This window comes from Spinacia oleracea, chromosome 5 (genome assembly GCF_020520425.1).
Source record: "Spinacia oleracea cultivar Varoflay chromosome 5, BTI_SOV_V1, whole genome shotgun sequence".
Lineage (NCBI taxonomy): Eukaryota > Viridiplantae > Streptophyta > Magnoliopsida > Caryophyllales > Amaranthaceae > Spinacia > Spinacia oleracea.
This window is the reverse complement of record NC_079491.1, coordinates 9,624,699-9,740,951: the sequence shown is the minus strand read 5'-3', so window position 1 is coordinate 9,740,951 and position 116,253 is coordinate 9,624,699. Positions and strand designations below refer to the sequence as shown.

Genomic DNA, 116,253 nt, shown 5'->3' with positions numbered 1-116,253 from the left:
AACAATTAGATGTGAAATGTGAGACAAAAACCAAGGTTGGTATCTCACAGTCCTTTTGATTGGACAAAACTACATGCTTTAAATTTTGCACAAATTGAGTTGGTTTATGTGCAATAGACCAATAGTTCTTCATTCAATCAAGCTGATAAAGAAATATTTTTGGTAAGCTGAGGGCCTAAGTTTCAGTATCCAATGAATAGAAGCTTTCAGCATTCACTTTTTGCTTATATCTGTCCATTTCTGCATTCTCTATCAGTTTCGAGCATTTAAGTTGATGAGATGTTTATGGTCAATCAACTATTCCGTTCAATGCCAATACTTGGCTGTAGAATTGACTTGCAAGATGATGTATAAATGTGGTCCATTTTTTGCAGGACAATGTATTTGTCAATGTGGTTGCATCTATACAGTACCGTGCCCTAGCTGATAAGGCGGATGATGCTTTCTACAAACTGAGCAATACAAGAGCTCAGATCCAGGCTTATGTTTTTGATGGTATAAAGAATAAAACTAACTTTATTTTAATAAAAAATCACTATCCAAGTTTCTAATTATTGATGTCACTAAAAGTTTTGCCATCTTTTTTTATTTTCTAGTTATTCGAGCTACTGTCCCCAAACTCAATTTGGATGATGTTTTTGAGCAAAAGAATGAAATTGCAAGAGCAGTGGAGGATGAACTGGAGAAGGTTAAACACATATGTTTTTTTGGCTTAAAGATATTAATTGATCAAGTTATGCATTGACAAGCGTGAAAGTCAAAGTGTTGCAAGTAAAAAGAAACAGAGGAAGTATATATATATTTTTTTGGCTTATATAGTATATAACTGGTGTCTAACTTTGCTTTTGATATCAACTTCTAATTTCTCCTTTATCCTTACAGGCAATGTCTGCATATGGTTATGAGATTGTTCAAACACTCATTGTCGATATAGAACCAGATAAGCATGTTAAACACGCCATGAATGAGATCAATGCTGGTAATTTTCCCTCTTTCAGTCTGAGCTATCCATTTTAGTAGCTGTGGTATTGGGTACTTGGGTAGTATAGCATCATTTGGCAATAGCCAATTATGATATACAGTAAGTGCAGATGCTTCTTGAAGACTTGTTAGGTTGCTACGAAAAGGAAGTAGTCAATATTACTGATAACTTTTCCTAATACTTTCACATCTACTCATCCTTTTTATGTTCTATATTTTGTTTACCCCCATTTTTCAGCTGCGAGAATGAGGGTGGCAGCCACTGATAAAGCAGAAGCAGAAAAAATCATACAGATAAAGAGAGCTGAGGGTGAAGCTGAATCTAAGTACCTGTCAGGATTGGGTATTGCTCGTCAGCGGCAGGCGATTGTAGATGGTCTAAGAGACAGTGTACTTGGCTTCTCTGAAAATGTTCCTGGAACGAGTGCTAAAGATGTCATGGATATGGTTTTAATCACCCAATATTTCGACACAATGAAGGACATTGGAGCTTCATCTAAATCTTCTACAGTCTTCCTTCCTCATGGACCTGGTGCAGTTCGTGATGTGGCTGCTCAAATTCGTGATGGGCTTCTCCAGGCACAACCTATGCAACGATGATAGATATTACCTATTGCCGGGAAGGTTTTCTGATCACTAATTTGTGCATACTTTGTTCATATTGCTTAAAATTACTTTGTTAATCATAGTAGTTTGTGGAATGGATAGTTAACAGTGTGTAATTGTGTATACGACCTGGTTACTTGCACAAGTTTATGGGTTCGTTGGAACTACCGTGTTTTTTTGTGCTTAGAGAAACAACATACAAGTATAAATAATTAATCATTTAGCTTGAGCTTAAGTTTCGATGAATCTTTCTTATTATGTTCAGGGTTCTTCTTCTTTTTGCCACCACAAAAAGCAAAATTTTGAAAAATTAATTTGGTGGAGATGCGGGGTATCGATCCCCGTACCTCTCGCATGCTAAGCGAGCGCTCTACCATCTGAGCTACATCCCCTTGTTTAATATATGATGCCTTGTCAACATAATTATCATATTTGTATTTTCGTAAATCAATGATCAATGAATACTTGTAAAATTACTGACTTAAATATAGTGCATATAAGTGAAAGAATACGAGTACACCTATACAAATAAGATATGATCCTAGACTGTAGGAGTAGTAACATGTCTATTATACATTCGTGTGTACCTGAAAATAGGGGCAGTCACATCCGTGCATGCATACATAGGCGAATCTACACGGGACAAAGGGTAGTCAAATGTGACATGCTTAAGAACTTCTTTGTTCATTTGCTAGTTAGGCAACATGCTTGAAATAATACCTCAAATTATCTTAATTAAGAACTTCTTCCTACATTACATTTATACTTAACTAACTACAACACCATGAACTTCCCTGGATGAACTCTTATCTAATTAACTACTACGAATCTATCATAAATATACATTAACCTTGATTCATGGATCGATACTTGTACCGTCTAGCCCAATACAGGAAGTTCAAGAAGTTCATCCCACTTAACACACACATCATCCAATAAAACCTTTCTAAATGATAATGATTCAGGTTGCTTCCTTTAAGCCAAGGGGTATGCCCAGAAACTGCTGTGATTCGATTAACCACTGTCACCAACACCGAACTTAGATAATACCCAACTGCTAATGATGCCCATGAAAAAGATGTAGACAAAGATTTCATACTACTTGGAGCTTCAGTAAAGAAAAACTCCAACAACCCTGCAAGACTAAAAAGATCAGCAGAACCAAGAAACAAGTACTGTAACGCGATCCAAAGAAATGTAATTGGTAATGGCTCAGACGAGTCTAATAAACCTCGTTGAGCTGCAACCTTCTTCCTCTTTATCTCTACTAATGCTGCAACATTCATTGCAACAATGGACATTATTAGGCCTATCCCGATTCTCTGGAGATGAGTGATGCCCATTTCGGTTTTTGTTAGTTTTCGTGAAAGGGGGAGTATGATGTGGTTGTATAGAGGTGCGAGGATCATTATGAAGACGACTGGGAATACAGGGAGGGAGGCGGGTGGGACTTTTAAGGAGCCGATGTTTGTGTTCATTGTTGCGGCTTGTTGGACTGAGAAGGTGGAGAGTTGAGCAAGGCAACAGTTTAGCATGATTGTGGATGCGAAGATTGGGATGGTTTTCATTACTATTTTGACATCTTCGACTTGTTTTGTTGTGCAGTCTAGTGTTTGATGGACTGGGTTGTTTGTTACTGCTTGGTTTAGGAACATAAGTTCTGATGTTTCTGTTGTTGTTTCTGTTGTTGTTTCTGTTGTTGAAGTTTGTCTATGCTCGGTAGCAGATCTAGTACGAGGGCTTGTTTCCATGTTCATGACAGCATTGCTCGGTTTCCTTGGGAAGAACTTGTTACAGATTGCTGCTGTTAAAACCTGATCACAGTTTGAAAAATGTATTATTGGTATGAAAATTATGTTGTGAGTTTGGTTACATAAGAATAAGGCTAAATGGATACTACCTCCGTTTCATAACGTTATTTACAGTTACTATTTGCACGGACTCCTATGTAATATTTAACCACGAATATATCTAATTTCGTATGTGAAAAAATTATAAAAAGTTGATATTCTGAAAATGCATACCGAGACTAATCTAACAAAATCTTATATGTAAAGTTTGATGTATATAATAGTGGTAATTAATGGTCAAAGCTTTCATACTTTGGACACATTTTTTAAAACGTAAAGAACTTTCAGAAACGGAGGTAGTAATTGTTAGCTACACTTACATATGAGGCAGGGTCTAGAGAGCCAAGAGAGTTTCAAATACACCATCTATAACTCCAATCCTAACATAAAGATAATTGTGGGCCGGGTTGGGCTTCAAGTTGAGCACAGGGGGTCCGTGGGCTTGAACGGGCCCACCCCACGTCAAGCCGGCTTGGGTCGGGCCATGTTGATGTTTTAAAAAGCGGCCCATGGTACGACCTAGACCCATGTGCATCGTGCCGGGCTGTCGTGTCTAAGCCATTTCCCTCAATTCAGAATGCTTTGTCGGTTCGGATCGGGTCGGGCCTTGTCGTGCTTTTTCATGTTGGTCGGGTTGTGCTTTAGATTGGGGATTTTACTCAATTTGGTGTGCTTTGTCGTTAGGTGTCATGCATTTTCCCAAAAAAAATGCGGCTCAAGCCCGACCGATGATTTTGTGCTCGTGTCGAGCCGTAATTTTTCCGTGCTGGTCGGGTGGTGCTTCAGGTCGTGGACTTTACTCAATTTGATGTGCTTTGTCGTTTAGTGTCATGCATTTTCCCAAAAAAAATGTGGCTCAAGCCCGACCAATGATTTTGTGCTCGTGTCGAGCCGTGTTTTTTCCGTGCCTGTGTCGGGCCATTCTTTTTTCAAGCTAGCCCGGGCCGGGGTTGGCCGGGCCGGGCTTCGGGGCCCTGTGCCATCTTTATCCTAACCTACCTATTATGTTTGACAGATTGTTTCAGATGAAATGCCAACAGGGGGAAAAATGCTGAAAGTTGAGAAAATTACCTTGAAAATAGTTGTCAGAGGGCTTCCTGCAGGAACTTTGATCCTGTAAGTAGAGGAACCAAGCAGAAAGATGGGTACAGCAAGCAATATAGTTAGAGTAGAAACTCCAAAACCCCATTGCCAACCAATGTTATCTTCAACCCACACCACAAAGGTAACTGCAACCAAAGCACCACAAGAAAGACAGAACACATAGTAATTGAAAAATGTTGATCTCTTCTTCCTCCCTCCTTTCGTATTCTCATCAAACTGCTCGGCTCCATGCGAGGGAAGCGAGCCTTTTATCCCACCTACACCAAGTGCAACCAGATACAGGCCTATAAATAGCACCGCGGCTTTCCCACCTGTGACTCCGGTGCATGGTACATTGCTTAATTCTGTATGAGGGCACGGTGGTGGTTGTAGAGAGGCTATGTGAGCTTGAATAGTGAGTATCATAAGACCCTGCACAAACAGTTGTTGCACCAGGAAGTGATATGTGTCATTCGTGGTGTCTGTTTTAGCATAATAAAAATAAAATAGAGTTATAGATGATACATGTTTTTCGAAGAAAAGTTATTGAAAGTTATGTTTATGGTACACTGTAATTAATATAACTGGTGGACCATTAATAACAACAATTTTAGATATCATTTTCAACATTTAAAAGGGCTTGAGAATATTACAAATTACAAGTTCTTTTCTATGTCTTAATCAACCCATGTGAAGAAACAATCAATTGATGTTTTTTTCTTGTTGAAATTCAATCTCTTGAAGTTTAAATTTTGTTCCTACTTGCCATAAACTCTATAACAACACTATGAAGAACACATGATACATGTTAAGTACAAGGTGGTAAGTTTCAAAAGTGGTTATATATAAGGTGGTAAATATTAAAAAAGTCCTTACAAAAAATGTTGAAATTCAATCTCTTAAGTTCGATTTAGTTCCAACTTACCATAAACTCTATAACAGCACTGATGAAGAACACATGATAGGTGGTTAAGTAAGCGTCGGACAAGAAGCCACCAAGGAGTGCTAGCAAGAAGGCCGTGCCCATGAAGTTTGTGACCATGACGGCTGATTTAGATGGTGAGAAGTGCATGTGCTTTGATAGGTAAATGACTAGATTACTCGCATTCGCCAAGTATGCAAGGTTCTCCAGCACCTCCACAACTGATATATATATTGTTGAAACAAGGCCATCAACAAATAATGCAATGGTTAATTAGCTATAAGTTGGTGATCATCTGCAAGCTAGTTCTATTATTGTTATAACGGATGCAAAGAAATATTAAATAACGTAAATAAGGAACGTAAAGATTTAACGTGGTTCACTAACAATGTACGTGCAGTGTTAGCTACTGTCAACAGGTAGAGGGGAGGAAAGTTTTATTGATCTTTAAGAGTACAGACTACAGAATACAACTAGGGGCTTAGCTGATTCAAGACATTATTCTAACAATTATACACCCGGATATAGGGGAGGTAGGGCCTATACGCTCACATGAGTTTAGGACAAGCTACAAATCACACAAACAATGTTGATTGTTGGATGTTTCACTTGATCACTTGTTAGATTGGCTGTTTGTTGGTTTTTTGTGTTGATTGCTTGATTGTAGGCTTTCCAAAAATGTTTTTGGTAAACTTGGATGTTGTTTATTGGTTGTTTGATACAAAATGACCTCACTAATGTGGGATAAAATTTATAATTAGCAAAATGAAAAGCTAATGACCATCATCAAAAAGCTAATAACACTAGTTTTTTTTATTTTGGCGGAAAAGCTGGCTTTATGTTTGAAAAGCAAGTGTCTACTAATTACCAAACACTACCCCCTTTATGTTTAATTTGAAGCTAAATGAGCATACTATGTTTCCTAATGAGCATTCTTAAGTTGCTATATATTTTTTTTGGGTGCGAATGAGCCACGAGGGCAATATAAATTACAAATGGAGACGGGGAGATTCGAACTTGAGACCTATTGTACACAGACCCTCAGTCTTAACCACTAGGCCAAGACATCATTGATCGAGTTTACCGAATGAAAGCTTGCATCCGAGGGTATAATAGACATTAATACTACGGAGTAAGATCGAAGCGAGAAAAGGCACGAACCTAGGACGAAAAATGCAGCAAGAATTCCACCATGACGGCCTTTAATGGCTGTTTTGTTCCTCCAATCGACGTAACCTTCCCATTTGCTTACCCCGCCGTATTCTTCTTCCTACATGGTTATGTATGCATCACAAAGGTTACCTAAATGAATGCATAACTAAAGTTCTGTTTGCTTTAACGGAAAACTTTTTCAAAGAAAACGATTTTTAAGGATGAAAACAACTTTCTAAAACAATTTTTAAAAGGGAACTTGTTTTTTCACCTAGGGAAAATTAACTTTCCACCATTGGAAAAACTACAGAAAGTTAACTTTTAACCATTGAAAAAACTGTGGATTTAATTTCCGCCATTATGAAAATTGGGGAACTTTATATTTCACCTTTAGAAAAACTGTTTTCCACCCTTAACAAAACAAATAAAGAAAACGAAAAAATTATGCGAGAAAGTGTTTTCCATCAAAACAAAAGAGGGCCTAAATGAATTTATTAAGACATGCATGCATGTAAAAACATCAGAAAACTCACCATTATTGTGCTACAAATTTGTTGCATTTACAACTGTTTACTTATGAAGGTTTTTCGAGAGTAAGTTTCTTCGAGTTTGTAGGAGTTTTTAGGTGACGAGAATTTATACACCAGGTCAATCGTCCTATATTGATGAACCATAGAGAAAGGTCTAGACAACCTTGAAAAGGACTTGACATTCTTATGGGCCTATTCTCCCACCAATGGTTGTGTTGCAAAAGTTGTCTACACATCAAGATCACGAACTGGTTGTATTCTCTTCACCTTATTCAAAAAACTTACAAGTTATTGAGTGTTCTAGTATCATAAGTATTAGACTAGAAAAGTTGAAATCAAAATTTCTTATTACCTTTTGTTTGATACATACGAGGATATTATAAACTAGTACGGAGTAAGCTATAAGATGGGCTATATAGTTAAGGGTAGGACTCTTATGAAACCGTCATACGCATAAAATAAATGATAGCAACATTAAAATATATAACTATACGATAATAAAGTGTAATTATTTAATTAGAAAATTACTATTTGATTGTAAAGAATGATAATTAAACATAACTATATAAAGTACAACTATATATATACTATCCTCATGTATAATGTATAATGTTTATAGCAAGTTGATGGAGTATCATGTAGACCAAGAAATTTGGATCACGTTAATCTATTTTTTTTTTCTTCTCTAATTTGCTTAGAACGCCAAATACTTTATTGCACCACTCTTTGACCAAAGTAGGGAAGTGAAATAACAATAAAAATTACACATTTATGGGTTGTTCCCTAACTAATTTGCTTTTACTCTAGGTAAAATCACTACATGAAGTGTCAATAATGTGTTTGCATGCCCTACAAGAATTTGTATCATTTATGACAACTCAATAATGACGGGTTAAAAATTCCGTCGTAAAAGATTTTTGGGACAGGGCTAACAACCAAATAAAGACTGGAACAACCGTCGCAAATGTCTTTTATAACGGGGTAACGACGGGATTTTTCATTAACGACGACCCCTGGCCTTTCTATGACGGATTTACGACAAGAAATCCCACCACTATAGCGTTTAGCGGCGGAATTTCCCGTCGTTAATAATACAATTTCTTGTAGTGGCCTTATGATAAAAACCAATGGTCTGTATACGATAGGGTTATGGATTGGAATTTCCATCCCCCATCCCTATTTTCTATTCTCCATTTATAATGTTTTTTATTCCCATTCACACACAAAAGAAACTACATTGAATTTGCTTTCGTCCGAAAAGAGAATGAATATAAATTGGTTAATCAATTTGTTTGATAGTTGGGCATGATTGTACGAAATGTATGTGACTTATAAGATGGGGAAGTAGGAAGTGGTGTTAGTTGATTGCCTTGGATCAACGGCTGATATTGGATTTGTCAGCTACAAAACCAAACATTTGATCATAAAAGAGGGAGGCTATGGTTTTAAGATGGATCTTGTACAGACAATTGCAAGTGGTCGTGTGTTTAAATGCTCCAATTAAATTAAAGTTGTACCACTTTTTACAGTACAATATTATTTCTTTCTAGGTATTGATTTCTTTCTAGATGTTGAGCCATGATTGATTTTATAAAATTAATAGGATATACATAAAAAATTTATAAATGACCTATAATATCAACATTTTTTATCATATACTACCTCCGTTCCTTAATGTTCTTTACGGTTACTATTTGCACGGACTCCAATGTAATATTTAACGACTTATATATTCATTTCCGTTTGTGAAAAAATTATAAAAATTTGATATTTTGAAAATACACAACGAGACCTATCTAACAAGATCTTACATGATAACATTTTAATGTATATAACAGTGAGAATCCACGGTCAAAGTTTTCTTACTTTGGACACATATTCCAAAGCGTAAAGAACATTAAGGAACGGAGGTAGTACTATGTAGTTGTATGTTTTAATCAAATAGTTATGCGTAGTATATTTTATCAAATAATTATGTTCTACGGAGTACTGTTTTAATTATACACTACAATCAAATACAGAGTAGTTAACTTTCTATGAAATACAGAGTAGTTATGGTTTATAATCAAATACTCCCTCCTTTCTATACTTATGTTCCAATTTTACTTTTCACGTTTGCCACTACATATTTTGTGTCATTTATATCTCTAATTAACATTATTAAAAATTTGAGACGAAACAAATAAGACAACACATGAATATTTTTTTTCTTATTATGTATTGAAAATAATTTAGAATATTATTGTGAATAGTATCAAAATTATAAATTGGAACATCATTCGGGAACGAATGTGATGGTTCTCTTTTTAATGTTGACATCAGTGTTACGCGTATGACGTTCTCATAGAAGGCCTAACTAAAAATACATTAGATATTTTGTATTAAAGTTATTTTCAAGACAATAACATACAAATACTACATAAATCAAATATTTTAAGTGGATAATTGAAAATTTTGATAAATAATTAAAATTCAATTAATGAGACGCTTGTTAATAATCTCAATGCAATATTAATTATTTATTCTACCTTAATTAATGTGTTTAGGAGGAAAAATCTGATTTATTGAACTCTGATTTAGTAGTATATATTCTATAGATATAGATAAGATATTGGTGGTGTTAATTTTTACTTATTTCAAAAATTTATGGCATATTGGTAATGTCGCACGCCTTCTCTTCATCACCCACCCTTGCCACACATCTCTACTAGCTCTTTTTTGTAGTGGTATGGCCACTTACTTCAAAAGCTAATCTTCAATAATTTTAAGCTATGTTTATCCTCTTAATATCACGACCATTTTGCTTAAATGGTAAGGACCTTTAGATTTTTATTCCATGGAAATGATAAGGATGAAAATAGTGTAAAGAGACTCGCCTGGAGAAGGTCTTATTTGCGGGACATGAAGATTAAAGGATGTATCGAAAATAACAAAGTGTAAATTATAGAAGTGATAGTTAAGGTCAAACTTGCTCGAAGGTACGAGAAGCAAAAAGTAATTATTATAGCAGATTGTCAAATTCTGATTTCTCGAACTTACCTAGATGACTACTTACTTTATGGATTTTGACTTAACTAGTATAAATTTATTAGTTTTTTCATTATACATCCCATCATTTCACATAACCATGATAAAGATATGTAGTTTGGTAGAAGGACCAATTATATGTACTAATGAAAGGTTATTTTAAGAAACTAACATACATGTAACACATGCCACATTGCAAATAGATTATGATTATTTTTATTATTTTTCTTTTGCCCATGATAAAGTTATTAGCATTTAGTTAAAAGGATATTCCTAGGTGGAAAAGCTCATATATATCATCTTGGAATTGAATACTATTTGGAGAATCTTCATTCTCTCAAAGGTTCTTCAGCCTCAATTTGGTTGGATAATGCTTGTTCATTCTGCATCTTTCTTTATGCCAAATATTCTTCCAGGTGTTGACTGCCTACTTAGAATATTTGTGTTCACTTTTTTTATGTATATATACCAATATAAAAGCTTTGAGTGGTCAATAGTAAGCCACCTACACAACAAATGACCATTATATCCTCATTTTGTATGATAATATTGCTTAATGGAATGAAGCGGACGCTTGGGCTTTAATTAGTAATATCGTTCTATCAATTAATATTGTTATTATTTACTTCTATATAGGAATGAAGATGTTCCTCGCTCTCTTTTGTATGCAAAAACTTGATAAGTGTTATCCAAGTTTTACCCTTTATTTATTTTATGTTGTTTGTTTAAGGAAAGAAAATCCAAGGACTACCCAAAATTATCATTTCAGATGAATTACAATGGTAAGTACGTGTTCACCAAGATTTGTCCTTTGTGTAGTGCTGGAGTCTTTGTACTACCTTTACTTTCATTTCAAACAATATAAGCGGTCTATAATAAGTTTTTATTCCGAAAGACGTCAGTTAATTTCATATCGAAAAGAGAAAATGAAGTACAATTAACGCAGTAAAATCAGGTGTTTACAAAGAACCTAAGGGCTAGTTTCCAGAGAATCGATTGGTTGAAGGGGAGGGGGGGGGGGGGAAGTAAAATCTTATGTCCCAATTTAGATATCACCAGTGTGCCATTTTCTTCCATTGGTTAATTATTAAGGTGAATCTAGCTATGAAAATTGAAAAAAATGGTTTGGTCAAGTGTGATTATCAACTATTCTATACTGCGTATTATGAGAAAGTTGTACACAAATAATGAAACATATAATTTCACCTAGCCGTTCCAATATTATTAGATATATCCAAAGAGACAATTTCGAGCCGTGGTATTGAAGAATATCATTTTCAAACTCCTGGCTATATTTATGAAATAACAGAAAAGGACAATATGTGTCGAGATTTTGTGATCCCTATTCCCTAATGATACAAATTTGGAGTACATGGAAATCATGTCCACCAAGTTACTCTAGCCACTAATCACCAAGATGATCATGATGCGCCGACTAAAATGTACAAACCACAAAGGTTGCAACTTGCAAACCCTACATTAACATCCCTCTTTTTCAAAAGGCGAAACCCTCGTTTTTAAAACCCATGTCACTCCGCTCTCCATGCATTGGATACGACATGGATTATAAATATATAATACGAATAGTACTATCAAAAGAACACAAGTGCTTAACTAAAAACATGTCATTAACTATAATTAAAAAAATGAGATATTCCACGATAACCAGTGATAACAACTGATGTGGACAAAAAGAGTATGTCCACCATGGACCAATAACCGAGTTACACGTGTCTAGTTTAATGGACACATATCTTATTTCTTGTTAACTTATGACGTGGCAAAGCAACCTATAACGAGCTGACATGTGTCACTATGGAAGGTAATCAATATATTTCCCCTATTGGCATGAGTACAAACTCTCCAATAGGCCCAAGGCCCACAAAAAAGTCTGATCAATCAAAGGGTCACAAACATGTAAGGACACTTGTCATTATGACATGAATGAACCAATCATATGACTTGATTTTAGGGTAAATGCTGACAAAACACTTTTCCCAATAAACTATAAATACAAACCCTCATACCTCATTGTGGAGGCCAAAAAAATCATTTCAGAGAGTACAATTTCTCTCTCTACTTATTCTCTCTCTATTTTCTCTCTCTAAATACAGATTACTTACTTAAGCATCGGAGGAGTTTTCCGAAATCCCCTGTTTTGCAGGATTTTCAGTGAGCTGAAAGGACGAGTCTGGGAACGGTGTATCGGAGACTTTCACATCATCAACATAGGAAAAACCCCACAACAACAACAACCTGAAAATAACTGAATTACCCTACCCGTTTAATTGGTCTCCTACGATTCATCCTTGTCCACCATTTAAGTTGAAGAACTTATTACCTAGGTCGAGGAAACCTAAGGGAATCTCAACAATTTGGCAAATTTCATATGTTATTCTTGTTGTTGTTTTAGGTTGAGGATATATATGTAAATAATATTTTGAATCTTTATTACGTATGTTTTCTAACGCAATTCAGAATGTTGTGTCCAAATTTATGGGGATGACCTCTCACCGTGGCCAAATTGTGCTGGCCTCAAATAATTTATTTATTTAAACCTATGAATAAATACCCAAAAATACACATAAAATGTTGCGTATGGCGATGAGTTATTTTTTTCCCTCGTTAATGGGATGAAATCTTCCTCACTAGAAAGTAAATAGATACGCCTCTATGTGAATTGATCATAAAAGACTAGGACGTTAATTACTTAATTAACTATATGTTCTCATCAATAAATATACTTAAAGTTTGTAAATATAAGTATATGGAGTATAATTAGCATCACAAAAAATCTCCATCTTGCCTAAAACACCCATCACGATATGCTTATTTTTCAGTTCCTCTGATTTTTAATACTCGCAACATTTGTCATTTTCACGCATTTTAATGCACAACTTTGATCATTAATATCTTTAAGCAAAAAATATAAAAAAATTGATATTTTGGAAGTACACATTGAGACGAATGTAACAAGATCTTATTTGACTATATTTTATCTTACTTGTAAATAACCAATAATAGTCAAATTAGAATTTGTGAATAGTGTAAAAAGTCCAAATGTTGCGAGTATTAAAAATTGGAGGAAGTATAATATAGGCTAATTTTTGAGATGTTTGATGTGCACCTAAAATGTCCTTAATTTTTTTTATGTACTCTATCAAACCAACTTACGGGGTTGTTTCAGTGTTTGATTATGATAGATTTGGAAAAAAAAAAAAATTTAAGGTGAATTAGAGATTTGACCATTTCAAAAAACTAATGAAAAATGTTTAGATTATAAGAGATTTGGAAGAGAGTTTTGAATAAGAGAACTAATTTTGAAAAAGCTAAGTATACGAGTCTCTTGCATTAAGACTTGAAGAAGTGGGTATAAAGTATCAAATTTATCATAAGTCAAAGTTACAATCATTACAACCTACACGGATACACAATATAATGTTTTTCCTCCGATTTTTAATACTCGCAACGTTTGTGTTTTTTACACTATTCATATATTCTACTTTGACTATTATTGGTTATTTATAAGTAAGATAAAATATAGTCATATAAGATCTTGTTAGATTCGTCTCAATGTGTACTTTCAAAATATCAATTTTTGTAATTTTTGCTTAAAGAGAATTAAAGATATTAATGATCAAAGTTGTGCGTTGATATGTGCGAAAGTGACAAATGTTGCGAGTATTAAAAATCGGAGGAAGTATAAATTAGTTGTTAGCTACTTATTACTTCCTCCGTCCCTTTACGTTTGGTATCATACACGCGATTTAACGACTAATTAATGTGGATTGAGATTCTTTTTATTTTATTTTAAATAATACAAATTACGTTTATTCATACAAAATCTTGACATCGGGAAAGTGTGAAAGATTTAATAACTCAATTAGAAAATGTGTGAGATTAAATCTCACACATTTTCTAATTGATTAAAATAATCACTTGGTACGATTTTGATAGAATATTAGGGACATTTGTATTATAATATAAAATAAAATATTATAAACGTAAAGATTAAAATGGGAGTTTCAAAACAGAATAGGTAAAGAATAAAAAGGGACGGAGGGATTAGTTGTTTAATGCGTGATATTACCATTAAAGACATTGACACCATTTAACAAGTAATTTAATCAGCTAGTCAAACGAACTAATACAACACCAACTAACGATGATCATCCAGTCAAACTCGTTATCAACTACTACCTCTGTCCTTTCTTGATTGCATCATTTGACTTTCACGGTCTACTAGATATGATTTAAAACGTAAATATATTCAATTTTACATGCGTAAAAGTACTAAAAAGTCATATTCTAAAGATACACATTGAACAGAATCTAACAAACCGAATATTTTACTTTATATAGGGTAATGACAATTCATACTCAAAGTTTTAAAATTTTGGACAAAAAGAAATGCAATGGGCCAAATATTAAGGAGCGGATGGCTGTGGGCCGGGCCCACTCCAGGCCCACGTTGTTTCGTACCGTGCCGGGCCGGGCCGAAAAGTTAAAAATAAGGCCCAAACCCGACCCAAGCCCACGTGTGGTCGGGTCGGGTCGGGCCGGCCCGTCTTGCCTAAGGCTATTTTGACTAAATTTAACGTGCTTTGTCGTGCCGGGTCGAGTCGTGCCGTGCCTTGTCGTGCTTTTTTCAAAAAATTAAGGCCCACGGCCCACGACTTCGTGCCGGTGCCGGGCCGTGCTTTTTTCGTGCCGGGTCGGGTCGAGCCTCGGCCCGGCCCGGCCACAGCCATCTTTAGTCCGCGGAGGGAATAACAATTATGGGGTAATTGCCAAACATGGCCTTAATATGAACTTTGGACAAGATCAAAACCATAAACCCTAGAAAAATGTCAGCAAATAATCTCAGTTTCTTCGATAAGAAAAACAAACCAAGAAAGAAGTACGGAGTAATTAAGAACCAAAACTGCAAACTTAATTTACTCTTTTTGGGTATAATTTCTTGTAAATTCTCTGAAAATGGGCGGAGGAGGTGGTAAAGAAGAGGAACAAGATGGTATGTCCGTACACTCTCCTTGCAAAGCTCCTCCTTCCTCTGCATCTTCTCTTTCTAAGGTCCTTCTCTCTCCCTTCTAGATAATTTTATGATTCTGGGTTTGTGTTATTTTTGTGATTCTCAATTGGGTTTTTAGAAAAAGTAATAAATTATTGATTTGAATGAATAGGAGCAATCACAAGCGGAATTGGAGCTAAGATTTTTGGAGGCACTTGAAATTTACCCCCCTGGGAAACTAAAAGGCATGTTTTTACTCATTTCCCAATTCAATTTGTATATAATTTCTGCCATTAATAGTTTAATTTGGGGGTGTTTTGTATTGTTGGCTTGAATCAAATTGATCAGGGTGTTTTCTTATGATTGCATGTATGGTCAATCCTTTGATCTTTGTGGTTAAATGTAGATATCGTGTTCTTTTGTTTGAAACTGTATTCGGGTTTTAATCTGTTATGATTATAGCAATGAAATTGATTGTAGCAATGGACTAGTCGCATTAATTGGAGTGAATATGATTGTCATTTTGATTGAGTAGTTATCTAATATGGAGTATTTCGTATATGCCTATCATCAATATAGTGATTTTGACCTTTTAACTCCCGAGCTTGAAACCTCTTTGTATATCTAAAAGAACCTTGATTGATACACATTTGCAAGGACAACGCTCGAGTCCTTTTGCACGGTCTAAATATGATGTAACCTCAATTTAAACTTATAGAAGGATTTTACTACTTCGTATTCCTTAGATTTCAAAATTTACGCTAATAAATTAGAGAATGTCAACCTCTAGAACTAAAGAAAGTAGATATAAAGTGGAGCTTCATTCAGAGAACTAGACAAATGCTTTATACGTGTGGGTAAGAAGGGGGGGGGGGGGGGGGGGGGGGATGTAGACTAACCTGTCAAATGTGTCGTTGGTCTCTCTCTTAAGGTTGGGTTTAGTGGACTCGTGCAGACTTAGAGAGGTTGCTTTTGATAATTCCTTAACGGGAACTATTGTTTTTCCCTTGTTTATTTTTTATAAGACGGGGATGAATACGGGGAACCTTTGAACTTGTGTTGATTATGCTGATCAGGATTGATAGACCAAAAGGAACTTGAATATACCTCGTATTTGTTTACCAATTTTTTAAGTGCTTTTTACTCGGTAAATTATTCACTAATCAATGATCATAAAGATGTCACCTTCTTTATGTTAAAAGCCTGAAGGGAGGGTCTCGAATAAACCAAATCAGCAACACAGAAACCACACATTTAAAAGACTTTGAAGGCTGCACCTTAAAACCAAACAAGGTAGGGTACTACAGCTAGAAAGTTTAACTCATTGCGGACAGTTCTTGACATTTCAATTGGCAGAAGTCAACATATAAGTATATGACCCTTAAATTTCCTAAGCCTGGGAACTTGTAGGACAACAACATTGCCACTGCCATAGAGCTGACTAGTTACTATTTGAGCTAGAACTCAAAACTAACAGACAGTTCAAACAGCCACTGAATTCCTCTTGCAAACATAGGGATCTCTTTGTTAGAAATGGTCCGACTAAAATGGAGATCCCGTCATTTTTGACAGTGATATAGTTGCTTTGAACTTCTATCTGATAGTACCATTGCTAAAGATAGAAAGAAAGTTGAAATTGGAAATGGAATTTGCAAATTCAACTCTACCCCCCTATTGAAGAGCTGCCTCCATGTGGCAAATAGACAAAATAGAATGTATTAACGTGGAAATTTTGGTTTCCTTCGGCTCCACAGAGTATATTGCTTGGCAAACCTCAAACCAAAACATGTTCAACTAATGGCCACTCCATCACTACATCACTCCCTTTAGTTCATATTACCTAGCATTTTGAAGGAATTTGTCCAAATTTGCATTAGCTGCCTTAGTGAATGATGTAAAAGAACAATGGGGACTCCATCGAGGCATTGCTCCTGTCCCGATGATAGTATTTTTCCTAATAAACCTTCTAAAGTGGTTATACCTGGATCTTTATTATTAATTTTTACTCTATGGTTGACAATTTGTGTCACCATCAGTCCATCACGGCATCATATAAGTAGAGCAAGACCCTTTGTTCAAGGATTTCAGAACTTTGTATATGATGGGAGAAACAGAAAGTGCTGATAGACATCTTGAAGAGACCATTGTATTCATACCTTAATACCCCTTTTGGCAGGCGGCAATTGGTAGTGGTAATGGTAATGATTTTATTTGTAATTTTGTTAGAGAACCATGCAAATACCCACAGTAATCGGTAATGCTTGACCATAGTAACCATCTCTTTTACTTCACAAAGTTCATTATCATAATATCATCCGATTGTACTCAAGAGGTAGTATTGAGTGAATGGAAATGGGCTGATAACTTCTTGGTTTCAGTTACTGAAAGCTGAAAAATATAAGGTACTGTTGTGCTAGAATATATTAGTTCCATGTTAAGTGTGAAGTCTACCAAAAGGTGAAGTCCCAAGTTTAGGTGACTGCTTGTTGTTGATCATTTTTACATTGTAACGGATCACCTCCTTTTTGTTATGCGGATTAGTGCACTGTCAAAGCACTTATATTATATCTACTTCAGTTTATTTTTACGATGCATTATCTGTAAATTAAATATAAGAATTCCATAATAGGATTTTCTGCTTCAGGCGTTCATCACCACTTTGCCCTTTATGGCATGATGGAATTTCTCCGGAGAAGGTATGCACTGCGTCATTACAGTGAAGCGTTTGTTTCCTTGAAATTATTAACATCTGGTTAAAATAATTTCAACCTTCCCATTTTGCTTCAAACAGTTTTGATCGCCAGTTTTCTGCTGACGAGGTTATGCGCTTGCTAGACCGTTTCTACGACCTGAAAATGCTGGTAAGCAAGCTGTTGAAGATCAATTTACTTTAGTCAGTGACTTGCTGGAAGGTTTATAGATTTAGCTTACCATTCAAATTCACGACACCTTGGGCCCTCGACTATCCATTGTTCTATATGGAAATTCTCTGCATACAGCTAGAAGATTTTAATTAGACCTGTTATTGGATGGGTCGGGTCAGGTTCGGTGCGGGTAATGAAATGGTCAATTTTAGCGGGTTACTAATGGGCAGGTCACGGGTCAATATCGGGCCGGTAGTGGGAGGGTCAATAAACGAACAAGGAAAATTGAAAAAAAAAGAGTCAAATGCGAATACAAGTGAATACGAAGCAGCGAAACTGTCCATATAATTTTTTATGTCATAACTATTTTAGTTTTCAAAATGATTGTGTTATAAGATAGGCCCTATATTGACCTTAATAAAGACCATGTCCAATAAGAACCCTACCCAATAAGAACCCTATTAACATGACCCAAACCATACACCCATCGGACTACCCTGTCCAATAATCAGATCTAATTGTAATGCACAGAGTATTCATATAAGTTGTCACTTATAGTGATCAATCTTGTTTTGTTTTTCAATTTTAGAGAGGAGAAGGTGAGGATGCAGAATTCCCGCAGCGTGAGGAGGACTTCTCCTTGCCACAAAGTTATTTTGCCAAGGAAGAATCTTGAACAACAAAATCAGGGAAGTATGTATAGCTTATCAAAATTGTCTTTCTTCAACCTAAATTTTGTTTTCATCCAATTATATAATGAGCATTTTCCTGTAAATGGCTTTAAGTTGTACCAGCGCTGTTATTCCTAACGTTGAAGAGTTCATTCCACCGCACTGAAACCCAGTTTCTTTTGGTGGTTTCAGTGTAGTTGCTTCTTCTATTTTGGCTCTATTTCTTGATGATATGGTTTATAATGGCGGTATTTTCTCATGGCTACCATTTTGATTTCAGTACTTGAAAGACAGACTGGTAAATGAACCAGGTTTTAGCCTCGGCTACCCCATCCGTATCCCTTTGTACTTTTTTTTTTAAGGTGAAACCATAAAAATATAACATTATAGAAATGACCCTGAGATTTTACGAAATCCACGAAATAATTTCATAATGCACCAAATATTCTTGAGATTTACAAAAATGTACGGAATGGCCTTATTTTAGCCAAAGTTTAAATCTCTATTGTGTTCCAACTTACCCATACTTGTTTTAGACATAATAAATAGTTAACTAAAACAAAATAAAAATTGGAGTATATCGCGGTGAAACTAATATGCTACAATACTAAGATGAATTACACTCTAGTTGCCAAATACTATGTAGATTTCAAAATATCAATGATGTCTTGACCTAATGATTAGGAATGAGAGTCTATGTACGATATGTTTTAATTTCGAGTCTCTTCCCAACATTTGTAATTTATATTATCCTCGCTGCTCATTCAGTCCTTCTCAACAACAACAAAAATACCTGGATTCCGAAATGGGCTTTATAGAATGGATCATTAGCCCAACATTTGGGCTGGATCTAGCTGGCTTAATCTTACAAGAAACCATAAGAAGGTCCAGGTACAGAGCCCCAACTCCAAGAATAAGGTTGGGCCCATTTGCGATGAGCCCACCACTAAGGCGACTGATTTGGACAGATTTGGACATATTCCTTTGTTTAGTCTTTCTCTGCCTGTTGCCTCGTTGTCAAATATCAATCTGCATCTCCACTCTAGAATTTTCCACACTTTGCCCAATTTGCCCTTATTGAAATATTGGAGTAAGAATTAAGAATATCACGATTGGATATCTCCACTAGAAATCTAAGCGTAATCTCATAAATGTAACGTAATTGCTCCATGCTTTGACCAACCTTTTTACTTATCTACTTTTACTTATCACAATGCCTTTAGTATTGTGGTAGCTAGTGGCTCCATGGGTGGCACTTATGAGTGTACTCGGATCCGGACCGGATTGGACCATACCGGATAAAGTCAAGTTTGGAACCGAGCTAGTCTTGTTTAGTAATGGTCAAGTGTATACAGGATGGCTCAAATAGTCAATTATGTACCACTTTCTCTAAATTATGATCAAATGTCGATCATCTCTAAATTATGATCACATGTCGATGTTTTCTTCACCTTATTTTTATTGGATATTACTTATTTTTGATAAAATCAGAGTAAATTATATGGAGTACCAGATAAGAAAATTGTAAACCAGAAAATACAAATAACTTACAAGAAAACTTATATCAGACTAGACTTAAAAATTTCATACCTTATTAGGTTAGACAGGAAAATTCAGGTCACATCAGACCATAAACTAGAAAAATCAAACCATATCAAATCATACTAAGAGACCATAACCTAAGTGTAGAAGAGAACATAGTCTAAGTGTGTACATGATCTACGTGGTACGGGGTATAACTTAGTGTTAGCCTGGTAGGTAGAGTTTGACATTGTAGCCAATGTGTGTAACGAAGTATAAATTTACTACTATCCACAATGAAAACAACACTTCTGCTTCATGCCTAGTGTGCACGACTTTCCTGCCATATTTCCTTTTGGTAAACGTTTTCGAATCAAGGTGATAAGAGGAACTCACAGATTAAAAATATGTACAAAGTATAAAATGTGGTAAGTGTGCTTATTAACAAAGTTAACAATTGATATTCTTCGTATTGGAGTTGTTATACTAATAGATGACCTGCACAAACACATATGTAGTAGATTATTTGGCAATTAGCGGTTAGATGTTGCGGGTTAGCGGTTTGCATTTACCCGGTAGATACTCCGTATGAATGTATGATGTTAGCTGATTGAATTAACTTACAAAGGATACGAAGTACTAGTAAAAATGAGCAACTTTTTAGGATAGATAGTCATTTCCCCTTAAACATTACAAGTATCTCTTGCCCAAAAACTCATTTTCCTATGATTTTCAAATTTAGCTTTTTATAATCAAACTATTCTTTCAATTCCTCTCTCAACCAAACACTTTCAAACCTCTCCTTTTCCATCATACTCTACTCTCAACCAAACATCCCCTTAAATTCGATGCCTTGATGGTACATGTTGTTGACTTGGATTACCATTTAATTCCTCCTCCCCTACCTTGCAAGGAATGAAGGGAATAGTATATAAACTATCAAGCAAAATAGTTCATGGCCTTCCTCCCTTTAGGCTGTTTTCTAGGCTATTCAGCCTCTTGCCTAAAATATGAGAGAGATCATCAATGGATATAAAAATAATCTTGGGTGTTCGGTGCACCCGAGTGCACATAATAATTTTCAAGGCTCTATAACCTTACCATATTATAACTTCACTTGTCGGAATACCCGACATGCAAGGCATAAAGCTAAATCATTTGCAATTGTAATTTTTGAAATACAAGCAAGATTAACCAATCTTATAACATGTTAGAATCGATCGAGAACGTAAATTGGAAGACAAAGTTTTATATTCCCATACATTTAAGGGTTACAAGGCCTCTATACATTCAAGTGTGAAACGGCTACGTTATAATAGAGGAATAGGTTAACTAATAACTTTAGGCAAGAGACTGAATGGACTAGAGTAGAAGAAAAAAGTACTCGTACAAATATGTTACGTACACGGTACATATAATTAAGGTTCATAGTAATAGATTGGTAGCTAACCAAGTAACCAATAATGTAAATGTTGCACACTTTGTAACAATGTAACATGCATGTATTCATGTATGCGGTCCTATAGTGAGTTTTGTGACATGACATTTCGATTGAGCCTAGGACTTCAAATGGCAAGATGTTGTACCTCTTATAGTCCTACTCAATTTAATCAATAATTATGGTGTACTTAGTACCTAGATAGACTAGACACCATCGTTTCAAGTACACACATCAAACATGTGTTTTCTTATCACACTTATTGACCTTCTCCCGATCTTGTTTAAAATGCAATTGTAACGTTTTTATTTTACCTTTTAAGGCTCAAATTATTGTATTTTTTTTAGGGTTTGTTCTTTTCATCTGATGATACCTAAACTTATTTAAATTTATATTGGACCTGATTAGAACTTGTTAAACCTGATTAGAACTTACTGGATGAAATCGAACATGGTTGCAAGAGAATAAACTTTAGAGATTGAACTTTTGGATCTCATTGGAACTTGGAAGTTGGAATGCATCTAAACTTATCTTAAAGTTATTGAATGTGAAAACTTATCAATTATAAACCTAAAGGGCATGATCCCTTAATTACTCCCTAGCAAGTAGGGATGTTCGCTTTGCCTGTCTATATTGTATTGGGTCAAGTAAATGACATGTGAGATAAGCTTATCAGGGTGACATAGTTGGGTCAAGTAAGCGGCATATGAGATAAGCTTATCAGGGGGACAATGACATAGTTCGATCTGGTTGGGTTGTTCACTACTTTCGATACCTTGGCTTGAGCTAGGTTATGTGTTGGTTTGATTAGAACTTAGAAATTGGGAAGTGGGTTGATGACCCATTAACAATGCGGGTCATGTATAACCCGATCTCATTAAACCTAATTCGGTTCGTCATGCCTAATTACCACATGAACCCCAAAGATATCAACTTCGCTAGTCAATCTCCTATTCATCACAAACAAAGATCAACACTCCTCAAAAGAAAACATATACGACACTCAACCCGCCCCGACTTGAACCCGAAAGAGAGAGGGCCCCAAACAAGCCCTAACCTTACCAATTAAGAATACCCCCTTAAAAAAGGGGGAGAGGAATCTAATTGAGGTCATGTGGTAATAGAATTTTCATACTTTTCCCACTCATCGTCCTCCTCTATCTTTCTCTCTCCTCCCAATGATGCAATCAAAGGGCAAACTCGACATTACACGCAAAACCATGTCCACTCCCCCTAGCACAAAAAAAGTGGCCCCCACATCTTTTTTTTTGACGTAATATTTTTTAATTTATAATCCCCTCAATTTCCAATCAAATACTCCACCATAGTCGTCTTGTTCTTCCTCCTTCCTCCTTCCTCCTTCATTCCCTCCACAAAATCATCACTCTTCTTCCTCACTTTCTCTCTCCTCTTCAGTTCTTCCCAGAAAACCAAACAAAAATCCCAGAAATCCCCCCTCTTAATCTCGCTATTCTGAGTGATGGGGGTGCGAATTCCGGGTTCTCACACTTCCCACATCACTGAACTCATCATCACCAGCTTCTTCCGTCATAAGCTCTAGATATTCTCCCCCATCTTCTTCTTAGCTCCACCTCAAAATCATCAATTTTAATTAATCGACTATGGCTTCTTAGAATTTGCAACTCTTTTAGCTAAAATTTACTTAGAAGGCGGAAGTTATGGCGGGTGCCGGTGTTGGAAGAGTCTTTGGCGGTGGTTCTTCCGGCGGTTGTGGTGGTAATGGTAGTGTTGGAGCTTCTTTGCTGTTTAATCAGAGGCTCCCGCGCTCTTCTCAGTCTCCTGAACCCTTTTTCATTTCTGGGTCTTCCTCTACTTTTCTCGGTATATCTTCTTTTCTCCTTTGCCCTCCAAGTGTTTGTTAAAATGCTTATGTGAGAATTTTGATTGAACTTTTTTCTGGATCTGTTGTTTTGAATATTTTAATGAGATGGGTGTATTTGTTCTCATTAAATTAAGATTATTGCTTGTGTTAATTATGATCTACTGTTTTGATTGTTGTATAATTGTTGTGAGTTTGATGGGGGAACAAAAGACTGATCTTGATTCTTTATTGCCAGAAAGATGAAATGATGGTCTGCTTTTTGTTTCTGCTTCTCAGTTGTTTACTTAGTTAATAGTATTAATCATCATTATTATATACTTGCTCTGCAATTTTAGTGTTTGAGCTTTGGTTTAGATTAAGTTATCAGTTATCTTTTTCAATACTTGTTCTTGCAAAGTCAACTTCTTTGTTCTGCTACCATTTACCAGATCAATTTCAGCCCCCTACTCAAATGGAAATTAGTCACTTTGACATGGAAGTTTTTGTATTAATTGGAATAGGATGTTTCCGACTTTCCGGTTGTCCGCCTGGTTTTCTTTCCTTGTTTAAATAGAAGTTAATTACGTTTGATTGAGTGTTTGCTATAAGGGGTTTGTTGTTTGGAAATGATTAGCAATAGGTTATATGTGGAAAGGTAGGTGTGCTCCCTCTTTGTCATACTACACGTCTACACCTAAATTAGGCATACTATATGTTTAGTTTTCTTGACCAAATTGGATTTGATTTGAGGTGTTCTAAATTCAACATGTGATGGATGTTCGTTTAGGTTCGAGTTCGATGGTTAGTTTCGAAGATGTTGTTGGAGGAAAAAGATCAGAGAGGCCATTCTTCTGCACATATGATCAAGAAGAGAATGGTGATGAGGATTTCGACGATTACTTCCACCAACCGGAGAAGAAACGGCGATTGACTGTCCACCAAGTCCAGTTCTTGGAAAAGAGCTTCGAGGTTGATAACAAGCTTGAGCCTGAGAGGAAAGTTCAGCTTGCTAAGGACCTTGGTTTGCAGCCGCGGCAAGTTGCTATTTGGTTCCAAAACCGAAGAGCAAGGTGGAAGACGAAGCAACTGGAGAAGGATTTCGACAGTTTGCAATCCAACTTTAACGACCTGAAGTCTGACTATGAGAATCTCCTTCAGGAAAAGGAAAAACTACAAGCTGAGGTACCTATTTCTGAATAATATCCTTGAAGATATTCTTGGCTTGACATTTTGTTGATTAATATGGTCAGTTTACACAGTAGTTTTGAGGTAAATAAGTTTAGATTAGTACCAATGAGTTCAGGTTAGGCATTACCCAAGTTCAACTCACAACTAAAATAAGCCGCAATAGGCTCTGTTTGGTAGGTTGTAAAACGATTTTCTTCCCCTCAATCTTCACCATTTTCTCCCATTTTCTTTTAAGGAACCAAACAAAGGAAAACCATTTTGAAATTGTGTTTTCCCTTGGAAAATGATTCCCATGGAAATCATTTTGCAATGTAAACGTTCTACACCAAACCAAACGGAGCCTTAGTTTCAACGAGTTCAGATTAATGAATTTCAGGTGAAAAGAATGGAACTTTATCCTTTTGATGTAATTTGACCTCAAATTCGCCAAATACTTGATACCCAATATAGTGAATTTTGTTGAAGCTGATCTTTTCCTCTTTTAGGGTTACCTTTAATAACTCAAACTAGTTATATGATATGGATTACGGAGAATTAAGAATGATACGATATTAACTTCTTTTTTCTTGCTGTCAATGAATTCAGGTAGTTCAGCTGACAGACAAGCTGCTTCTGAAGGAGAAAAAGCAGGGAGAACACTCTGCACCATTCAACACAAACATTGAACCCAAAACAGTACAAGAAGAACCCATCGTTGAATCCGCTTCTGAAACCGAGGATCACCTAGTATCTGTCTTCGGCTGTAAACAGGAAGACCTGAGTTCTGTTAAGAGTGATGTTATTGATTCAGATAGCCCACACTATGTGGATGCTGCTACACATTCCCCCTTCGGCGAGCCAAGTGAAACCTATGCTTTCGAAGCAGACCACTCTGATATCTCTCAAGATGATGAGGACTACTTGAGCAAGAGCCTTCTGCCTTCTTCCCATGTCTTCATGAAGATCGGGGACGTCGATTATCCCGACCCGCCCGCCAACAACTATGGGCTCCAAGGAGAAGATCATGCTTCCCTCTTCTGGCCTTACTGGGATATTAATCTGAAAATGTAATAAAAGTTTCTATATATAAATATTTATACATATATTCATTACCATATAAACTATGGTAATTAGGGAGCTGTTCACTTGAGAAAATCCAATTTCTTTTTAGCTCCTTTGTGGTTTTTCCACTTCTTTTGGTATAATCCCCTTTTATGTAATCTTTTGCTTTTGTTGGAGGGATTTTTTTTCTCTCTTTTGAAGTTCAGTGAACTTTACCTGAAAGTTAAGTATGTGATTAAATAAGATTGCTTTTTTGTAATTATATTAATTAAGTACGATTGCTTGCATGCAGAAAAGCTTGGAAAAGAAATAAAAAATCTGATCCATAATACTCCGTAGCTTTTGATGTGGGTGATGACAATAAAATAGTGGTAAAGATTTTGACATTGATGCAAAGATTAGCTCCATTAATTATAGTTTATGATTTTTTTTTTTCTGAATAAGCCATAAGACTTGAATGAGTACGAGGGGTGAAGTGGAGAAATTAAGTAAATCTGAAAGGGTCTCGACAAAAATCTGATTAATAAAAAGATGATGTGAAAGTCTTAGCTTATACTAGCGCTAATCTTGCTCTTAAGTTGAGTCTTAGTTTTTCAAGACTCCATTTAAGACTTTATTAAGACTATCTCACTTCAATGCTAAAAATTGATATATGTAATCTTAAGACTAGCTGAGTCATATGACATGTCAGCAAAATTCAAATCTTAAGACTTTTGATGATGCTCTTAGTTGTTACCTAGCAGATAGCAAGTAGACACTTGATCCATTAATAGCTTTTGATGTGGGTGATCTTGAAATTGATGCAAAGATTAGCTGGCTTAAACATAGTTTATGATTGTGGTTAATGATTAATTAACTTTCTATAAAACCTCTTTCCAAAACGGCCCCTTCGATATCCTGTTCCCCATTATGAAGAATTTGGAATATGAATGAATTTAAGCAGTGAAGTTGTACCATTTTATGCTGTTTGCTGCAAAACCGGTAGACATGGAATTTATTGGTAGCTGTTTGTAATGAAATGTGCTCTTGACAAACTGCAAGAATTGTCTAACATGGTTTATATTGTGGACCTATTTGGCAATTATAAGTATCACGTGGAAGTATATATAGATTCGATTTTCATTTTACAATTTATAATTTGGTTAACTTAGATTTGGAATATCATTAATATTAAGGGATACGATATTTACGACTATAGTTATCAAGATTTGTAAAAATACGAGCAAGGATCCTTTTCAAGCTCTAAAAGAAATTAAATAGTAAATAGATTAAATTAAAAAGAAATCTTAATTTAACACGTAAAACACAAAATTAGAAATTTGGCAGAATCTCACAATGATAAATGTAGTTAAATAAATTCGAAGGAAATAAAAAAAATTATACATGTAGGTGCCTTCACTCAAAATTTGGTAAATAAGGGTTGATTATAAGTGTACTAGGATACAAGATAGAGGTATTGTGATCTGAACCATTGTTCGAGATTATAGCTACATAATACCTAGATTGATTACATATCAACCCTTTATAAACAACCAAAATTAAACAAGCTCATCCTAGGTTACAATATTTAAATAAAAAAGGGGGAAAAGTCATAGTAATGACATAGGGTGATAAAGATAATTAAAGAAGATAAGTAGTAATTAATGTTGATAATTGCAAGATGATAAATGAGTCAATTATGGGTTTAAGAATAAGATGACATGTACATCCATTTGTAGCCACATACATCAGTCATCCATTTGATAAACTTTTTAATAACGTTAATGATGTTAATTAAAATTAGCTTGGATAACTGGATAAGCAATTAGCTCGATTTTCATACAAACATCTTAATTATCTAATTATTTATTTATTTACTCCGTATTAATTAGCTTGGATAATCAACCCTTTATAAGTGTAATGGATGAAGTAACTTGCTTATAATTTCATTGACTAAGAAACATTGACCTATTTATAAACGAACATGTCGCGTATATATAAAGAAATTGTTCCTCTCACTACAAGAATTTGTATCGATACAAGAAAATCGGCTTTTGCGACGCGCTAACAACCAAACAAAGACGGAAAGACGGAATTTTCCATTGATAACGGCCCTTTTATAACGGGTTCGCGACAGAAAATTCCGTCATTAATCAACTATTATCGGCCTTTTGCGACAGAATTTTCCATTGTTAATGGTACAGTTTTTTGTAGTGTGATCTACCTCCAAAATTCATCTCGCAGTTTTTTTCTTAAAATAAAATAGTTGCATATTACTATTACGTAATGACACATAAATACATAACAATCTTAACACGTACTTTAAATCAATCAAGAATTAACATAAAAAAAGTTATCTTAATTAACACGTACTTTAAAACAAACAAGAATCAACATATGGTTATTTTATATAATAAAATATAATATGAATATGAGATAGAGTACAGAAATCTACAGGACTTAGATCTAAACCTACGCCCATTCTCTTTGAATCTTCATTGCTCTGCATTTAGTATGGCTTCCAAAGTAGTTTCGAGGCTGTAGACCCTCTTACGCAAATCTTCAACTTGTTCATGAGCTTTTTTCTCAGATTTCTGAAGCAAATCATTTTCACGCTTTACAACAGAAAGCTCCTCCTTCAATGTCCATGTGAGCTCTTGAGCTGTGATCAAAGATTCACCACTTTCCCGCAGCGTCTTTACGTACCAAATTATGAGTTTAGATAACTCAATGTTCCGTGCTAAATCTCCATTCACTTCCTCCATTAGATCGATTATCAAATTCTTTCCTAAACCTTTTGCTAAAATATGGGTCAAATTATATTTGATTTGTCTCATGTCATGGGTGTACGCCTCTATTTATATTACAAACTTCCTAGGTCCTATAGAATTCTATTCATCGTAGGTTTTCTAAGTCCTATACACTTTTACCAATCGTAGGTTTTCTAAGTCATATAGAATTCTACCCATCGTAGGTTTTCTAAGTCCTATAGACTTCTACTCCCTCCGTTTCTTTTTGTTTGTTACGTTTTCCTTTTAGGATTTTTCACAATGTTCTTTACGTCGGAAAATCTTTCCTTTTATAAATTTATTATATTATATTGTCACTTTTTGTGCCAACTTTTAATTTTACTTGGGTTCATTTTTTTAAAAGTTGGTTTATATATTTAAAGAGACAATAAATGTAAGATTTTGGAAAAATGAAATCAGGATTAATGATGGAATCTAAAGCATTTAAAATAATAATAAAAAAAGAATATTTATTATATGTTAATAAACGTGGATAAATACAAATGTAATATTTATTATATGTTAATAAACGTGGATAAATACAAATGTAACAAATAAAAAGAAACGGAGGGAGTATCTCATTTCATATAATATTATACGGGATAATACTAGTCTTATACGGAGTATGCACACATCACATGCATATATATAAAAAACAGATTTGTGTTTATTACATTTAAACCCGAAATAACATGGGCTAGGTTGATCAAAATGTTTTTTTGTCCTATCGGGTAGATTGTCATTATATTCTCTATTATTTAAGCGTGGATGGTATTATTTAATACAAGGGAGACACCAAAAGTGAATTTAATAAAATAACATAATTTTATCTCTGATACACCATGTAATAGTCAAAGCCAATAATAATGTAATCTTTGTATATTTAGCAAATAAATATTATCCCTTGTATTTAGCTAAGTAGGTCCCCTAAATTAGCCTAGGATTATGCTATCAGTTACCTATTTAGTTTGTATAAATTGATGATAAAAAAATCAATAAAAAATCATGCAAGAATATCTCTTACAATCGCATATTCATATGATATTTTATCCTATAAGATAACTATGTTATCCTTGACAAGTTCAGATAAAATAGAGTTTACAAAAAAAATTAAAAATCAGGTGAATAAAACACTGAAACAATATAGATAGAGTTTATTACAGAAATTAGAAATAACAAAAGTAACGGTTAGAAGGTGGGAAGATGACGATGAAGAGGCAGGCTTAATTGATTAGTTTAATGTGACCCATCCTTTGGAGAAATGGGAAGGTTGTTGGGTCACGCAATAACAAGCAAGCTATATATGCGACGAACATTTCAATTCGACACATTTTTATGTCACATTCTAATTAACTGTTGATGCAGACGTCGTCCACCATATAGATCGATACTCCTTTTTCTTTTTCCAGAATGATAATGATACCACATTCAATTCATCATACAACTTCCATAGCTTATAAAATAAGTCCAATAGAACGGATTCAGTACGAGGACAAAGTATTTTTAAAGAAATTGGACACATGTTATCTAAAACTAAAATCATCTATATGTGTTAATAATCTTATTTGTATTCTTTAATTTTTTTATTTGTCTATTTTGAATCAAATTTAATACGAAGTAGAAAGAACTTTTTATGAAAAACCTTTGCTTTCTTTGCTCCTTCATTGTTTATATGCATCGTCTTCTACTCAAAATTTCAAAGTCTTACCAAAATACCAAATTGTATAGGTGTCATAATTAGTACAAGCGAGTGTGTAATAACATCAATTTTAGTTACATTATCTCTTATGAATACGATTGTACATTTGTACGGGGTATTTAGTTATATTATCTCGTTTTATATCATAACATCAATTTTATAACTTTATTATAGATCATTAGACTGTGTCTTTGTCATTAGACTTTAATAAGTGAACAAAGTGCACGTCCATCAAGCAATTTTGAATAAAGTGAATTGCATTGAAGCTAATACGTTCATTTGGTAAATGAAAAGATTGATCGAGTTTGCCTAATATAATATATAGTCGATAATTCGAGATTACCCGAGCCATAATTAAGTTTGAGCAATATGCGACTCTTCAGATTTGTGATTTGGATTCAAGTCAAATAGCTAAAGAATAGAGTACACATGCGTAAAATATGGATCATCAACAGTTCCAATAATTATTACTCCGTATCTTTTACATCTTCGTACATTAGAAATTTTCATACAACTCTACCTATCTTTACCACTAGATCAAACATTACATTGCTGACCAAACACTTCACTTGGATGCTTACATATACTCGAGTGTATTTTACTTTACTGGACTTAATAAGGGTTTTAACCCCAAGTTCAAACTTTGGATCTTTTACCAAACTAGCTACTTTTAAAATTTTATTTACCAAAACGGCTAGTTTTAAATTGTATTTTCCAAAGTAGCTATTCTTTAATTAGTTTTAAAAAAAAAGTAGCTAATTTTTTACTTTCAATTAAAAACCAATAAACCGGTTTGAGTTTTTTTAAAACCAATTAACCGGTTTAATTTTTTTACACAGTGAACCGATATGAATTTTTTTATGAATGAACCGATTGACAATTTACTTATATTTTTAGCCTCTTAGCAACTTCAAAGTTTTTAAAAGACTTGCTCGCAAATATTACAAATATAAAGAAATTAGTTGAACCTTGTTGCAGATATTGTTAATCCGATCTCTTAACTACGCGAATTCGTTGTGTTAAACGAATTTGCTTGGCAAACTCGATCAACCAAGAATTTAACATACTCTAAAACCGTGTGCGTGAAAGTGACATGAAGGAGAAAAGTAACGCGTGCAATAAATGCGTCTAACAATGCAAATTTTTGCGTCTATTATCCCTACAAGTCGGACCACTATCTTACTATACTCAATTGTAATTTTTTATTTTTTAAATTACTGTAATTTCTCATTATTAAGTTGAAACTATGAATTGAATAAAAATTAATTAAAATAATTAATTAATAATTAACTTATCATTGGAGCAAGAAATATGTAGCAAGTGTGTAACTTGAGAAGATAATGCGTCATAACAAGCATGCATAATAAAAAAATTCCGACCATTGGAGTTTATATTGTCAAAAAGTAAACATAATTAAAATATTAAAATGGGTAAAAAAAAATGAACTTAAAGTATTACTATGCTGTATCGTGTATGTATCAAAATTAAACCATCAAGAGCAACATTTTATATTATTTATGGGCAAATTCAAAAGAAAAATTAATTGGGATTATAAAGTAAACAAAAATAAAAGATAACTAAACCCCCAAAAAGCCGGTTAACTATACTAAAAAAATGCATCAAACAAAACCAGTTTAATTGTTTTTGCCACAAAATGAAAATAGTCATTTTGTAAATAAATTATACGTAGTAGCTAATTTGGTAAATAGATTATAAAAGTAGCCATTTTGGTAAATAAAATTGTAAAAGTAGCTAGTTTGGTAAAAGATCCTCAAACTTTATCTCGAGATTAACCAAATAAAAATACAACCCTTTAAAATTGTGAATTGAATTTACCTCAAAATCTCGAATACCTAATAAATAGAGTAACGACATGTGAAAATCGCCAAACTTTTTACCCTTTAAATTATCGTACATTAGAAATTTTACTACAACTAGTACAAATCTTACCACTAAATCAAGCATTATATTGCACCAAACACTTGACTTGGATACTCCATAGTTGATATAATTGCATAGAGCATATGAGTTTGGACTACTATTATGAATTGTTAACATCTAAGCCTACAAAGTGTGGTTGTGACAGCCAAATTATCACATGCCAAGTGGTCCAATCACTATGTGCCAAATACACACACTTTTTTGTGATTTAGTCCACTCACGTCCCTTCAACATCCACCGTTAGATGTCCGCCACGTGACCACATCTCACTGTAACGCCGTCAACCAGGCAGTACCTGATTGGTTGTATTGCTATTCTTTGATTCTCATAGTGGGTCCCACTTTAACGAGTATGTGTCTCTTGATCCGTTTGTTATGCCCTTTCTTTATACGAAGACCCGACCGTTCTTTTCTTTGGATTTGTGGATTACATTTTATATTCCATCTTAATCTAATCTAATTTATTCTAACTTCTTCAAAGATGTTCTTGTTAAGTTTTCAACATATTTTTGAAGGATTTAATGAAGGTGAGGGGTTGACTTTTTTAATCGTAGTTTGGTTTGATTTATTAAGATTTGGGTAAAAAATATTTACAGACTTTGAAGAAATGTCCATAAAAAAATGACCGCCCTTGAATATACATTTTAACTGGGGCTATTGAGCAGTGGAAGAGTAGAAGAGTGAGGCAATATAGAACGGAGTATGGGGCTAATGAGCAGTAGAAGCTAGGTGATATAGTACGGAGTATGAGTTTCGAGTAATTATACTGTAACAAGTCGAGTAATCATTTACCTAAATTCTTGTGCCTCTTCTCAAGCCCAATACCATACATGGAAATAAATCATGGGGAGATACTAGCAATATATAAGGCAATTGTAATTTATAATTCGTATAAAGTGTATAACATTATATAGCTCAACTCATTTGCATAAAGAAAAAAAAAAAATATTAACCCAAAAACACTTAACTTGTACTACATAGTAGATAATTACTGATAGGAAAACTTATTGGGTTTTGGTGTGATTTTATAATGTTCAATTTCCATTTCAAATTACATGAACATTTTTTTCATTGATTATTTCTTTGGACATCCCAAAATCATAATGCCCAAGATCAATACATGATGTGCTAATACAAGACCTTCTAGAAACGAACCGAAAAGACAACAACTATTAATTATACGACTTAGTAAATGAATATAATTAAATTAAGTTTGCCTCGAGATTTATCTTGTTGGCCTACGATCAAGACACAAGACATGTTCATGCGTATTGCCAATATAAAATGTTTTCTATATTGCTTTCATTTAAACGCTTCACATCTTTTGTGGGTCGATTCGGGTCATGTTTGTGGCGGACCCACTTTCCTTGGGCTTGTACGGGTTGTGCTACATGTTTCGTGTCGGGCCGGATGGTGTGGAAATTATCAAAAAAGCAGCACAAGCACAACTGAAGCCGACGCGCCGGGTTGGGTCGGGGCGTGCCTTCATGCCTAAGTCTAATTTTACTAAATGTAAAGTGATTTGTCGTGTCGAGTCGTGCGTTGACGTGCTTTTCCAAAATAAAATGCGGCCTAATCCCAACCAAAACCACGATGTTATACTAGTGTTGAGTAGTGCTTTTTTCACGTTGGATTATGTTATGCTTTACCCCGGCCCGGCCCGACTAGAGCCATCTTAATACCCAATATAAAATGTGCACATACAAGCAACATTTTTTTTTTTTTTTTTGTAAAGTATGTAATGTAAAGTCGTGTGATTTGATGTGTAAAAATACTTTTTCCACAAAAAATTAGAATAAATTAAATTAAACATCCCTTTCGATTTGTGTAAGATAGAGGACAAGAAGTCAAGAAATGTTGCTTTCATCGGACCCATAACACGTGTGAAAGTGTGATAGGTTTGAATTGATAGCTTTCTTAAATAGTTTTAGGTTAATTAGAGGGGGTCCTATTTTCAATTGCATCAAATTGTATAATCTACTCAAGGATGACTTTTAATATCAACTTATATATTTTGATGTGGAATCAAATCGAATAGGGTTGATACTTGAAAGGGAGAATGGTCCCTCTATGATAAACATATAAGGATATCTCTTGAAAATTTCTTAAGAATCTTTAATTGAAGTTGGTATTTGGCAAGTTCGTAAGTGTTTAGATGTATTATAATAACTTTAATTGACCTAGATAGTTAATGAAATGTTGGGGAAGACTCGAACGTGTATGTTTATTTTTTTGGTTAATATTAATACAATTTTAAGAGAGGTTTGTTGGTAGCGAGACTAGCGACCGCCGACCGGGATATAAATGTTTGGTTAATATTTAATATAATTTTGAGGGAGGTTTTCTTAAATGGTTTTGACAACTATATATGATAGTATGAAGTACGGAGTGTGTAATAAGAAAATGATAAACCTAATAAAAAGATAATCTTATATTTTCGCCAACGCATGTGCATGGGGGAGCGTCCACCTCAAGCTGAAGCCTATAAGCCGAACCAAACAAGATATTAACGGGTGCAAGTAGGCAACTAAAAGATGGAGCTTCCACCTTCACCTATTTTTTTGAATGCGCGCACATTAAAATCGTGTTATACGTGGAAATGTAGGTTATTTGGCTGATTCTAAAAATAAACACGCTTGAAATTGATTTGCTTTCTTAAAAAATTAGCTATTTGATAATGTGACAATAGACTCAAAAAGTTATTCGGACGGCCTAAAACCAACTCGACTTAAATCTGAATTATACCCGAATATAATACATCAGGCTTGAATTTGAATCAAACGACCCGATTGTCACCCATAGTAGTGCCTTTTATCATTTTCAGTTTATGAAATGATGTGAATCATGAGTAATTTGATAATGTCTTTGTTGAACCATTAAAAAAAAGTGGATCTTGAACTCTTTTGTTCTTGGGCTCTTAAAAAGTTCAGAATTGATAGCTATGGAGTATCTGAGACATGAGCACAGACTCCACCTTCGGCCCACTTTAGAATATTTCATGGACCACCAGGCCCATTATAATTTAACGGCGGATAAATAATTTATAATATATCAATTGCAACAACAAAGTGGCTGTAGTTTAGTGGTAAGAATTCCACGTTGTGGCCGTGGAGACCTGGGCTCGAATCCCAGCAGCCACATTTTCTACTTTTTAAAGCTCATAATACTTTTTTCTAGAAGGTCAAGGGAATCAATTATTTACTTTATCTTAAACTCATATTCTTCTTCATATTCCCTAAACAAAAATGATACTATCTCTGATTCATTTTAGTTTTACGCCAATGCTTTTTTTATGGTTTGTATCAATTCAAAAAGAAGGAGGACCTTTTTGCATATTGTATATGGAATTTTCTTGAATAATTATTCACCATTGCTTTTCTATCATACAAAGTATTATACTATTCCAATGTATAGTTGTGCGGCTTGAACATGCTTAGATTAACAAGTCTTTTTTTTTGACAGTAGATTAAGAAGTCTCAAGCGTAAATTATGCTGTTTATTTTTCCAATTGAACAATGTAATGAAGTATTTGTGTGCCGATAATGATAATTTCGCGTAATTAACAGGCGAAATATTAGCAATTTAAGAATATACTCCGTAAATTTTAGTGTGAAGAGAATGTAACAATGACATTATTGACATATTGTATGATAGGAATGTAATGGATGCGGTCATGCGGAGTATATGTTGAGGATAATGAAAGCTCAAACCCACATTCTCGGCCCACATTCTTAGCCCATATGTTACATGTGAACATTTTATTTTTAGGAAAACATGTGAACTAGGGATGGGCATGGGCCGGATTTGGGCCGGGTCAGGTGAGATCCAGACCTAGATCTATATTTTTTAGGCGGATCCAAACCCGCCTCAGATTCAATGGGTCTGAAAAATTCAGACCCATATCCAGATCCAATGGGTCTAATGGGTCTCGGTTAAAAAATGGGTCTAGTGTTATTGTTTTAATTTTAACATTTTTGTCTTAGAAAATTTTCCCGCGCCATTAATTAACCGTCATTTACCATCACATATTCACATTCGATACAAAAAATATCACAATTCGCAAATTAGTGCCAAAATACTAAGGCATACATGTATCTAATTAGACTATTTCTAATTTCTAATAGTTGACCGGGTCCATGGTCAGATCTGGACCGGGTCTGGGTCTGAGAATATTGGACCCAAACCCAGACCCGTTTTAAAACACATAGATCCAGATTCGCCACAGATCAATTGGGTCTCAAATACTTAGACCCAGACCCTTAAAAACGGGTCAGGTCCAACCGGGATCTGGGTCGAGTCCCAGACCCATGCCCATCCGTAATGTGAACTCTTATACCAGAGTACTTCGTTTTTTCATTACATGCAAGTTTGCAAGCAATGGCTGATGTACGTAGGGCCGTTGGGGTACGGCTCATGTACTCGTTAATGTTTATGAACGTACAACTCTTTTAATTTTGTTTATGTGCATGTTCATGTTTGAGTATAATGTTACAGGATACTTGATCCTGTTGTCAACTTTGTGACAGATTACAGAATGAAGAAGAAGAAGAAGAAGAAGAAGAAGAAGAAGATAGCTTGCACCAGAAGAAAGAAGAAGAAGATTCAGAAACAGAAGAAGAGAAGAAGATAATTAAGAAAGGAGAATTTAGAGAGAGAAGTTGTAATATATTTCATGAATGAATCGTAGCTTACATCATTTGTTTATATACTACAATTCCTGTTAGTTAGCTTGAAAAACAAGTAACTCAAGCCACAGATTTCATAACAGAATTCAGTTGCAAACAATAACAGAAAGTCAATGCTAAATAGTAAAGTCAACGTATTGACTTCTAAGCCTTGACTTATGTACAATTTCCCTTAACATTCCACCCCCCTTAAGCAACTTGTCCTCAAGTTTGCACAATAGTAAAGTGAGGAAATTTGGACTGAAAAGTGGAAGCATCCACCCAAGTAGCATCATGTGGAAGAGTATCTTCCCATTGAACCAACAACTGGACCTTAGTTTGATTTTGAGACTGCACAGATCGTTGATCCAAAATTACTGCAGGAACTGGATCCAAAGAAGAATCTTTGCCCTGTAGCCAAGCAGGTATGTGTGTTGCAATTGGCAAAGACCCATGAAACACCTTCAATTGAGAAACATGAAACACATTGTGAATTTTAGCTGACTCTGGTAATTGTAGCTTGTAAGCTACCTTGCCAACACAATTAATCACTTGGAAAGGTCCATAATATTTTGGAGACAGCTTCTGATTCCCCCTATTCTGCACTGTGAACTGTCTATAGGGTTGCAGCCTTAACCAGACCCAATCTCCCACAGAGAAAGTCCTATCAGATCTCTTTTTATCAGCTTGGTTTTTCATTCTGTTTTGAGCTCTCATGAGATGAAATTTTACCAAATCAATCATTTTCTCCCTTCTTTGAAGGCTTCTATCCACTTCATCCACAACAGATTCTCCTGGAAGATAAGGGAGGTGCAATGGTGGAGGTTGTCCATAAACCACTTCATAAGGAGTGAGTTGAATGCTGGAGTGAAAGTGAGTGTTGAACCACCACTCAACCACTAGTAACCAAGCAGACCAATCTTTAGGTTGGTCACTATACATGCACCTTAAGTATGTTTCTAAGCATCTGTTAACTACTTCAGTCTGTCCATCAGTCTCAGGGTGATAAGAGGAAGACAACATGAATTCAGTACCATGAAGACTGAACAAACCCTTCCAAAACTGGCTCAAAAATATAGCATCTCTATCACTGACAATGCTCCTTGGCCACCCATGAAGTTTAAAGACATTATCAAGGTATGATTGAGCTACCTGAATAGCAGTATAAGGATGGGACAAAGCCATAAAGTGACTGTATTTTCTCAATCTGTCCACTACAACAAAAATGACATCTTTTCCCCCTGATTTAGGCAAACCAGTAATGAAGTCCATTGAAATATCAAACCATACAGCTTCAGGAATCGGCAATGGTTGTAATAAACCAGGACTAGCTGTAGTGTCATATTTGGAAGATTGACATGTCTTACATTGCTTCACAAAGAGCCTCACATCTGTTGCCAAGCCCTTCCAGTAAAAGAGACTTTGCACCCTTTTAATAGTTAAATCCCTTCCTGAGTGACCACTTTCAGGAGAAGAATGCAGCCAATTTATCACCTTATTCTTTAAAACCAAATCAGACCCTAAAACCAGTTTTCCTCTCCTCCTAACCAAACCATCTTGTAGTGAGTAATTGTCAACAGATTCACCATTCTGCAGCTTAGTAACAATGGCCAACAAGGAGTTATCCAACATATAACTGGCTTTGATTAAAGCAGTAAGATCAGAGTTGACAACAGAAATAGCCATACACAAAATAGTGGCTCCAGGCACTCTAGAAAGGGCATCAGCAGGTACATTTTCTTTTCCAGATTTATACTGGATGTCATAGTCAAATCCCATGAGTTTAGAAAGCCAAAATTGCTGAAATGGTGTGGATACCTTCTGTTGAAGAAGCCACTTCAAGATTTTCTGGTCAGTTCTAATAGTGAAATGTGAACTCATCAAGTATTGTTCCCATTTCTGAACAGCAAACACAATGGCAAGCAATTCTTTCTCATACACAGATAATTTCTGCCACTTTGGTCCTAAAGCTCTGCTGATGAATGCCAAAGGGTGATTATCCTGCATCAGAACTGCACCAATACCTGTATTTGAGGCATCAGTCTCCACCACAAATGTTTTAGAGAAGTCAGGAACTGCTAGCACAGGTGCAGAAACCAAAGCTTGCTTAAGAGTAGTGAAATCATTTTGAGCTGTATCGACCAAACAAAAGCCCCTTTTTTCAGTAGATCAGTTAGAGGTTTACTGATGAGAGAATAATGCATAACAAACTTCCTGTAATATCCAGCCAACCCTAAAAAGCTTCTCAATTCCTTCACTGATGTTGGAACAGGCCAACTCTCCACAGCAGCTATCTTATTGGGATCAGTTTCTACCCCTACTGTAGAAATGTAGTGACCAAGGTACTCAACCTTGTCAATAGAAAAACAACACTTACTAGCTTTGGCAAACATCTTATTACACCTCATTAACTCAAACACTTGAGCCAAATGAGACCAATGCTACTCCTTGGATCTACTGTAAACCAATGTATCATCAAAAAAGACTAAAACACATTTTCTGAGTAAAGGCTTAAAAACACCATACATCCAACTCTGAAATGAGGCAGTTGCATTGGTTAGACCAAATGGCATAACCAAGGACTCAAAGTGACCTGAATGTGTTTTAAAAGCAGTTTTATAAACATCACTCTCTTGAACTCTAAGCTGATGGTAACCAGCCCTCAAGTCTAGTTTAGTAAACACTGAAGCACCTGCTAATTCATCAATCAACTCATCTATAACAGGTATAGGGAACTTATTCTTAATGGTTCTGTTGTTTAATTCTCTATAATCTACACATAATCTCCAGGTACCATCCTTCTTTCCCACCAAAACTACAGGAGATGCAAATGGGTTTGAACTGTTCTGTATGACCCCCCTTTCCAGCATATCTTGAACTAATTTTTCAATCACATCTCTCTGTTTTAATGGATATCTGTAAGGCCTTATGTTCACTGGCCTTGCATGAAGGAAATAATGCCCTTGGTCCAAGTATGCATTCAATGTTAAGTCTAATAAATGCGGTTCAGTATTAATTAACAAGTTAATAATTCAGTGAGATCAAGTGAGCTGAATGCCTAGCTAGAGGCCGCTTCAGTTCAAGTGGAATTAATGATATTAATCCACAGCTTACTCTTGACTGAACCCGTAGGGTCACACAAATAGTACGTAAACGGATCAAGTATTTAATGGCATTAAATACTCCATCTATGGATATTCGGAATCGACGGATCTTGGTTTCAGTGGGAGCTGAGATCGTCACAGGCAAGAAATGAATACTCCGGAAACGATGATATTGCCGGAAACGGAAATATGGATCGTATCGGAAATATAAATATTATCCAAGTCGTAGATGTTGCCGGAAACGGAAACATGGTACGTATCGGAAAATATTATCGGAAATGGAAATATTACCGGAATCGGAAATATTGCCGGAAACGGAAATATTGTCAGAATCGGAAATATTATCAGAATCAGAAAATAATTCCGGAAACGGAAATATTAAATATTTGTTCGAAACGGAAATTGATTCCGGAATCGGAAATATTGAATATTGTTCGTATCGGAAATGAATTCCGGAATAGGGAAATTAATCGGAAGCGTATCGTACGAATTAGCATCGGACGAGGCCTGCCAGACGAAGGCCCAGCACGAAGCCGGGCCATCGCCCAGCAAGCCAGCGCGCCACAAACGCACCAGCCAAGGCTGCGCCAGGCCCACCGCAAGGCAGGCCCAGCGCGCGCCAAGGCTGCGGCAGCGTGTGGGCTTGCGGCAGTGGGCTGCGAGCTCATGGGCTGTGCGCGCGCGCATGGCGCCCCTCGTGGGCTGCTGTGCGTGCGTGTGTGTTTGTGTGCTACTCGAATCCTGAAGCTACCGGGATTTGTCATATGATTAAATTCAATCCTAAAAGATTTAGTTTATTTAATTAGAGTCCTAGTAGGATTATAATTAAATAAATTAGTATCCTAATAGGATTCCAAATCCTTTTCCATAACTCTATAAATAGGTGCCTAGGGTCACATATTTATATAGATTATTCAAGTATTCAAAGTGAGTTTTGAGAGCAAAATTCAATTACACAATTGCCTATAAAGTGCCGAAAATAATAGTACCTTAAGGGCGATTCTAGTTGGTCAAGCTTAAGGCGGATCCGGACGTGCTGTGGACTATCTACGGAGGGACGACACTTGGAGTCCTAAAGACTTGTTCTTGTTCGGTTCGGGCGCAGCTAGGGAAGGCACGCAACAAAGAGTATGCATCTAAACTATGCTAAATGATTATGTGTAAATAATATGTTTTTCTGGCTTTATGGTTTTTCCGCATGATTTATGAATTGTCATATGTATCATAACCTAACAGTGGTATCACGAGCCTCTTATTATTTTCATAATCTAAATTGCATGAACATGGTTAAATATTACAAATTTGCAAGAATTAAAAGGGGTGATTAATTTTCGTAATTGTTAATTAATTGCAAATTGCGTTTATTTAATTATACGTACGCAGTTTTTCGGCAGTTTCTTCGTTACTCATCCAAATTGAGTGATTTTTGTGTCAATTCCGCATGTAAAAGGCATTCTAAAATTTTGACAAAAGTAATACTTTTCTGCCGAACCCAGAATTCTCAAATTCGAAGCCTAACTATGACTTTTCGGAGGTTTTAGTTTTTCGAATGCAAAATTTCGTAAATTTAAGATGTTAATTTAAATATTTGCGATTCTTGTTGATAAATCTTGAATTTTTGATTGACCTACTGTATATGTTTAACAAGTTTGAATGCCTAGCCTTGTTAATTATGCAATCTAATTTGTAATTATGATTAATTTGTTGAAAATTAGAATAATTTAGAATTAATTTGATTTTCATAATTAATTATAATTTAATTAGATACCTATGATTAAAAACCACCATAAAAATTGTAAATTTATGATAAATTTTAAATTTTTTATGACCTAGACTTGAATCCATGTTAATCGGAAATCAATTGAATAATAAATTTTCGATTTTTCGCCCTAAAATTATGAAATTAATATTATTTATTAATTTTTCATTAATTTTAAATATAAATTTTTTAAAATTTTATGCGATTCGTTCATATAACTTGCACGCACAAAGCAATGGACGCTACGTGTTACCCTTAAGGGGTGTTGTATAGTGCGGGCATGAGACGACGAGCAAGGAAGCTCGTCGCCCATGCGGCACGAATGCAATGAGCAAGGCCATGGTGCACGAGCACAAGGCAGCAGCCCTGCCTTGTGTCGTGGGCTGTGAGCAATGGACACATGGGCGAGGGCGAAAGCAAGGCACAGCAGTCGCGTGTGGGCAGCAAGCGAGCTGCGCCACAACGCGCACTGCCTCGCGCAAGCGTGCGGAGCCTCGCGCGCAGCGAGCGCTAGCTCGCGTGCCACGAGTGCTACGCCCAGCGTCGATGCCTCGTACAGCGAGCGATGGCTCGCAGGATCGAGCGCTGGCAAGCGCGCGCAGCGAGCAATGACCCGCATAAAGCGAGCGCTGGCGAGCGCGCACAGCGAGCGCTGGCTCGCAAGAAGCGAGCGCAGCGAGCGATGGCTCGCGTACATCGAGCGCTGGCGCGCGCGCAGCGAGCACCAGCTCGCGTGATGGCTTGCGAAGGAAAGCAGCAGCAGCGATGCGACGCAGCGCATGGGCTGCGCGCACATGGCCAGCGATGGCTGTGTGCGTGTGGCCCATGGGCGTACGTTGCGTGGGGTTGTTGCGTTGCGATTAGATCGTTTTGAAATTTTAATTTGAAATTTTCAGTTTACGTAATTTTAATTAATTATTAAAATTAATAATTTAAATTATTTTCTTGGATTTTAATTTTGAATATTGTAATTATAATAAATTTTATTTATTCTAATTATTTTACTAAAATTAAAATCATGAATTAATTAAATACGACTGAAATTAAATTAAATTTTTGGATTCAATTATAAATTTATATGAGCTTTAAATTTTAATTAAATTTGTATGTTTCCGGTTAGACTAGAAATACATTTTTATGTTTAAAATTAGTAAAGCATATGAATTTATTGGTTTAAGTGGGAGCCCTTTTAGTCATAAACTCTTGATTAGGTCTACAAATCCTTAAGGTTAAAACAACTTGATTAGAATGAATAAGGACTGAATAATTGGTAGATTATTGGTGCCCTTGATTAATTGCTGCAAATGTTTACGTGATGCATAATGTGTTTTACTAACCAGCTATGTGGGCCATTCATGATAATGAATGGGTGAATGGTATATATTGTATATGTACTGTTTTGCAGGTTATGAAGTGACTAGTATGGCCCAAATAGGATAGAAAATATGGTCTGCGTACCATTAATTTGAATGTAATTGGTCTAAAGTACCAAAGTTGTTTTTCAATTCAAAAATGGTTTGCGTACCATCAAATAGTTGTAATTAGTTTTAATTATAGCTTATCCTATTTGAAGAAAATGGTGCCTCCCACGGAGATTTTCAAGACGGACTTTGAAGTTAAAGCTTCAAGATGAAGTCGGGCCATACTAGATCACATTTATCTTATGCATGTTTTAAGTTATTTATTGCTTTTAAATATGTCTTAAAATGCATGAGATCAAAAGCTTGATTATGTTGCATGATTAAGGATTTTAGTTCACTTAAAATCTAACCAACATAGTAAGAGCCTTAAGTTCCAAACTTAAAAATTGAGTTAAAAGGTGCCATGCCAAAATATACACTTGCTTGGATATCCTTTACATCAATCTAGTAATAGTTTTCGCTCAGCGAGGTGTTACTTATTGGTCCTAAAGGGGCAAGGTACACAAATAATTGTGAGTACATGTTAGTTTTGGTGAAACTCAACGATATAAGTAAGGAGTCCTTTTATGTCGTGGCAAAATCGATAGGTTTACCTAATAAGTTCTTAGACGTACCTATCAACCAAGAGTAGTTTCTAGACTATTAGCAAAAGGCTTTTGCTTACCTAAAATGTTTTAGAATTGAGTCGACAAACTGTGCTTAATTCTTCAATGGTTTTAGGGTCTTGGAATCATTTTATTCACACCTGCCGGAACACATAACTCGAATAAAATGCTAATGACTTGTTGCATGATTGCTTTAATTTTCAAGTTATTATTCATGATAAATGTTTAGGCTTGCATGCTTCAATGTATGTTTTAATTATTGTTTATAATTAAATATCTTGCACTGCGGTAAATCCTTTTAGAAAGGTAACAGTAAATTTCCTCGATTGGTAGTGAATTCAAGAACGATTCACGGAAATGAGAGATGTGAGCAATTTTAAAATGTACGTTTCTTTTAGCGACTTTCATGGTTGTTTTCGAGTATCAAAGTCGAATGGCAAACCGATTGGTGCTTGTGAATTCAAAATACAATGTAGTTTTGAGATCATAAAGCATTGAGTTTAAACGCTCAGCTTTACCAATGGTTAACAACCTAAAATCTTTTTTCCATTTAATTCTCGAATGAGTCTAGTCCCTAGACATTCGAATAGATCGATACTTAGAGAACTTTAGAAGCTTCTGGTAAGATCATCTAGTTGAAACAAAATATTCAACATAAAATAAAATGGTAAAGAACCTTGTTGGTGACATTGGACATGTCTAACAAAGTATAAAAGTCAACACTAAAGAATTCAATTCTTAAGACTATAAGAAATGGTACAAGAAATAGGAAAACAAAGGAACAAATGAAAGGAATTTATAATTCCGTTTCTACCTATAAGTTTATGTTTAAAGAGAAGTGACCTAGGAATCAAACTTCCTTGGTATCATATACCGCTTGAGGTTCTTACTTCGGTAATAACTCAAATAATGGAAGCTAGGCTACACTAATGGCCTACAAGTGGGAAATGAAGCATGGCAATGCTACATTAGCTGTAGGGTCATCTAGTTTGTTTTAAGTCCTTCAAGGCTGGAACTTAATGGCTATTTTGTTCCATAATCAGCATACCTAAATTTCTGTTTTTCAAACACAGAAAGACTCACATTCAGAAGAACAAAAACAATGTTTGTTTGTTTATTTGAATGAAATGGTCATTTACGGGTTGAGTCAATATGCTTGATTAAAACAAACAACTCTTTAAAAATAAAAACTTTACTAGGTTCAAATCAAACCCTTGATTTGAGTTCCACTAATCTTTGGCATTGTTGCTTAGACCATATCAACAAGTTAACATTCAAAAGCTCTATTTTAATGGACTTTTGAAAGTTCATTGATTTCTAGATCAATTTAAGACGACTAGTCTTACTTGTTGAAAGTAACAAAAGATATGAACTATTGTTAGAACGCCTAGACAATATAGTTCAAAGCTAAAGAAAGATTTTATGACTTTATTATTTCACATGGATTTGAGTGAATATAGGTTTATTTACTCAAATATGATATAAGTTGAATCTGTTTGGCTAGTTCAAAGATTCAGAAGTATAAAATCCACTTGGCAAGAAATCATAAAGATCTAGGTTAGATCATGTTGATGATTACTTGATACCAAATATGATCATCAATGATTGTGTGTTATAATTTCACAATCTAGGTCCATAAGATATGGCATATCCCTACGTTGGAATAATCGAAGTCAATTAGTATTTGATTCGATCAATGATGAATCATAAAGACTTTTCCTATAATTTCTAAAACAAAATGCTCAACTACCACCAAACTAAACCAAATTCGTCAAAGCTATTGAAAAGTAATTTCAGAATAACTTTTCATAATATATCTAAAGAGTTCCTAAACTCAGTGGGAGCTTAGTGTTTGTTATTCAACAAACTAAGGCCCAAGTATAGATATATGTTTCATTGTGATTTATTCAAATGAGACACAAGGGTATTGTTTCTACCACAAATTTTTGAGAACATAATGTTTGTTTGCTCGAAATAATGTCCTTTTGGAGATTCGTTTCCAAAATGACAAGTGGGAGAAAATAGACCTCGAAAGTCTTCGAGGCAAACAACAAACATAAACGGACAATCTGGAGGCTTTTCGAAGTTCTTTAGAAAATCCGAACACGTATTCTTTAAGGACTTTAGAAGTGGCTTTAAAGAATAGACATCTCTTAGAAGACTTTACAAGTGCTTCAAGGAGAACAGAATATTCAAAGGACTTTCAAGTGGCTATTGATATTCTATTGTTTGATGTTCTATACCCAAGTAGGCATAGAGTTCAAGTCACTGAAACTATGAGATTCTTCTATTAAATAGTGAAGAATCATGGAGTTCAGGTCACTGAAGCTATGCGATTCTTCTATTAGATAGTGAAGAAACCTACAACTTGCAGTCAAACTATTATCATGTAGATTAATGAGTTTGTGACTTGTAAGAAAGCTAAGACGAAACCCAGATTCCCTAAAATGGTTAGAGGCCATATATAGACTCAAATGTTTTAAATGGTTAGAGGCCATAAAACGTACTCAATGTTTTGATGACAAAATTGAAATTTTGTTGATTTGCAAGAATAGTTTCACACCTATTGGTTGCAAGTTTGTTTTAAGGATAAAAACCATCAAACATGAAATTGTGTTCACAACACAAAGCTAGATTAGTTGCTAAAAGGTTACAAGCAAATTCACGGTGTGGATTGTGTTGAAACCTCATGCATAATCGTAATGCTCAAGTCTATAATTCAAGCAATGATTGCATATTGGTACATATAGCAATTGGATAACAAAAACGTATTCCTCAATCAAATGTTGGAATAAACTATGTACATGGTATGTCATAGGATTTGTGGATCCAAATAAATGCTTGAAAAAGGAAAGCTAGCTTATAAAATCTAAGTACAGATTTAAGCAAGCAATTGGGAATTGGAATTGTATTTTAGTGAAGCTAATAAGTATTTTAGTTTCATAAAATATACATAGATATATAAGAAGTTTAGTGGGAGTACGTAAAACTTATTTGGTCCTATGTGTATCACACATATCTCTCTATTGTGAAATAACATTCAAATGCTAATGACTTAGGTTTGAAATTATTCATCAATGATGGACCAAGGCGAAACTTAGTACATACTGGGTATTAAGATCTATTTACAAAGATCTTATGATATTGTTTTGGATTAAGTAATGGCATTTACTAAATCAAACACGAAATACTCCATTGGAGATATTCGACCCATGTGAATAAATCTAAGTAAAAGAATGTTTGAACTATGTATAAGCATTTACTAAGTTAAAACATCAAAGGATCTAAGTGAGATTCTTAACCTATATTATATGTCAAAGAATTTAGCTGGATTCAGTATCTACTGAAATTGAATGAGCTAAAGTTACATGAATAGAATTTCAATTGGGAATTATTCTGCAAAAGAATTTATCATGTATGATATAATATGAGGATCGCCAAAAACGTATCGTATGACTTTAGGCATGACGAACATATACCAATCTCTATTGATCTAAGTGAAGATCAACTAGATTGAGATCAAGAATACTTATGGTACTTGAAAAGGTACATAGAAATAGTTCTTGATTCAAGGAAATAAAGATATGCTAAATATTGATGCTACACGCATAAACACTGGCAAAGGATCAAGCAAGACCCTTTAGAGTTAACCATTGATAAGGACGAGCTATAGAGCATCGTGTTTTGAAATGGTAACATGGATTGGAGACCATGAGTTGTTGCGTGGGATATTAAAATATTAATTTCTATGTTCTAAGATACAGCTGGAAAGTATTCCACATATCTGTGAACTGCTTGGATAAGTAATTCCAAACAAAGCATCACTAGCAACCTATAAAGTTGAAGTAAAAGTACTTATTGCCTACGAAGCAATAAAACAGGGTTGTTTATGTTAAAGAGTTCTTCACTGAACTTGGGTAGATCACATGTCTGCTGGCTTGATGGTTATTCATTGAAAAAATGCGTAGAACCACTCTTGAAGCAAGAAAAGACTAGATCACAAAATAAACATACTCAAAAGATCTTATCATCTATCTCGAAGAACATTCGATGAAAAGGATATTAAGATTGGCAAAGCGTGATAACTAAACCTATGCAACAAGTGAGAAGCAACACTCACGTTGTAGCACTGGAAATCAAGCATAGCTTTGAATTCCATGAACTGTTTTAAAGATGGGTTTGAGGCCCATGGTTGTAAAACATTGGGGTTGAACATTTATCATATATGAAATGTATTTTCATATTCCATTTAATCTTGGTTTAGTATTAAATGATGAGTCCCTTCAATTTGACGATATATTCAAGATAGACTGTCAGGACCAGTCTTGTGACTAAGAAATGTCTATCAAGTGAACTTGAATGTCAAAGGTTGAAAATGGTCCCTAGTCGGAGTTTTCTATAAAATTGGACGCATAGAAAACGTTAGACGATTAGAATGCAAGATGACTAGTAGTTCTGTTTCTTGAACTATGTGGACATGGCAATGTCATAATCATTTGCATAGATACTTACTTTGGGAAGACTAGTATCGGACAAGACCTATGAAACTTTACTGTAAGAGATGAAAATCTGCCATAAGTAAATTTCATTAAAATTATTAGACACTAAATCCTCAATACCTGAGTGATTTGAGATTACTTGTTTGAGAACTGGTTGCTTTGACGTTGACCAACCGTCGCACCGTAAAAGGAGGCTATAAAGGCAACGCTCAGGTAATCACCTATCAAACGAAGTCTAATCTCAAGATTGCAAGATTGGGATTGTCCTCCCATAAATCGGGATGAGATGCTTAAAAGTTGTACAAGGCCACTCGGAGAGCTAGAAACTGTGAAATGCATGGCCGTGCTCGGATGAATCATAGGCTATGATTATCTGTTTATTTGATCAGTTGAACTCTGAAACCGAGAAACACCTCTGGACATAATAAGGATGACAACTCTTACCTTATGTTCAAGAGCAAGCATCGAGCGACAAAGGAATTAGGAAATGCACACTTGTCCCTAAGGACAAGTGGGAGACTGAAGGAAATAATGCCCTTGGTCCAAGTATGCATTCAATGTTAAGTCTAATAAATGCGGTTCAGTATTAATTAACAAGTTAATAATTCAGTGAGATCAAGTGAGCTGAATGCCTAGCTAGAGGCCGCTTCAGTTCAAGTGGAATTAATGATATTAATCCACAGCTTACTCTTGACTGAACCCGTAGGGTCACACAAATAGTACGTAAACGGATCAAGTATTTAATGGCATTAAATACTCCATCTATGGATATTCGGAATCGACGGATCTTGGTTTCAGTGGGAGCTGAGATCGTCACAGGCAAGAAATGAATACTCCGGAAACGATGATATTGCCGGAAACGGAAATATGGATCGTATCGGAAATATAAATATTATCCAAGTCGTAGATGTTGCCGGAAACGGAAACATGGTACGTATCGGAAAATATTATCGGAAATGGAAATATTACCGGAATCGGAAATATTGCCGAAAACGGAAATATTGTCAGAATCGGAAATATTATCGGAATCAGAAAATAATTCCGGAAACGGAAATATTAAATATTTGTTCGAAACGGAAATTGATTCCGGAATCGGAAATATTGAATATTGTTCGTATCGGAAATGAATTCCAGAATCGGGAAATTAATCGGAAACGTGTCGTACGAATTAGCATCGGACGAGGCCTGCCAGACGAAGGCCCAGCACGAAGCCGGGCCATCGCCCAGCAAGCCAGCGCGCCACAAACGCACCAGCCAAGGCTGCGCCAGGCCCACCGCAAGGCAGGCCCAGCGCGCGCCAAGGCTGCGGCAGCGTGTGGGCTTGCGGCAGTGGGCTGCGAGCTCATGGGCTGTGCGCGCGCGCATGGCGCCTCTCGTGGGCTGCTGTGCGTGCGTGTGTGTTTGTGTGCTACTCGAATCCTGAAGCTACCGGGATTTGTCATATGATTAAATCCAATCCTAAAAGATTTAGTTTATTTAATTAGAGTCCTAGTAGGATTATAATTAAATAAATTAGTATCCTAATAGGATTCCAAATCCTTTTCCATAACTCTATAAATAGGTGCCTAGGGTCACATATTTATATAGATTATTCAAGTATTCAAAGTGAGTTTTGAGAGCAAAATTCAATTACACAATTGCCTATAAAGTGCCGAAAATAATAGTACCTTAAGGGCGATTCTAGTTGGTCAAGCTTAAGGCGGATCCGGACGTGCTGTGGACTATCTACGGAGGGACGACACTTGGAGTCCTAAAGACTTGTTCTTGTTCGGTTCGGGCGCAGCTAGGGAAGGCACGCAACAAAGTGTATGCATCTAAACTATGCTAAATGATTATGTGTAAATAATATGTTTTCCTGGCTTTATGGTTTTTCCGCATGATTTATGAATTGTCATATGTATCATAACCTAACATTGCATTAGGCTCTAATGGAATTGTGTGATTAAATACCCCCCCTGTGAGCACTGGCGGACCCACATTGGGGCCAAGGGGGGCACGTGCCACCCCCAGGAAAAAAAAAACTTAAAATGTATTTAAAAACAAAAAACTTGCGCATATGTATTATATCTGAACCAGATATACGTTGAAAATGGCTGTGTTGCAATGGTTAACAAGGATTAAGTGTTTTTATCTAGTGTTGCCCAGAGATCAAGGGTTCGATGACCCTTATTGACAAACTTGGTTAATTTTCAGCTCATTTTTTTTAATTCGTTTTCTTCTAAAAAAAATCCATTAGTTGCATCTGGCTTTAGCTTTTTATTTTATTTTTATTCTAAACCTATCGAAACATTGTCTACTTCTTTTTCCACCTTTATATTTAATTGAACTAAACTATAAATAAATACTTTTTTGATAAAATAATAAGTCTAATCCATTATTTACTGCTATATCTTAATAATAGTCACTTTTAACTTTGTACTTTTTTCACTTTTACTGATATATATTGATAAAAAAAAAAAAAATCTCAGCCAATTTGAAGTTTCATGCAATCAATTAACACAAATTTAGCACTGAAAAAACACCTAAGAGTTACGCACTTTTAATACCCAACTTTGTGATATTGTCATTTTATATCTCAACGACTACCACTTTCGTGCCACCCCTGACCAAATATCCTGGGTCCGCCACTGCCTGTGAGGTGGCAAATCCTCAGGGTCAACAAAAATGTCTTTGTACTGTTCTTTCAAAACTTCCAGTTCACTGTCCTCATGCTGTTGATTGGTTGACTGCTGTACAGGTTGGAAGGACATATCCCTTACTTGTAACAAACAAAGCTGGACTGCATTACTGAACAACTTTGCTGAAGGTGCACCCTCCACTACTTTCACTTTCTGTGGGTGTATACCCTGTAGGACAAACTGACATCCATCCAAGTGAAACTCCATAAGCAAAGCTTTGAAATCCCAACAAATAGGGCCCAATGTTGCTAGCCATTGAACTCCAAGAACCATATCACAACCCCCCAAGGATATCAACATCATATCAGCTGTAAAAGTTCTCCCTTGCATGGCCCAAGTGAACCCTTTGGAGACATGTTGACATGCTACGTGATTTCCATCAGCTACTGTTACATGCTGAGAAGGTATGGATTCAATAGCACAACCCAATTTCTTAGCTAACTCCAAAGCCAAGAAGTTGTGAGTGCTTCCAGAATCAACCAAAACATGGAACAATTTATTATTCCTAGTGCCTGTCACCCTCATTGTTTGGAAATTCTGGTTGCCAGACAATGCATTAAGAGATAAAATTGGCTCAGCTACTCCAGTACTATCCAACTCATCATCCCCATCATCCTCACTAACATCTGACCCTTTATCCTCATTACTACTGGATATTTCCACAATGAACAACTGTGGTTCTTTGAATTGGCATTTGTGTGTTCTTTCATATGGTGCATCACAGTAATAACACAAACCCTTAGCAATTTTGTCAGCCCTCACATCTGCTGAAATGTGCCTAAAGTTCTTGGCATATCTTGGGTTGAATTTGGTTATTTGAGTAGGTTTTGTATTTGGTGTAGGTAGTAATGCAGGCAGGCTAGCATTTGTGGGTTTATTGGAGTTCAAAGGTATGGCTTGAATAGCCTTCTGATTGTAGTGAAATGGTCTAGTAGTATAAGTTTTCTGTGAACATGCTGCTAGTTGTTCTTCCTGTAACCTAGCAAATTCAACTGCCTCAGCAATTGTATTGGGTCTAAAGGCTTTAACAAAGGGTTTGACAGTAGGATTTAAACCCCCAATAAAGCTTTCCAACACAAACTCTTCAGGTAACCCATGATGAGTGTTTATAACATCAGATTTTAAATCTTCAAAATTGTCTAGGTAAGTTTCTACAGAATCAGTTTCTGCAATTTATTGAACTGTTCCACAGTATTGGTACCCCTATTATCTCTAAACCTAGCAGATAAATCCAGACAAAACTCACCCCAATCCACATTTCTTTTAGTTGATAGGTAGCTTGTCACCCATTTTTCAGCCTTGTCAACCATATTAAGTGAAGCCAAATCTACTTTATGATCATCACTGATATTGCAAAGACTAAAATACCTGCTACACTTCTTGATCCATTCTCTACTGTTAGTTCCATCGAATTTAGGGAAAGAAATCTTAGGGTTATACCCCATAGGTTTAGTAGCATTACCCTCTTTAGGAGTTTCTGTGTGTCTGCTGTTTTCAGAACTGGAGTCTCTCATCTGGTTCTTCATTTCCAGCAGCAAATTCATCACTCCATCCAATTTCTTGGACTGATCTTCAATCTGCGCAGACTGACTCTCAACCCTTTTTGATTGCTCAAGCAATTTTGCCTCTAATTGCCTAAAGTGATCATCCATTGCTGCTCGTCTGGTTGCAGGAGCCAGATTGGACTGCAGCCAATTAATCAATTGGTTCCAGATCGTAACTCAATTTTCTGTAAAAGATCACACTGCCTGATTTGATCAAATGTGATCAAATTGGCTCTGATACCAATGTTACAGGATACTTGATCCTGTTGTCAACTTTGTGACAGATTACAGAATGAAGAAGAAGAAGAAGAAGAAGAAGAAGAAGAAGAAGAAGAAGAAGAAGAAGAAGATAGCTTGCACCAGAAGAAAGAAGAAGAAGATTCAGAAACAGAAGAAGAGAAGAAGAGAATTAAGAAAGGAGAATTTAGAGAGAGAAGTTGTAATATATTTCATGAATGAATCGTAGCTTACATCATTTGTTTATATACTACAATTCCTGTTAGTTAGCTTGAAAAACAAGTAACTCAAGCCACAGATTGCATAACAGAATTCAGTTGCAACAATAACAGGAAGTCAATGCTAAATAGTAAAGTCAACGTATTGACTTCTAAGCCTTGACTTAGGTACAATTTCCCTTAGCATATAACTCGTTTAACACTTGTTGAAGCTCGTGTTAAGAAGAATAATCCATATATAATAAGGAAATGGGAGGATGACTTAGATATATGATTGGTGTGTTACTCCGTCTATCACCAATTGGTTTTAGGATGTAATTCTGCCAGTCTTATATGTGATCAAATTCTCCTCTGACATAGGACTCGACTTGGCCCGTTGAGATCTATAACTAATTAAACTAGTTTGTTTGAGTGTTTGCTGCAATAGTTCAATTCTCAAACTCAATACTATTACTCCATAGTTGAGAATTTTCACCATACATCCAATATATTGTAACTTGCAAGAGTTGCAACTGCTTCATAAAAATTAATGAACAACAACAAATACATGGAAGAAGCAAATGTATGTCTTCCAATCAACCAATATGAGCTCGATCTGAATGATTATAAACTTATTATTTATTAATACAACATTTGTAATTTTATTTTGTACAAAGAATAATAATTTACGGTTTACATTGAATTCTTGAATCCAATTTCCTGTACATTTTGTACGGAATCTCCATATATTTGGCTGTTTGCAATACTAATCAGTACTTCAACTTGTGTCCTTCGTCCAACATTTTTAAGAGTGCCTCAAAAAATACTATGTACTGTACTCGGTAACACACTCCTGCTCAACTTCCCTTTCTTAATTAGGGCTCTAAATCAAAACCTTTTTTCTTTTTCTTTTTGACGGATCAAAACTTGAAATTCTCCTTCAAATAGTAAACAATCTCTTGCTGCAATATCATAAAAATCAAAGAAAATTTCCCAAGTCAATATCATTATTATGTCCGTGATAAGTCTGTCAAGTCAAGATAAGTTCAGATAAACACGTATTTGACATTTTAGCGTAATTTGTAAGTTGGGAAAAGCTTACAAGGAGAGATAGGAGAACACATCCGGCTGCACCAGGAAATAACGCGTACCAATAATTTAGTCCATGAAGCTTCGCTCCATCAATAAACAATAATGGCAAACTTGCAGCTACACATACATACAATTACACTAATTAGATAAACCTTTTAGTTTCAATTGGCCCTTCAATTTTTTCGTTTAAGTTACACTTAATTAGTTCGACGACTTGGAATATATCAGACCATCTTTTACAAGAATTTTGACGTGCAAAAATCAAACTTACAAAGCATATATAGAAGTATAAATTACCAGGAGGGTGAGTAGATTTGGTGTAAATCATGAAGGCAATGGAAGCGGCAAGGGAAGCACCCCTGGAAAGCCAACCTGGTCCCAAGAGTGTGAATGCTATGACTCCTATTGCTGCACACCCTATTTGTGCCATGAACATGTTGTATTTCTGCACCAATTTTAATTGTCCCTGAGTAATTAGTATGAATAATACTCCCTATCTTAATTACTAAAACTGATCTAAACCTAATTCAGCTTAGTAGGTTACAAGTTACCTGTTTGAAATATACAAACTTTTAGGAAAGACGGCATAACGGTTAGACCACTTTTATGCACTGGAACCAATTAGTTATAACTAATTAGTTAACCACTGAAACCAATTAGTTAAGTCTGAAATTCAATTAGTTAAGCAACGAAATCAATTAGTTAAGCACTTAACCAATTAGTTAAACAATGAAACTGATTAGTTAAGCAATGAGATCAATTAGTTAAGATTTTATGAGTTTTAGTTAATAATAAGTTTGTTCAAAATTAATAACTATTCGACTCATAAATTTATCTATTTGTCTTTATACCTTAACTATTTTGTTATTCAATTAGTTATGTTTTACACCAGTTTAGTTAATACCAAAAAAATGGTATAACAGTTAGACGGTCTTACACAAAAGTTTCTGATTGAAATATCTATAGTGAACTTTGTACCGTGTCGTTATTCACCTAATTTTTGCTTAATTGAACTTATTAGAACTTGTTTAAGTTATATATTATGCTCGGGTACCTTTAATCAACCATTATGTGAACTTATCTGAATATATATCTAACTCTAGCTTTATCTAAACTTATATATAATAACTGAAGTAAGTGAAATACAATGAATAGAACATGCATGGCCTAATTTGCTAAGGTACTCGGTATATTTCTTCAACTTTAAGCCGTATTCAAATCAATTAACTCGTATTTACTACCGGAATATACAATTATCTCTATTACATTGTATCGGAGTATCAAACTTTACATGTTTATAGGGAAACCAACCTATTTGTACGTATCTTAACTCATTTTATCTGAAATTTTTTATTTGTATACGAAAATGTTTGAAAAAAACTTATTTTCTCTGAACTTACTTTCTTTGAGTTGGTTTTATCTAAAACAAGTCAAAATAAGTCAAACAAAACAGAGATGTTGTTTCACATCAAACATTTGGAAGAATTTGACAAAATGATAAACTAGCTACACTACAATAAATTGTATTATTAACGACGGGAAATCCCGTCGCGAAAGGCCAATAATCGTTGATTAACGACGGGATTTCCTGTCGCGAACCCGTCATAAAAGGGGGCCGTCGTTAATAGAAATCCCGTCGTAAATCCGTCGTAAGCCCGTCGTAAAAGACATTTGCGACGGTTATTCCCGTCATTGTTTGGTTGTTAGCCCCGTCGCAAAAGGCTTTTGCGACGGGATTTTTGACCCCGTCGTAATTAGGTTGTCGTTAAAGATACAAATTCTTGTAGTGCTAGTACTCACATTTGGAAGAATTTGGCAATAATTGTAAAGAATTGGAAGAAAGATCTTTAGCCACACAAAAACAATGGTAAAGAATAAAAGAACATGATCATATAATTCATATCATATGGTCAATTTATAATTATATTGGATAAAAATGGGTCCCAAAGCAATATAATTGAACCAATCACATAATAGTAAATGTTGAGATAGGAGTAGGGTACAATGGTACATACCCTTGCAGCTGGAGATTTAGGAGTGATGAATAAAACAGCACAAACAGCCCCTAATGGCGCTATCGTCATTGATAATCCTTTTGGTGCTAGCAATTGGTCCACCTTACCCAACATTGCCATTCCCGCAAATGCCCCTATTTTTTTAAAAAGATTCAATAATTTACTCATTTGTTAGTTTAGGTAGCATAATTGATAATTAAATACATAAAGGGAAACAAAATTATCATTATTTATGAGGGTGGAAATTATGATTTAATTTAACGCTCTTTTGGTTTACATACGAGCACAATTGAAAAGAAGTAGAATTTTCGTCTAGAATTGAATTGTTTTCTAGAGTAAAATTAGTTTGACCGGCTATAACAGACAGATATAATTTTGAATTTTAAAATGAGTTTGCTTTCCACTAAATAGAGAAAATTGACCAAAATAAATTTTCAGGTGTGAGTGAAGTTTCCTAAAGATGTCCCCTTTTGTACCACTCTTTCTTACTTTTTGAGTAGGTTTTCTATAAACCGTCATACGCATAAGACTGATGTTATCATTAAAACATACAATTGTGCAATAAAAAAGTATAACTATTTGATTAATTATATTAATTACTGAACATAACTATTTAATTAAATTGTATAACTATTTGGTAAGATGTTGATTATATACATAAGAGCGTTATATAGTAGTAATACTATTTGTGCTAAGTATGCAAGTAAGGAGTGCGTGACATGAAGAATAGCTAAAGAATTCTCGGCTAGGCCCTCTTTCTAAGTCAAAATTGGAGAATTTTCAAAATTTACTACTACTCCTTAACTATATTCTATCTATAGAAATCTCTATTTACATGATGTTTTTATATAGTCACCAAATTTAGTGATTTGGATATTAATAATTGAATCTATATAAAACCCTTAAAAATATGGGCTAAAATGTTCCTAAAATCAATGAAGAAAAAAAAAACAAAGAAAAAAGGAGTATTGTGTTCCATACTTCCATATCATGTTATTTTCTTCTGGCAAATGTTGTTTCATTTTTTGTTCATAAACTATTCAAATCGTATACGACCTTCGTTTCATAAAGTTCTTCACGCTTTGAAAAATGTGTTCAAAAATCAAAATTTTGACCATAAATTCTCACTATTATATCGATCAAAAATTATCATGAGATATCTTGTTAGATTCGTTTCAAAATGTATTTTATAAATATCAATTTTTTATAATTTTTTTCCATATAGAATTGGATATAATAATGGTCAAACATTGCACCGGAACCCGTGCAAATAGTAAGTGTAAAGATTTTTTTGAAACAGAGGTATTATATACATTTGTAGATCATACTAATTCTTTTTTTTCTTTTTTTTGAGGGGCATTATATTCAACATATACTTGGTATTATACTGGATCCAGTGCATAGGCACAAATAGATAACTAGGTAATTTGTTATCTTATTAGATATACTCCTAGAGTATGAATGTATGCAATGTTTTAGGTATTCCCCTCGAATAGAACGTCTCCTTAAATGTAGTAAAATCGTCTTATAAAAAAAATCTAAAAATGAAATAAAAGGAACATATATATATATATACATACCAAGAGAAGGCCATAGAACATCACTAAGAGAAGGAGAAGGAGTAGCTTTATCAGGTGACCAAGTATCAAACAAAGGTGCGTTCACATTAGTCGAAGAAGAAGCTATCACGGTACTAAAACACCGCCTTCTCTTAGGAAAACTCGTAAACAATACACCCGATGATCCTCCATTACTATTACTCAAGTTCACATATTGTTTAATGTTCTTCCTGTTTAGAATCTTCGAGGGAGGAAACAATGGAGAAAATATGAGGTTTTTAGAACATTGGATTTGCATTTTTAGATCTTTAATTTAAGAAAAACAAGTTGTTGTTCTTGTTTGTCGTGAGAAAAAATTGATAAAAATAGTGAAATGGACCGACAATTGAGAATTATTAAAGGGAAAAAAAGGGGTAGAATGGGAGGAACTCTTGAAGAGGATGAAGAGTCAAAATGATGGCATATTAACAATAATAATGTGGCTATACGGTTGTCTGTCCAGCTCATGCATGCATTTTTTCTATCTTTGTTATGTGACTTGGCATCCTAGTGTACATGCGTGGACTTCCACCTTGGACGTTCCTAAATAGTCCTTTTAGACACTTGATTGGTAGGCAAACGGGTCGGGCCAGGTCTATTCAGGTCAGGTTAATTTCGGATATATATTGAAGAATTAACTTGTGTGGGAAATGAACTATAATTTGTTTCAATTACATTTGATTTAAGTCGGGTTGATAGATGTTGGATCTGTTTCGAGTAATTCGGTTTTGGGGTTTGGGACGAGTATGACATAATCCGGTCTATTTATGCACGAGGCAACTTTGCATAATATAATTCTGCGTATATTTGAAAATTAACTTATTACGGGAAACTAATTCATTTCAATTACTTTCGATTTCTGTCAAGTCATTCCAGGCTCGATATATTTCAGGTTATCAAATTTCAATATGAGCGGGTTCAATTAATATGATCATATCTATTTATATTTGAGCCAATTTCGGGTCATCTATTTTCTGGTATGAGTAGGATAATTCAAGTCAAGTAAGTTTTACCATGTCTAAAGCTGATCAACACTTTAATCTTTTCTCATTGGCTCAACCCTAACTCTCTAGTGTTAGATTTTCCTTATCTTTGTAATAATGTCAAATGCTTGTCCATATTTCCGGGCATTGTTATTTTTTTTTATACTCTTTAGGCATGTTAACCTGTGTGTGTGACTCAGTGCCAATTTAGATGAAATGCTATGTTTTCTCTCTCTAGATTTTAGTTGTATTCGAAATAAACTTCTACTATAATGCATGAATGAATGAAATTTTCCCTCATATATTCAAGTTTTGTTGTTAGACCAATTTTTATAGATGGCTTGCCCTTGTCGCCAATATGCAATAGGGTCCGATCCATTTCAACAGCGAAACCCTACGTGAATTTGTATCATTAATGACAACTCAATAATAACGAGTTAAAATTTCCGTCGTAAAAGCCACAGTCTAACAACCAAATCAAGACGGGAATAACCGTCGCAAATGCCTTTTTACGACGGGCTAACAACAAGATTTTCCATCAATAACGGCCCTCTTTTATGATAGGTTTGCGATAAGAAATCCCGCCATTATTGGCCTTTAACGACGGGATTTTTCCTGTCGTTAATAATACAGTTTCTTGTAGTGAAATCACTTTTGACCACGTAAAAGCTCAAGCATATTCCATCCTAAAATTAATTAATTGTGGTTGGAGTTGTCCAATTTTTATTTTTTAAAAAATTCAATTGAGGAATAAATCGAAAGATAGAGATGTCCAATTATGTAACTTGAAGAAAAGATTTGTCATATTCTATTAGCAAATGTTGTTTTACTCCGTATCTAATCTTTAACCTTCATCGTCCAATAGTTTTCATCCTCATGATTTCCAATAGTTGAATAATGCTCAAGACTGTACAAGGAATCAATAGCCGTCAAACAAAACAACTACACATAAACTAATACTATTAGAAAAGATGCTAAAGGATCATTTGACACTTGATCAATTTGTTAATCAAACAATTTAGCACGAAGCACAAACCTCAACCCAGTTGTGTCTCTGCATGTTGGGAAGACCAATTTATATTGTATTATTGTACTTTCTCCGTTTTTTTATAATCGCATTATTTCCAGTTTCACACTATTCAAGCAGTCTCTTTCGACAGTCTCTTACGATTTATACATAAGCAATTCTGCAGTCATGTGAGTACTTATTAGACTCGTCTCTGTGTATTGACATGCATGAAACTCCAAATGTTGTGGTCATGTGGGATCTTCCTCCGCTTGTTTTTATAATCTCATCATTTACACTTTTACACGGTTCACAAAATCCTTTTTTTTTTGATAATGTTAAGTACTACTTCCTCCGTTTCAAAAAGATCTTCACAGTTACTATTTGCACGAACTCCAATGCAATATTTAACTACTAATATATCCAATTTCGTATGTGAAAAAATTATAAAAAATTGATATTATGAAAATACATACCGAGACCAATCTGACAAAATCTTACATGTAATGTTTTGATGTATATAATGGTGAGAATTTACGGTCAAAGTTTTTATACTTTGGACACATTTTCCAAAGCGTAAAGAACTTTCAGAAACGGAGGTAGTACTACGTATAATTTATACATAGGTAATTATAGTAATGCGAATCTTGTTAGATTCGTTTTGATGCATATATTTACAAAATATCAATGATTAAAGTTAAGCGTGAAACTCCAAATGGTACAATAATATTAAAGAACAACTTATGGTGTATTTGTTTATGAAGTAAGCATATACTATATGGGAATTTGTACGAATTGCAGGGAATAAAGATTTGATCAAAGGTTCCTAAATTTAAACCATACGAATTATTCAAGAGACGATATATATATGCCCCTAGTTAGATATCAGAAGTTCAGTTGACTTTGACATCATTTATTATGCCTCACTAATCTTACTTGTGTTGTCATCATAATTAATAATTGACTTTATGGGTGCTAATGTCAATATTGTTAAGAACGTATACTAACAAAGAGTATCATTTGGAACCAAGAAAACCGTTTGTAGGTCACTGGCGATGACTTAGTGATGAAAGACAATTCTCGAATTGTAAAGACTCAAAAAAACCTTGATTCAACAAAATTAGTTTTTGTAAAAAATCAACTAAAATGTTATTTAAGAACAGAAGTAAATGGTTCTAACCATCTAATATGCCTATCGGAGACTCATAGCGTATATAGGAAGCGTCTGGATCTCTAACCTTTCGGAACCAGAAAAATTCCAGACTTCTAAACTTCCAAACTTCCTTATACCACCATTGGACACATCCCTCAAAATTTTAAGAGTTTACAAAAACAGGCCCCGTAATCTCCAAATTTTGGTAAAAAATGGTGTATTATGGCCTTCACAACCTGGTGCCATCCACCAGTCATGGAACTGGAGGGATAAGGGTCCCGACCCGGTAGATGCTTTTTTTTTTTAATGGTGAACCGCAGAGGTGATCTTAGTTTGAACTATGCTATATTGCTATGAATTTTAGTTTTTAATTATTTTTGTTTACTATTTTAGTTGTTAAGTATTCTGAATTTTAGTTTTTAAGTACGGCATTGTGAAACAATGACAAAATCTTAAATTATGCTGGGAGAGGGAGACCTTTCAGATTCTTCAACTTCTTAGCTGAAAAGATCCTTATCGAATTATTAAAGGTTCGATATTAACGGATAGGCAGATGTCTGGTCTCGGTTAAGCCCGACGATCCCCGCCGCTGAGGTGCTCAGTTGAATCCTTAACCTTGATAATTTGGACTTTGCGGACCTGAAAAAGGTTAGAGATTCAGATGTGTTCCCGTATGGTTCCCCGAACGATGCTTAGAACCATCCAACTCGCCTCTTAAATGGCATTTTGCCAATTTTCTCAAAAGCGTATGTTATTGAATCAAGGCGACTCAACGCCTTTAATTGACCAAATATATAGTGTGTGTGTTTATGATTCCAAACTTCCTTACATCCCATCAGACACATCCCTCGATATATTAAGAATTTTCAGGACCGGTTCTTAGAATCTCCAATTTATGGTCAAAAACTGTATTACGAGTATATAATATAATGCATCATTTTGAACCACGTTTAGAGATTTTCAAGATATGGTCTCGAAAACACAAAATTTGGGAGAATGTATCTAACCTCGTATAAGGTTGTTTGGAACAATAAACACCTATTAGTTGGTTACTTAAAGGCTCAAAATCACCTTCATTCAAGAACATGAATTTTGCAACAAAACAAGTCAAAATAACATTTAAATAGATGGTTCTAACCAACCAATACATCTCACTGTATCTCAAGAGATATATGAAAAGCATCCGGGTCTCTAACCTCTCAAGGTACGGAAATTCACAATATTCTCTTAACGTTATTTAAATCTTAGCTAGATTCTTCAAGTTGTACGTGTAATTTTCTTTCCTAAATATGAATTTTTCAACAAAACAAACAAACAAAAATTGATCAACAACTTCTGAAATGAAGAGATTGAGTGAAATAATACTTTAGAATATTTCATTCACTACTTGGGCTAGTAATTGGGCTTCATTGCTGTGCTTTCTTCATTACACATCACTCAACACACTGAGATCTAGACCCATTATTGCCCAATATCAAGATGGATAACAAGCTTCGGATAATTCACCTTCCTTTTTCCTCCTCAATGACCTCAACTAATTTGAAGAAAATATATGAATAGCAGAAATTCTGGGCATTCAATAAACTTTTCTGGTGAAAATTCTCGAGAATTTGATTTGATATTCATTTGTGTCGTAACCGATTTATCCTGGATGTTGTACCTGGATAGTCATTCTCTACTGTTTTCGGTTTACAGTAGCCTTGTGAAACCATTACTACAAAATCTACATGATATGAACCTGTATCATGCAGTATCAGTATCGGAACCAGGTTGAACAGAAAACGGAGAAAACCTCACCGGTCGGCCAGTCGGGTAATGGAAGATCAATTTTGACGGCTCAATAATGGCCAGCTCAAAGTGGGTCGCCATGTCCAATAAGAACCCTATTAACATGACCCATTGGGCTATCCTATCCAATAACCAGGTCTACTACTGATGATTCTTCAGGCAAGTTCTTACAGGAATGAGTCGAAATCAATTGCGTACTTCACCCCTACCCATTGTTTCTTCAAGACTTTCCCTTCATACTGGTAATGGTAACAGAAAGAACTCCACAAGAAGAGAACTCATACAGACATACAGTGAATGAATGAAGCTTTGATCATGGAATATTACTCAAATGACAGTAACTCTTTTCATATACAGAACCCCAAGGCAGGATTGCAACTTACACTAAGACAGCTAAGACCACATAGATTTCATGGTCAACTGTCATTTACGAATAATCTGATTGAGACTCATAGAAATCACTAGGGCAAGGAGACATGACCTCTTGTTCTAGAACCTGCAAAACCTCGTTCATCGATGGCCTATGCTCAGGATCTGCATCAGTGCATCGGGATACTAGATCGAGTACTGCCTCTGCTGCTTCTGGATCCACATCACGGCACCTTTTATCTACTATATCCTCTAATTTGTTGTCTTTCAGTAGTGTGTTCATCTGCAGATTTTCGAGTAGTTTTTCCGTTATGACCCTTTAATCAAGTTGGTGAAAATAAATTTGATTTTTCACTTGTAATTGAAACTTACCCAACCAACAACATTTAAGCCTTTCTGAACAAAACATGGATCAGTTGGTCTTTTTCCTGTCACAATCTCCAACAGAAGAACACCAAAGCTGTAAACATCTGACTTCTCTGTCGCTCTTCCACTTTGCAAATACTCTGCACATTGAGTGCACATATTTGGATTACATATTTAAATTGTTATAAACATACTCTTAAGACTTTAATCTTAGAATATCAGTTTCGAGAAATAGAAATTCAGACAAGTTTCAGAAGGCTCAGATAAGGGCTACAGAACTTAAATTTACCTCTAAAATAAGTTCAGACAAATTCCAATAAGTTCAGAAACATGTTCGGGGTAAAAGGAATCAAGCCTTATACCTTAAAAGCTGGTGCCTTTTACAGTGAATGGCATTTTACGTGACATGCAGCAAGATGGATAGAAATACCACGTCATCATCTTCCATAGTATAAGTATTAAGTAATTTGGATTGTACATGCATATTCATTTCTAATGCAATGTTTTAGTTTGGAAGATAATTTTCTGGTGTATGGTTTATGGTACAATTTATAACGATATCCCAAATATCCGTGTTCTGATTAATGGGTACCAATAAACGTGAAAGACACGACAAGTAAATAAGAAAGACGTACCAGGTGCCAAGTACCCAAAAGTACCAGCAACAACAGTTGTAACATGGGCTTCTTCATCTTTTAAAAGCTTTGCAAGACCAAAATCAGACACATGCGGCTCCATATTTTCATCAAGAAGTATATTGCTTGATTTTATGTCACGATGTACTACCCTTGGGCAGCAGTCATGATGGAGGTATGCTAACCCACGAGCAGAGCCAAGGGCTATCTTCAAACGACAACTCCAGCTTATAACTTCGTTACTATAACCTTGTTCTGTCAATAGCAATCAGACATTAAGAATCATCAGATATATATTCAAACACTACTTGCTAATTATTACAAGATATCTATATAATTTGTTTTTCTGATATTTACCAAAGAAAACTTTTCCTTTGTTAAAGTAAATATTTACCATGTAACACATCATCAAGGCTGCCCATGCCCAAATAATCATAAATGAGAAGCTTCGAAGTTGGCAGTCTACAATAGCCTCTCAAGTTTACTAAGTTAATGTGCTTGATGCTGCCCAAAATCTCCAATTCCCGCTCAAATACTTGATCGGATCCTTCACGAGTGCGATCAATCCTTTTAACAGCAAATGTGCCACAGTCATTCATTACCATTCTGTACACAGTTCCAAATCCTCCCGAACCCACAACATCTTCTTCATCGAGAGCCTCCAGCTTTTCAATGATCTCAAATGAGGGATATGGAAGATCGCCATGGAAAGTGATGAGCTTGGTTCCTGTTCCCGAAAGAGAAAGGGTTCAAGTATTACAAAAAAAAACGATGGAACTACACCATAAAATCTTACAAAAATGTATATGTAAATCCTACCTGCTTCAGGTTCAACTTGCTTCTTGACTTCTGTGTATTTCTTAGCAGCTCTTTCTTTCTTTGATACTGACCAAACCCATAGGAGTGCAATGACCACTAAAAGAGCTATTCCTAGCATGGACATTGCCCCAATCAACAATCCCTTGACATAATGAGATGACCGCTTACTTGGACCTGGCAAATGAATAGAAGATACACTAAACTCAGAAAATCTGTTATTGATAACTCTATTAAAGATAAGAAAATCAAATTCATGTAATTATTGACTGCCAAGGATGTTGCTTACCTGCAGCTTGATCACTCTCTGCATGAGGTAAGACTGCAGGGAATCCAAGTGAAGTCCGGCATGGTTTATGCACTTGTCTCCCACAAAGGTCCAAATTACCAATAAATCTGTTGCAGGGAAAGGAGGATTTAGATTATAGAACATGAAAAGGTACTGAATCATATAGCAACAGTTCATTTTAGCCAAAGTCTGCATGACCCGTGATGCTAAATAAAGGTCATACAAACGAATTGTAGAATACTATATGACTATTAATATTCATGGAGCATATATGGAAAGAAAAAGTTCATTTCATATGAAGGGGAAACCCAAAATCAAGTGATGAGGATGACCTTGGAGCCAACACAAAATGGTACCAAATGAATGCACTGACCAAGAAAAATAAAGGTTGATGAAATAGCAAAAATTGAAATGGTATAGTAGTGTTAATTTGCTAATCAATAATCTGAGATTAACAAAATCACGCATGATATTCGAGTTAGATGAGTTTCAGAAATCGTTTATCTTGTGGTATTTCTTCCTAATGATTTCTTCTTTTTCCTGTTATCTTCTGCAATTGGGTATCCAATTTTAGGTATTGACTATTGAGAGTTGTGATTTGTGAAATGTCCACAATGACCAATGCAACAAAAAACGATAAATGGTAGTAAACATTGTAGCTTACCGTCACCACAAGATAAAAAATAATTTTATTTTTGCTTCCACAAAAAGAGCGAGGAAAAGAACGTGGTTTACTTAGTAAGAGGGCCCTATTCATTGTTATACTTTTTTGGTGAAATGATTTCTTTGCAAGGAGAAATGGTGGTGTAAGAGTTCCAACCAGCAACTTTTGTGCAAGAAGTATATGCAAATACAGGTGAATCAGGAGACACCAGACTTTTCTAATTTCAACCAACAAGCTCATGTCCAACATGAGTCAACTATTAACCAACTGCATGAATATGGAACGAAATGAACTAAACGTGGAATATTCGTATTGAAATCAAAAGTAATTTGTTAACAATGAGCTTCATATTGTAGAAAAACTGAAAAAATAATACTCAGGAACAAAGGGACCATGAGTTCACATAAGCAGGCTTGAAAGCACGCGCCAGTTGAGGCACAGCTGTGCATGGGTTCCAGAAAGTCGTATTTCGAGGGTCCTTAAAGAGATTTATAAGTTTCAAGTTGTTCACTCTAAATTCACATAATAACTTTGCGAATTGACTTAGTTTGTATTTGATGTGTACTAACTGAGTTGATATTCTGGTAAAATCTCTTTTCTTTTCCAAATGGAGGAGTATACCCATTAGCTAGAGTTTAGCTGAACTCAAATGTGATTGTAATGTTGCGATTAACCCCCGATCCTACAAATTTATTGAGCTGTCAATTCTTCTTGTTGGATTGTGCTTGAACAACATTACTTAACTTAAGTGGGTATTGAATCTTATTCTAGATTTAAAAGGAAAGTTGAATTCTTTTCTCAAGAGTATCTGAACAAGGGCAGGTTAATTCTATTATGAGAATAAGATTGTGGGGAATTGTATTGACATTAGGTTGGAAGTTTCAACTGTAATTCATTCCATGAAAAATCATGATGATAGTATAAAGACCTGTAAACAAAAAAGTCTATCATTTTCAGATAAGAATAATTGGAATCTTTAGGTTGCATGCATATGTCCACTAAAAATATCTTCATAATTTGGGTAGGGATAAATAATTGCATAGTGACGCATTGGCAGGAAGTAGCCAGGGACGGAGGGACCTTAGCTCTAGAATTTTCATCCGCTGGTATTTGATTTCCACATTCCTATAATTTGTTATGTTTTGTATTTCACAATTAGGTTACGAGTTTCATCATTTCATTTATACTAGCTCAGTTACTTGCAATCAAGGATAACTACTCCCTAGTACTTAATTATACCTTCCAAGTAAATACCATTATTCCCCATACTTCCTAGTGCTAGCTATAACTGTGACGCAAACTTGTGGTATACAACATAAAATCACTAACATCCGAGAAATTTTATTTGGTTTTGCAGGTGAAGTGTGGACAACCTCTTGTGCTTGCTCATGAGCAACTTGCTACATTTTGTAATATTCTCCCATCAACTTTTATTTGTATAGATATGAGCATATATGCTAAATGAATGACAAACTAAACACTTCTAGCCGGAAACATAAAAGAAAAGATTGTGGCCCCCAGACCTCTAAGTCTACAGGCGATTCAGGATTGTCCTTCCTAAGAATCACAGGCTCCAATAGATAGACCAACACCAATCATAATTAACAGAAGATCAGAATTAGAGAGCTCAAGAAGAAACATAGAAGATCACAAGACATGATCTTTCACACTAGAAAGTAAATGTAATGGTCAAGAACATAACATACGATTTATTCCCAAAAGCGCTGAGAGAACCAAAATCCGGTATCTCGCCAGTGAAGAAATTTGTTGACAAGTTCCTGGAAAGTAGATATTCATGGTAAGTAGTTAGCTATCTTTTTTACCACATCAAGGTTGACAAATCATCATAACTTTCATATAAGTGGAAAATCAAATTCATTTTTCAGACACCAAAGAACTTACATATAGTGAAGCCTGGTGAGACGCCCTAGGGAGGAAGGGATAGCACCTTTCAATGAGTTGCTAGACAAATCCCTGCATCAACAGATGAAAGCATTGTAGTAATGTACAAATATACAAGTTTTGACAGCAAAAAGTATAAAGGAACAAATTGCAAGGCTATCAATTAAATGAGGAGACAGATTGATGTCTTACAGTATGTTGAGAAAAGAGAGATTTCCAATCTCAGATGGTATGCCACCCTGCAGATAGTTAGCTCTCAAGTACCTGGAATTGGATACAGATAAATAATTTAACATTTCCAGCATTTACCACAATTTATGTTGCGCGAACTCTTCATTTCACCTCAACTACTCGTAAGGAAAAATGAGCGAAAGGGAGGAGGGTTTCACTTACAATGCTTTGAGCTCGCTACAATTTGCAATTTCATGAGGAATAAAACCATGCAGACTGTTCTGATGAAGTGCCCTGATTAACCATTTCAACAACTTTAATTTCAAAAGTTATGTTAACTGAAAATAAAGAACACAAAATTCTAAATAGTAACACTCACAGTCTTTGAAGTTTAGATAGCTTCCCAATGCTTGGAGAAATTATTCCTCCAAGTTGCATGTAAGGCAAATTTCTGAAAAACCCCAACATCATAAACATCACCAAAAATAAATAAAAAGGAGAAATTGATGGGAGAAAAAATATTGACATACATAGAAATGACAGCTTGGTCCTCGGAATTACAGGAAATCCCAGTCCATAGACAAGGTGAATCATCAGTATCTCTCCAATTACCAAGGGCATTTTTGGTATCATTCAAAACATTCTTCAGTTCAAGCAAAACCATGCCTAATTACACAAATAAAAATGCAACAAATTCATAAAAGTAAATCAAAACTGAAAAAATATAACTACAGCAAGAAGAAATTAGCAAAAATAAGTACTGTAAATTTTACCATCTGGTGTGAGAGCAAGAGGGCAAATGCAGAAAAGGGTAGTCACCAAAACTGATTTTAAGATCAAAGCAAACAAATCCATTTGAAATTTCTACTTAAAGATTGAATCTTGGAACTTCAATTTGATATATCTTCACTCATTAGAGTAAAAAATGAAAATTCAAAGAAAAAAAGATTGTTTTTTTTTGGGGGGGGCTAGTAAAGTTTTGAACTTTGGACAACCATGATAACTGTGAAGAAAGAAAAGAGTAGAGTAGGCAATTGCTATCATGACAGTATATTTTCAAAAATAAAGTTAATTTTTTAAAAAAATTAAATATAAATAACCAATAAGTTAATTTAATGGGGTCTTTTTTAGCTGAGTAGTCTATGGAAATGGGTCAGTGAAATTGGAGTAAAGACACTTGGGAAGTTGTGCTTTGAAGAGAGAGAAAAATGGGTGACTGTCTCTATTTTCATTGGGTTTTTCAAATTGGCGGGATTTTTTTAATTGAGGAAATACAATTCTGTAACGTTCATATAACCCGAATGTAAATGGAGTTACTATTTGGAGTTAGATTCAAGTACTCCACTTGAAGTAGTGTAGTTTGAAATTTTAAAAGGATTAAACGTGGGAAGTGGCAAAGATTTGGAGTTTGGTGGTTGAATCTCGGATTTTTGTCTCTTTGTTGTTGTTGGTGGATAACATAAAGTTTTCGACAAAAGGGTTGTTATTCTTTTTAGTACTAGCAGGACTGTAGGACTAAAGATGGTGGTGGGCCAAACCCACGTGTCTTGGGCTGAACGGGCCCCCATCCACACCAAGCCTGCTTATTACGGAGTAGCTATTACCTGCCGGCCTGGATTGTGCTAAAATTTTCAAAAGCACGGCCCAGACACGACATAAGCCCATGTTCCCTCGGGCCAAACCGTCGTGGATAAGTCTGATTTCGCTCAATTTAACTGCCGTGTCGTGCCTTCTCGTGCTCTTCCCAAAAAATATGGTCCGGTTCCAGCTCATAACCCACAATTTTGTGCTTGTGTCGTGCCTCGGGCCTACCCGGCCAAGTGTGATCTTTAACTAGTACTCTAGTAGTGGAAGAGTTTAAGTTTACTTGAAATAACAAGGAGGTTGTTACTTGTTAGTAATCAAAACCTCAAACTCCCATAACATTGTGATGATTTTTTTGAGCAATAAGACGTGTACACTGTGTCGAGCTCAAATAGGTAGATTAAGAAAATTGGGCACAAACTGGCACAAGACGTATTAACTAGCTTTTGAGAGTTTAGCCACCCATTTGGTAATGATAGGAGTATTGCACCACACCAGATTGTTCCGACGTCGGTCCATATGATGGATATGCCTACACTATTAGGAAGTACAAATGTTTTCAAAATCACCTTGGTCAATGAATGTAAAACAAAATAACAAGACTAAGAAGTACGGAGTCACTAATATGCACCTGAAAGTTAAGCGGAATCCACTCCATGACTCTCAAGAGTTCTTGCCCAAACGTCAAGCAATCCACTCAGACCTGAAGAACCGCAAATTGCAACTGAGAATGGGCACCTCCTAATGGCATGCTGGTCTGATCCTGCTTCAAAATTCCAATTAAAAAACAGCAAACACGCACCAAAAAAGAATATACAAGTACATGAATTTAGGAAATGTCTGAGCTTCTGAGGCTTCGGTAGTTACTCTAAAAGAAACCTATCTTAAAAAAGAAAACTAGTTACTCTGAGTAGTTAATTTGGAACTTATTTGGTCTGCCATCTAGCAGTGTTTTTTTGAGGGGATAGCCGTTTAGCAGTTAAATGGCCAGCTTTTAAAAATGCTCCATGTTGTTCCGGATGCATCAGATAAGGCCACATTTGAGAGTTAGCATTCGACAGTTGAAACTAATTCCTCGAATGACAGTGAGACTGATGCATAATATGCAAGCAATGATCCCTGTATAATGAAAATGTTCCTCCCTGGAATCCAGTTAGATGGATGCACAGTCAATCAAAGTCAGAGAAAATGAAAAAACAAGGGGCTGATGAGGAGTACAAAGAGTGAAATAATTCTACAGCACCAAGATTGACTTATATGATACACTCTTTGCAAGTTTGCAATGTAAACACTTGCAGTTATTTTACCCCCAAAAGCTAAGTAATGATGTGAATAATCTAACATAGAATGTCATCTGCCACAAAGAGAGACAACTGACTGCCTAAGAGAGGAAGGTAACCTTAATATCTAGATCTTCAGATTTCTGACAAGTGATAACTACCCGAATTGGTATCCTCAACTTGTAGCGTAAATCATTTTAGTATATAAATAACCCTTTTGGTTCCACAGGCTTTATTACCACCATAAATAAGCTAATTCTCCCACAGTCTCAAGACTCACAAAAGAACATTAGGAGCAGCTGAAGCAATGATTTAAGGGAAAAAGATGAGTTCCACACCTTATATTCATCAATCATCACATGAGAGCTCAAACCTACCTGCACGTAACAGTTTGGCATAGTCTTGGTACTCTAGGAGAAAGCTGAGTTAACCACAGCAAATAAAGGTTATCTAAAACAAATTATAGATTTTCATGGTGTTGGCATGAATTAGGACAGCACAAGCAACATTGGCATCACGAAAGTAATGAATGAGGCTGAAGGAGAAAGCACTGTCAATTCTCAAAGACGTACATAGACTACATTCCAGAAAAGAAGTCATAACCACTTCATTTTAGTTGCTTCATGCAAACAGTAGTACATTCAATCCTAACGAACAGCTGATATTGAACAGACTAATCTGGTAGAATGTACCTGACAAGAATCACCTCCAAAGAATCCTGCTTTAAGACAGATAATATTGCAGTTCATCAGCTCACCTGGGATTGAACCACCTACCACATTTCTGAAGGAAGGGACATATGTAACTAAAAAAAAGTTAAGGGCACAGCTCAGTAGCAGTGGAAACTCTAAACGCAAACCACATTAGAATTTAAAGAAACGGAATATGCCAGACAAATATATCAAGGAACCAAAAAGAGTAAAGAAAGCAAGGAGCTACATGCAGCAAATTGCTTGTTGGGTTGTATCATATCAAGATGTTATCTTCACCAGAACTTCAAGCCATGGAACCACACATGTTACCATCTGTGTCAACTTACAGAAAATGAATAAATAAATTTGTCCAGACTCCAGGTCTGAAGGAGGGCATGCGCATTTTATTCTAAAACATCACAACTTCACAAGTTCAATGTTATCCAAGACATAAAACAGCAGTTACAAAATAATAATGTGCACTATATAAGAGACCTTACAAGAATAAACTGACGGCACAAAATAAGTTGTGTTATATTAGTATACAACAGAAGAAAATTAAAAATAGATACTTAGATGAATCGTACTAGCTTCTAAAAAAGAAATGCATAAACCAGCTGGAAGAACAGAGAAAGGGCTAAGACTTGCACAAAAATCTCAGATTACACGATAAAACTACCAAAAAGATTTGTTCAACTCAATACTGATAAGCGGGCAACTCCTTCTCCATCCCTGTCCTAAAAAGCTACAAAACAGGAACAGCTATAAGTATCTGCACAACAGACCCTGTCTACTGTATGTTCATCAGTACACTAAAAATCTATGACTACATACAAAGGGCTACTTTTTCGAATAGAACCCAGGTAACATGTAGGCATCTGAGAAAGGACAAGTCTCATACTATTCAACATCAGAAATAAGTGAAGACCGAATCTAACCAATAGAATCAGCAAATTGAAGCCAAGAAAAAGGTCGTTCCAATAGGCATCTCGCGGCACTAGACAGAGGTAGGAATTGTAATTGCTGCAGGCAATTATCCCACTTTGTGGCTTCTAAAACTAAACAACACCGACATCTAAATTAAGGCAGTCACATACCTTCCATAGACAAAAGTCACAAAAGTATGAAATGCAGTGGCACCATGAGTACAAATGAGAAGGAACACCAAAGGCCTTCCAGATGCATGCATCATACAGAAGAAAGTAGGCAACCCCTTATCATATTCCCTCCATTTGCAAGAAAAGTATCACCCTGGCATCGTAATACCTCATGCTATGTCTCCCAATTTTGTCCACGAAAGTTAATTGTCCATGTTTATCAAATAAAACAATCATAATAAGAAAGCAAAGGAAACAGCCTACCACAATAACCACAAAATTGAAAGGTAGAGAAGAAATATGTTGAATCATCCATTCAACAGAAGACCCTCAAGCACAGGCACCATCCAAACACATTTTACTACAAGACTATGTTCAGTTCAAATAGAAGCTGAAAGTCTTTATACATGCATACACTAACTAAGATTGTCTCCCACAACATAGGTACACAAATGACATATGAGGTACAATCATACACGTATGGATAAATTAACAAGTACAAGCTATAATCATTTTGAGCAAAATCGGTGTACAAGTGTACAAGTCATAATCTTTTACACATAATAGATATTAAGTTCCCTCTTCAATCAGAATCCTTATCCAAAAAGATGAAAAGTTATCACAAATACGCCTCTTTAGTCTTTATACAAAATGTATCATAATTATTTAAATAGAGGTTTGACTCCAAAAAATCCACCGAAAACATGATTTGTTAGGAAGTAAAATCATAGACATCGAAAATAAGAATGTTACAATGGAAGAAAACACAAAGTAACTGAAATCTGAAATCCAGGAAGAAAGCTTATATATAATCAAGGATAACAAAATTTTATCAAGCCTATAAAAATATAACATGGACTTGTGAGATCCACCTTATACATAATACAAACACACATAAAGGTTCAAGCTGAATCATGAGGAATTTCAATTACGAACCCAAGAAATAAGAATGCTAAAAGGGAGAATACAAACTAACTGAAATTGGAAATCAAGGTCTATCTTCCTCAACATCAGAAAAAGAGGACTTCAAGTCCTTAATGGCCTCCTCCACAGCATAAAGTGTCATCTTCTTTATCTCCAGTTTATCCTCCTTTGCTTTGTGATTCGGGGGAAGGACTCGGAACTCTTCAGTCAAACGTACACATTCTGGAACATTTTCAGGTGAGACAAAATCCATCGCGACTTTAATGCAGGACTTCAGATTCCGGACCTGGTGTGGACAACCAGCAGGAATAAAGACAGCTTCGCCAAGCTTTTGCACAAATGTCCATGGCTCGACACCATATTCCTTCTTCAGGTTTCTTTTGTGCTCTTCAGTCAAGTAGAATGTTTGGTCATGAATTGGATGCACAACCTGCTGCACAAGAGAACCATATATGTGCCTGAATTCCTTAAAATGCCTCTTAAGATACTGTTGTAGCTTCGGTGTGTCTTGTCTCCGGAAGATATCCCATAGGGCAGCACCCTCAGATTCTGAAACTCCCATATCTTCATCTATCCTACCATCACTGCTAGGCTGTGCAGTCAGTAAGTCTGGGTCACTCTCTCCTTCACTAACACAAGTCCTCATTTCAACCTGGGGACTGGATATATTAGTTCCCTTCAGTGTTTTACAGGACTTAGGACGTCCCCTTTTCCCTTTTCTGCCTCTCTTTTTCCCAGCAGTGGGCTTAACCTCTTCAGTCGCATCAGCATTTACTTCATCTTTATGGTTGCTATTGTTTTCTCTATTATCAGCATGTTGCTTCACTTCAATCTTAGCATGTGTGTCATTTCCTCTAGACCCATCAGCGGATCTAGTAAACACATCATTTTCTTCCTCTGCAGCTACAAGGCCATCACATAGCTTATCAGTGATCACAGGCTCTGCGGATTCTACTACTAATTCTATATCCCTCGAAAGAGATGGTTTATTATCTTCTAGCTCTGGTACATTTGGAAGATCTTGCTTCATCACAGAACCGAGTCCAGATGTGCCTGCAGCAGGCTCGCAGTTACTAGGAAATTCAGGAGCAGCGTCATGCAACTGACTACTAGCTAAATCAGTTACATGCCTATCATTGTTTGCAATTGATCTACTGCCATATACTTCTTTAAGATCTTGGGCAACCTGCTTCTGCTTCAATTGTCTGATCTTTCGGAGCTGACTGGCATTGAGCTTTGTTTCTGCGGTATGTGTCAAAATGTTCACTGCATCAGACATATCACAATGAAGTTTAGTCACTGAATCTCCTCGCCCCAACTCCTGTGCAACCCCGTAAGCAATGTAAGTTTTTGGCCCCAAGTCTGGCTTCAGATAGTCCTTCGGCAACTTTGAAGCAAGATTAAGAATGCCACTAAGATGATGTGTGTACTCTTTAAATGGCAAGGCCTGGATAAACTCAGCACCATGCCTAGGTAAATTCTTATCAAATTCAGTAGATGGTGGCCAGTCTTTCAATTTCAATAGCAAAGGCCACATGAAAGGATCAAATTGACACTTTGTATACCCACCAAAGAATTTATGAATATTGATATCTAACTCACACCAATTTAGGCAATTGATAGCCTTTACATCCAGTTGCCTGGCATGCTTTGGATGTTTCAGCTGGCGAAAAGCACGCCACATGACCATGGGCTCCCAACTCAAACCACTTGTGGTCTCAAGAACGTCTCTGACAATGATAGGCTCAGCCTTGGCCCAATGCCATTGAAAATGTTCCAAATCTTCAGTTTTGATGTCAATGGCAGCGGGACAGTACAAAGAGTTGTCACCCGAATCATCTCGGGAGGCAGCTTTCCTTGAATTACCATTAAAACCTCCATTGCTCATAGAACTGGTGCAGGAGCAGCTTTGTGAACCTACATGCATACCCTCAGCTTTGCAGGTTCCTAGTACTTCTTCTACATTTTTTACCAACTCTGAAAGATCCACTGGGAACATATGCTTTAGTTCCAGCAACCCACAGCCACACCCACCTAGTCCCTTTGGGGGGCAAGGTATGCTACCGTCTTCATTTGACTTCCATTCTAATGACGCTGGTTCATCAGGAATTTTATTCTTTTTCAAAGTCTCTGCACCAGCATCCATGTTAACTTCATCAAGAATGTTCTCCCTCTTAAAAGGCTCTGCACCATAATCCATGTTAACTTCATCAAGAATGTTCTCCCTCTTCAAAGACTCTGAACCAGCTACCATGCTAACATCATCAGGAATGCTTTCATTTTTCATAGGTTCTGAAACAACAGTCAAGCAAGCATCATCAAGAATGTTCTCCTTTTTCCAAGGTTCTGAATCAGCATCCATGCTAACATTTTCAGAAATGTTCTCATTCTTCAAGGGTCCTGAACCAACATCCATGCTAACATCACCAGTAAGGTTCTCATTTTTCAAAGGTTTTGAATCAACATCCATGCTAACATCACCACCAGGAGGGTTCCCGTTTATCAAATGTTCTGAACCAACAACATCCATGCTAACACCAACAGGAAGATTAGCATCTTTCAAAGACTCGGAATCAACACTCATGCCAACATCAACAGGAATATTCTCACTTTTCAAGGGTTCTAAACTAGAATCCACGCTAACACCATTATTAATGTTCTCATTTATCAAAGGCTCTAAACCAGCATTCGTGCAAATAACATCAGGAATCTTCTTATTTATCAAAGGTTCAGGGTCTCCTCCAAGCATGTAATCATAACCTCTATCCACAAAGTCCACAACCACCTCCTCACCACCAGCTTTAAGATTACCATCTCGAATTTCCCGACAACAAAAAAGACATAAATCATAACAACAATGCGGACAAGTCCTATGCATATCAGCAATGGAAGTCTTACAGTTATTACAAAACATACGTTCATCAGGAGAGTATTCAATACGTTCAACTATTACCTCAGATGGCGACACACCTCGAATTCGAGCCTCAGCCTCTTTCTCCCTCGTCTGCTCCTCATTGAACTGCTTCAGGCAAGGTAAAACTGCTTGCAACAAATACAAAGAGTGTTTCTTCTTATCATCTTCACTAATCTCCAACTTATGCTTCTCAACTATACGTTTAGTCGCCCCTTCCAACCTCAAGCAAGCCTTGCAATTGCAATTATCACGACAAACCGGGCAAGATTCAACAAAATACTCCTCTGTCTTATCAGGATACCAATTACGAATACAAATCAGGCAATATTTCTTCCTTTTGCATGAATTACAGTGAACAACTCTTCCCTTGTCATTCCTCTTACACTGATGACATGTATTCGCTCCAACTTCATTCCCATCTTCATCAATTACCTTCTTCCTACCCTTCTCCTGAACTGGAACTGCTTTCCCCTTTCCCATTCCCCTAGTTCTTCTGCCATTCTTGTTGTTCGTTTTCTCTGAGGCATTTTCACAAACACCTTCAGTGCATTCCTTTTTGTCCCCAACCTCAGCACTCTCTGAACCAATACTCACCAACCCTTCTTCAACATCCACTTTCCCAGAAACCCCCACATCACACTCATCTCTATCCCCCTTTGTTGTACTAGTTCCACCAGCATTACTCTCTTCCTTCGGCCTCGGCTTTCGGCCACGTTTCTTCACTGGCGGGTTTTCATTCGGCTTCGACTTCGGTGGTCGGCCTAGTTTCTTCACTGGTGGGTTTGACTTCGGCGGTCGGCCTCGTTTCCTCACCACCTTCTCCGCTACTTCATGAGTTTTTTCCGGCGGTATTCCGCCGCCTTCTTCTGCCTCGATCGGTGGTTCCTGAGACCCGTTATTAGAAGTCAACGGTAGGTCTCCTTCTGAATTCATGGTTAATTGACTATAAAGATGAAATTGGAGAGAGATTTAGATTGAGACCTAGATTTGGTAAAGATTGAAGTGAAAGAACTCAAGAAGCATGAAAAAATTAATGTTTGGTTAAAAGTAAACAATTGGTGTATTTCACGGGTTTCGAGGACTTGCATAAGCACCCGGTTTTGTTTCCCACTGTTTAGGAAACATCGTATATCACTATATCCTCTGTTTTTTGGATTGGTCGGTGTAAGAAAAATATGGATACGGAACGAAAGTGGATTCTGAAAGGAGAAAAAATCATAAATAAAAGGAAACGGAGGGAGTACAATTTATTTTTATGAATTTTTTTCCTTTCAGTATCCACTTTAGTTCAACGCAATAAATAAAATTCGGTTTGTTTTAACTTATTTTGACTTATTTTGAAAAAGTAAGGTTTGATATGTTCTAAAACAATTTTTAAAAGAAATCAGACAATTTGGCTCACAGCTCATTCGTTTCAACATAAATAAGTTTGTTAGCAAACATAAATTCAAATAAGTTCTACTAAGTCAATTAATCTATAGTATAAGTTAATTTCAACCAAATTCGGGTGAACTAAACAGAGACTAAGATTATTTCAACTCAAAAACAATAAACAAATTCAATTCGATCCAACACCATAAATAAGTTCAGATCAATTAAATTACTTCAGTTAAAATTCATGTAGTCTACAAAAATTGACCTAAAAGAAAAGTAATAAAAGGCAGGATTGTGTAAGAAAAAGTTGATAAAGTGAAATAGAGTGAGTAAGAAAGCGTAACTTTTGGGGGTATAAGATGCTAGTTAAAATAAAATAAAATAAAATCTAGATGGAACAAAACAAACACCTCTTGGGCATAACAAAACAAGGATGGATTAATGTTGGATCTTTTAATAACGAATCATTTATGAACTGGTCGGTTTGGAGACATCGGAGAAAGACCAAGCAAAGAATGAAAAAGTTGCTCCAAGCTAGGCTGGTTGAACCCCTGAAAGAATCGCCAATCAGACGGGTTAAGCAGAGGGGATTGAAGAAGACGAGAGCATCAAAGTTCTGCCTTTTTAACATAGGAAGTCCTGGCGGTCTGGTGGTCGACATGACAATAACGACATATGTCAGACGAACCAGAGTTATTAGAGGATCCAAACGTTATTACTTTAGCGAGCAAATTGTATCATCATACTACTAAGGAAATTTCAAAATTACCACTTTAAAAAGTCCACTTTTTCAAACTTCTCACCTTATATATTTTTATTTAAAATTATCACCTTATAAAATCACAAACTTTCAAAGTTACCACCTGTTAACGGATTTTGTCAATTTATCTCAAATAGTGAAAAGAGAAAATAAAATTTAGATACTACACTTCTACGTTTACCCTTCATTTAGTATGCACACGTTCAACCTTTTTTTTATTTTTTAAGATTACAAAATAGGAAAAAAATAAAGTCATACAAAATGTTATTAGATTGGTCTACTTTGAGTGATATTAATTAATAATTAATCATTACTCCATAAAATAAGTAGACTATTCAATTGAAATTTCAACAACCGATTATTAATGCATATCTAGTCCAAGTTCAATCACCGATGTGGATTTTGGCCTTTAATAAGTATGGGCCAAAGCCATCCAATATCCGTAAGCCTAAAGGATACATGCATGCTTAAATAGTAACCCCTAACTGGTGTACTCGGGTACAACCATTAGTAGTTGTACTCCAATTGCTAACTGCTGTACCCGGGTACAGCCAGCTCTGGCTGTACCCCCAAAAACGACGCGCTCATATTGTTTGTTCATTCTTGTCGACTGTTTGTTCTTTTTTATTGTACTGTTTGTTCATTCTTGTTGTACTGTTTGTTCTTTTTTGTTGTACTGTTTGTTCTTTCTTGTTGTTTTTTAAATTCATCATCAAATTTTCATAATTGTTGTATTTTTTGTTCTTTCTTCTGGAATTTTATGTTCTTTTTTATATTATTTGTTCTTTCTTGTTTATTTGTTTGTTTATAATAATCATATGGTTAATGTTCATAATTAAACTCTTCATTCATCTTTTATTCTTTCTTTTTGTATTGTTTGTTCTTTCTTGTTGTACTATTTGTTCTTTCTTGTTGTTTTTTAAATTCATTCATCAAACTTATTGTTGTATTGTTTGTTCTTTCGTGTTGGCTTTAAAATTCATCATAAAATTGTTCATAATTGTTATATTGTTTGTTCTTTTTTTTCTGGAATTTTATGTTCTTTTTTATATTGTTTGTTCTTTTTTGTTGAATTATTTGTTCTTTCTTGTTTATTTGTTTGTTCATGATAATTATCTGCTTTATTATTTGTTCTTTCTTGTTGTATTGTTTGTTCTTTCATGTTGGCTTTAAAATTCATCATAAAATTGTTCATAATTGTTGTATTGTTTGTTCTTTTTTCTGGAATTTTATGTTCTTTTTTATATTGTTTGTTCTTTTTTGTTGAATTATTTGTTCTTTCTTGTTTATTTGTTTGTTCACAATAAATATATGGTTAATGTTCATAATGAAATTGTTCACTTCATTGGTCTTTTATGTTTTTACAAGCGCCTATATTGTTTATTTCCAAATAAATAAATAAATGTACATTTTCAAAATAGTAAATGTTCATTCCAAATAAATAAATAAATGTTCATTTCCGAAATAGTAAATGTTCATTTTTGTAGTTTATTTCCAAATAAATAAATAAATTTTCATTTCCAAAATAGTAAATGTTCATTCCAAATAAATAAATAAATGTTCATTTCCGAAATAGTAAATGTTCATTTTTGTACTAGTGTTTGTTCTTTCTTGTTGTATTGTTTGTTTTTTTATGTTGGCTTCAAAATTCATCATAAAATTGTTCCTAATTGTTGTATTGTTTGTTCTTTTTTCTGGAATTTTATGTTCTTTTTTATATTGTTTGTTCTTTTTTGTTGAATTATTTGTTCTTTCTTGTCTATTTGTTTGTTCACAATAAATATATGGTTAATGTTCATAATGAAATTGTTCACTTCATTGGTCTTTTATGTTTTTACAAGCGCCTATATTGTTTATTTCCAAATAAATAAATAAATATTCATTTCCAAAATAGAAAATATTCATTCCAAATAAATAAATAAATGTTCATTTCCGAAATAGTAAATGTTCATTTTTGTAGTTTATTTCCAAATAAATAAATAAATGTTCATTTCCAAAATAGTAAATGTTCATTCCAAATAAATAAATAAATGTTCATTTCCGAAATAGTAAATGTTCATTTTTGTACCAGTATATTAATGTTCATTTTAAACAACACAAAACGACATCGTTTTGGATGGGGGTACAGCCAGCTTTGGCTGTACCCGGGTATAGCCAAAAATTTGCGGTTGTACTCCCCCCCCCCAATAAAAAAAACGACGTTGCTTTGGAACAGTCAAAAGCGCACGCACGACTGACATTTAGTCATTGTTTGTTCTTTCTTGTTGTATTGTTTGTTCTTTCATTTTGTTTTTTAAATTCATCATAAAAATGTTCATAATGGTTGTATTGTTTGTTCTTTATTATGGATTTTATGTTCTTTTTTATATTGTTTGTTCTTTTTTGTTGAATTGTTTGTTTATTCTTGTTTATTTGTTTGTTCATAATAATCATCTGGTTAATGTTCATAATGAAATTAAGATCTTCATTGATATCTTATGTTTTTACAAGCGTCTGGATTGTTTGTTCTTTCTTTTTTATTTGTTTGTTCATAATAATCATCTGGTTAATGTTCATAATGAAAATTGGTCATACTTTTTGTTTTATTTGTTCATACCTTTTATATTCTTTGTTCTTTCTTGTTCTATTAATGATCATCTTTTATACCCTTGTTATTTCTTTTTAACCTATTTGTTTTCTTTGCATGCTCATCATTTTACAAATTAGTAAATGTTAATTTTTAATTAGTTGTAATCATCATATCAAGTTACTTACTATTTTCATTTTCAGCCTACAACAATGAGGAAATTGAAACCGTTAAAGTCAAATATTGTGTTAAAATCACACTTCATACACACATTCAAAAGTATAAGAACTCGAGACTACATCAAAAACAAGATTCAAGATTGAAGATATAGAAAAGTAAATGGATGATTTCTACCAATATCTTGTAATTTAAGTACAATTTTACATAGGGAATGCCTAAAATGTTAATTTTTTCGGTAAAATATGTTATTGACATGATTTAATTGCTCAATATATGTAAATATATGTTCAAAGTAATAACATAGTAATGCAATAACTAAGTTCATTTTAGAATTAGTAAATACTCATTTCACAATCAGTAGATAAATGCTCATTTCTTCTTTTTTCTGACGGGGAAGAACAATATCACTAATAGTTAGCCATACGACATCTACAATGATAAAAGAGATTTGCATACCACAGATTCAAAGAAAATACATAACTGTTAGACTCAAAACAATTACTATTCTGCATTCTAAAGCACATCTCGTACTCCACCGCTTCTAGCTTGATGCGAGCAGTGATTTTCGATGTTTTTGTATATCTTTCCAAGTAGAGCCCTTCCCAATCTGCGCACGAATTGTTCCGATCGACGAGTTGATGATAAAATCTAAACCTGTATGAATCCAAATCTCCTTCCCAATTATTGAAACCCTAAAAAAAATCTCATAAAAAACCTAGAAAAATCTAGGGAAAACCCAAATAAATTTGGGAATAGACCAACGGAAAAGAAACAAAAAAAATAGACAAAACATGAAAACAATGAAAAGCAAGAAGAAGGGTCGGAATTAATCTAATTTCTGAAGAAATTAGACTATTTTTGGCCTAAACGGCCAAGAAAACTGAAACCCTAGAAAATGAGAGAGGAGGGAGAAAAGAGGGAGGGAGAGAGAGGGAGAGAGGAGCGACTTTTCGTGATAAATTAAATGTTCATTTATAAATTGGTTTAATTAATGAGGGTTGCCAAATAATTAGATAAACATTCATATTCGAATGATTAGATAAATGTCCATTTCAAAATAAACAAATAAATGTTTGTTTCCAAATATTAAATAAATATTCATTTTCAAAATAGTAAATGTTCATTTTTATAGCAGTATATTAATGTTCATTTTAAACAACACAAAACGACCACGTTTTAGATGAGCTTACAACCAGCTCTCCCTGTAAACGGGTACAACAAAAAATTTGCGTAAATATTGTATTTGATTCTCAGGATCCGTTTTCCTCAAATTTATTTGGGCTTCTTTTAATTGAAAAATATATGTTTAAATAACAAAATTAAAGGGAAATTATACGAATTACTCCCTCAGTATTTTAAAAAGAGATACACTTTTCTTAAACGACCGTATTTTAAAAAGATATACACTTTTATTTTGACATGTTTTGGTTTCCACTTCCAATTATATTAATATATATCTCTTTTTTATGGTCCCCACACTCATATTATCTTTTTACTATAATAAATAATTCACTCATTATTCACTTTTCTTTTATCTCTTTTATTTTAATAAATTCAACTCATTCTCCTAAAACTATGTGCCGGTGAAAGTGTATCTCTTTTTAAAATACGTACGGAGGGAGTATAAGTTTTGATAATTTTTAAAAGTTTTGATAAATCAATATTAGAACAATTAGTGGAAGGTGGACACAAGTGCATGTAGAGCACCGTGCACCTTTCACAAACGACAACCTAATTCAAATAAAATGCAGCCCACATTTTTTCTTTTGGGGAAATTATAGTCCAAGGATATTAAATACAAGTATTTAAAAATAATATTTAACTCAAAAGCCTAATATTTCGCCGAGCATGTTCAGCCCTGTCTTATCTTAAGACTTACTTCAGATGCCACATCAGCTTTCTACTAACTTTTAATATTTTTTTATGTGCTAAGACTTGCTAAAATTCAACTAAATTTTTCTCTTCACCCCTAAGACTCAATTAAGATTTCTCAATACATGTACATGACATCACCCACTTTTAGGATGACATCACCCATGTGAGTGTCCAAGTCTTAAATTGAGTCTTGAAACAAAATGTCTTGCGTGCACAAGTTGTACAATAAATTTATTGTGCACCAACATAACTTTAATCCAGTTTTCTCTAACTTTTACTCAGTTTATTCTAACTTTTATATTATTAAAAAAATAAGTTAATAGATAAATATTTTAAAGTATTAAATGATTAATTTTATACATTGTTAGTGATTTTGAAGAAATATTTTTTATTAAAATAAAATTTTTTATTACTAAAAAGTAGATAACTTTTACATATATAAGGGTGACTTTTAAGCATTTTACGTCAACTTTAACTTCGGTGTACAATATTTATCGTGCACCCCATGTAAATAAGAATTTGTGGTCTTGAAAAACCAAGACTCCACTTAAGACTTTGTTAAGACAAAAGGAGATAAATGGGTGAAATTATGAAAGTCTTGTCTTAAGATAATATTGATGATGTCATTCCAAGTCTTAAGATTTAGGACTGATCTTGCTCTGCAACAATATTGCTATACTCACTCTCCCTCCTAACTAACCTTACGCAAAAAATAAGAAAAACAAAATAAATAAAAAGAAAACCTTGAATTTCCTATAATGGTTGAGCAGCCATTGCAGAAGCAAAAGAACACAAAGATATAAATAAGAGAATATGACTCAGTAACCCAAAGAACATTGATAACGTTGGAAAAATAAAAAGAACAATTAATTGATTCACAATGAACATACAAAGCGAATAAAAAGAACATACATAGTAAAGATTTAGATAATAGAACTTGCTTCACTAATACAAAAACACAAGCTAACAATAATCCTTCAAAATGAACATACCAAAGGAAGAAAAAGAACATGCTTTTGTAACACAAAGAACAATATATACAGGCTATTAACAATCAGGCCTTGATCTATGAGTGCGTTAGGGTGAAATGGGAACATGCAATCTATGTTCGTACTACGTATATTTTAAATGGAAGAAATAGTGAAAGTTGTTCAATTCTACTCCGTAAAAGGATAGAAATTGAAGGCCGAAATAAGTAAAAAATGAAAAAACCAAATATCAGTGTTTTTTAAAAAAAATAAATGCAAAAAAGTATATCAAAACGACGTAGTTTTAATAGTGGTGCACATAGAGATACGTGCACCATGATGCACCATCAAAATTGCGCGAAACCAAAAAAGGAGGGAAAGGTGGAGCTCCACCCCCCCCCCCCAATCTCTTGAATTTTGGAGAGATAGTGTTTATTAAATACTTCGTAGTTAATAATAACGCGTGAAGGAAGATAGTCTCCCTCCCCTCATTTTTTCTTCATTTCCTATTATCCAAACACATTTTAAATTCCATTACCATTACGTATTATACTTCAAAAGGTCTTACACGTAAGAGATACACCAGGATAATCTTTACCCACTTTTTTGTAAGTTTTAGTACGGAGTGGGTTTTAATTAACTTTATATTATGAAAAAAAGTTGGTAGATAAATATTTTAAATGATTAAGTGGTTACCTTTATATATTATTAGTGATTTTGAAGGCGTGTTTTTTTATTAAAATGAAAAAATTATCACTAAAAATTAGATAACTTTTACATATATTGGGGTAAATTTTAAGCATATTTAGTTAACTTTTACTCTGATATACAATATTTATTAAACCCTACTTTTAAATAAGAAATTATGATTGTATTTACACTCACCTCAGAGGTAACATTAGGTCATTCTTACAAAAAGAAAACATCTACTTTCTCCCTCAAATATAATATAAGTACTATTTGATATGATCTAACATTTAAATAAGTGTCAAACGATCTGATAGAAAATCTACTGTCCATGAAATAAGAAGATTCAGTCACATCTTTATTAAAAGTGTTGCTTTCACAAAGGAAGATATGTTGTAACCTTAGACCCGTTTCTATAGGAAATCATTTCTATCCACAACAATAGTCTCCATAATCCATATTTGTCTTGCATAAGCAAAATCTTAAGTATACTTTTTTAACTTATCAGAAGTTTAAGTGGAATCTCATAATCAATCATTAATAACGATCAACCATATATATGAATGTATTAGACATCACTACTTGTTGAAAACATGTGCACGTCAATTATCTAGTAAAATTCTACGTTCACATTAGATATCAATCTTTGAGTTTATTGTCCGTTCACATTTAAATCTAACTAGGTTTTAGCCCGTGCTATGCAAGAGTTGTATATTTTATCAAATCTACGTAATGGTGTACGTTGATATAGAAATTAAATGGAAGAACTAATCAATTATTCCCCATCGATGAATTAAGAATTTAAGATGTTATGAATTTGACCTTGTTTAGTTCACCTTATTTCGGGACCTTATTACTTATTTCAGATCATATCAGATCAAAACAAATCAGAAAACATAAGTCCAGATCAGATCAGACCAGAAAACATAAGTTCAGATCAGGTCAGATTATTATTATTATTGGTCAGATTATTATTATTATTATTATTATTATTATTATTATTATTATTATTATTATTATTATTATTATTATTATTATTATTATTATTATTATTATTATTATTACTACTACTCTTATTATTATTATCATCATTATTATTATTATTATTATTATGAAGAAGCGATTACACAAAGTTGGATGGGAGCCTAGCCACTAATTGGGCTCCAACACCCTTATTCAAAGCAAAACACAAACGATGAAAAAGAAAAGAACGAATGTTAGCAGCAGCCGTGTTACTCTGAGCTACCCGTGAGACCCTAGCCATGAACTCGAGGGCATCACACTCTTATTATTATTATTATTATTATTATTATTATTATTATTATTATTATTATTATTATTATTATTATTATTATTATTATTATTACTATTATTTTAATAAAAAAATGTTTTTATCTAGATCTGGAACGATCAGATCTTGTCTAGATCATAACCGATCTGTACAGATCATGTCCAGATCAGTACCGATCCGTATAAATCATGTCCAGATTAGATCGAAATGATTTTTATAGGTCATGTGTAGATCAGAACCGATATGTCTAGATCAGAATTGATTTTTCACATATCATCTCCAAATCAGAATCGATCTATAAAGATCATGTCCAAGAACTGATTTGTCCAAATCAGAACCGATATGATAAGATTATGTCTTGATTAGAACCGATATGTGCATATCAGAACTGATATGTACATATCATATTCAGATCAGAACTGATCTGTACGTATAATGTCTAGATTAGAACTGATATGTGTATTGAAGGAAATAATGCCCTTGGTCCAAGTATGCATTCTATGTTAAGTCTAATAAATGCGGTTCAGTATTAATTAACAAGTTAATAATTCAGTGAGATCAAGTGAGCTGAATGCCTAGCTAGAGGCCGCTTCAGTTCAAGTGGAATTAATGATATTAATCCACAGCTTACTCTTGACTGAACCCGTAGGGTCACACAAATAGTACGTAAACGGATCAAGTATTTAATGGCATTAAATACTCCATCTATGAATATTCGGAACCGACGGATCTTGGTTTCAGTGGGAGCTAAGATCGTCACAGGCAAGAAATGAATACTCCGGAAACGATGATATTGCCGGTGTAATCCCCCGTAATTTTATAAATTTTATTAATATATTTTAATGTATAGTTAATTATATTTAAAATAGAATTTACGAGTTTTATTAATAAATATATAATTAACGTATATTTGTTTTATTACATTTTAAATATTTTTAACGATTTATGAAATCAAAAGTAATTTTATAATTTTACGTTGAAAAGAAATCGAATTACGAAAACACGATTGAATTTAGAAAACAATCCTATTCGGTTTGACTCAAACACTAAAACCCAAATCCTAATTCTAGGCCCAAATGGGTAAAGCCCAAATCAATAAACCCAAAATAATCCTCCTTCCTCTTTTCTATTTCACGTAAAACCAAAACCAAAACCCTTTCTTTGCTTTAGTTCCACGTGAAGGGCGTTGCTGCCCCTCTCCTTGCTTCAGGCCGCCGTCAACCACCTCGCCTGACCGCCGCCTGCTTCTCCATCGTCGTCCCTCTCCTCGCTCTCCTTTACCACCGCCACCACCAGCGCTCACCACTTGCACCGCGCAACCAGCCTCGCCGCACCGTCGCTGCCACCGTGCATTTTTATTGCGCCGCTAGCCAGCCTTAACCTTCTCCTTTCGCAAGCAACAGTGCAGCTCTTCGCGAGCCTCCTCGCCGCCGCGCAACACCACCTTCGTCAACCAGCCATCCGTCGCCGCCGCACCATACGCCGCTGCCCAATCTTCTCCTCTCCTCCTTGATTTCGGTTGTTCTCTAAACCTAAGTTAATTAACGAATTTAATTAAGTTTTAATAATTCAAATTATGTTCTTGAATTTAAATTATACATTTTTATGTTTTAATTAGAATTTTCAGATTTATATATTATGTTTAAATAATAAATTTAATTTTCAGATTATATAAATGCATTGAAATAATGATTTTTATTATTAAAAGCATGAATTTTAAGTTTTAAATCATGACAGGATGATTGTGGATTATTGAATTTATTGTTTCGATGTTCTAAGAACGTAGATTGGCCTTGGCAATGTTTTTAAATAAGTTATATTGCTGAAAATTTAAGTATGATATTTGCAAAGAGTTTTCAACGAATTTCAATCTTTAATTCAATAATTGTTATGCTAGGAAATCAAATATTCAAGTTTTGTTATTGGAGAAAAGTTCTAAATATGTTTAGGATGTAGTTAGAATGTGTTAGTATAGTTGTGAATGATTAGAAGTTGATTGGGAATATTTGTTGGTTGTTTTAGGCGGAGAATTCTCTGTAGGCGACTTTTGAATTATTAAAGTGGTCTTGCAGTTTGTTTACACAAGGTACGTACATACCTGTGTGCTTGGAATGTGTGCTAATTGTTGAAACCATGTTGAATTATTGATGAACTTGGTTATGTTAATATTGTTGATGAACTTAGTCAGGTTAAAATTGCATGTTTGATACTGTTGAATGAACATATTAAACCTTTATTGCATTTTGAGGATTATAACATGTTAGTATGGAAGATTGATACAAACATGTTCGATTGGGAACACTAGATTATTTAGTATATAATTCAGATCAGTTAATTGTTGTTCCCTTTTTAGCTTTTCACTACTTTATGAGGGCGGAGGACCTTATTTAGTAAGTTGAAACCTTATACCCATATTCAGGGGTTGATCAGTATTAAAGAAAAGATTGGAGTTAATTGGAATGAGTCTTGTTTGATGCCTTTGTGATCACTTACTCAATTCCAAGATAAAAATAGTTATAAATAAATGTGAGTTGCATGCCTTATGTGATTGTTGAGTCATAACAGGGTGTCAATTTGTAAATCATGTAAGGTGAAACTGAGTAGCAATAGCTTTAGACTGTGCACGTCTAAAGTGACGGACAAACAGGAGTTGGGGTTCATGGTGGTAGCCCATGGCCTTTCATTCGGACCGGATTGATCACCGCGTCCTATTTTCAGTCAAACGTTCCTCGATATCGCAGGTCACTGAGGTTACGGAGTCGCGCCCGTACCTCGCCTAGCTAGAAAACTCGGTCCATTGCCTATTTCAATTAAAATAATATTATTGTTATCAAAGTCTAGTCCAGTCTAGCTTAGTCTAGTCAAGTGTGGTATTCAAATTAATATGTGTCGTTTGCCTTTACTTATATTTCATCAGCATCATGTTATGATTGTTCGTTTAATAGAATCATGTTAGGATTATTATTGATTTAGTATGTGGTACTCAGCTTTGCTGATTACGTGCTTTTGCTTGTGCATGTTGATCATGGCTATGCCTTATTGATCCTGTGATGACCCAATCTTTGGTGAGCAGTCTCTAAGGATCAATAAGCATTGTCCATCTGCAGGTTTGAAGATGTTGCATCATTGGGATCGGGAATAGAGAGCTTGTATTTAGTTTTGATTTGCTAAGTTGACTTGGGTTTGTTTAATTGGACTTTAAACTGGTCGTACTATTTATATTTCCTTATTTTTCGTTTATTGGTTTTTGGGATTAAACCTGTAATCGATTATTTATAAACCTAAAGTTAGTTTTATGTTTTCCGCTGCAAAATTCTGAATAAGCCGTTACGTTTTCACACGGGCGATAATGCCTTGATAATTCTCTACGTTTTATATTAAAAGATTATTTTAGAAAAGAGAGAATTGTCGGGGTGTTACAAAGTGGTATCTAGAAGCTAAGGTTTTACTTTAACAATTTTTTTTAGGCGCCTAACTATCTAGTTATTTAAAATAAATTTCTTAAAAATCGAGCTTCTACGCACTATATTGTTCAAAAAATTGGTACTTTTTTTTTGGGGGGCCGATTTCCTTTTATCTTGTTTGAAAGTATATAATATTTCTTATTTAAGTTCGGAATTAACTTATTTATTCGAAACTTTTCGTTTATGTTAATTAAGTACGTTTTTCTTTATTTTCGAAATTAAATTAAATATATTCGAAAAAAATAAAATAAAAATCTTATTCCTTAAGTATATTTATTCGTTTATTATTTATTCGTTTATTATTTATTCGTTTAATAAAAATTTCTTATTAATTATTCGTTTAAAAAAAAAAAAAAAAAAAAAAAGAAAAGAAAAAAAAAAAAATCTTTATTTTATTTATTCGTTTATTATTAATTCGTTTAATAAACTTTTTTCTTACTAATCGTTCTTGTTTTATTCTTTAAATTCTTCAATGTTTGACCTATTATGATTTATTATGAGAGATGGGTAATATAGGAAAGGGCATATAGGATAGAATTATATGTGCATTAGTAGTTAATTGCTAGCATAAGAAGTTAATTGCTATGTGCATATGTTAAATGTTTAAGTGTTGCATGTAAATGTGCATAAAAATTGTTTGATTACACCAAACTTATTGTTTTATTGAATTCTGATTATGCTTTGGTTGGGAAATCGCTAGTAAGATCTTAAGTTGTTTGTTTCATGAATAAAACGCTTCTTTCCAAGTACACCAACATAGGATCCTTTGAGAAGATCGACGAATACTGAGGATCTAGATTTCACTTCACAAATTTCCAAGGAAAGAACAGATAGACAAGATGCCTTAAACATTTGAAGTTGTAATAGTTAGTTTGTTCTTAAATGTTTTGGAGAATAAGTAGCAAAGCTACAACAGTTTAAAGTTAAGGCAATAAGAGTTTGAGTTATTCTTTATTCTTTTCAAGGATGTATTAAACCTTTATAGAATTAGCAATAAAAGTTAAAGTATTCGTTTCCAGTGTGAGAATTCCATAATTCGCCAACAATAGTTTATGTTTATATCATAGAACTTTTAATTTTATTTTAAGGACAGGTGTGTTGTGGATATTTAGGATTGTTATTAACATTCTTTTGAGGAATAGAGTTAGATCATTGATTATCCAAAGGATCAAGAGTTTATTTTGGGCACGAGAATGGGAATATTATTACTTAGTTGTTGTGATTGAATTTCCATTCATTGATTTTCAAATTGTATGTCCTTGATGGGGATATTTTCTTGAATGAGTGACGATGATTGCTCTATTATTGGTGTACATTCTCGAATAAGTGTTTGTTGATGCGATCTCTATGATCAAATCTAAATTTCTTTCGTAGAGAGGACATATGAGTTATGTATCGTAGAGTAATTAATTTTAGGTCGCACACTAGAATGTCAAGCAATAGTGAGTTAGTTGCTGTTATTCGCCTTTTGGCGGGAAGACTGGCTGAAGAGAGAACTGAGCGTCCTGATTCTACTGGGGACATGTTTGAGAGGCTAACCAAGTTAAGCCACCATACTTTAAGGGGAAAGCTGATCCTACCTTTTTAGAGAACTGGGTTAGAGAGTTTGAGAAACTGTTTGGGGATGTGAACTATCTTGAGAACATGAGAGTGGTCAAGTTGTACTGTACTTGGAAGATGAAGCTGATTTGTGGTGGAGAGAAAATGGGGTTAGACTTAGCGCTGTTGAGAGATTCAATTGGGATTCGTTTGTTACTGTCTTAAGGAAACTCCTTTAATGTGAAAGCAAAAGGCACAATAGTTCATAAACCTTAGGATGGGATTGGCTAAGTTTGTACAAGGCTAAGATAGATGTACGGTGAAATTCAGAAAGTAAATTTAAGGAACCATATTGGAATATTGACCTCGTATAGATGTTTTGAGAAGTCCAAGAACCTTTAGTTATTTCTGTAATGCAAGTGAGGACTTGATGAATAAGGAGTGTGAACTGTTTTCCTGCAGTGTGTTAGAGGTGGGTAAAGAAGTTGGAGTGGAAATCAGGGATGTATTGTGAGTGGATTCATTGATGTGTTTCCGAGTAAAATTGCAAGTATGTTACCTGTTGGAGCCTTTGAGTTCACTATAAACTTAGTTCCTGGAACGACACCTATAACTAAAGCACCATATAGAATGACACCTCTCGAAATGAGCAAAGTAAGACACAATTGCAAGAGTTGTTTCGTTAAGGGGTATATTAGGCCTAGTGCATCACCGTGGGGAGATCCTGTGTTGTTTGTTAAGGAGAAAGATAAGAGTATGGAATCATGCATCGATTTTAGGGAGCTAAACACCATCAAGAACGAGTATCCTTTGCCTAGGATAGATGACATATTTGATCAATTGAATTGGGCGAGTGTGTTCTCAAAGTCTGATTTGTGTTGAAGTACCACCAATTTAGAATAGCTGATAAGGGCCTAAGACCTCATTAGGATTCGTATTGTCATTGTGGGTTTAGAATAATGTCTTTTAGGTTAACCAATGTACCTGCATTAATTATGGATTTGATGAATGAGATTTTCTACGAATTCCGAATTAAGTTCGTTATTATGTTATTGATGATATCCCGATTTATTCAAGGAACAAGAAAGAGCATGACAAACACTTGAGGATTACTTGGAGACGCTTAGAAAGAATCTAGTTTTATTAAATGAAGTATACAAATCTTGAAGTCATATGGGTATAAGTGACACTGGCGGAAAAGTGAATGACTGAATTGATTGAAAACTACGTTACTTAAGGGAATAAATTTAAGAGAAGATTCGAGTGGTCCAGGATCGTTAGAAATCATTTGGCGTCTTAAAAAGATGAAAAGAAATATATGAATTGGTGAAAGAGCTAGGAGTTGTGCCCAAAAGTTATACATATCCATGGAAGGCATAATGAGGTTTGGTAAAAAGGAAAAGTTGACCAGAAGGAGTCTCTGTAGATCCTGCTAAGATTAGAGAGGTGAGTGAGTGACCTATTCCAAGAACGTGTCTGATATCTAAAGTTTTCTAGGCCTAGATGACCATTATGGGAGGTTGTGAAAGACTTTTCGAAGAGAGCAAAACCATTGGCCAACTTGTTGAAAGAGGAATCGAAATTCGAGTGAGTGAGAAATGTGAGAAAGCTTTCTAGATTTTAAAAGAGCGTTTGACCTTCGCACCGGTTGTCGCATCAATTGAAACTTTATGAAACCAATTACCCTACCCATGACCTAAAGCTAGCTGCTAGTGCGTTCGCATTGAATGATTTGAGTGAAAATATTGTATTGGGGACAGAATTCGTTGAAGTGGAAATATCCAAAGTTATTCCCTGAGATGAGTTACGAGGGCGTAACTCGTTTTCTTTAAGGAGGGTAGAATGCGATAGAAATTCGCGCTTTTGACCTATTTCTATGGTATTTTTATGCATTTTATGCTAATTTTTAGCAACTTATACATGTTGATGCAAGTAAATAGATTCTCCGCATAAGAAAATGTATTCTTGAGTATTACAAGTAACTTTTAGTTGGAAAAAGAGTGCACAAGAGTGGCACAAAGTACTTCTACAATAAGAATAAGTTGAAAAGTTTGGAAAGATATGTGAATTTTCGTGTCAAGTTTCGGGACGAAACTTCTTTTAAGAGGGGTAGATTGTAATCCCCCGTAATTTTATAAATTTTATTAATATATTTTAATGTATAGTTAATTATATTTAAAATAGAATTTACGAGTTTTATTAATAAATATATAATTAACGTATATTTGTTTTATTACATTTTAAATATTTTTAACGATTTATGAAATCAAAAGTAATTTTATAATTTTACGTTGAAAAGAAATCGAATTACGAAAACACGATTGAATTTAGAAAACAATCCTATTCGGTTTGACTCAAACACTAAAACCCAAATCCTAATTCTAGGCCCAAATGGGTAAAGCCCAAATCAATAAACCCAAAATAATCCTCCTTCCTCTTTTCTATTTCACGTAAAACCAAAACCAAAACCCTTTCTTTGCTTTAGTTCCACGTGAAGGGCGTTGCTGCCCCTCTCCTTGCTTCAGGCCGCCGTCAACCACCTCGCCTGACCGCCGCCTGCTTCTCCATCGTCGTCCCTCTCCTCGCTCTCCTTTACCACCGCCACCACCAGCGCTCACCACTTGCACCGCGCAACCAGCCTCGCCGCACCGTCGCTGCCACCGTGCATTTTTATTGCGCCGCTAGCCAGCCTTAACCTTCTCCTTTCGCAAGCAACAGTGCAGCTCTTCGCGAGCCTCCTCGCCGCCGCGCAACACCACCTTCGTCAACCAGCCATCCGTCGCCGCCGCACCATACGCCGCTGCCCAATCTTCTCCTCTCCTCCTTGATTTCGGTTGTTCTCTAAACCTAAGTTAATTAACGAATTTAATTAAGTTTTAATAATTCAAATTATGTTCTTGAATTTAAATTATACATTTTTATGTTTTAATTAGAATTTTCAGATTTATATATTATGTTTAAATAATAAATTTAATTTTCAGATTATATAAATGCATTGAAATAATGATTTTTATTATTAAAAGCATGAATTTTAAGTTTTAAATCATGACAGGATGATTGTGGATTATTGAATTTATTGTTTCGATGTTCTAAGAACGTAGATTGGCCTTGGCAATGTTTTTAAATAAGTTATATTGCTGAAAATTTAAGTATGATATTTGCAAAGAGTTTTCAACGAATTTCAATCTTTAATTCAATAATTGTTATGCTAGGAAATCAAATATTCAAGTTTTGTTATTGGAGAAAAGTTCTAAATATGTTTAGGATGTAGTTAGAATGTGTTAGTATAGTTGTGAATGATTAGAAGTTGATTGGGAATATTTGTTGGTTGTTTTAGGCGGAGAATTCTCTGTAGGCGACTTTTGAATTATTAAAGTGGTCTTGCAGTTTGTTTACACAAGGTACGTACATACCTGTGTGCTTGGAATGTGTGCTAATTGTTGAAACCATGTTGAATTATTGATGAACTTGGTTATGTTAATATTGTTGATGAACTTAGTCAGGTTAAAATTGCATGTTTGATACTGTTGAATGAACATATTAAACCTTTATTGCATTTTGAGGATTATAACATGTTAGTATGGAAGATTGATACAAACATGTTCGATTGGGAACACTAGATTATTTAGTATATAATTCAGATCAGTTAATTGTTGTTCCCTTTTTAGCTTTTCACTACTTTATGAGGGCGGAGGACCTTATTTAGTAAGTTGAAACCTTATACCCATATTCAGGGGTTGATCAGTATTAAAGAAAAGATTGGAGTTAATTGGAATGAGTCTTGTTTGATGCCTTTGTGATCACTTACTCAATTCCAAGATAAAAATAGTTATAAATAAATGTGAGTTGCATGCCTTATGTGATTGTTGAGTCATAACAGGGTGTCAATTTGTAAATCATGTAAGGTGAAACTGAGTAGCAATAGCTTTAGACTGTGCACGTCTAAAGTGACGGACAAACAGGAGTTGGGGTTCATGGTGGTAGCCCATGGCCTTTCATTCGGACCGGATTGATCACCGCGTCCTATTTTCAGTCAAACGTTCCTCGATATCGCAGGTCACTGAGGTTACGGAGTCGTGCCCGTACCTCGCCTAGCTAGAAAACTCGGTCCATTGCCTATTTCAATTAAAATAATATTATTGTTATCAAAGTCTAGTCCAGTCTAGCTTAGTCTAGTCAAGTGTGGTATTCAAATTAATATGTGTCGTTTGCCTTTACTTATATTTCATCAGCATCATGTTATGATTGTTCGTTTAATAGAATCATGTTAGGATTATTATTGATTTAGTATGTGGTACTCAGCTTTGCTGATTACGTGCTTTTGCTTGTGCATGTTGATCATGGCTATGCCTTATTGATCCTGTGATGACCCAATCTTTGGTGAGCAGTCTCTAAGGATCAATAAGCATTGTCCATCTGCAGGTTTGAAGATGTTGCATCATTGGGATCGGGAATAGAGAGCTTGTATTTAGTTTTGATTTGCTAAGTTGACTTGGGTTTGTTTAATTGGACTTTAAACTGGTCGTACTATTTATATTTCCTTATTTTTCGTTTATTGGTTTTTGGGATTAAACCTGTAATCGATTATTTATAAACCTAAAGTTAGTTTTATGTTTTCCGCTGCAAAATTCTGAATAAGCCGTTACGTTTTCACACGGGCGATAATGCCTTGATAATTCTCTACGTTTTATATTAAAAGATTATTTTAGAAAAGAGAGAATTGTCGGGGTGTTACAGCCGGAAACGGAAATATGGATCGTATCGGAAATATAAATATTATCCAAGTCGTAGATGTTGCCGGAAACGGAAACATGGTACGTATCGGAAAATATTATCGGAAATGGAAATATTGCCAGAATCGGAAATATTACCGGAAACGGAAATATTGTCAGAATCGGAAATATTACCGGAATCGGAAAATAATTCCGGAAACGGAAATATTAAATATTTGTTCGAAACGGAAATTAATTCCGGAATCGGAAATATTAAATATTGTTCGTATCGGAAATGAATTCCGGAATCGGAAAATTTAATCGGAAGCGCATCGTACGAATAAGCATCGGACGAGGCCTGCCGGACGAGGCCCAGCACGAAGCCAGGCCATCGCCCAGCAAGCCAAGCGCGCCGCACAAACAGCCACGCCAGGCCCAGCGCAAGGCCAGGCCCAGCAGGCTGCGCAGCGCGCACAGCGCGCACAGCACGCGCAGCGCGCAGCGCGCGCGGGCGCTGCGTGGGCTGCTGCTCGCGCGCACGCATGGGGCCCATCGTGGCAGCCGTGCGTGTGTGTGCAAGTGTTTGTGTTCGTGCACGTTTCCTAAAACATGCAGAGTTCGGTTAATGATTAAATTCCTAATTCTATTTGATAAATTAATTAAATTAAAGTTCTTGTAGGATTCTAGGTTTAATTAATTTGTATCTGAATAGGATTTCGATTCCCTTTCCATACCCCTATAAATATGAGGCTAGGGCTCACAATTTATAACAAGTTTTAAAAGTATTCAAAAGTGAGTTTTTGAGAGAAAATTAAAACACACATCTTGCTCATAAAAGTGCCGAAATTTTCTAGTACCTTAAGGGCGATTCTAGTTGGTCAATCTTAAGGCGGATCCGGACGTGCTGTGGACTATCTACGGAGGGACGACACTTGGAGTCCTAAAGACTTGTTCTTGATCGGTTCGGGCGCAGCTAGGGAGGGCACGCAACAAAGAGTATGCATCTAAATTATGCTATATGATTATGTGTAAATAATATGTTGTCCTGGGTTAATGGTTGTTTCCGCATGATCTATGTAATGTCATATGTATCATAACCTAACAGTGGTATCACGAGCCCCTTATTATTTTCATAATCTAAATTGCATGAACATGGTTAAATATTACAAATTTGCAAGAATTAAAAGGGGTGATTAATTTTCGTAATTGTTAATTAATTGCAAATTGCGTTTATTTAATTATACGTACGCAGTTTTTCGGCAGTTTCTTCGTTACTCATCCGAATTGAGTGATTTTTGTGTCAATTCCGCATGTAAAAGGCATTCTAAAATTTTGACAAAAAAAGTATTTTTCTGCCGAACCCAGAATTCTCAAATTCGAAGCCTAACTATGACTTTTCGAAGGTTTTAGTTTTTCGAATGCAAAATTTCGTAAATTTAAGATGTTAAATTAAATATTTGCGATTCTTGTTGATAAATCTTGAATTTTTTGATTGACCTACTGCATATGTTTAACAAGTTTGAATGCCTAGTCTTGTTAATTATGCAATCTAATTTGTAATTATGATTAATTTGTTGAAAATTAGAATAATTTAGAATTAATTTGATTTTCATAATTAATTGTAATTTAATTAGAAACCTATGATTAAAAACCACCATAAAAATTGTAAATTTATGATAAATTTTAAATTTTATGACCTAGACTTGAATCCATAACAATCGGAAATCAATTGGATAATAAATTTTCGATTTTTCGCCCTAAAATTATGAAATTAATATTATTTATTAATTTGTCATTAATTTTAAATATAAATTTTAAATTTTTATGCGATTCGTTCATAAAACTTGCACGCACGAAGCAATGGACGCTTCGTGTTACCCTTAAGGGGTGTTGTATAATGCGGGCATGCGAGGACGAGCAAGGGAGCTCGTCGCCCATGCGGCACGAATGCAATGAGCAAGGGCGTAGTGCACGAGCACAAGGCAGCAGCCCTGCCTTGTGTCGTGTGCCACGAGCAATGGACGAATGGGCATGGGCGAAGGGCGAGCCAAGGCAGTCGCGTGTGGGCAGCAAGCGAGCTGCGCCACAACGCGCGCTGCCTCGCACAAGAGCGCGCAGCCTCGCGCGCAGCGAGCGCAAGCTCGCGTGCCACGAGCGCTGCGCCCAGCATTGCTCGCGCGCACAACGAGCGAGGACTCGCGCGCACAGCCAGCATTGCTCGCGCGCACAGCGAGCGATGTCGCCCGCCCAGCGAGCGATGTCGCGCGCCCAGCGAGCGATGGCTCGCGCGCCCAGCGAGCGATGTCGCGCGCGCACTGCGAGCGATAGCTCGCGTGCGATGAGCGCTGGCGCGCGCAGCGAGCACCAATGCGTGCGGAGGCTTGCGATGGGGATGCAGCAGCTATGCGACGAGCGCATGGGCTGCGCGCACATGGCCAGCAATGGCTGTGTGCGTGCGGCCCATGGGCGTGCAACGCGTAGGGTGTTTGCGTTACGATTAAAGATCGTTTTGAATGTTTAATTTGAAAATTTCAGTTCACGTAATTTTAATTAATTTTAAAATTAATAATTTAAATTATTTTCTTGGATTTTAATTTTGAATATTGTAATTATAATAAATGTTATTTATTCTAATTATTTTACTAAAATTAAAATCATGAATTAATTTAAATACGACTGAAATTAAATTAAACTTTTTGGATTCAATTATAAATTGATATGAGCTTTAAATTTTAATTAAATTTGTATGTTTCCGGTTGGACTAGAAATACATTTTTATGTTTAAAATTAGTAAAGCATATAAATTTATTGGTTTAAGTGGGAGCGCTTTTAGTCATAAACTCTTGATTAGGTCTACAAATCCTTAAGGTTAAAACAACTTGATTAGAATTAATAAGGACTGAATAATTGGTAGATTATTGGTGCCCTTGATTAATTGCTGCAAATGTTTACGTGATGCATAATGTGTTTTACTAACCAGCTATGTGGGCCATTCATGATAATGAATGGGTGAATGGTATATATTGTATATGTACTGTTTTGCAGGTTATGAAGTGACTAGTATGGCCCAAATAGGATAGAAAATATGGTATGCGTACCATTAATTTGAATGTAATTGGTCTAAAGTACCAAAGTTATTTTTCAATTCAAATATGGTCTGCGAACCATCAAATAGTTGTAATTAGTTATAGCTTATCCTATTTGAAGAAAATGGTGCCTCCCACAGAGATTTTCAAGACGGACTTTCAAGTCAAAGCTTCAAGATGAAGTCGGGCCATACTAGATCACATTTATCTTATGCATGCTTTAAGTTATTTATTGTTTTAAATATGTCTTAAAATGCATGAGATCAAAAGCTTGATTATGTTGCATGATTAAGGATTTTAGTTCACTTAAAATCTAACCAACATAGTAAGAGCCTTAAGTTCCAAACTTAAAAATTGAGTTAAAAGGTGCCATGCCAAAATATACACTTGCTTGGATATCCTTTACATCAATCTAGTAATAGTTTTCGCTCAGCGAGGTGTTACTTATTGGTCCTAAAGGGGCAAGGTACACAAATAATTGTGAGTACATGTTAGTTTTGGTGAAACTCAACGATATAAGTAAGGAGTCCTTTTATGTCGTGGCAAATTCGATAGGTTTACCTAATAAGTTCTTAGACGTACCTATCAACCAAGAATAGTTTCTAGACTATTAGCAAAAGGCTTTTGCTTACCTAAGATGTTCTAGGATTAAGTCGACAAACTGTGCTTAGTTCTTCAATGATTTTAGGATCTTGGAATCATTTTATTCACACCTGCCGGAACACATAACTTGAATAAAATGCTTAATAAACATTGAATTATGCATGTATGCTAGAATTTAAGTTTATTAAGAGAAACTGTGAATGGTTATTTATTTGTTTATTCTTTTCAATTGTAGTTTTAATATGGCAAACAACAATCAAAACATCATCATGGGTTCTGAGCTTATGGTCAAGCTGAACCTGACAAATTTTCTTGAATGGGAAGCTAAGCTAGTTGAAATAGTCAAACTCAATGGACTTGAGTATGTACTGTCACATCCCATGCCAAGCTACTATGCCAGAGACATGACCCCTGAGAGATTTTACGCCTGGGATGCGGATCTCAAAAAGGTTATGAGTCTCATGCTGAACAATATCCCTGATGATTGGGCTAAAAGGTTTGTAGCCTATGAACCTTTTACGCTCATCAAGAATCTGAGGGATATCTGTCGTGGAAGTACGGAGGACAGGGACCTGAACGTCCATGAGTTGATTGAATCAATGTCTGGTCTAAAGGTTAGTTCTCCCAACAGGTGTTATAGGATGGAGGTCCAAGAAACACATGTTCAGCTCCTTCGCACTAAACAGAGGGTAGGCGTCCCACTGAGGTTCCATGTGGATCTTATGTGTTCATATTTTGATCGCCTAAGTCTACTAGGAACACCAATAAGCGAAAGGATGGCAGTCTCTGTCTTGCTCAATTCACTACACAGTGGGTTTGGTCGCTTCAAGCAACTATACCTAAGTGAACCAAGAGAAGAAACAGTTGCAGAATTTATTCACCTTGTCAGAAAGGCTGAAATAGTACTGGACTGTGAAGCCAAAGATTTACTCAAGGCTAGAAAGAGACCATTCAAGAAAGGTGGAAAGTCCAAGGGCAATGCTAAATCAAAGCAGGACAAGTCCACATCAAGCTGTCTTTATTGTGATGGAATAGGCCATTACAAAAGAGAATGTCCAAAGCTAAAGGAAGATCAGAAGAACGGAACAGTCGTTCCATCTTCAGGTATTTTCGTTATAGACTGTATACTTGCTAATTCAACTTCTTGGGTATTAGATACAGGTTGTGGCTCACACTTATGTTCCAATCCACAGGGACTAAGAAGAAGTAGAAAGTTAAGCAAGGGTGAAGTCGACCTACGAGTGGGAAATGGAGCACGGATTGCTGCATTAGCTGTAGGAACTTACTATTTGTCGTTGCCCTCCGGGCTAGTTTTGGAACTGGAAGAATGTTTCCATGTTCCAAGTCTTACTAAAAACATCATTTCAGTTTCTTGCTTAGATGCTAAGGGATTTTCCTTTTTAATAAAAGACAATAGTTGTTCGTTTTATTTTAAAGAGATGTTTTATGGATCTGCTAGATTAGTCAATGGACTTTATTTATTAGATCACGACAAACAAGTATATAACATAAATACCAAAAAGGCCAAAAAGGATGATTCAGATCTCACCTATCTGTGGCATTGTCGATTAGGCCATATAAACTTGAAACGCTTAGAAAGACTTCAAAGGGAAGGAATTCTAGAACCATTTGACTTAGAGGATTATGGTAAATGCGAATCATGTTTACTTGGCAAAATGACAAAGCAACCTTTCTCTAAAGTTGGAGAAAGAGCAAATGAACTATTGGGTTTAATCCATACAGATGTATGTGGACCAATGAGTACAAATGCTAGAGGTGGTTTCAGCTACTTTATCACTTTCACTGATGACTTCAGTAGGTATGGTTATGTCTACCTAATGAAGCATAAGTCTGAATCCTTTGACAAATTCAAGGAATTTCAGAGTGAAGTAGAGAATCAATTAGGCAAGAAGATTAAGGCACTGCGGTCTGATAGAGGCGGTGAATATCTGAGCTATGAATTTGATGACCATCTGAAAGAATGTGGAATTCTATCAGAATTGACTCCTCCTGGAACACCACAATGGAACGGTGTGTCAGAACGGAGGAACAGAACCTTGCTAGACATGGTCAGGTCAATGATGGGTCAGGCCGAACTTCCATTAGAATTTTGGGGACATGCACTAAATACAGCTGCACTCACTATAAATAGAGCTCCGTCTAAAGCTGTCGAAAAGACCCCATACGAATTATGGTTTGGAAAGCCTCCAAATGTGTCTTTTCTTAAGATTTGGGGATGTGAAGTATACGTCAAACGATTAATTTCAGACAAACTTCATCCAAAATCTGACAAATGTATCCTTGTGGGCTATCCAAAGGAAACAAAGGGGTATTACTTCTACAATACATCTGAGAACAAAGTGTTTGTTGCTCGAGATGGTGTCTTTTTGGAGAAGAATCACATTTCCAAAATGACAAGTGGGAGAAAAGTAGACCTCGAAGAAATTCGAGTCGAACAACAAACTCTAGAGAATGCTCAAGATGACATTCAGGATGAAACTCAGAGATCTTTAGAAGAATCTGGTGAGAATCATGGTCAATCTAGAAATGTTACCCCGCGTAGATCGCAAAGATATAGATCTCAACCGGAAAGGTACTTAGGTATTTTGACGAACGAGAGCTATGACGTTCTATTACTTGAAAGTGATGAACCTGCGACTTACAAGCAAGCTATGACGAGCCCTAGCTCCAAGCAGTGGCAAGAAGCCATGCAATCTGAATTAGACTCCATGTCTGAAAACCAAGTATGGGATTTGGTCGATTTGCCAGATGGCTACCAAGCCATTGGAAGCAAATGGGTTTTCAAACTGAAAAAGGACAAGGATGGGAAACTTGAAGTTTTCAAAGCTAGATTGGTTGCAAAAGGTTACAGGCAAGTCCACGGTGTGGATTACGATGAAACCTTTTCGCCAGTTGCAATGCTAAAGTCTATTCGGATAATGTTAGCAATCGCTGCATATTACGATTACGAAATATGGCAGATGGATGTCAAAACTGCTTTCTTAAACGGCATTTTAACAGAAACTGTGTTGTTCCTATGTTTTGGTTGATGACACACACATATTGCAAACTTCCTGATTATGGTTGCTAAATGACTTTGAACAGGCATATGCCCAAGTTTCTATTAGGATAGGAACTTGAATAAACTGGTGAAGTTCCTGAGGTACACTTGGAACAGTCAATGGAGTTTCAGAGCTGGAAGTTGTATCTGTTCCAGTTTGAAGTCACAAGAGGAGCAACACAGTTACATATCAAGAGTTCCGAATATCCACAAGAACTATTACAGACTCATAGCCAAGAGTTCCTGTGTTAGCTAGAGAGGAACTCATCAATGTTCCTTGGCTGGAACGTCTGAAGCTTCTGAGTTGCAAGTTCCAGACAAAGGGAAGACATGAAGTCTAGGTAGTCCACTGTACTTAGAATTTTATGTAAATATTAATTATGCTAATGGTATATAGAGTACTCAAGGAACTTATGATTTAATTAGGCCATTTATTTTATTGGAAGCGATTTTTATGGAAAACATTTCATAAATAAAAACAAGTTTTGCATATTTAATATAAAATAGATTTACGTTTTATTTTATTTAAACAAAACTTATTTTCCTAAAAATTCTCCTAAGTTTTTGTAGATAAATAAAATCTGTTTTAAAGAAATGTTTTAGGGTTTGATTGAGTCAAATCACCAACTGCTTCATGGCTGAACGTGGGAAGTGGTCTTCCCCTTGTTCCTCAAGTCAAGGGACGTGGAGACCAAAGTGCTGGCAGTTAGCAGTTGAGGTTTTGAAGGGAACTAACCCTAAGGATAAACACTATAAAAGGGAAATCGTTTTTGGTTTAAAGTACACAAACATTCTGAGAGTTTTTGCTTTCCTAAAAACGTTTTGTCTAAGATTTTCTAAAACAGTTTGTGTCCTAGTTAATTCAAAGTTCCTAAGTTTCTTATATCCTCACAAAAGCATTATTAATATCTAGAGTTATCCAAACACGAATTATATTTTGTATTAGTAAGGATAGAGTTATCCTGTTTAGACTTAGAGTTTAAGTCTGAGAGAGAGAAGTTAAGGAGTTGTAATCGAAGTAGATTACTGTGAGGAACACGAGTTTGAGAGGAACTTGTGTTGGAGAGATTATTGTAATCGAGGCATTACCATAATAAAAGAATTCTCTTCTTGATTAGTATCAAGAAGTTTTCAAAATTGTTGTTATTGTCTTCTCTATTCTCAGTTTCTTGATTGTTTCTTAAGTTCCGCAAGAAACTTTATCAAAGTTCTAATTACAATTCACCCCCCCCTCTTGTGCGTGTTCCTACTGGAATAACAGTTGGTATCAGAGCCAGTACTCACCAAAACACAGGAAACCCTGTTTGAGTCAAGTTCCTGAAAGTATGAACTCACAAGAGAAACTGGAAGAAGGTTACTCGACACAAAGGCCACCTATGTTCAACGGCAAGTTCTACTCATACTGGAAGAATAGAATGGAGATATTCATCAAAGCTGAAAATTACCAAGTTTGGCGTGTAATTGAAGTTGGAGACTTCGAGGTAACAAAGACCAATGCTGAGAACGAGGTAGTTCCTAAACCAATGTCTGAATTTTCTAAAGAAGACTTTGATAAATATGAGATGAATGCCATGGCTGTCAAAATCTTGCATTGCGGGCTTGGACCTCATGAACACAACAGAGTCATGGGGTGCAAGAACGCAAAACAGATTTGGGAACTACTTCAAGTAACCCACGAAGGAACTAATGAAGTTAAGCGTTCCAAAATTGACCTTTTGATGTCTAAATATGAAAGATTTGAGATGCTTCCAAAAGAAACTATTCAAGAAATGTTCACTAGATTTACTAACATAACCAATGAATTAGTTTCTCTTGGTAGAATCATTCCCACAGATGAACAGGTAAGAAAAATACTAAGAAGCATGCCACAAGATGATCGCTGGAGAACAAAGGTCACTGCACTGTTTGAGACCAAGGACTTCACCAAGTTCAACATTGAACAACTTGCTGGTTCCTTGATGACACACGAACTGCATCTTGGAGCTGCTGTTCCCGAGAGCTCAAGAAATCGAGGACTTGCTCTAAAGGCTGAGGAACTCGATGAATCTGAACCAGATGAAGAAGAGGCTGCCATGCTGGTCAGAAGAATGAGAAAGCTCTATAGGAACTTCAAACCAGGAAACCAGAAAGGAAGGAACTTTGTCAAGAAAATCACTAGTTCCAAAACTGAGCAAGGTTGCTTCAAATGTGGAGAAACTGATCACCAAATTCGTGAATGCCCTCTGTGGGAGAACGACAAGACCAGAGGAAAAGGGAAGGAACAGGTCAAAGATCGCTTTAACAAGTCTACCTTCAACAGACCAAACTTCAAGAAGGCCATGATAGCTGCATGGGGCGAAGCAACAGACTCAGAAGACGATGAGGAACAACCAAATGAAGAAACTGCAAATCTCTGCCTTATGGCTAGAACAGAAGGAACTGATCAAGTTCCATCAGAAGAAGTAAGTTCCTCCACTCTTCAGTGTCTCTCAAAGTCAAAACTAATTGAACTGTTGCTAGAAACTCTAGATGATTACAAGAAGCTAAGTATATTAAAAGCACAAAGTGATAGAGCCTTGGAACTCAGTAAAGACCACATAAATTATCTGAACAATATTAGATCTGATGTCCAAGGCAGGTTCTTTGAATTACTAGATAGAAATACCTCTATTAATGAGTCATTCGAAAAAATTAGAAATGAAAACATCCTTCTACAAGTTCAACTCAGTCAATATAAGATGTTTAATTTAAGTTTAGATCCTACAAAATCCTTGGAAATCAACATGGGAATTTTTAACATCGACTTAGAAAATTTAAACAAAGATCTGATCACCACAAAGGAACAAAAAGAGAAACTGGAAAGGGAACTATCCATGGCCAGGGCACAGAGACAACCACCTAAAGTTCCTCCCAAATGGATTGAGAATGCTAAATCTAAGAGAACAGAAGGATTGGGCTTTAACCATAAAAATAGTCATAAGAAGAAGTATGTGGATCTTCCTAGTGTAAAAGTCTGCTTCTCATGTGGAAGTGGAAGTCACATAAGTACTGAGTGTTCCAAGATGAAGGAACAGGATCAAAGAAACATAAATTATGTAAAACAAAAATGGGTTAAGAAGTCTGAAATTATAGTTGAAAAGGAACTCGAGGAAACCCGAGTTCCTGTAACTAACCTTTGATCTCTTTACAGATTCTAGTGAAGGGGAACAGCTCGTGGTATCTCGACAGCGGGTGTTCCAAACACATGACAGGAGACAAATCTAAATTCCTCTCACTAGAAGCCTACAATGGAGGAACTGTGACCTTTGGAGACAACATGAAAGGAGAAATTATTGGAATTGGAAAAGTTGGAAGGTCAAGTTCCCACGCCATTGAAAATGTATTTTTAGTCGAGGGTTTGATGCACAGTCTACTAAGCATCTCTCAATTCTGTGACAAAGGAAACTCTGTAAGTTTTACTTCTGAAAACTGTCAAATCATAAACAATAACACTGGGAAGGTTATTTTGGAAGGAACTCGTAAAGGGAACACATATTCTGTGGATCTCAATACAGTTCCCAGGAACAATCTAATCTGCCTCAGTGCCCTTGAAGAAAATTCCCTACTATGGCACAGGAGGTTTGGACATGCTAGTTTCTCGTTGCTTGACAAACTAAGATCAAAGGAACTGGTTCGAGGACTCCCCTCAATCAAGTTCCTAACTGATAAAGTGTGTGATGCATGTGCAAAAGGCAAGCATGTCCGAAGTTCCTTTAAATCTAAGAAATTGGTAAGCACCACAAAACCATTGGAACTCATCCATATGGACTTATGTGGACCAATGAGAATTCAAAGCAGAAGTGGGAAAAAATATGTATTAGTTATTGTTGATGATATATTATTTGGAGCAACTAATGAAAATTTGTGCAAGGATTTTGCAAGCTTGATGAGCAGTGAATTTGAAATGAGTATGATGGGGGAACTCAACTTCTTCCTTGGTTTACAAATCAAGCAAACCGAGGAGGGAATCATGATACACCAACAAAAGTATGTGAAGGAACTCCTAAAGAAATATGAGCTAGAGTCAGCCAAAGTAAATCACACTCCCATGGGAACTGCTACCAGATTAGACACTGATCCAAATGGGAAAAGTGTGAATCAAACAAAATACAGAGGTATGATTGGATCTCTATTATATTTAACAGCCAGTAGACCTGACATTTCTTTTAGTGTAGGACTATGTGCAAGATTTCAATCAAATCCAAAGGAGTCCCATCTAACTGCAGTGAAAAGAATACTAAGATATCTCAAAGGAACTGATGACCTATGCCTTTACTATCCAAGAAGTGGATCCTTCGAGCTAAGAGGATATGCAGATGCTGATTATGCAGGTGACTTAGTGAATAGAAAAAGCACATCAGGTATGGTACAGTTCCTAGGTCCATGCATGGTTTCTTGGGGTTCCAAGAAACAGAATACTGTTGCTCTATCCACAGCTGAAGCTGAGTATGTAGCTGCTGCAGCTTGTTGCTCACAAATTCTATGGATAAAACAACAGTTAAGAGATTTTGGTATTATCTATGATTGTGTTCCTATCTATTGTGATAACACTAGTGCTATTTGTATTTCAAAAGATCCGGTTCATCATTCCCGAGTCAAACACATCCACATCAGACACCATTTCCTTAAAGATAATGTTGAGAAAGGTTTGATCAAATTAGACTTTTGCCAAACTGATCACCAAATTGCTGATATTTTAACTAAGCCTTTGAACAGAGAGAAACATGAGAAAATGAGAATGGAACTCGGAATGATCAAGCTAAGGTAATTGCCAAATTGGAGTTCCTCTAAGGCAAAAGCAAAAATCATGGTACATATAGACTATTACAAACACAAAATCTTGTGTGCAAACATAGTTGAAGCTTACCATCGTGGCAAATTCACTCACACTTCAAATGAGCAAGGTAAGCAGTTCCTTTCAAACTAGTTAAGTCAGAAATACGAAATTAAGCAAGTCAAAGTCAAACACAATTTTTTTTCATTTTCCTTTTATTTTTATCTATTTTTTTAATTAAAAACCGAATACCCATATTCAAAGAATGTTTGGAACGGTTCCATTGGCAATAAATAGGAGAAACTCTTCACTTTCCACAATCAATCCATGCAACCCTCTTTCTCTCTCTCACACGCCTTCTCCACTGACATCACCTCTCCTTCCACCTATAAAATAAAAAACCTCAACCATGGTTCTCACAAGCAACAACACTGATCTCACATCCCTCAAACGAAAGAGAAACCCTTCATCTCCTGTTCCCATGGATACCTCACCCATTCAATCGCCAATTCCTCTTCGATCCCACAATCCAATGCTCGCAATCACTCAGGGGGAACAAACCAACACTGACATCGAAATGAAATCCCCAATCTCAAACCCTAGATCCTCCACAAGAAAATCCAAAAAACGACGAGTGGAAGCTTCTGGTGAAAACATCGAGGAAACAGAGGAGATTGCTCAAACTCAGGGGGAAGTAAAAGGGTCCAAGAAACTCACTGCAAAGGAAAACAATCTGGTCGAGGGGTTCGCAATCAACTCAACATGGTGTGAAGCCACGAAATTTAAAGAGTTGATGGAAATCCTTGAACAACAAAAGTGGGTAAGTCTGTTGAGTACCTATGCCAAATCCCCCTTAATTCCTGAAGCTATGAAAGAATTCTGCAAGAACTTTGCATGTGTTGATAATGTATGCTCAAGTAAAGTGAATGGAACTCGCATCGAATTTGATGCCTCTTATCTGGAACAGCTGTTTGGTACACCCAATAGGGGTTTTGATATGTGGCTCAAAGGTCAAATCACAGTGACCATAGATAATGTAGATGAGAAAGATATAGTTGGTTCCATTGGAGGAGATTCTAAAGTATCCACCTCCACCTCACACAACTGCTTTTCCCCTCTTCAAAAATTACTGTTTAATATTGTGTGGAGAGGTGTAGTTCCTCGAACTCAGAAAAGGAACATAGCAAGTCTGTTTGATGCATGTCTCATGTATTGTCTTGAAAGGAAAATTCCCATAAACTTTCCTGCAATCATGATCAAACACTTATCCACCTGTATCCCCAAATTCAAAATTCCATACTCCTCCCTTCTCACAGAAATCTTCAAAAGCTTCTCAGTTGACCTTAGCCCATACTTTGTGATTCCCTTAAAATCCACCCAAATCCTTCAACTTGAAATGCTCCATCTATTAAATCTTAAAGTGGTTCAGGGTAAAGTCATTAGGGCTGGAAAGGAAGAGAAACAAGATGAGGAAGATCAGGAAGGAATTGCAGTTAAAGAAGAAGTGGAGGAGGAGGAGGAACTCGAACAAATAGAGGTCCCTTTACCTCGAGGGAACAGGAAGAGTGTAGGAAAAAGAAAGAGCATGAGGGTAGCAATGAAGGAGAACAAGAAAAGAGGGCCTGTCTTCATGGAAATAAATGAGGAAGGGGATGTCAAGGAGATGCCCATAGAGGAGGATGCTGTTCCACTGAATCAAGAGGAACTGCCTGAAACTGTTAGGCCAAGACAAAGGACACCCAGATCCTCCAAAAAGTCCAAAGCTCGTCGTGTTCCATCTGAACAGGAACATGTTCAAGATCATGGGGGTGCCTGGAACACAAAGGATGATCAGATATTGGAGCTAAAGGCAACAGTTGCTCGTCTGGTGGAACTACAGGAGGGAACAGATCACAGGATTAGCTCAATGCAGGCCCACATAGGTGCATTGGTTACAAGTGTCAAGACTCTCCAAAACGATCTTCACCACTACTCAGAACAAGCCAATGCAACTCGTGCCACAATCCTCACAAAGATCAACAATCTGGAATCTTTTGAGGAGACTGTGATAGAAGAAACTGCTGGTTCTGGTTCCCCATCCCAAGCCTAAATCACCCTATCCCATGTTTCTTTTATCTTTTGCCATGGAACAATCTTTTTAATTTGCTTTCGGTTTGTATAATTTTTAAACTTGGGTATTTGTTCCATCTTATTTTGACTTGCTTGGTTACACATATCTATGCTTTCTAGTCTTGATCATTACTGCTTGCTTTCAATTTATTGTATGAGTTAGTTTAATACTTTGAGGCTAGCTTAACTTGCCAAACGTTGATCGTGGGGCACTGTGTTTGGAATGGCTATATTTCGTGCTATGCTTTTTGTTGATGTCAACAGGGGGAAGTCATGGGTGCAAACTTCCAAGGCACACTCAATCCAGTTCCTGAATCGAACTCTCTGAATCTCTCTGTAAGCCAAGGGTGCTCCTCTTTCTTCTCTCTAATCTTTCTCTTTTGTTTTTCAATTTTTATGTTCTGTTTCACAATAGTCTGTATAAGTTCTTGTTTGTTTGTACTTACTCTCTTTGTAAAAAGTTTGCAAGTGTTGTCATCACCAAAAAGGGGGAATATTGTTGTTCCTATGTTTTGGTTGATGACACACACATATTGCAAACTTCCTGATTATGGTTGCTAAATGACTTTGAACAGGCATATGCCCAAGTTTCTATTAGGATAGGAACTTGAATAAACTGGTGAAGTTCCTGAGGTACACTTGGAACAGTCAATGGAGTTTCAGAGCTGGAAGTTGTATCTGTTCCAGTTTGAAGTCACAAGAGGAGCAACACAGTTACATATCAAGAGTTCCGAATATCCACAAGAACTATTACAGACTCATAGCCAAGAGTTCCTGTGTTAGCTAGAGAGGAACTCATCAATGTTCCTTGGCTGGAACGTCTGAAGCTTCTGAGTTGCAAGTTCCAGACAAAGGGAAGACATGAAGTCTAGGTAGTCCACTGTACTTAGAATTTTATGTAAATATTAATTATGCTAATGGTATATAGAGTACTCAAGGAACTTATGATTTAATTAGGCCATTTATTTTATTGGAAGCGATTTTTATGGAAAACATTTCATAAATAAAAACAAGTTTTGCATATTTAATATAAAATAGATTTACGTTTTATTTTATTTAAACAAAACTTATTTTCCTAAAAATTCTCCTAAGTTTTTGTAGATAAATAAAATCTGTTTTAAAGAAATGTTTTAGGGTTTGATTGAGTCAAATCACCAACTGCTTCATGGCTGAACGTGGGAAGTGGTCTTCCCCTTGTTCCTCAAGTCAAGGGACGTGGAGACCAAAGTGCTGGCAGTTAGCAGTTGAGGTTTTGAAGGGAACTAACCCTAAGGATAAACACTATAAAAGGGAAATCGTTTTTGGTTTAAAGTACACAAACATTCTGAGAGTTTTTGCTTTCCTAAAAACGTTTTGTCTAAGATTTTCTAAAACAGTTTGTGTCCTAGTTAATTCAAAGTTCCTAAGTTTCTTATATCCTCACAAAAGCATTATTAATATCTAGAGTTATCCAAACACGAATTATATTTTGTATTAGTAAGGATAGAGTTATCCTGTTTAGACTTAGAGTTTAAGTCTGAGAGAGAGAAGTTAAGGAGTTGTAATCGAAGTAGATTACTGTGAGGAACACGAGTTTGAGAGGAACTTGTGTTGGAGAGATTATTGTAATCGAGGCATTACCATAATAAAAGAATTCTCTTCTTGATTAGTATCAAGAAGTTTTCAAAATTGTTGTTATTGTCTTCTCTATTCTCAGTTTCTTGATTGTTTCTTAAGTTCCGCAAGAAACTTTATCAAAGTTCTAATTACAATTCACCCCCCCCCTCTTGTGCGTGTTCCTACTGGAATAACAAACTGTGTTTATGACACAGCCTGAAGGTTTTGAGGATCCAAAGAATGCTAAAAAGGTATGCAAGCTAAAGAAGTCAATCTACGGATTGAAGCAGGCATCCAGGAGCTGGAATATACGTTTTGATGAAGCAGTCAGTGACTTTGGTTTCATCAAGAACGCGGACGAATCTTGTGTATACAAGAAGGTCAGTGGGAGAAAAATTGCTTTCCTAGTATTATATGTCGACGACATATTGCTTATCGGAAATGACATTCCTGTGTTGAACTCTGTCAAGATTTGGCTTGGGAAATGTTTTTCGATGAAGGATCTAGGAGAAGCACAGTACATATTGGGCATCAAGATTTACAGAGATAGATCTAAAAAGATGATTGGACTTAGTCAAAGCACTTATATCAATAAGGTGCTTGATAGGTTCAAGATGGCGGACTCCAAGCGAGGCTACCTACCCATGTCTCATGGAATGACTCTAAGCAAGACTCAGTGCCCAAAAACACTTGATGAGCGTAGACGAATGAATGGGATTCCATATGCATCATTGATTGGTTCAATAAATGTATGCTATGATATGTACACGCCCGGATGTTGCGTACGCACTCAGTGCTACGAGCAGATACCAGTCAGACCCAGGAGAGGCGCATTGGACTGCTGCCAAGAATATTCTGAAGTACCTGAAAAGGCACAAAGATGACTTCCTGGTCTATGGTGGAGATGATGAATTAATTGTTAAAGGCTATACGGACGCAAGTTTCCAAACCGACAAAGATGATTTTAGATCACAGTCTGGGTTTGTCTTCTGCCTCAACGGAGGAGCAGTAAGCTGGAAAAGTGCTAAGCAAAGCACCATTGCGGATTCTACAACTGAAGCGGAGTACATTGCTGCACATGAAGCAGCAAAGGAAGCTATATGGCTAAGGAAGTTCATAGGTGAACTTGGTGTAGTCCCCTCCATTAAAGGACCAATAGCCTTGTATTGTGATAATAACGGAGCTATTGCACAGGCAAAAGAGCCTAGACACCACCAGAGAGTCAAGCATGTACTTCGTAGATTTCACCTTCTACGAGAGTTCGTTGAAAGAAAAGAAGTCGAGATAAGCAAAATTGGAACTGATGACAACATATCAGATCCATTAACTAAACCTCTGCCGCAGGCGAAGCACAACTCGCACACTGCAGCTATGGGAATCAAGCATATTGGAGAATGGCTTTGATGTCTCTGTTTAATGTTTTAAAGTTTTAGAGTTTAAATCTTTGTAAAACATTATTGGTTAATCATTCACAATAAATGAAATGAATTCATTTTTCCATTTAATTTGTGGTTTATTAAATGATGAGTCCCTTCAATTTGACGATATATTCAAGATAGACTGTCAGGACCAGTCCTGTGACTAAGAAATGTCTATCAAGTGAACTTGAATGTCAAAGGTTGAAAATGGTCCCTAATCGGAGTTTTCTATAAAATTGGAGGCATAGAAAACGTTAGATGATTAGAATGCAAGATGACTAGTAGTTCTGTTTCTTGAACTATGTGGACATGGCAATGTCATAATCATTTGCATAGATACTTACTTTGGGAAGACTAGTATCGGACAAGACCTATGAAACTTTACTGTAAGAGATGAAAGTCTGTCATAAGTAAATTTCATTAAATTATTAGACACTAAATCCTCAATACCTGAGTGATTTGAGATTACTTGTTTGAGAACTGGTTGCTTTGACGTTGACCAACCGTCGCACCGTAAAAGGAGGCTATAAAGGCAACGCTCAGGTAATCACCTATCAAACGAAGTCTAATCTCAAGATCGCAAGATTGGGATTGTCCTCCCATAAATCGGGATGAGATGCTTAAAAGTTGTACAAGGCCACTCGGAGAGCTAGAAACTGTGAAATGCATGGCCGTGCTCGGATGAATCATAGGCTATGATTATCTGTTTATTTGATCAGTTGAACTCTGAAACCGAGGAACACCTCTGGACGTAATAAGGATGACAACTCTTACCTTATGTTCAAGAGCAAGCATCGAGCGACAAAGGAATTAGGAAATGCACACTTGTCCCTAAGGACAAGTGGAAGACTGAAGGAAATAATGCCCTTGGTCCAAGTATGCATTCTATGTTAAGTCTAATAAATGCGGTTCAGTATTAATTAACAAGTTAATAATTCAGTGAGATCAAGTGAGCTGAATGCCTAGCTAGAGGCCGCTTCAGTTCAAGTGGAATTAATGATATTAATCCACAACTTACTCTTGACTGAACCCGTAGGGTCACACAAATAGTACGTAAACGGATCAAGTATTTAATGGCATTAAATACTCCATCTATGAATATTCGGAACCGACGGATCTTGGTTTCAGTGGGAGCTAAGATCGTCACAGGCAAGAAATGAATACTCCGGAAACGATGATATTGCCGGAAACGGAAATATGGATCGTATCGGAAATATAAATATTATCCAAGTCGTAGATGTTGCCGGAAACGGAAACATGGTACGTATCGGAAAATATTATCGGAAATGGAAATATTGCCAGAATCGGAAATATTGCCGGAAACGGAAATATTGTCAGAATCGGAAATATTACCGGAATCGGAAAATAATTCCGGAAACGGAAATATTAAATATTTGTTCGAAACGGAAATTAATTCCGGAATCGGAAATATTAAATATTGTTCGTATCGGAAATGAATTCCGGAATCGGAAAATTTAATCGGAAGCACATCGTACGAATAAGCATCGGACGAGGCCTGCCGGACGAGGCCCAGCACGAAGCCAGGCCATCGCCCAGCAAGCCAAGCGCGCCGCACAAACAGCCACGCCAGGCCCAGCGCAAGGCCAGGCCCAGCAGGCTGCGCAGCGCGCACAGCGCGCACAGCACGCGCAGCGCGCGCGGGCGCTGCGTGGGCTGCTGCTCGCGCGCACGCATGGGGCCCATCGTGGCAGCCGTGCGTGTGTGTGCAAGTGTTTGTGTTCGTGCACGTTTCCTAAAACATGCAGAGTTCGGTTAATGATTAAATTCCTAATTCTATTTGATAAATTAATTAAATTAGAGTTCTTGTAGGATTCTAGGTTTAATTAATTTGTATCTGAATAGGATTTCGATTCCCTTTCCATACCCCTATAAATATGAGGCTAGGGCTCACAATTTATAACAAGTTTTAAAAGTATTCAAAAGTGAGTTTTTGAGAGAAAATTAAAACACACATCTTGCTCATAAAAGTGCCGAAAATTTCTAGTACCTTAAGGGCGATTCTAGTTGGTCAATCTTAAGGCGGATCCGGACGTGCTGTGGACTATCTACGGAGGGACGACACTTGGAGTCCTAAAGACTTGTTCTTGTTCGGTTCGGGCGCAGCTAGGGAGGGCACGCAACAAAGAGTATGCATCTAAATTATGCTATATGATTATGTGTAAATAATATGTTGTCTTGGGTTAATGGTTGTTTCCGCATGATCTATGTAATGTCATATGTATCATAACCTAACATGTATATCATGTCCATATTTGTACAAATCATGTCCACATCTGCACAAATAATGTCAAGATCTGTATAGATCATAACCGATATGTGAAAATCATGTTCAGATTTGTACAGAGCCGATATGTGAAATCATGTCCAGATTAGAATCAATATGTCTAGATTGAACCGATATTTACAGATCATGACCAGATCTGAACTGATATATCCAGTTCAGAATCGGTGTGATCGATATGTGTAGATCATATCCAGATCAGAACCATCATGTCCAGATCAGGACCATTATTTGCAGAGAAGAACCGGTATGTGCATATCATGTCCAGATCATAACCGAGATGTATATCTCATGTCCAAACAGAACCGACCTGTACAAATCATGTCCTGATCATAACCGATATGTACAGATCATATCAGATCTCAACCGATATGTACAGATCATATCAGATCTCAACCGATATGTACAGATCATGTCAGATCTGAACCAAGATGTCCATATATGAACCCATACATCCAGATCAGAAGTGATATGTCCAAATAATATGTCCAGGTCAGAACCATTATGTCCCTATCATATCTGGGTATGTCCAGATCATGTCCAATTCAGAACCGTTACTGTCTAGATCATATAAATGACCTAACACGGCAAAGCATTCTACGAGGGTCGATCTATCCATACCATGTCCAAGTCTATCTAGTATATGGAATAATAAAATAATGACCAAAGTCAAATAAGTTATTTATAATAACTATAGTATAAATTTGAATAAATTTAATTTTACATGTACATTATTTAATATTATTAATTGTAGTTTTTTATTTAAACTTAATTATGAAAAATCAGATCAGAACAGATCAGATTATATCGAACCAATTCAGATCAGAAAACATAAGTTCAGATCATATCAGATCAGATAAGAAGAAATAAGGTGAACTAAACGGGGCCTTAATGTAAAATAAAATTAATTGAAAGTATATGTAGAGTCGTGCAACTTTTTGTTTAAATAAGAAAAAGTAGGATTTCAAAGATAAAGCAATGAAAAATTTATCTATACCTAGACCTACTATTTAAAAAGCAAAATCATAGATAATTAAATGACATGTGTCATCCCTCCCTGCATCCATCATTTTGGTTTTTTGTTTAATTTTCTTTTTGTTATTTGCTATATTTCTAACGCGTTTTCCACTTCATATTCCTCATTTAACATCAATTCACCATTTAGTTTATATATATATTCATTCAACCTTTTCCACTTTATCTCAATCAATATTAATATTCAGTTTAATTTTTATATATATTCTTTCAACCTTTAAATTCTAACTTTATTATTTAAATTATATATTCCCACTAAAATCACAAACCTCTAATAACATTAAGACTTTAAAGGACCGCAAACAACTACTACTCTTGTTTCATAAAGATATTTACGGTTACTATTTGCACAAATATTAAGACAAAAGTAGAAAAGTTGGTTAAATATAATAAAATATGGATAAAGTAAGAGAAATGTGTAAAAAGGTGGGTGAGTTTAAGAAAAAAATGAATAAAGTAAGAGAAGGTGAGTGGAAAATTGTATATATTGTGGGATAAGAAGGGTAAGGTAGTAAGTTTTCATGTCAAAAAATAGAATAAAGCAAAATGTAAATAAAATTATGAAACGGACTAAAACTGAAAGTGTAAAGATCATTTTGATTGGGTAGTATAAAAAATAAATGTTATCATATAAAAAAGTAGTTGGATTAGTCTTAATATCTACTTTTCAAATTA

General features: G+C 35.5%; 7 protein-coding genes and 2 non-coding genes across 10 annotated transcripts; 4 read left to right on the top strand and 5 right to left on the bottom strand.

Moving 5' to 3' along the window:
• Positions 1 to 1,822, top strand: LOC110790489 (hypersensitive-induced response protein 1; the record flags this gene model as incomplete). Its single annotated transcript, XM_056828266.1, is given in 5 exon segments — positions 1 to 35; positions 375 to 495; positions 597 to 688; positions 883 to 979; positions 1,220 to 1,822. Coding segments are annotated over 5 exon segments (707 nt in total), but the record flags the coding sequence as incomplete, so codon positions are not given.
• An 84-nt stretch (positions 1,823 to 1,906) lies between these two features.
• TRNAA-AGC (transfer RNA alanine (anticodon AGC)) lies at positions 1,907 to 1,979 on the bottom strand. Its single transcript has one exon. It is a non-coding gene; the product is annotated as a tRNA-Ala (tRNA).
• A 258-nt stretch (positions 1,980 to 2,237) lies between these two features.
• On the bottom strand, positions 2,238 to 7,280 carry LOC110790488 (protein NRT1/ PTR FAMILY 4.6). Its single transcript, XM_021995277.2, has 5 exons — positions 7,128 to 7,280; positions 6,604 to 6,712; positions 5,446 to 5,663; positions 4,509 to 4,952; positions 2,238 to 3,401 (listed from the first exon to the last, which is right to left on the bottom strand). The coding sequence occupies exons 1-5, from the start codon at positions 7,152 to 7,154 to the stop codon at positions 2,433 to 2,435; spliced, it is 1,767 nt and encodes a 588-aa protein (XP_021850969.2). The 5' UTR covers positions 7,155 to 7,280; the 3' UTR covers positions 2,238 to 2,432.
• A 7,700-nt stretch (positions 7,281 to 14,980) lies between these two features.
• On the top strand, positions 14,981 to 18,703 carry LOC110790486 (uncharacterized). Of its 2 annotated transcripts, none has more exons than XM_021995275.2 (5): positions 14,981 to 15,224; positions 15,335 to 15,407; positions 17,792 to 17,858; positions 17,954 to 18,023; positions 18,616 to 18,703. In XM_021995275.2, the coding sequence occupies exons 1-5, from the start codon at positions 15,129 to 15,131 to the stop codon at positions 18,700 to 18,702; spliced, it is 393 nt and encodes a 130-aa protein (XP_021850967.1). In that variant the 5' UTR covers positions 14,981 to 15,128; the 3' UTR covers position 18,703. The 2 variants fall into 2 exon arrangements, with proteins under 2 accessions (XP_021850967.1, XP_021850968.1); XM_021995276.2 differs by having other exon boundaries at positions 14,984 to 15,224; positions 17,807 to 17,858.
• Positions 18,704 to 22,773: 4,070 nt separating this feature from the next.
• Positions 22,774 to 25,969, top strand: LOC110790485 (homeobox-leucine zipper protein HAT5). Its single transcript, XM_021995274.2, has 3 exons — positions 22,774 to 23,498; positions 24,266 to 24,660; positions 25,252 to 25,969. The coding sequence occupies exons 1-3, from the start codon at positions 23,336 to 23,338 to the stop codon at positions 25,714 to 25,716; spliced, it is 1,023 nt and encodes a 340-aa protein (XP_021850966.1). The 5' UTR covers positions 22,774 to 23,335; the 3' UTR covers positions 25,717 to 25,969.
• A 9,213-nt stretch (positions 25,970 to 35,182) lies between these two features.
• TRNAH-GUG (transfer RNA histidin (anticodon GUG)) lies at positions 35,183 to 35,254 on the top strand. The gene has a single exon. It is a non-coding gene; the product is annotated as a tRNA-His (tRNA).
• An 18,189-nt stretch (positions 35,255 to 53,443) lies between these two features.
• Positions 53,444 to 57,933, bottom strand: LOC110790484 (uncharacterized). The gene is made up of 5 exons (XM_021995273.2): positions 57,510 to 57,933; positions 55,930 to 56,063; positions 54,212 to 54,359; positions 53,925 to 54,031; positions 53,444 to 53,784 (listed from the first exon to the last, which is right to left on the bottom strand). Exons 1-5 carry the CDS (start codon positions 57,784 to 57,786, stop codon positions 53,743 to 53,745), a joined length of 708 nt encoding a protein of 235 aa, XP_021850965.1. The 5' UTR covers positions 57,787 to 57,933; the 3' UTR covers positions 53,444 to 53,742.
• A 4,813-nt stretch (positions 57,934 to 62,746) lies between these two features.
• On the bottom strand, positions 62,747 to 68,805 carry LOC110790483 (LRR receptor-like serine/threonine-protein kinase FEI 2). The gene is made up of 13 exons (XM_021995272.2): positions 68,443 to 68,805; positions 68,200 to 68,335; positions 68,049 to 68,120; positions 67,892 to 67,963; positions 67,691 to 67,762; positions 67,499 to 67,570; positions 67,303 to 67,374; positions 64,933 to 65,039; positions 64,647 to 64,820; positions 64,222 to 64,554; positions 63,828 to 64,082; positions 63,199 to 63,332; positions 62,747 to 63,109 (listed from the first exon to the last, which is right to left on the bottom strand). The coding sequence occupies exons 1-13, from the start codon at positions 68,522 to 68,524 to the stop codon at positions 62,885 to 62,887; spliced, it is 1,806 nt and encodes a 601-aa protein (XP_021850964.1). The 5' UTR covers positions 68,525 to 68,805; the 3' UTR covers positions 62,747 to 62,884.
• Positions 68,806 to 73,110: 4,305 nt separating this feature from the next.
• On the bottom strand, positions 73,111 to 77,349 carry LOC110790482 (lysine-specific demethylase JMJ27-like). Its single transcript, XM_021995271.2, has one exon. The coding sequence runs from the start codon at positions 77,091 to 77,093 to the stop codon at positions 73,311 to 73,313; it is 3,783 nt and encodes a 1,260-aa protein (XP_021850963.2). The 5' UTR covers positions 77,094 to 77,349; the 3' UTR covers positions 73,111 to 73,310.
• Positions 77,350 to 116,253: the final 38,904 nt, after the last annotated feature.

What these genes read in the sequence shown, in the direction of transcription:
- LOC110790488 (XM_021995277.2), bottom strand. Translation starts at nt 7,154, where the DNA reads ATGCAACAAATTTGTAGCACAATAATG. An exon ending in TGCTGCATTTTTCGTCCTAG is followed by an intron (nt 5,664 to 6,603) that starts GTTCGTGCCTTT and finishes TATATATATCAG; the next exon opens with TTGTGGAGGTGCTGGAGAAC. An exon ending in CTCTGACAACTATTTTCAAG is followed by an intron (nt 3,402 to 4,508) that starts GTAATTTTCTCA and finishes AACTGTGATCAG; the next exon opens with GTTTTAACAGCAGCAATCTG.
- LOC110790486 (XM_021995275.2), top strand. Translation starts at nt 15,129, where the DNA reads ATGGGCGGAGGAGGTGGTAAAGAAGAGGAACAAGATGGTATGTCCGTA. An exon ending in CTGCATCTTCTCTTTCTAAG is followed by an intron (nt 15,225 to 15,334) that starts GTCCTTCTCTCT and finishes TTGAATGAATAG; the next exon opens with GAGCAATCACAAGCGGAATT. An exon ending in CCCCCCTGGGAAACTAAAAG is followed by an intron (nt 15,408 to 17,791) that starts GCATGTTTTTAC and finishes ATTCCATAATAG; the next exon opens with GATTTTCTGCTTCAGGCGTT.
- LOC110790485 (XM_021995274.2), top strand. Translation starts at nt 23,336, where the DNA reads ATGGCGGGTGCCGGTGTTGGAAGAGTCTTTGGCGGTGGTTCTTCCGGC. An exon ending in GTCTTCCTCTACTTTTCTCG is followed by an intron (nt 23,499 to 24,265) that starts GTATATCTTCTT and finishes ATGTTCGTTTAG; the next exon opens with GTTCGAGTTCGATGGTTAGT. An exon ending in AGGAAAAACTACAAGCTGAG is followed by an intron (nt 24,661 to 25,251) that starts GTACCTATTTCT and finishes CAATGAATTCAG; the next exon opens with GTAGTTCAGCTGACAGACAA.
- LOC110790484 (XM_021995273.2), bottom strand. Translation starts at nt 57,786, where the DNA reads ATGCAAATCCAATGTTCTAAAAACCTCATATTTTCTCCATTGTTTCCT. An exon ending in CTAAATCTCCAGCTGCAAGG is followed by an intron (nt 54,360 to 55,929) that starts GTATGTACCATT and finishes AAATTGGTGCAG; the next exon opens with AAATACAACATGTTCATGGC. An exon ending in CAAATCTACTCACCCTCCTG is followed by an intron (nt 54,032 to 54,211) that starts GTAATTTATACT and finishes ATGTATGTGTAG; the next exon opens with CTGCAAGTTTGCCATTATTG.
- LOC110790483 (XM_021995272.2), bottom strand. Translation starts at nt 68,524, where the DNA reads ATGGATTTGTTTGCTTTGATCTTAAAATCAGTTTTGGTGACTACCCTT. An exon ending in CCTTGATGATGTGTTACATG is followed by an intron (nt 64,083 to 64,221) that starts GTAAATATTTAC and finishes TGCTATTGACAG; the next exon opens with AACAAGGTTATAGTAACGAA. An exon ending in GCTTAAATGTTGTTGGTTGG is followed by an intron (nt 63,110 to 63,198) that starts GTAAGTTTCAAT and finishes GAAAATCTGCAG; the next exon opens with ATGAACACACTACTGAAAGA.
- LOC110790482 (XM_021995271.2), bottom strand. Translation starts at nt 77,093, where the DNA reads ATGAATTCAGAAGGAGACCTACCGTTGACTTCTAATAACGGGTCTCAG.